At 47.6% G+C, this 143,642-nt stretch overlaps 3 protein-coding genes across 24 annotated transcripts in view; 1 reads left to right on the top strand and 2 right to left on the bottom strand.

The window, feature by feature from the left end:
* The window catches only part of Tox2 (TOX high mobility group box family member 2), a 123,274-nt gene extending 89,311 nt beyond the window's left edge, over positions 1–33,963 (top strand). For 14 of the 22 annotated variants that reach the window (XM_051187037.1, XM_051186959.1, XM_051187021.1 and 11 more), the window contains 6 exons: positions 24,404–24,643; positions 27,643–27,870; positions 30,093–30,173; positions 30,915–31,307; positions 32,044–32,174; positions 33,546–33,962. In XM_051187037.1, the coding sequence (XP_051042994.1) occupies positions 24,404–24,643; positions 27,643–27,870; positions 30,093–30,173; positions 30,915–31,307; positions 32,044–32,174; positions 33,546–33,612 (1,140 nt within the window). In that variant the 3' untranslated portion in view covers positions 33,613–33,962. Of the gene's footprint in view, positions 1–24,403; positions 24,644–27,642; positions 27,871–30,092; positions 30,174–30,914; positions 31,308–32,043; positions 32,175–33,351 lie in introns of all 22 variants that reach the window. The other 8 variants (XM_051186978.1, XM_051187073.1, XM_051187065.1 and 5 more) reach the window with 3 other exon arrangements.
* A 14,569-nt stretch (positions 33,964–48,532) lies between these two features.
* On the bottom strand, positions 48,533–107,026 carry Jph2 (junctophilin 2). The gene is made up of 6 exons (XM_051186897.1): positions 106,165–107,026; positions 86,900–87,671; positions 53,608–53,726; positions 51,701–52,416; positions 50,916–51,010; positions 48,533–50,166 (listed from the first exon to the last, which is right to left on the bottom strand). Exons 1-5 carry the CDS (start codon positions 106,541–106,543, stop codon positions 50,930–50,932), a joined length of 2,067 nt encoding a protein of 688 aa, XP_051042854.1. The 5' UTR covers positions 106,544–107,026; the 3' UTR covers positions 48,533–50,166; positions 50,916–50,929.
* Positions 107,027–112,803: 5,777 nt separating this feature from the next.
* On the bottom strand, positions 112,804–126,277 carry Oser1 (oxidative stress responsive serine rich 1). The gene is made up of 4 exons (XM_051186884.1): positions 126,119–126,277; positions 122,388–122,504; positions 119,108–119,221; positions 112,804–114,064 (listed from the first exon to the last, which is right to left on the bottom strand). Exons 2-4 carry the CDS (start codon positions 122,462–122,464, stop codon positions 113,383–113,385), a joined length of 873 nt encoding a protein of 290 aa, XP_051042841.1. The 5' UTR covers positions 122,465–122,504; positions 126,119–126,277; the 3' UTR covers positions 112,804–113,382.
* Positions 126,278–143,642: the final 17,365 nt, after the last annotated feature.

Genomic DNA, 143,642 nt, shown 5'->3' with positions numbered 1-143,642 from the left:
GGTGTTGGGAATTTGTGTCACCTGACTATGTGACCTCAGCCAGTGTTTAACCTCTCTGGGATAGGTTTGTGAGATGTTCTAGGTGGTGTCTGGGTCCAAATTGAATGGGTTCTGCCTGGTCCATCAGGAAATTCTGAAGCAGGAACTAAAGCATTCTGTACTCCCATGGGAAATGTGAGTTTCCCTTGATACCAGGCTGGAAGGAGGTGAGGTGAGCTCACATGGGTCACCTGGGCTAGCGATTGCCCTAGGTGAGAGCTGATTGCAATTTCATTATATCCACCAGCTAAGACAGAGGAGACTTTGTGCCATCATGCTGAGCAGTGCGGTTCAGGCACAATGTGAGTGTCCATCTATTTAAATGCAGCCTCTCTTCCTCCTTGCAGCTTTGTGTGTGTGTTGATGTGCCTGCGAGATGTACACGGGGAACCAAGTCATTGCCTTTGTCCACTGTGTTTCTGCAATAGGAATGTTTCCAAATCCATCTGCTACGTTTTTCACCTGTCACTAGGAAATCAGTACAGTGGGAAAAGCAAGACCTGAACACCTGGCCTGGGCTTTTCCTGTCCCCATAAGAATACCATAAAAGTGGCGGGAGTCTGAGTCTTCAAATGGGCTGTGTTATATTCACTTTTGGGAGCTCTGAGATAAACTCTCCTTACCAACAGGGAAGACTCCCAGGTAGAAGCTGCACCCTTGGTGTTCCATTGCAGCAGGTGTAAGTTCACTTCCCAGGGATGATGCCACTAATGGGTGGGTTTGACTTACCCCTTGATGACTGTGAGATTGGTGTGACGCTGGCAGGCATATTTTTAGAAACTTCATTTTTCGGCTTACTTGTGATTTTTGTGGCAACCAACCCCGAGCATATTCACTGTGTCTTGAGATGTTCAGAGAGGTTCGTTCCAGGGTGTAGGGAGTCCAGGTCTTGTAGATTCCCAGTATTTACACATTCTACTTTGTTACATTGTGATATGCACACATGTAAACATACTAGCACACACGCATGTGCTTTTGAATATGGGCTGGATTTCACTTAGGATCCTTAACATTTTATAGTAAAATGGACATGTAGCTAAGGGGAACAGAGTTGGTGTGTGTTTGTATGAGTGTGTGTGTGTGTGTGTGTGTGTGTATGTGTACATATGTGTAGAGGCCATAGGTCAACAATGGTCCTTTTAAATTGCTCTCCAACTTTTTATTATATTTTTGCTTATTTATTTTGTGTGCAGGAAAGGGGCACGGGGAATGCTTGCATGGCACAGCACTCCTGTGCAGGTTCCTGTGCGGCTTGCAGAAATATGTTCTCTTCTTCTGCCTTGGGGGTCTTGAGGATTGAACTTGGGGTCATCACACTTGGTGGGAAGTACCTTTACCTGCTGAGCCATCTCACTGGTCCCCCACCTTATTTTTTGAGCCCAGGTCTCTGAGCCTGGCGTTCACTGATTCAGCAAAATGTCTCCTGTCTCGTCCTCCCCGACACTGGGGTTAAGGCATGCCCAGCTTTTCCTGTGGATGCTGGGGACTGAGCTCAGCAACTTGGGCTTGCAAATGCTTTGCCATCTGAGCGATCACTACCGCCGCCGTTGTTGTCGTTGTTGCTGAACAGACAGCTTTCTCATACTTCTGCAGTAGGCTTTTACCAACTTCATGAGACAGTTCATGACACTGAGATCTTTAGCTGTCGGCATTATTGTCAGTAGCATTATCTTATCCTTTTCAGTTCTCATGACTGTTAGGCCCCAGCCTCATTCCTAAGATGGTATGCTTCTGATTTCTCCTCTACCCGTCATCTCCCCATTACCAGTTTTTCTTCATTTTACTTAGTTATTTGTTTATTGGAGAATTGGCCATCGGAGTTATGTTTGAATTCTATTATTTTTCTTTCTCTTAATTATTCATGTCCTCCTTTATGTTTATTAATCTCACCCTCCTTCGGTAGCGGTTTAAATTTTTCATTTTTGAACTTCATGTCCCTTTGTTCATTTACTTTTATTGTTTATTGTTTAATAATAAAGGTTATGGCAGTACATATTTTTTCTGAGTATGGTGTTGGCTGTATCCTATAAATTTTGCGATGAAGCGTTCTTACATCTGTTTCTTCTTTCTTCCCCAGACATAGCTTTGTGGATTTTATTAAAATGCCATGTTTTCATTGTTTTAAATATTAAAGAAGAAAGAAAATCTATTAAAACCATGCCACTACCCACAAATAATTTTTCAACCTTGCCATTTGCTAAGTATCTTTTCAGTCGTTTTTACACTTTAAATTCATAGGGGACCAACAAATGTCACCTTTTTCTGTAATTTCTGGTCTGTTCTGTGAGCCACCGGTTTTTTGTGGCCTGAATGATGGATGTGCCTCCATGTGCGGGATTATGGATGCTGCCTGTCTTAGTCTCTGTTCTTTGGCTGCGAAGAGACAACATGACTAGGACAGCTCATATATTTTTTAAAAAGCATCTAACTGAGGGCTTGCTTACCGTTTCAGAGGGTTCATCCATGGTCAACATGGTGGGAAGCGGACAGGTATGGCCCTGGGGCAGTAGCTGAGAGCTTTATATCCTGATCCATAGGCAGCAGTGAGAGAAAGGGGGGGGGGAGAGAGAGGGGGGGGAACAGGGGGAGAGAGAGGGAAAGAGAAAGAGAGAGGGAGAGGGGGAGAGAGAGAGAGACACTGGGCCTGGTGTGGGCTTTTAAAACCTCAAAGCTGGCTTCTAGTGACAAACCTTCTCTAACAAGACCACGCCTCCCTGGAGACCAAGCATTCAAATATAAGCAAATAGGGGCCATTCTTATTCAAACCACCACTGTGCCCTTTTAGTAGGATGCATAGCATCCCACCGCTTGAAGTTCCCTCATGAACTTGACTTAAGCAAATCTTTGTATGAGTGGTGTGTGGGGGTGTGGTGGGGGTGTGTAAGAGTGCACGTGTAACAGTGCATGTGCACTCAGAGGTCAGAAAACAACCTTAGGTGTCCACACCTGCCTTCCATCTTGTTGTTTGCCACCCACTGCAGACACCTGGCTAGCTGGCCTGCAGGCTTCTGGGGATTATCCCTTCTCTGCCTTCTATCTCTCCTTAGGAGCAGACAGGGCTACCATATCTGCTTTACATAGGTTCTGGGGATTCAAACTCAGGTCCTCATGCTTGCACACCAGGCATCTTACGTGTTCTCTAGAGTAGGGGTAGTTTGAGCCCGACCAGCCAGTCCTCCTAATAGCTGGAGCTGGGATGCCGGCTTCATCTGGACAGGGCTGTAGAGGGCTGCTGCCTCGGTGATGCCTCACTGGAGCAGTTTATATCCAAGGAGACATTTGGCAATGATTACAGATGTTTTTATGGTATTCAGTGTGTATGTGAGAGGCGGGTGTTGCTTGGAACGTCAAAGCATCTTGCAATAGCTGTCTGGCTTTTCTCAAATTCTGTGTCCCACCTCCCTTGGTTTTCATTCAAGTTCCTCCTCCTGACTCTGCCCCTGTCCTGGTTTTTAATGGCCCCATGTTACAAAGCTCTGCAATAAGCTCTTAGCCTTCATCCTACTTGCCTGGTCGTCAACCTTTGACACAATTAATTACTTTCTCATCCTTGTCCAAACACTCTCTTCATTAGCTCCAAGGACACGCTCTTCTGTTTGGCTCTGCTTGTCCTGTCATGGTCTGTGGGTCCGCTGTAGTGACAGAGGCCCCCAGGCTCAGATCTCAGGCTCCTCCCCAGTTATCTACACTAGGACACATCATCATCTCATCTGGGTTTATGGTTCTGATCATCCTGCATATGCCAATAACCTGTCTTATCCCTGAATATGTCTGTGAGTGTCTAAAATCTCCACAGCCAAAGGCCTGGCAGTTCCCATGCCCTGTTCTTCCTCTCCCCCAGCCCACTAGCATCTTCCCTGAGGCTTCCTTCCTTTGCCATCATGTGCAGGCTCTTTGCTCATCTGTTCTCTTTGCCTGCAACCCTCTTCATCACTGTCTCCATGCCTACTGTTCCCACACATCCTAGGGGCAACTCAAATGTCCCTTTCTACACAAGGCTTTGTCTGGCCACCCTCTCTAAGATTGCCCCCCCCCATACTTCCATTCATTTTCCCTGCCTTATTTTCTTTGTTTTTTGTTTTTGGTTGTTTTGTTTGTTTGTTTGTTGAGACAGGGTTTCTCTGTGGCTTTTGGAAGCTGTCCTGAAATCAGCTCTGTAGATCAGGCTGGCCTCAAACTCAGAGACCCGCCTGCCTCTGCCTCCCGAGTGCTGGGATTAAAGGCGTGCGCCACCAGTGCCGAGCTATCTCTGCCGTATTTTCTTCCATGGCTTGTAGCACTATCTAAAAGACAATATACTTACAGGTGGGTCTTGCGTGGCCTTGGTTTTCCTCATGGGGAATTCAGGTACGCGAGAGCAGGAAGCAGGTCTCTCTTGTCATTGCCACAGTGTCCAGTACAGTGGGGGCGGCACACCATAGCTGTCTGTAACAAATCTGAATGGGTAGCAGCCTAGAAGACAGACACCTTTGTAAACATTGCCAAGTAACTAATTAGGGAGGGCTATGGGGCATAAGCGGGAAAGCAAAAGCATCTAGGGATTTCTTCACATACTGTTCATCACATACCATGTCATCTACACTGTTTGATTCTTAGGAAATCAGCTGAGATTGTCCCATTTTACAGGGAAGGCAACTGAGGGTTTAGGGAGCCTTGAGGAGGTTCCCCTAAGTTTCCTAAGAGCAGGGTGTGTCCCTTACAACTCTACTAAAGGTGCCAGTGTGCCGCTGTCCCCCATCCTGTCACCAGGATTTTGCTGATTAATATTCCTTTCAATTAATATGATGATTGGAATGTTTTTGTTTTGTTCCCTTTTTAAGTCCTAAGAGGGGTGAGGGGCCCTCACGGGACCCCAAGGCACAATGTCAATCCCCAGTGGAAGAGCAGATTAATCCAGGAAGAAGAGGAGGGGCTGTAGGACTAGCAGGCCCCACCCAGGACCAACACATCAGAGACCACTTCACAACCCCCTGAGCCTTCACCTGCCCCTGGAAGACATGAGGCGCCACCTGGGGAGGATCTAAGGTGTTCAAGGCTTGGGAGGCCCTGAAGCATGTGATGGGAGAAGGGGCTTGGCAGTGGAGGAGTGGGAACTCAGAGTTTGAAGGACTGAAGGTAGCCTGTTGCCTTGAGTGGTATCACGTGACCTGGCAGCATCTGGCCACTGACCATGGAGGCCAGTAGTGTCCTTCATCTGCCTTCCAGGCATTGTCTCAAGGGCCACGTCTCCCCAGGTCTTTTTGCTGATTAATTTGTGACTGATTAGGCAGCAGGAATCATCCCAGAACACAGAGTCCTGCCTGTGCCAGGGACCCAGTATGTGTCTTCGGGATGGACTTAACCCTCTCTGAGCCGGGCCTCCCTCCATTCTCTTTGGGGAGTGTAGCCACTGAGCCCCATCCTCTGAGAGACTTTCAGAGCTCCTCTCCCTCCTGCTCCCCCCCCCCCCGCCCCCAGCACTTCAGGAACAGCTTAACCAGGCAGTGTGCTCCTCTTTCCTCGAGAGTTCATAAAAACACGTAAACACAGGCGAGGATACAAAATATTGAGCGGCAAGGCAGTAAAACACGGCAGTGTTTGTTGTGTTGATTGAATATTCATGAGCTGACTGTTTAAATTACAGTTCACAACTGTTGCCGGGGCCTGATGAATAATTTAAACAAGGGTGGCCAAAGAGATTTCAACACTGCATTAGCAGACTGCTCAGCATCAGCCACAGAGAATTTATAATTAGCTCAGAATACCCGGTAATAAATTCTTTGGAAAGATGGTTTTAATTAGCGCATGTGCTAATTTAGAGTGTAGGCTGTTCAGTGTGAAGGTGGAAGGGATGGATCACTCTGGCCTTTCCTTTGACTTCCTTCTCACATAAGGGCTTCACCTCTGCCATGGAGTACCAAGTAGGGCAGAGCCCAACCTGAACCCACCACCAAGCTCTGACAACCTGCTCCTCGATTCCTGCCCTGCTCCAATAGCCTGCATCCCAGCTCAGACGTCTCTGCCAAGAACCAGCAGGTGCAGCTGCCTTTAAACTGGGTTTCTGGCCCAGTATCTTTTGCTCCTATTCATGCCCTTGGATTAGCCAGGGGAACCTTCCTAAGAACAGCTCTGGTGCCATCTCTGCCCTAATTGAGGGAGCGCAGAGATGTGAACTCAGAGGAAACTGCTGACTGATGTGGGCCACTGGCTAGGTATAGGGGGTAAATGGGTATTCCTAGCAGAGAGAACCACACAGGCCATGGTGAGAGGCACATATGTTCACTGAAGGGCTACCGAGGAGAAGTAAGTCGAGGACAGAATCCTGCTGTGATGTCCCTTCAACACAGGTCTCTCTCAGGAGCTGGGGGAAGGTGCCACACTGACCTCACAGCTCCCAGCCTACCAGTCTCACCCTGCCACCTTTACTGAGTGCCTGTTGTATACCAGGCCTGGGAAAAGCCCAAAGCAAAGCAGCCACTGTTCCCCATTCACAGCTGAGCGTGCCTGCATACTCTCAAATGAAGGTATGGTGACAGTTGTGACAAATTGCCTATAAAACGTGACAGTCTACATGAGGAAGGGCATGGAGCCTGGGTTTAGGTGGTAGAGTTGGGGCTTCCTGCAAGTAAGAGCATTTGAGCAGAGACTTAAAAAACTAAGGAGGAGACTGCAACAATGGCTCAGCTGTTAAGAGCACTGGCTGCTCTTCCAGAGGACTTGAGTTCAAATCCCAGCACCCCTATGGTGGCTCACAACCATCTATAAACCCAGTCTCTGGAGATACAATGCCCTATTCTGCATCCTCTTTTCTAGCCTCTGTGAGCACTCCATGCATACGGTACACAGACATGCATGACATAGCGACAGACAGACAGGCAGACATGCAGCCAAAAATCCCCATATGCACAAAATAATAAAATCACTTTAAAATATGGGTTTTAAAATTCTTTTTATTATTATTAATTTATTTTTTACATTTCAATTCCAGTTCCCCCTCCCTCTTTTTCTCCTCCTCCCTCCACTCGCCCCTCCTCCCATCTGCTCCACAGAGAGGTACGGCCTCCCATAGGAAGTCTACTAAGTCTGGCACATCATCTAGTTGAGGCAGGACCAAGGTACCTGTCCACCCCCACACCCCAATGTCTAGGCTGGGCTTGGTATGCCTCCATATAGAATTTAGATCTGTACCTCATTTTTAAATTGGATTATTTGGTAGTTTGATTCCTAGTTTCTTGAGTTCTTTGTGTATTTTGGAGATCAGCACTCTGTCAGATGTGGGGTTGGTGAAGCTCTTTTCCAGTTCTGTAGGGAGCTGTTTTGTTTTGTTGACCGTGTTCCTTGCTTTATAGAAACTTTCAGTTTCAGGAGGTCCCATTTATTGATTGTTGCTCTCAGTGTCTGTGCTACTGGTGTTCTATTTAGGAAGTGGTCTCCTGTGCCTATGTGTTCAAATGGATTTATATTGAGGTCTTTGATCCATTTGGACTTGAGTTTTGTTCATGGCAATAGATGTGGATCTATTTGCATTCCTCTACATGTTGACTACCAGTTATACCAGCACCATTTGTTGAATACTTTTTTTTTTCCATTTTATATTTTTAGCTTATTCATCAAAAATTAGGTGTTCGTAGGTGTGTGGGTTGATATCAGGGTCTTTGATTCGATTCCATTGGTCCACCTGTCTGTTTTTATGCCAATACCAAGCTGTTTTCATTACTATAGCTCTATAGTAGAGTTTGAAGTCCTGGATGGTGATACCCCCAGATAATCCTTTATTGTACAGGGTTGTTTTTGGCTATCCTGCGTTTTTTTGTTTTTCCATATGAAGTTGAGTAATGTTCTTTCAAAGTCTGTGAAAAATCGTGCTGAGATTTTGATGGGAATTGCAGTGAATCGGTAGATTACTTTTGGTAGGATTGCCATGTTTTACTAAAATATGGGGGGTTATTTTGCTTTGTTTTTGGAGACAGGGTTTGTCTGTGTAGTTCTGGATGTCCTGGAACTCACTCTGTAAACCGGGCTGGCCTTGAACTCACAGAGCTCTGCCTGTCTCTACCTCCCAAGTGCTGGGATTAAAGGTATATGTCACTATGCCTGGCATTTAAATTTTTTTACATGAGCATGGGTTAGAAAGGTAAATTGAGCCTGTGGGGGAAAGGCTGGCCTGACAGGCATTGCCCATTCCATAGGGAAGTGCTAGAGATGGGGTGGGGATGGGGTGGGGCTAGAGGAGCCTCCAGGAGAAACCTAACTGGGTATGGGAAAGGGAGCGCTTAGGTCTGGGTGGAGAAGAGGCTCTTTGCTTCACGGTGCCAAGCCCTGGGTACAATGCTTACAGCAGCACACCCCCAAACAAGGTCTGTGGGGTCCTCCACCATTTATCAGGCGTTTATTCTCCCATTCTACAGACCCATACTGAGTCCCTGTTACATCCCAGGCACTCTCCAAAATCACAGGCAGTGAACAAAACAAGCAACCACCTCTGACCTGTGGAACTCACGTTCTAGTGGGACAGACTGACAGACAAGAGAAAAGATTAAGATGTACCCATTGCTCAGATGGGAAAGCCAAAGGTCCCTGCCATGGACACAGGCACACCCTCTCAGAATTCCTCCATCCTTACAGCTCCAGCAGAGGTATAACAAGCTCTCAAGTTTAGAAACTTTTTTTTTTCCTCAGCCCCCTACTAGTACCTCCACTCATGGGCAAGGGAAGCTGCTTCCACTTCCTCAGCTCATCCCTGTCCATCAAATCTGCCCCTAGAACCTCTTGAGCCACCTCTTACTTATGAAGCTGAGCACAGGAGGGCCCTGGGCCATTTTTGGCTCACATATCTCCCAGGGATCCCTGTGCCCACAGCACAGAGTTCTGTTCCTTAGTGATCTACCCCTTCAACTCCTCCGGCTTTATTCCTGCTGTAACCTCAGAGAGCCACAGAGTCCTCACAGCTCCTGTGCTTCTTGAAATGCCTCTGAACATCACACACACACACACACACACACACACACACACACACACACACACACACACACAGGTATATCTTCTGTGATCTTAGAAGTTCTGAGGCCGTTAGCCACTGACTGTTCAACAGTTCCCTCCCATGTCTTCAAAGACACAGCGATTAATCAAAGCAAGACGGGCAACTGTGACGGCTCCCTGTAGTGTGACGAGAAGACCCAGACCCTTGTGGACAACACTGTCACCACAGGCCAGGAGACACAGGCCAGGGCTAGCCAACCTAGGCCAGCCCCTCTGCTCTCAGTAGTGAGGAGCTGAGGCTTAGAGTCTCCCAGGTTCAGAGGCTAGTCCTGCCCAGGCAGGCTACCTCCGGGAGCAGCGGACCTCATATGCCTAAGTGTCCTTGTCAATCTGCCATGCCTAAGCATGGGTCTGAGGTCATTAAAAGGGCTGCCCGAGAATGCAAAGGGAAACATGGCCCAGAGAGTCCAGGTCACAGCGTCACCTCCCCACTTCCCTTTAGTGCCTCAATGGAAAGTCAGTCAGCCTCTGACAACTTCCAGAAGCCCCAGAGCAGCCTCGAGGACCGTGCTTGGCTCTGGTCACACTGTCACTTCCAGTTGCTCTGGCTTCTGTTCAGTCAAGGCTTGCAGCTGCCCTGATTAGGGACCCTGGTGGCCCCTGCTTGGTCAGATCCACTGGGATGTGCCATCCTCTCATGCCCGCCAGACAGGCTGGCCTCTCCCTTCTTCCAGAAACTCCCCCTTCTGCTCTCCCACGTGACACACTTTGGGAGTCCTTCGTGCCACCGCTGCTGCCCCCTTGGTAAGTCTCCACCCTGCTTCTGTCCCTGCTGGCTCTCAGACCCACCCTTCTAGCTGAGACTCACTGATGTCGCCTGCTCTCAGCAGCCAAGCTGGTCTCCACTCTTGCAGCTGCTAGGGACTCAGGCATCGTTTTCAGATCTCACCAGCCCTGCCCTGCCCGGTCCGCTGGTCCTTCCTTCTTTCCTTCCTTCCTTCCTTCCTTCCTTCCTTCCTTCCTTCCTTCCTTCCCCCACCCCTCCTCCTCCCTCCCTCTGTCCACCGCTCAGTGCAGGACCCTGCTGATGCCTGGTTTTGACAACCCACCTTACTTACCACTTCTTGGTGTATGTCGAGCAGGGTATGGAGTTAACTCCATGAGGCAGGTGTCACCCATGCCTGTCACTGTAACTCCCTGATGGCTCCACACAGTGCCTGGTACAGAGCGACATGACAACTGTTGTGTATGCAACAGCTCGTTGCCAAAGAGCTGACAAATCCTAAAAATAATGATTTATTGCAACAATAGGGCTAGGGCAAGCACTCCGGGTGTGACAAGTGACAGCAGGACTGTCCTCAGGCATGTACCTCTAGAAAACACGCTTGGCCCTCACTGACCCTCACACCCTGCTAGGTGCTGGCCAGTAGTCAGGAGACAAATCAAAGGTCTTTACCATGTGCAGAGTATATGGAGGAGGGGGACGGGCACCAACAAGCTAATAAGCACACCACACACTGTAGGTGCTTTGGGGCTAGGAGTTTCTGCCCGCTCTCCAGTGGGACAGGTTGCAGCGCTATGTGGCTTGGTCAGGAAAAGGCTCCTAAGGAAGGTGAGGCCTGAACCAAGTCCCCCAGGAGTGAGGGAGTATGCAGGGTGAGAGCCGCCTTCCATGGGAAAGAATAGTTCACTTACAGGACTGTCCACACTCCTCGTGAATGACTTTGGAGGGTGGCTGTTCTGTATTCTAAGTCTTCCTGATATTTTAGCTTCTGTCTTCCAGTTACAACAACCAAAAATGTTAACCAGTGTCCCCAGGTGGGGGGGGGGGGTGGATGCACCCAATTCTAAAAGGGTCCAGAAGCAAGAGCCCACTTGAATAGTCAGGAACAGTAGTGGGGGGAGGGGGCGAGTCGGAGGAGAGCCCTGAGGAAGGAGACCAGAGACGAACCAGACACCGGGATGTAAGGCTGTAGTTTAGGAAGGACATCCTCTGCTCTCAGTTGCGATCCAGTAGAGAGCTGGTGTGGGCTCTGTAAAGAGGGCCTGCATCCCAGAGGAAGGAATTCAAGGACCAGGCAGGCCCCCCAGTCCAACTGTGATAGAAACCTCCCATCCTCCCTGGAGCCTGCCAAGCGGCTCAGCTGCCTGTTTGCAAACCTTTCTTCAAAGACAAAAACAGCCCTGAAGGGGACAAATGGCTTTCGATTCACATCCTCCCTGCTGGGCCTTCATATTCATAACAAGATGATCAGTCTAACTGGGAATGGGCTGTTGCTTTAAAGGATAAATTAGTGAGACTCTTAACTCAATAATTAAAACTACGATGGTGCCTGGCCTGTGGGGATAATGTACCATTATTATAGTCGTTTGTTTCAATTAAATGCTTGCTGGTTTTACAATAGCAGCTGGGCACCTGTGCACTGGGGTAATAACTCCGAACAAGACGTCTACATTTCAGGAGAAATTTGTCAGCCTGCAAAGGATCTCCCGCCAAGCATGAAAGTTTATTAGAAATACTTGCCAAGGAAGCTTGCCGGCAAGGGGCAGGCACTGGGGAAGGTTTGCTATTGGCTTTCTTTTCTTCAGCTGCTAGGGGTGTGAGTGTGTGTGTGTGTGTGTGTGTGTGTGTGTGTGTGTGTGCCTGCACATTTTAAAGGGGCCTAATTTTCAAACATTTGGCTCCTCGAGCCTACAGATATTTCAGAGTGGAATGAACATAGGAAATGTGGCATGGGTGACTTGTGAGTTTAGTTGTGACATGCCATAGCTGCTTTCAAGGGATGGTAGATTTAAAAATTTGCCTGTTCTTTATATCAACATCTAAAAATACTAGGTACCCATGAGTATGTCCCTTTACACAGCACAAGTGTCCTCATAGATGTATCTAAGCTGAGGAGATCTTGGCCAGCAGGGGACTGTGGGCAGTAAGACCCTCCTGGAAATGGACTCATCAGGGAGACAGGACCTTCGTACCCCACTTGGCTTTGAACCCCATGGGAAGAGATGGAGCCATGGGGTTGGGCAGTTCCTAGAGATGAATGCAAGTTGCTAGAAGCCAGCAGGCCCAGCCACAGGGAGAAAGGAGTCTCAAGGTCCCAAAGTAGCTTTGGCTACATATATGCCAAAGCATTCCCTACAAGGGCCACAGTGGTTGTGTCAGAGAGAGACTGTAGTTTGAGGTCAGAACTGGACCCCAGCAGTGGCCAAGACAGGGTTTAGCACAGGGAGACCAAACAGCAGGTGTTTGCTTTTATGTGAGGGGCAGGAGGGCAGAATGTGGGTTACAGCTAAAGAAAGACGGGACACAGGCCTGGGAGCCACCCAGACCTAGAAGTGAATCTCAGCACTGAGTGACCTTGAACAACGACCTTCCATTTTGTGACTGCACTGCCATGTCTGTAAAAATGCAAGATAAAATGAACTCTCCTTCCAGGACCAGGTGAGAATTCAGTGTGCTGAGCAGGCTGCTGCCTGCAAGTGGGGGTTGCAGTGAAGGGTGGGCAGAAGCACCACTGCTATTTTTTTCAATGGCATTCAATTAATAAGGAAGGTGACAGCATATACCCAGGGGTTATAGGCCCTTGGGTCTTCTTGTGAATAAAGCTTTATTGGCACACGGCCCCAGCCATTCATTAGCCTGTTGCCTGCAGCTGCCTTCTGCTACACAGCTGAGTTATGCAGTTACAACAGACCCCATCTGAATCCTAAAATATTTAATATCTGACCACTTACTGGAGCTCACCAGCTCCTGGTAAAAAACCATGTGATGACTGTTTGTGAAGTGCCAGCCTTAGGCCAGGCTTCATACTGTTATGTATATCATCAAGGACATCTCCCTCCTGGCTATTCCCCTGTTTCCAGAACCTCATCTTTGTTTAGACCTATTCAAACTCATACTATGAGCTAGTTTATAAGTCAGGAAGAGAGAAAATCCTAGGTTATATACTCATGTGCTTTGCTCTGTGGAATATTTCCTCTTTTTGATCCACACAGTTCCCTACTCTGAAGGGCAGGCTCACGGTCACCCTGTTCCCCTGTCAGAGCTGCTGGGGTTTCTGTGGGCACAGAGGATCCCAATTCACAGCCAGGTGGAATTCCGAATTCCTCATTTCTTGGACTCAGGATTCTGAGACAGTCATTTGATGACAGCCCTCCTCCATCCCAAGTTTCAGCAGTTTCATAGAAAGTTGGGAGGAGAATGTGTTTGCACCAAAGAGCTGTTCACAAGCTCCCAACACAGCACTCTGCATAGTTCCTGCACATAAATGGTGCGCATGTGCCCACACATGAGCAATGGGGACACACGCATAGTGAGCGCTCAATGACGTAACAGTAAACACGGCCAAGTACCTATTGTTGCTGCACTCTGGAGACAAAGGTGCTAATGTCTGTTGCTACTGCCTCCCTGAAACTGTCAAAGGGTTATAAAATAAAATGCTGGCCAGTGGCTTCCAGCCCCATTTTGATTTCTGGTGAGACTTAAAATTTAAACAACTTTTGGACCTGGTGCTTTCTGTGACAGACTATATGGAAAGGAAATATCTGTAGCTTACATGGAAAAAACCAAAAATATCCCAAGTCCCCAGTTTGTTGAGGACAGCTCAGTCCCTTGGTCTCCTCTGAGGCAGCAGGCCGGGGATTCAATTCTGTGGATTGGCAGAAGCTGAGGCGATGTGTGACTTCTCACGGTCCCTAGTGGGGTGTTCTCAGAGCCTAGTACACTCCCTGGAGACTGCAGCTGGCCATGTGTGAAAAGCTCCTACCGCCCCGAGAATCTATTAAGTCTAATTATGCTTGTGAGGCTGCCACCTCCCTCCTGCTCCTCTGCCTGGGCCTGCAGGAGAGGGTGCAGGTGTGGCCCCCGCCGGGCTGTATGTTTGCAGAAGAGCACTTCATGCCCTTTCTAGGTATCTCCTGAGCCACCAAGGACCCAGGGTAGGATCTTGGAGAGTGGCAGCAGAGGAGGGGTGGGGACTGCTTTGGGGGAGGAGTGACAGTTCAGGGAGGTTGGTGACAGAAGCAAGTTCCTGTCTAGAGAGAAGCCCCTCAGCACCCTAAGGAGTTCTGGGTCAGTCAAGCCACAATGGGGTCTGCGCTGGCCAGGCATGGGGATTGGTGTGTGGTTTCCATTTGGCCAGTGACACTTCTCTACATAAGGGGTCAGGTGCCAGTGTCCCCAGCACCTGAGATATGAGGATATCAGCATGAGACAAGGGCTCAGGTCTGACCACTCTTAGCCCTTGGCATCAGACAGCCTCAAGTGGCAGGCCTCTAGTTGGGGTTATCTTTTTCACTTTGGGGTTAGGACAGAGTTCATGCAGTGCCCTGGGAAGTCTGGGATGCTTGGTGGCCATATCCACTTCTTATTGGTTTGTAGCTGCATATTGTCACCATGGAAGGGCCTGTGCTCCTGACTGACTGCAAGGCCTTCAGGGCTCTCCGCCCTGGGGTATAGCACTGGATCCAGGCCAACACAGAAGTCCCTGCAAGGCCTGCCAGCGTTTGTGGAGAGCCTCTGTGAGCACAGCAGGAGTGAGCTCTATAGTGAAACCTTCCCAGAAAACATCCAGATGTGCTGTTTGGCTTTTTTTTTTTTTTCAAATGTTCCACAGAGCCTTTACTGGAGGAATTAGGATTGTGAGGAAAACCCCCTAACAACTGTAGAAATTTCTAGTTCTAAAGGGAATGCCTTCTGAGGACCATACTCGGAAAATGGGAGTCAGGGGGATTCTTCCTAACAAACTGTCCAAGCTACAAAAAATCCAGAACCAGGAGAGAATGTATTCAGATAAATCGAGTGATGCTTGGATGTTAAAACCTAGTGAGATCACTTCACAACCCGGCAATGACCACGGATGTAAAAGCCAACAGCTTAGGGCTTTCCCCAAGCTCAACAGACGGGGATGGGTGGAAGAAGCCCAGTGATTCCGCATGTGCGGAATGGGAGGGTCAGAGAAGTGTAAAGACAACCATCAACTAAATAGCGGTGGAAATGTCACTCATCTGAAGAAGTGGAACATGATCTGCTCAAAGGGATATATGAAGCACCAGGAAAAATAAGAATATTGCCTCCATCAATATGGATCATAGGGAATTGGCTTTAATCTCAACTAACCTTTACATTCTAAAAGGTCATTATTGGAGCTGGAAGGACGGCTCAGTAGGGGCAGTGCTTGTCTTGCAAGCATGAGGACCTGAGTTCCATCCCGGAACCCCTATTTTTTAAAAAATTGATGGGGTGTGGTGGTAGTGACTCACTCATGCTTATAGTCTCAGTGCTGGGGAGGCGGGTCTTGGTCACCCTCGCCTCATTAGTCAGCGACAGACCCTATATCTATACACAAGATGGACAGCACCTGAAGAGTGACCCTTAAGGTTGTCCTCTAGTCTCAATACCTACCCCCAATATCCACTCACTCTCTCTCACACACACACACACGCACGCACACACGCATGCACAGGGATACCGTGCACACGTATGTTCATCAAGCCATTATTTACCATCAGATCATTAGACAATTTAGGTCAACCTAAGGAGGCAAATGAAAACTTGTGTGCTTCTTTGTTTTGAAGCAGGGTCTGACTGTGTAGCCCTGGCTGTCCTGGAACTCTCTGGACGACCAACCATTCTTAAAACTTCTGCTTCCCAAGGCTAAGAAGGTTGAAGGCGTGTGCCACCATGCCTGGTACAATGAGCATTTTAGAGTGAGAGTTAAGGGAAGAAGGACCCGGCCTTCATGTCGTTCAGGGAAGGAGAAGTGTAGGAGAGATTTAGGACTCACCATGGAAGAAGGGCCAGCAGTGCTTGGTGTGTCCAGGGCCAATCAAGGGGTATTTGGGAAAGAGGAGAGGAAGGCTGGTTGCATGTCTGTGGCTTGGGTAACTGCAGAAAGGATGGTGTGTGTGTTGTTTTGGTAGAGCTAGGGGGAAATTAAGGGAGAAATAAGGCTTTCCTTCCTTCATCTCAGTCTGATGTGTTTCTGGAACAACAGTGCCAATCAGGCAGCTGAGTGTGGAGAGCCTGGAGCTAGCCTAGAGATTAGGGACCCAGTCTTTGACCTCGTCTTATATGAAATGCTTCATGATATGTAATGTGGCCAGTTAAGCCATGGGGAGGCCAGCCACTTCTGCAACCCAGACTTCCCAGAGCCTATCACCCTTGAGTCGGATGCTCTGCTTTGACAAGCCTCTGTGATCACACTTCCTCTGCTTTTGACAGAATAAACGCTGCTGTGGAGGCCAGTTCAGCTCCCTCTCATTCCCTCCTCTCTCCAGCCTTTATTCTCTCACTCCAAACACACCATAGCCACGCGGCACAATCCACATGCCGCTTTACAGGCACAGGGCTGCCGGTGTTGTCTGAGCCCTCTCTCGCTCCTTGCTCTTTTTCTTTAGCCTGCTCCCTGCTTACCCCTCTTCTCTCCCCTGGTGAGTGTGGCTCTAGTCATTCACTCTGACCCTGGGAACAAGCCATTTTCACACTCCGCAGCCGGTGAGCCCTCACAATAGTTTCAGGTTTTTTTTTTTTTTCTTTCTTTCTAGAAGTTAAAATTCTGTATTATCTTTATTGTATAATTTTCTAAAGGTAAAACTATGATTCTCATGCAAATAAAACATGTAAACATATTAAAACTGTGCTTAACTGGTGATTAATGAAGAAGCCAGTAAGATGTTTTATTTTTTGTTTAATATATATATATATATATATATATATATATATATAATTTTTCTTATTTTACATATCGATCCCAGTTCCCTCTCCCTCCCTTCCTCCCTCCCTCCCTCTCATGCCCCCCCAACCTTCCCATCCCACCCCACCCCCACTCCACAGGGAGGGTGATGCCTTCCAGGAGGGATCATCAAAATCTGTCAAGTCATTTGGAGTAAGGACTAGGCCCTCCCTCCTGCCTCTAGGTTAAGGGAGTATCCCTCCATGGGGAATGTGCTCCCAAAGTCCTTTTGTGCACCGAATACATCCTGGTTCCACTGTCAGAGGTCCCTTAGCCTGCCCAGGCCTTCCAACTGAGACCCAGGTTCAGGGGGTCTGAGTCAGTCCAATGCTGGTTTCCCAGCTATCAGACTGGGGTCCATGAGCTCCCCCTTGTTTAGGTCAGCTGTCTTTGGGGGTTTCTGTAGCCTGGTCTTGACCCCTTTGTTCATCACTCCTCCCTCTCTGCATCTGGATTCCAGAAGTTCAGCTCAGTGTTTAGCTGTGGGTGTCTGCCCCTGTTTTCCATCAGCTACTAGATGAGGGCTCTATGGTGGTGGATAAGTTAGTTATCAATTTCATTATCCACTCCCATTATGCTGAGGAGATCTTGTTCCTTTCCCCTTCTGTGAGGGACCTTGTATGAATATCTTAGGTTCCTCCTTGTATCCCAGTTTCTCTGGTGGTGTGAATTATAGGCTGGTGATCCTTTGCTCTATGTCTAAGATCCATATATGATTGAGTACATACCATGTTGTCAGTAAGATCTTATACTCTCAGTTCAGAGAAGAATCTGAAAATAGACAAATACTTAAGCAATTGGCATTGTTGAAATAAATTTACTACGAACTATAAAACTGGTTGATATCATAGAGCAACTGAATGCTATGATTAGAATTATGTTTTGTATAGTGCAGGATCAATATATCCACCAAAAAAAAAAAGTATTTGTGGTTTTATGGACAAGAATTAGTTGTCTTTTACATGATCCTCATCCACTGTTGTTGATATTACAGTTTGGATCTTTAAAAAAATCTTTCAAAGGCCTATTAACAGATAAACAGATAACAAGATACGGTATGTTCATACAACAGAATATTATTCAGCCTTAAACAGGAAAAGTAATTCTGACCCATGCTACAAGTTCTATAAATCTTGAGGCCATTGTGCTAAGTGAAATAAGCCATATGGTGATACATTATTTGTGATTTATTAAAGCTTGCCTGAGGATTCAGAAAAGCAAAGTCAGCCTCAACTATAGAGGTAAGGCAGTAGTGACACACACCTTTAATTCCAACAGCCAGAAGCTAGGAGGTGGTGATATACACCTTTAATCCTAGGACTCAGGATTAAGAGGTAGATGGATCTCTGTGAGTCCAAGGCCACCTAGATCTACACAAGATTGATCCAGTCCTAAAAAGAAACAACTCACACAAAGATGATCTCAGCACCTGGGATCACACGGCTTTAATCCAAGCATTAGGGAGATGTAAAAGATAGGAGCAGGGTCTTCAGTAGTCAGTATCAGGCATTCATTCTCCAGCCACACTGAGGATAGGAGGGATTCATTCTACAGCCACGCCGAGGACAGGAAGTCTCAGGATTATCTAGCCATGCTGAGGAGAGGTTACAGTCTGAGGTTTGGTGGAGCCAGGATTGCTTTTCTTTCTGAGGTAGAGTGAAAGCTAGTGCTTTGCTTTTCTGATCTTCAGCTTGAAGTTTGAACACCAATATCAGACTCTGGGTCTTTTATTTATCATGTTACAAATCCAGTCACAAAAGAAAATGTTTATGGTATGATTCCATTGATATGAATTACCTAGATGTAGAAAGTAAAATACCTGTAGTGAGGAAATGGTTCAGTGGGCAAGAGTTCTTGCTGCACAAACGTAAGGATATGCATTCAAATCCCCAGCCACAAGCAGGCTGTGTCCATGTGCACTTGTAACTGGTACTGTGAGTAGCAGAGACAGGCCAATTACTGAGGCTTGCTGTCAGTCAGCCTAGCTGAAGGTTCAGTGGTAAACACTATCTCAAGGTAATGTGTGGAGAGCAATAGACCAGGATGCCCAACATCCTCCTCTAGCCTTGAGGCACAAGCATTCCCATACACGTGTGTACATACTCCCTGTATCCACATATACCATATTCAAAGAAAGAAGAACTGTGGTTTCCAGAGACTTGGGTGAGTCAGGAATGGGAAGTTATTATTTAATAGGTGTTGAGGTAAAGGTAATTCTGTAGATGTATGGTAGTGATGGTAGTATGATGCCTTAGTAACACTGAGATGTATGTCTAAAAATAGTTCCATTGGTGAAAGTGAGTTGGCTCAAATGGTAGGCACCTACAGAGAAAGCCTAGCAACCTTAGTTTGACTTCCAGGACCCATGCAAAGGTTGAAGGAGAGAACCAGTTTCACAAAGTTGTCCTTTGATCAACATATGCACACTATGGTATATATATCCACACGTAACTTATGTAAATGCAACAATAACAACATTGTTACAAGAAAAATTTATTTAACCATAGCACAATCTTTAATGATTTAAAAAAAAGACCATTTGCAATAATTCTATTTTCCAACAATTTACAAAGATGTAGAATTAGAATAGCCTAGTTGAATTCAGAGGTGACATTCAGATTGAATCATGTAACCCCAGAGGCACAGGAGACAATGCCCAGCAGGACATCAAAAAGCCATTCATTTGTCTATGTCAAAGTCTTTCATAATTTTTCCTGCAGTGTGTATATTTCATGTGTGTGAGAGTGAGAATCGCTAGGTTACAAGATGTGTGTAATATTGTTATGCTACATATCGTGAACTCATGTAGTAAGGATTCAGTTTTGTTGGTTTAGGTTGGGTTTGTTTCTTAGAGAGTTCCTGGCTCTGGCTGGCCTTATAGTCCATATATAGTGGAGGGTGACCTTGAACTTGATCTTCCTGCTACCACCTCCCAAGTGCTGGGGTTACAGAAAAGCACCACTAAACCTAGTTTATGAGGATCTGGGGTTCGAACCCAGAACTTTGTGCCACATTTCAGCCTCCCTAAGAGCTGAGCTCTGCTACTGTCCACACAGACTAGTTCAGACCCAACTAATGACCTAACTGACTTATGAATGGTGTTCTGCCTCACATGTGATCAGACTTAAAATGTTTCCCATGTAGGGCACTTGCAAAACATAAAACTAATAAATAATAATAAATTTAAATGCCTTTAATTTTATCAAATATCAGCAAGTTATTAAATCACAAAGTCAGGAATATAGGGTTGAAGAGTTTTGCTGTGGGTAGCTTGGAAGAAAAATATACCATGCCCTAACAAGCTATATCCAGTTTGCCCTGGAGGAAATCATAACAATTTCTTGTTTAAAACTTAAAAGCAAGGCATGATGGTGCACACCTATATTCCAGCACTTGAGAGGCTGAGGGAAGATAGACAGTTTAAAACCTCCTAGACTGTATAGTAAGACCTTGCCTAAAAGAAGCACACACACACATACACACACACTCACACATGGCATGCACATATTGGTGGTAGAAAGGGAGGGGGTTTAGAGACTCAATTATAAAACCTACACATTAAAGAAGTTCGCTTGATGAGTGTTCTTCAATTAATGTATTAACAGGGATTACAGTGTATTGAGCACTGGGTTGCAGACCAGCACACAGCCATATGCTGTTTGCAAGATGCACATCTGAAATGATGCAGGATGAGAGGGAAACAGTAAGGAAACCATGACAACAGCTGATAGAGTAGTATGGGAGGCAAACCATTCGTTTTCATTAGAGCAAAAACGCCTCTATGGATAAGGAGAAAGCCCTCATGAAGACAGAGCATTCTGGAACATCTGGATGACTTCACATCAGCACACTGGAAGAAACCCCGTTCACGCCATATGCTCTGGAGAACTGATGGGGACACAGGAGGCACGACAGGCTTTAGCTCAGTTTTCTCAGTTTCACAGCTGATGTCAAAACAGTACTTCAATAGACGTTGAGAGGGTTTGTTTTGTTTTTATGTGACCGAATGAACATTATTTCAATGACTTTTTCCCCCAGTGCTAGGAATTGAACCCTGGGCCTCCTGCATGCAGGGCAAGCACTCTACTCCCCAGAGCTACACTCTCTACCCTCAGTCCACATTATTACGTGAAAATTTTGCAAGTTGTGGTCCTAGGTGGTTCTATACTAAATAAAGAATCAAAAATAACCTGTGACACTTGCGGTGAGTAGTTAGGGACAGGCAGTCAGAGTTCACTAAGGACCAGGGAAGCTGCTGGATTGAATTTTTAATGGAGGAACTGCTTCTTCTAATGCCCTTTTGGGCCTCCACAGGCACTGACACACATGAGACACAAACATACATGAAGACAGTACACCTGTACACATAATAGTATAAAATCTCACAATAATAACAATAGGTAAAAGGCCCTTCCCTTCAGGCCTGACAACCCAGCACCAGAGTTGTCCTCTGACCTCTGTAGACACAAACACACACACACACACACACACACACACACACATACACACACACGTTTAAAAAAAATGATGGTTTTGTTGTGGAAAACAAAGATTTAGTATTTTCCTACCATCTTCCTTAGCATTTAAGTGTTAAATTAGTAAACCTTTGGATTCTACTTTTGTAGAATGTTTGTTTTTTGTTTTTAATTGCTATTTGGGTTGCTGATGTGTTTTTATAAGAAGTTCTTTGGTGAATTTTGGCATAGGGTTAGGGCAGGATCTCCAACTGTGTCTGACATGGTGCTAAACACACTTTGCCCATTGTGTGCTACGTATTTATGCAAAGTAGTTTCAGCACCTGTGATTATAAAATACTGATCAACTCTGAAAAATGTTGAAGATGTACTCCAGCCTGTCGTACCAGAGGTCAGCCAAGATTTAATTCTTCATGTAAAGTAAATAAACACATTCATCTTGTTAGTATGTAGATTTGCCTCCATCTTTCTTATGTACCAAAGACTTGTTTTTAAATAAACCCCTTCACAACTTATCATCAGTTAAGTGTTGGACTTGTATGCCTGTTTTATTCTGTTGTAGACCCAGGGTCATGTAAAGGTTTCTTGGATGATAAAGGGGCAAATGTGGAGAGAAAAAAAAAACTTTTAAAATTTCTGACCTAGACATGCTCATGGACGATTAGAGACCCAAAATTAAGAACTGAGTATTAACAATACAATTGATGATAGTCAATAGATGGTGCTCTACACCTTCATGACCACAGCCCACCATCTGCCTGGAAGTACTTTGAAACAGGTAAAGAATTAATTACATTTGGTTTTCAAAGAAAACCTTAACAAATTCTCAGAATTACAAATGGCCACTGTACATTCATCACTTTGGTGACTAGAATTCAAGACAAAGCAATGGAGAAGCAAAATTAAGCCACTGAGAAGTTGCTGGAGTCTTCTTTAAAACTCTAAGGTCAAAGGAAAAATAAAGAATGAAATGCCTATATATAAAAGAGATAAACAACAAAAGTCTTACACAATATTCTTTGGGGCTAGAGAGATGACTCAACAGTTGAGAGCACTTATTGTTCTTGCAGGGGACCCGAGTTCAGGTCCCAGTACTCACATGGCAGCTCATAGCCATCCACAACTCCAGTTCCGGGGAATCCGACACCTTCTTTCAGTCTCCAAGGGCACCAGGCAGACAAGTGGTCTACAGACATGCATACAGTCAAAACACCCATGCACATAAAATAGAGCAAAGGTAAAAATTCTCACACAGTAAAGTCTATGCAAAACACTTGCAGACAGTCTTCGCACTAAAATGTTATTCTTAATTGTAGGGAAAGTGCATGTCAAGGCGCTCATGCGTAGTGGGCATGTGGGAGCCAGAGGCCAGGGTTCTCCCCTACTGCTCTCAGGGTTTCATTCTTTTTTCCATTTGTGTGTGTGCGTGTGTGTGTGTGTGTGTTTACATGTATGTGGGCACTTATGTGTGACTGTGTGTGTGCATGAGTGTTCATGTGGAAGTCTGAATTTGATGGCAGGAATTATCCTCCGTTGTCCTTCTGCCTTATTCATTGAAGAAAGGTCTCTCAGTCACAACCAGAGCTCAGTGACATGGTTAATATTGCTAGCCAGCTTGCTCTGAAGATTCGGTCTCTGCCTTCAAGGCTGGAATTACAGCTGAGCCGCCATGTCCACTTGTCATTTACATGTGGTCTTCACCCTCAAGCTTAACCACCAAGCCATCTCCCTAGCCCTGCTCTCATTTTCAAGGTGGGGGTCTCCCCATCTTAAACCCGGCCCTTGCAGTTCTAGCCAAGACCCCAGGATCAATCCAACTGTGTCCACTTCATCCCTCCCCCAAACCTTTCCCTCACCCCAACTCCCAGCCCTGATGCCAGAGTCACAGAGGAACACCTAGATGCTCCCTTTTTGCATGCATGCTAAGGATCTGAACAGGGATCCTAATGCTCACACAGCATGCACTTTACCCAGTGAGAAGTTTCTCTAGCCCCTGAACACTATTAACAATAAAACAAAGGGAAATAAATGAATTTTGAAATATAATTCAAAATTGTGGAGGGGGGATTCAACAATAATCTTTATAAGCCAAAAGGAGAGGTTACTAAAGAAAAAATTAGGTATCAAATGGTTAGATGTCAGAGAAGGAGGAGGGATCAATTTGAGATCTTGTTTGTTTGTGGCGGGATCTCAGGATGTAATTCAGGCCATACTGGGATTGCAAGCATGTGCCACCATGCCTATAGAGATCTGATTCTTTTTGTTGTTATTGTTGTTTTCTGCACAGGGTTTCTCTCTGTAGCCCTGGCTGTCCTGGAGCTCACTCTGTAAATCAGGTTGACCTTGAACTCACAGAGATCCCCCTGCCTCTGCCTCCTAAGTGCTGGGATTAAGGCATGCACCACCAGGCCCACCCCACCCTCATCCCAGGTGGGGATTAAAGGACTGTACCACCACCGCTCAGCGAGATCTGATTCTTTTAAAGAGACGTTTTGAAGCCTTGCATAAAATAGAAAGCCTATTCACTTGATTAATGAGGAGAAAGTTGAGAACATGTGGGCACTTGACGTTAGACATCAGACAGAGGAAATAACAAAAGTAATTCTATGGATGTTTGTGTAAGCCCAAATGAACCATGCAGTTATACTGTGTTTGTTTGGGCCAAGAGCACACACTATTCTAAATTCTGCAAAGTAGTCGGAGTACACATCTTACAGATGAAGAAGCTGAGACGCAGTGAGGTGAAACTTGGTCAGTGTCACCCTCTGACAAGGGCCTGGGCCAGGGTTCAGAAGTGTGCTTCCAGCATCTGCACTCTTGGCTGCTCATTGTCACACAGCAAACAAGGCAGAGCCTCGTTCCACATGGAGCTGGTATCATGACATGATCCATTCACAGCTGGACCGAGTTCCCATAGGGGCGGCATGCTGACCATCTGCCCAGGGCAGATGCCAACAGAGTGGCAAAGTGCCAAGGGACCCTGGGGACTTTGCAGGTGCTCCGCGCCATGCAGAGGTCAGGGGAGAATGGACCGCCACCTTCAGATTCTCCTACAGGGATCCCTGTGGGAAGCACGGCCCATCATGGAAACAGCCACTTGCCACCTCTCACCCACAAGTCCCTCCTCTGAGACTGAGAGGCAGGTGCGGTGATTGGCAAGGCAGAGCCTTCTAACACAATCACACTGTCTTCTCTCAGATCCAGGAGATGGTCCACTCGGAGGTAGCTGCCTATGACTCAGGCCGGCCAGGACCCCTGCTGGGCCGCCCAGCGATGCTGGCAAGCCACATGAGTGCCCTCAGCCAGTCCCAGCTCATCTCTCAGATGGGCATCCGCAGTGGCATCGCCCACAGCTCCCCATCACCCCCAGGGAGCAAGTCAGCGACCCCCTCTCCATCCAGTTCTACACAGGAGGAGGAGTCAGATGCCCATTTCAAGGTGTGTGGTGTGGAAAGGTATAGCTACCAAGTACCTCCCCAGTGGAGAAAGGGTTCTGCCAGGTCATGGTATCATGTCCCTGTGGAAAAGACAGGAGCCTTAGTCTTGTGGAGACCAAGAGTCAGCACATGGGTCTCTGGTCAGAGGAATGGCACCTGGGCCCCAGGGAAACCAGGCTGTGGCTGCCGACTCTACAGGGGACCCTCCCCTCCAGGCACATGCTGGCCCTGAAGAGGCCCGGAGCCCAGGCACAGCGTCCATGACAGGAGGCCCTGAACTGACCAGGCTTCTGTGTGCGTCTCCTCTTCCTGGTCCAGCATCATTCTCAGGATAGCTTGTCACAGACCATGTGGGGATGGTTTCCTTCTCCCTCACCTTTTCCTCCCCCCTCCTTTTCCCCCCACCAACTCATTTTGCCTTCCTTTGTTTCTACACATTCCTAGGGACTTGACCTAAATCCTTGCCTGTGCTAAGCAAGTGCTTTCTTGCCAGGCTACTGCGGCTTCTGTTTTGTTGTTTTAGTTAACAAACACTTCTAGGTCTGGATATACAGCTCAATTGGTAGAGTGTTTGCCTAGCATGCAGCAAGCTCTGGATTCAATCCCCACACCACATAAACTAGATGTGAGACAAAAGTCTATAACCCACAGATCAGACACTTCTACAAGTACACAATAAACCCTCATTCCTGTGTTCCTCACAACAGCTCTCCATGGTAGGTAATATTCACTATCTCCTTTTTGCAGATAGGGAAACTGAGGCATGGAGTAGTTAATTAACCTATCAGTGCTTTACAGCCAGAATTCATACCCAGATAGCTGTCACCCTTAATGACTGCCATGTCATCAACCAAGCAACCTGCCTTTAGAACTGGGGCGACAGGAAAGTGCTTGCTGTGGAAGCATGAGGACCTGAGTCCTAGCACTGGGGAGGCAGAGACAGCAGGATCTCTGGGGCTTGCTGGTCAGCCAGCCTAGCTGAATGGGACACTCCAGGCCAGTGGGAGACCTTGTCTCAAAAAAAAAAATTAAAAAAAAGGAGGAAGAGGAGAAGGAGGAGGAGAGGGAGAAGGAGGAGGAGGAGATGGAGAAGGAGGAAGAGGAGATGGAGAAGAAGGGGGAGGAGAAGAAGGAGGAGGAGATGGAGAAGAAGGGGGAGGAGAAGGAGATGGACTAGGAGAAGGAGGAGGAGAAAGAGGAGGAGATGGAGAAGGAAGAGGAAGAAGAGGAGGAAGAGGAGAAAGATGTACCTTAGTAACCACACTTGAGATGGGCTGTTGTCTTCCATACCACCCATGAGCATGCACATGCATGTGCACTCACACACACATATAAACACACACACACACACACACACACACACACACACAAAGAGACCTGTTTTCAGTCCTCATCTTGCCAAGGTTTCACTAAGGGCTGATGGGATAAAAGCCTAGAGAGTTCCCCAGGGACACTTGGAACAGAGCCAGCATGCCTCAGACCCTGCCAGATTCCCCACCTCTCAGACATGAGGTCTGAGTCTATCCACCCCACCTGCCTGGAACTTGCCATCTGTTGAGTATGCTGCCTTCATCTTGTTGGTATTCAGAAGCACAGACCTCACTGTAGGATCCAGGCCTAGGTTCAAAGGCCTAAGAGTCCCCACAGAGAACAACAGGGGTTTGTGAAAAGCATCCCAACACCTCCTCATTCTGGAAATGCTAAGTCCTGTGTGCTTGAGACCATGGCCTAGAACCTTTCAGGTGGGTCCTCTTACTGGGTGACAGCTATGTTACCCTCGCCCCTTGCCAACACCAGAGAGTCCCAGGAAGAAACCATCATCCAGAGTCGCAGCTGAAGTGCAGTGAAGGTGGCCTACCCTTTATAATCAGAGGCATTAGTTGGGTATTATTTATGATCATGATGGGGAGGGGCAGAATAGTTGAAAAACAAACAAACAAACATGGAGTTAGACCCTGTAAACAGGTCCCCAACAGCTGGACCTTCTTATTCTTGCAGATGCAAAGGGTCTAATAGGTCCATGTAAGACCAGTTCATTGTCTAGGAGAATGGACCCTTGGTTTCTTATTTCCATTTTGTGAGGCAGGGTTTCCTTATGCTGCCCATACTGGCCTTACTTTCTCAATCCCCCTGCCTCAGCCTCCTGAGTACAAGGCTTACAGGCATGCACTACCATGCCTGACTTTAGGCCTCTGTCATTACTCAGTATTGGTCAGGAGACTTTGAAAGTCTGCAAAGATAGATGTTAACATGGCAGGGAATAAAGTGCTAGAAAAAAACAGAAAAGGGTCTTGTTTAAATTTGGAAGTGATATAAACACAAATGGTTTGTGTCCCTGGGGAAGGATACAAAATCCCAGAGTGCTAATGCTATTGCTGTTTAGGCACTGGCCAGCCTCACTGGCACATTAGTGTTCTTGGCCCGACAGTCTTCAGGGACTTTCAATGGACACACATGTTGGTTCTTTCTAAACAGTCAAACCTGAACCTCAGGCTGCTACCCAGGATGCATGGGCAACTGTCTTTCTGTCTCTAGATGCCTCTGGGTGACTCTGCCTGAGATTTGTATCTCTATGTGTAGGTGTGCGTTGTTCTGTTTCTGTTTCCCTGTATCTGTACATCGATGTGTGTGAATATGTCTATTTCCATCTGTATGTATGTATTATGTATGTTTGTATGTATGTATGTATGAATATGTATACATACATACATACATGTATGTATGAATATGTCTATCTGTTATCTGGACCATGTGTTCATGTATACCAACCTGTATATATGTGTTTGCTGCCGTGCTCCTTCAAATGCATGACAGTATAGGCCAAGCTGTCTGGATGTGAACCACTGGAGGGGCAGCCCTTTCTCTGCCTAGGAGAGAACATGGTTGGATGGGTCTGGGGTAAGCTACTGAGAAAGCCTAGCTTGGCCCAAGGTTAGCTAGAGCCACTTGGGCTAGGAGTCCCTTGACTTCTTTAGTTTACTGACTCCTCTCATCTGGCAGATCTCGGGAGAGAAGAGACCCTCAGCAGACCCAGGCAAAAAGACCAAGAACCCAAAGAAGAAGAAGAAGAAGGACCCCAATGAGCCACAGAAGCCTGTGTCGGCCTATGCTCTCTTCTTCAGAGACACTCAGGCTGCCATCAAGGGGCAGAATCCCAGTGCCACCTTTGGGGATGTGTCCAAAATAGTGGCCTCTATGTGGGACAGCCTAGGAGAAGAGCAGAAACAGGTAAGCCTTGGTCCCCGAGACTTTGGACCCTGGAACCAAGAGTGTGATGCCAGGCTTGGCCTCTGGGACTAGAGGCTCCTACAGGGGACTTTTCTGCTTTGCTTGCCCATCTGTAAACTGGGAAGCAGGGTTCCCTCATCCCTGGTGATCCCCAGTGCTGTGCACTATTGCCTTCGCTGGGCCCTTGCTTCCCCATCCATAAACCAGGGAGCATCTCCATCCCCTTCTAGCAGTCCCCTTCATTGGGATCTTTCTGCTCCATTGGCCATGGGTCTCACTGAAGGCCTCCAGGTGGAAGGGTGCAGAGCCAGGTCATGCAGTTGGAAATGCATTACCTCAGACTAACTACCTAACCTCTTTGAACCCAGGCTTCCCTACCTATTGACTACCATGCTTGGAGCATGCCTAGGCTAAGCACCATGGGGATCCCCCCTCCATCGCCTCATTGCATCTTTACAACACCCCAGGGAGTCACCATCCATTGGCTCTTTGGAAAGTGGAGGGTGTGGTGAGGACCTCTTAGCATCCTGTCTTGCACAGCGAGGACTCCTTAGGATGCTGTCCACAGGCGTGTGGTATGCACAGAACAGTAACAAGCTAGGGGCAGGGACATGGATCACAGATGAGTTGGGTGTATCCTTTATCCTATTTGACAATGTTGAGATTTTTGTGGAATAGTCTAGGGCTGGTAGTTTAGGAAATAGTCTAAGACCTGCTGGAAAGAAACAGAGATAAGAGACAGGGGAAGGCATAGGACATTGTCAGAGAATTCAGTGTGGGCAAGAGGAGCTCTGGAGCCAACCCTTGTCTTTGTTAACCCACCTGAGCTACAAGGGTGCTGGATGAATCCTGGCTTTGTTAGCCATTGACTGAGAGCTGCTCCAGGGGAGCATAATCCTCTCACATTTCTGGTCTCACTCATGTGACAGGTCTGGGTCTTGCTCCTAGGAAGTGGTCTGTGATGGGGACTTTGCTCTTGACCTTGGATGCTGTGTGTGCTGCTGTGCAGCGGGGGCAAACCAGGGAGGCTGACAGCCTCCACTCAAAGACCCTTGTCATTTTCTCACATTGTGGGTTGTGCTGGGCTCAGCAGGTGGTTCCTCAGCTACCCTTGATGAGAGCTGCAATCAGCTGCAACACACGACAGCTCTTCTTCAAGAAGGTAGATGGCTGGATCTTGCATGTTTCATGGTCCCACAGGCTAGCCATGTGTCTTAGTCACTTTTCTATTGCTGTGAAGAGACACCACGGGCCAAGCAACTCTTATAAAAGAAAGCATTTAAATGAGGGCTTGCTTACAGTTTCAGAAGCTTAGCCCACTATCACCATGCCAGAGAGCATGGTGGCAGGTAGGCGTGGTGCTGGAAAAGTAACGGAGTGACATCCTGATCTGCAAGCACAGAGAGAGGGGAGAGAGAGGGGGGGGAGAGAGGGAGGGACAGAGAGAGGGAGAGAGAGGGAGAACAGATGGACAGACAGAGAGAAGTAGAGAGACAGAGACATAGAGATATTTCCAGGGCCTTTCATGGGCTTTTCAAACTTCAAAGCCCACCCCTAGTGACACACTTCCTCCAATAATGCCACACCTCCTGATCCTTCTCAAATAGCGCCATTCCCTGGTGACTATGCATTCAAGTATATGAGCCTTTGGGGGCCCATTTTATCCAAACCACCCTGCCAGGCTTGTTCCCAGAGCAGTTAAGGGTCATCTAAGAGTCTAAGTACTTTTCAAGTTTTCTGCATTAGTTTATTCTTATGCCACTGACCAAATCAAGTCATTGTGAAAGAGTTCTACTTAAAAGGCAGGGACAGAGTGCATGTGAGACACACTAGGGCCACTCCTATAGTAACGTGTAAACCAAGGTCTAATGTTAATGGTAGCAATCAAAGTAAATATGAGTAAGAGAATGCGTGTCATTATACAAAGCGCGCCATTAGGATGTTGGTGTTATGCTGGATCAAAAGAGAGGCTTCTGGATAACCTGTCTTTCTGTAGTCACTTGTGCCAACCTCATGGTTGAGGAACTGGCGTGTAGCCTGGCCTCTATACTCCTGCTGTTATACTCTCAACAGAAAGGGGCCAGTGGGTGAGTGACCCAGCTCCTGACCCCCCAACCTTCACCCATGCCTGGCCCTGGAATCCCCACTTGTCACCCCAGCCTCTGCACTGAGGCTCCTCTGTGACGTTTTCTCCAGAGTTGCCCATGTCTCGGATCTTTCAGGCATATAAGAGGAAGACTGAAGCTGCCAAGAAGGAGTACCTGAAAGCCTTGGCGGCCTACAGAGCTAGCCTCGTCTCCAAGGTAACGTAATCCCTCGGCGATGTCCTGATGGCTGGCACCACTGGAGGGACAGAACAAAGGCTGGGGCTCCTGGGAACAGCAGGTACCACAGACCTCAGAGAGGATGAGTGGCACCTGTGTGTCACAACTTGGGAGCCAGTATGGCAGCCTTCATGTGACCCTCATTTCATTGACTTTCTTCAGTGAGAGGGCTAGCCCTCAGAGGGCTCAGCAGTGAGCCTTGGATTGGCCATTTGAGTGGCTGCTGTAGGTCCAGATTTGCTGTCTTAACTGCTGACCCTGCACTGTGCCTCTCTATCCACACCAGGGACGAGGTGTGGGTCTGGGACCCAAAAGGAGGCAGAGTATTGTCCTGGAGGCTGTCTCAAAGAAATTGACATCTGGGTTGGGCGGCAAGGGGCCAAACAAAAGGTGCTTACAACGTTGAGATAACCGCATAGGAAAGGTGGGAGGTTGCATAAGCTGTGGTTCATTGCTGGCATTAATCTCACTGCCAGGGTGAGAATAGAATAGCGGGCCATATTGGCAGGGGAGCCCACCTGAGGGTAAAGGTAGGGATGCCTGACTTATCAAAGCCATGTACTCCAAGGCCCCTGTGTAGTTGTGGCTTATTAGTTCATACCCTACCCCTTAGCACAGCATAGAGCCATCCAGAAGCCTTGCAGGCTGCTGACCTACCTGGCCGACAGTCCAGGCTCTGCCTTAATCCCTGGTTTATTCCTGGCTTCCATGTTCCTCCAGAGCCCTCCGGACCAAGGCGAGGCCAAGAATGCTCAGGCAAACCCACCAGCTAAAATGCTCCCACCCAAGCAGCCCATGTATGCCATGCCCGGCCTGGCTTCCTTCCTGACGCCCTCCGACCTACAGGCCTTCCGCACTGGAGCGTCTCCTGCCAGCCTTGCCAGGACGCTGGGCTCCAAGGCCCTGCTGCCAGGCCTCAGCACATCCCCACCACCACCTTCCTTCCCTCTTAGCCCCTCACTGCACCAGCAGCTGCCACTGCCCCCCCATGCACAGGGCACCCTCCTCAGCCCACCTCTCAGCATGTCCCCAGCCCCTCAGCCTCCTGTCCTGCCTGCTTCCATGGCACTCCAGGTGCAGCTGGCGATGAGCCCCTCGCCTCCAGGGCCACAGGTAAGCAGGACCAAGCAACAGCCCCCTGTGACTCACCAAGAGGGAAAGCGGCTGGAGGTGCATATACTCGCCGGGCCACTCGCCAACTGTGTAACCTCAGCCGTGGCTCTGTAACTCTCTGGGCCTCAGTTTCCAGTTCTTTGAAATGGGTCCAGAACACCTGCCCTGAGAGACACTGGCTACCTCAGGCAGTTGACTAGTTGCCAGCTAAGCTTTGTTCCAGAGCCTTCTCTTAGACCATTATGACCTCTGCCAGATTGTTCCAGCTCCTTGCAATCTCCAAAGCCCCAGCTTCCAATGATGGTCCCACAAATGGTTCCAAGACATGCATGCAGCACAGTAACCCCATTTTACAGATTGGAAAACTGAAGCCTAGTAAAGGAAAAAAAGAAAAAACAAAAGCAAAGTCACCCCCTTCCCTGACTCAGAAGAGACAGGGGTTGGAATTTCTTTTTCACCTTATGTTTCCTGTTTTTCTTTGTCTTGCTGGGGATGGAAGCCAGAGCCTCACACAAACCACGCAGGTAGCCCATCACTGAGCCACACAGTAGCTCAGATGAATTTTCCCAAAGATCTTCCACCAGGGAGAAGGGGGAAGAGGCCGAGTGGCCATTCTGTGTGGACCCAGAACATGTCTCTGGAGTGTAGACATCCTCAAACACACAAAGATAATGCCAGCTGCTGGAAAAGCCTCTTTTTCTCTCTCCTCTGCTCACCGCCCGTCCTTCTCCTGTAGGACTTCCCACACATCTCCGAGTTCCCCAGTGGCTCAGGCTCCCGCTCACCTGGCCCATCCAACCCTTCCAGCAGCGGTGGGGACTGGGATGGGAGTTACCCCAGCGGGGAGCGCGGCCTCGGCACCTGCAGGTCAGTCGTCCCCAAACCCCCTTCCCTCTCCATTCCCTATAAGGGGCAGAGGAGGACAGGGAGACACTGGGGGGACCATGGTGGACAGGGAAAACAGGGAGCAAAGCCCAGCAGGGGGCGCAGCTGACTGCCTACCCAGGCCATTTGGGAAACTTGAGGCTGGCCTTGGCGCATGCCTTTTCTCCTTTCGTCCCACATTTCCACAAATAGAGTGAGGTATGAATATTTAGAGGACAGTGGCATCTCCATCACCAGGCAGTGTGTCCCCCATCCCTGGCCACCAGCCTTTCAGCATGGGCTCTTCGCTTTGCTCAGTCCGCTGGTGCTCCAGCATTTCATGAACCCTGACCTTCCAGGGAAAGCCCTTGTTGGTGTTCAGACCAGGGTGGGCAGGGATTTCCTCCATGGCCCAAGCAGGCACAGACTCTCCTCCAACCCTTTCCCTCCCAGTTTCCCTTCCCAAAAGTCAGGGCCAAGGAGTAAGTACTTGGTATCTGAGCTTCCTAAGGCTATTCCCTTCTCCTCTAAGTGAGAATGTTTGATCCACACAGCCTATTCTAGTCTTTCTTGCTAAATGTGGAGTCTTTCTATGTAGCCCAGGCTAGCTTTGAACTCATGAGTCTCCGGCCTCACCCTCCCACAGGTGCAGGCCACCATACTTGGCTCACTCTGTGCCATATTCTAAAGACAGAAAGGTGTCTGCCTTCCTGTAGTTCTGTTTGAAATGTACAAATGATGCTGTTGTGATTAACAGCAGACATGGCGCGGGGGAGGGGGTGGTGGTACTTGAGGCCTATCTCAGTAGGGAGAGTGTTTGCCTAGAATGTGTGAAACCCTGGATTGGATTCCCCAGCACTGCTTAAACCTGGAGTCCCCGGCCTCAGTGGAGGTTGAGATAGAAGCCTCAGAATCAAAAGTTCTAGGTCAACTATATCTCAAGGTCATGGGCAGCCTGGGATATATAAGATCCTGTCTCAAAAGACAAACACAGCAGACACGAAGCAAAGTAAACAAACAAACTAGAAGGTCCCTGGTAGAATGCCAGGAGAGGTGCTTTGTTGTGCTTGATAGGCAGCCCCTCCTTCAACCTTAGGGATAGCAGATCAGAGTGAGGGACACAGGGCCAGGGCACCAGGGTGGGCTCCTGTAGCTGACAGCCCCCTACTCTCTCCTGCAGCCTGCTCCCCAGGGATAAATCGCTCTACCTCACCTAATCCCGCCTCCCCTCCCTCCCTGAGGCTCTCCGGAGGGCACTGCTCCGAGCCGGAAGGGCTGACCACAGGAGAGAGGCCATGGCAGCAGGCAGGGTGACCGGCCAGCAGTGATACACCTATGCCCCAAGGCTGAGTCTCTCCCTCGACCTCCCACCAGACTCTGCAGAGGCAGCCCACCGCCCACCACCAGCCCAAAGAACCTGCAGGAACCTTCTGCCCGCTGACCTGCTTGCTCCAGGGTAGCTGTGGACCCCACTCCTTGGCCTGCACACAGTCCCCTGCGTCTGGACTTCTGGCCCCAGCCCAAGCTCACCGGGCTGCCCCCCCTCGAGGTTGCTTTAGCAACAGACACCCACCCCAGATGCTGAGCCAGCCACAGGTGTGCTCTCGGTGGTGTACACAAAAGATCCTGAAACCCGTGCGCTGTGGGTTCCGTGTAAGTAGTTCACTGTTTTAGAACCGTGCTGAAGACATCTGTAAGATTATTTTGTGGGGAGAAAGAAAGTTTCCTTTAAGGTTAAAAAAAAAAAAAAGAAAGAAAAAAAGAAAAAGAAAAAAGAGAGAAGAAAAGAAAGAAAGAAAGAAAGAAAGGAAAAGAAAACAACATTTTATAAGACCTTTAGCACATTTGTTTTAAATTTTATCTTAAGGGAGACGTGTGCACAAACAGCTGTCAAACCGATTCTATCTGCACAGAGAAAATGGGAGCTTTGAAGCCACACCCAGGGACCCCCCCCTCCTCCTCCTCTTCCTTCCCCCTCCTCCTCTTCTTCTTCGTGTTTTTTCTTCCTCCTCCTCCCTTCTTCCTTTTGTCTTTCTTTTCTTTTCTTTCTTTCTTTCTTTCTTTCTTTTTTTTTTTTGTCATATAAGCATCTATTTAAAATGCCAGCAACAATTTGGGTCATCTATTTATGAAGAAAAGTAGAGGAACAGTGTGGTTTCTCCTAACATGTGTGTGGTTTGAGCTTTGGGTTTGGTTTAGGCTTTGGTTCATGTTGTTCGCAGCTGTCCCCTGGCCCTTGCAAATGTCTGTCCTGGTGCCCTATGCTTCGCTCAGACCTCTTTGTAATAAAACTTCTGAAAAGTGGCAAGCAATCCTGTGTCGTCCAGAGCTTTTTCACCCAGGCCTGGTTACCCTATTCCCAAAACCAGATAAAGGAATGCTACGCTAATGTCCCCGATGACATAAATAAAAACTTGCAATACAGTTTTGTCAAATAGAATTGAAGGCAGGCAGGATGGCTCTGCTGGTAAAGGTGACAATCTGAGTTTGAGCCCCGAGACCCATGCGGTGGACAGAAGGGACCGATTTCTGGAAGTTGTCCTCTGACCTCTACACACAAATAAATAATGTAACTGTAACTGATTAAGGAGATCTAAGAATACATTAAGAGGATCATATATCATGACCAAATTGCATTCATTCCATGGCTGCAAGATTGGCCCGAGTCAGGCCCGGACTCCTGAAGTGGCACGTGGTGGTGGCTTCACTAGATTCAAGTTTCTTCTGAGGGCAGACTAGGAGCAGAGTCCTCCTGCCACTTATAATGTGGTAAATAAGAATCTGGGAAACGAATGGGCGTGGTCAGTGCAACAGGTGCGGGGTGGACATCTCACCACAGCCACTCACCAGCATGGGGGCCTGTGATGGGCAAAACACACCCCTGACCTCAGCTATGGTGAAGACAGAAGGAGACACAGAACTCTCTCAGTTTTGTGGCACAGAGTAACTGCTCAGTGAATCTGTGTTGCAGGGGTGGAGGCTATCATACCCAGTGCGTGAAGGTATATGAGAGTCAACCTTGGGCTTCCTACGTGGGACTTAGCTCTCCAGCCACCGAAAAGCATTGCTAACATCCCAGTCAGTACATCCTGGAAAACGCTGGTGTTTTCAATATGCACAGTCAGACTTTGTATGATTTCCCTGTGGGGCTGGGATATGTCTCTCTGTTTGCCTAGCATACCAGACACCCAGGTTCCATTCTCATACCACATAAAGGGAAATATTAATGTGAAATAGAGCTGGGGAAAGAGTAACGGGACAGCGCCACTGGCTCCTGGCGGTGATGAGCGGGGCTCTGGGCAGTGGAGTTCTATCCTCAGAAACATGTGTCAGCTAGTGACAGTGCGAGCCCAAGGCACAGGAGGCTTTTCTTCAAACCTTCCTTCAGGAAACATCCTGGACCCAAGACTCCTTAACCCAGGCTCCCCAGCAGCTCTTAGGTGGCGACACGTTAAGGTAATAATTGTCACAAGTTGAACTCTATGGGAAGAATGGGAAGGGTCGGGAGGCTGCTGTCACACCCTGTGACACAGCTCTTGGTTTGGTTTCCCGGTGTTTGACCCAGCTCTTTGAGATAGGGGCAGGTGTCATGCTGCAGACAGAGGAGCCCTGCATTTCCAGCACCTCAGAACCTCTCATTGTCCCTGTGGGCCACACCCCTCATCCAGAGGATGCCTAGATGTAGGTTCAGGGTTGCTGAGAGCAGTTTTCTCTCAAGGGCATGTTGTAATAATCCTCCTGGGAAAGAGACAGAAGAAAGCCCCAAGCAAAGTCAATCACCACAGTTGCATCAGCGCCGCCCAGCAACGTTGATCACAAGCCTTCGATGAAGCTATAATGTCCTTTCTGTGTGGAACTCGTTGGTGCCATAGTGATGGCTTTCACAGTTGAATATCCAGCTCTTGCTATTACAAGGCCATACTAGAAGAACAAAGACAGTCCCAAATCGGTGGGACCTGAGGCCAAGAGAGTCCAGCAGGGTGTGCCCCCATCTTCATTGGTGTGCAAACTATTGGGGTCATTTGCAAGCAATTTGCATGCCTGGGCTGGCCTCTTGGGTGCTGAAGTCAATGCCAACTGTCTTCTTCCATTTGAGCCACCATAACAGAGCACGTAGGTGGGCCCACCACCACCAGAGACATCTTTGCTCACAGCTCTGGAGGCTGGTAAGGCCAAGATGCTTGTGAGGGCCAAGTTCCCAGTCATAGACACCTGCCTTGTGCCTTCACATGGCAGAGGTCCAGGCAACTGTTTGGGGCCTATTAGGGCACAAATCCCAATAATGAGGGCCCTATCTCTAGACTTAATGGTTTTCCACAACCCCCACCTCCACATTCTATGACACTGAGAGCTAAGGTTCCAACATACTACTCTGAGGGGCAGAGAGGTGAGGGGCAGACATGCAGCGTGTAGCACCAGACATAGCGGTGTTGTCTATGTCTCCCAGGTCTCCCTTATTGGCAACTGTTCCCCCTCATAGTGACACCTTTGTCCCAGAAGGGGACAAGCAGCCCCTGGAGCTGCCCACAGCTAACAGTCTCAGCAATAGGAAGCCTCCCTGTGGAGGTAGCTTGAGCAGGGTCGCAAGCCTGGTCCTCCCTTAGATGCTGGCTGGCTGCCCCAATGCCTCCCTCCTCTCTGAGAGCCCCGCCCAACCAGAATCTGCATCTGAGGTCCTGTGTGTTTCTACATAAGCAGATTCCAGACGCAGTAGGACCACATCCATGATGCCCACAACTATAGTTGTTTCTGCACATACAAATGGCAGCCTGTGAGCATCAACCCAAGCCTAAGCCTCCGGAAGTGTAGTCCACTACTGTCCACTCCCTTCCACAGTGATCACAGCCACACCCACGGAGCACCCAGCCCGGTGATGTGGGTTGTCCCTGTGCTCTGCATCCCGCAGCTGTGGCATGGGTCAGGCATCCCACAGCTGCAGGACCTTCCATTGCCAGGGCCACAGCCTGTCATTGAGAAAACCTTGAACTGCTGAGATCGCTTGTCTCCACTGCCCAGGGTCTCCCCTCCTTTCCTAAAGCTCCTGCCAGAGTGTCTCTGTCCACCCTTCCCACAACCAGGAGGAGACCATTATTCCTGCTGTCCTCCTACCTTACAGGAAGGTGTGGCTGGCCCTGAGATGGTCCAGTGACCTCTTCCTTCGGAAGGGACCCAGAAGATTATACATATTAGGGTGTGGACATCACACATGAGAATATTCAGTGTTCACAACGCTCAACCTCAATCGGCTCGTCCATCAAAAATAAAACTGAGAGCCACCCTGCCTGTCCCCACTGGGCCCCAGGGGCACCAATCAGAAAGGGGCACAGAAAGTGGCTTTAGAAACACTAATGTTAATTATTTATAGAGTTGTAACCTTGTGTGCTAAGTCACATATACAGAAAATTAAAAATACCAACCATGTGCCTGCTGCCAAAAGGGGAATGAGGAGAGGACAGAGATGTTCAGTCCATCTGAGATCTTGATGATTTCCTTGGGGAGGGGCCATCTGAGATGTGCCTGAACCAGAGATTAGAGTTTGGGTGGCAACGGGATTTGGTTAGGGTTGGGTTTGGACTGAGTTTAAGAGTTGGAGTTGGGGTGGGATTTGGGGTTAGACTAGGGTTAAAGATTGAAGTTGAGGTTGGATTGGAGTTACAGTTGGGATTTTGGTTGGGTTAGGATTGGAGGTGGGATTATTAGGGTTGGTGTTGGGCTAGAAATGGTGTTGTGGATTGGTGTTGGAGTTAGTGCAGGGTTTAATAGGCTTAGGACTGTTGTTGTGGCTAGGGCTAAGCTTCCATCTAAGGTACCATCATGGTTGACACTGGCTCCAACCTGCTGAGCCTCCCATTCCCAGACTCCCAGGCTGCCTGGCTCTGTAACAAAGGTTCTTATCAAGGATAGTGGAGCCCACATTGCTGTAGGAGGCTCTTTCATCTGGAACAGGTCAGTTACCCTCTGTTGAGATTCGGTACTTACACTCCATCCTGTACCTATACATGTCTCTTCTGGGGCCCAGGCCTTCACAGTGGTGATGGCAGGATGTGGCATCTGTGTGTGGTGTGAGAACAGAGATGGTAGGAGGTGATTGAAGTGCCTGTGTGTTTCCCATATGAGGCAAGATGCACCCAGCTGGCATGTGTGCATTTATATGCAACACTTTATGTTAAATACCGGTGTGTATTGGTGGTGTGCATTAGTATACACATGCTGTGCATGTTTGTATGTGGTGTAGTCAGAGTTTCCTTTGGGCCATCAGCTCACAAATAATGACACAGAAACTTCTTATTAATTATGAAAGCTTGGTCTTAGGTTTATTCTCAACTAGCTCTTATAGCTTAAATTAACCCATTTATATTAACCTATGTTCTGCCACATGCCATTACCTTTCTCTATAGTGCCCATCCTGCTTCCTCTGCATCTGGCTGGTGACTCTACCTTTCTCTGCCTGAAAGTCCCATCTGTACCTCCTGCCTAACTATTGGCCATTCGGCTTTTTATTACACCAGTCACAGCAATACATATCCACACAAAGATCCCACAATAGGTGAGTACAGGACACATGTGTTTATGGTATTCATAATAGTGCATATGTATGGCTGGTGTTCATGTGTTACAACATGTACATCACTCAAATACTACATAAGCACATACACCCTTATGATACCAAACCATACATGGGTGCATCAGAAACACTACACAGAGTTCATAGGTGTTTAACACATACCAAATGCACATATGACATGCATACATGTTTTCCACATGCACAGACACCATGTGAAAGCAAAACACTCTTAAACATGTATAGATACACAGTATGGAAACACATACTGCATACATAAACATACCACCCACAAACAGCTCCTACAAACACACACACACAGAAGTGTATCTTGCACACATTTACCCATCATGTTCATACAACACACACCACCCAGTCATGAATCCCAGGTAACATGTTCATTCATTCATTAATTAGCTAGCATGCAAATGATGTGCTCTTGAATGCTGGAAAGAACTTACATGCAAGAAAGACAGACAGTGCTCTTAGCTGCTTGGCCATCTCTCTAGCCCCACATCAGTGATTAATCAGCTCTGCTTCTCAATGTGTCCCAAATTAATTAGGTCAAGCCTACATGCTGGAGGTCAGCCATTCCAAGTGAGAGGCAGTGGCTGTGCTCATCATGAGTGAGGGCTGTGGATGTGGCCTTCCAGGGGGAATTTTGAGACTGTTCCACAAAACCACAAAGAAAGGTTCTGGGCCGTGGTGTGTTTGGAGGGGGATGAAAAAATGGTAAGTAGGTGATCAGGGGAAAGACAGTGGCCTAGGGACACCTTGTGTACTTTTGGCATATCCTACACATGGTAGAACACACACACACACACACACAGGCTTCCACACCTGTTTTTTTTTTTTTTTTTTTTTTTTTTTTTTTTGGTTCCATGCATATTGGTATTGTATTGGTGGGATCCAGAGAAATACACATTAAACTAGGATTCCCAGGGTTATTCTGAAGGCTTGAGTTGAGATGATGGGCAGAAGAGCCAATCACACAAGAACAGCAAGCAGTCCTGCTGTCACTCTGGGGGTGAGAAAACCCCCTTAAAAAATTAAACACAGGCTGGGCGTGGTGGCGCATGCCTTTAGTTCCAGCATTCCAGAGGCAGAGACAGAGGCAGGAGGATCTCTGTAAGTTCAAGACCAGCTTGGTCTACATAGCAAGTTCCAGTCTAGCCAAAACTTTTTTTAAAAAAATGTTTTGTTTCCATTGTGTGAGCACAGATTTGTGAGCATAGCAGTCTGGGTTCTGGGGTTGTAATTCTAATGTGGTCTCTGCAAGAACAGTAAGAACATGACGCATTCCACCCAGAGCCATCCCTCCAGACACTGGGTTTTCTTTGCCTTATCTGTGATTTTTGACTTCTTATGGTGAACATTATACAATTTAATAATATACAGCAGAGAATTTATTGGTTTAGAGTTTTTGGTTTACATTTTAAAATTTTTTTTTTATGTGTATGAGTTTTTGCCTTCGTGTATGTCTGTGCGCCACATTCATGATTGGTGCCCTCGGAGGTCAGAAGAGGGCATTGGATCCCCTGGGATTGGAGTTGCAGGTAGTTGTAAGCCTCCATGTTGGTTCTGGGAATAGAACCTGGGTCCTTTGTTAGAACAAGTCCTCCTGACCTCTGAACTATCTCTCCCCCCCAGTTTTTTGTTTTGTTTTTGAAACAGGTTCTCACTATATAGCCCTTGCTGGTCTGGAACCTACTCTGTAGACCAGGCTAGCATCAAACTCACAGACATCCACCTGCCTCTGCCCCACTAGTGCTGGGACTAAAGCTTGGTGCACCACCAAACCTGGTAGGCCTGTTTTTTAATCGATTAATTTGTATTTCCATATACAAGTATGTGGAGCTTAATGTTCCTCCCCTCTCCCCTTCCCTCCCTTACCCTCCCCTCCCCTCCCCTCTCCTCTCCTCTCTGTCCCATTAGTCCCCTCTGTCCCCCTAAAGAGTTTCAGTTCCACTTTCACGTCATATATCATGCATGATAGAGAACATCTGCTATTTGTCATCCTGAGATCGACTTCATCCACTTACCATGATTGTCTCCATCTGCCTGCATTTTCCTGCAAACATGGCTTCTTGGCTCCAGCTGGGCACAGAATTGATGTGAGGGGTATACAGAATAAAGCAAGTAATAATTATGACTTTTTATTTTTAATTTTTTAATTTAAATTAAAAACAATTTTATTTTACACATCAATCCCCTTTCCCCTTCCCTCCCATCCTCCCATTATCCCCACCAATCCCCCATCCCCCCCCCATCCACTCCTCAGGGAGGGTGAGGCCTTCCATGAGGGATAATCAAAGTCTGTCACATCAGTTGAGGCAAGATCTAGGCCCTTTCTAGGCTGAGAAATTACCCCACCATAGGGAATGGGCTCCAAATAGTTCATGAACTAGGGATAATACTTATGGAAATATTTATGGGATAAATATTTATGGAAAAAAGAAAACATCTTCAACAAATGGTACTGGCATAACTGGGTGCATTCTTCTACATTGATCCATATCTATGGTCATGCCCAAAACTTAAGTCCAAATGGATCAAAGACCTCAACATAAATTCAGCCACACTGAACCTCTTAGATGGTTTTTAGTCTTTTAGAGCAGGTCTGTGCTTATGTGTGGAGCAGTTGCGCCTCTTGGTGGTAAAAATTAAGAACTACCACTGAAGCCAAATTGCACTCTTTGGGTGAAACCATGTTTTGGGATTCAGTTCTGACACAAGCAAAATTACACCTTTCGTGCTAAGCCTCCATATCCACGTCCTCCCCCAACAGTTAGAGCCACCCTGAAGTGGCTGTGACAACAGTATAATACCCATTGGCGCGCAGCAATCCTTCTGAGACACTTAGTCTGCCAAGACAAATCTAGCCAGGCTCTAGCACGTTCTGGGCTCACACTGAATACCCTTCCATCTGGTGAGCAAGTGAGACAGAAGGATGCCCAGCTGGTACTGTTTGTTTGGTTGATTGGTTTGAATTGATTTGTTTTAGGGGTCTTTGCTTTAGGGGATTTCCTGTTTCCCTTTCACTTGGTGGCAGTAGGGAGGGGCAACCCTGGCCTGGTGCCCTTAACCAAAAGAATAGGTCATTGCAGACTCCAGAGATTTCACAGGAGTAAAATGTACCTTTGGATCGCATGAAGGCCACCCAGACTTCTCTTCTAATTAGAAAGTGCCCCCCAAAAGTATGACTGTGAGGGGGCCGTACTCCCTGGTAGTCGGTGTTTAAAATGTTACCCTAGAAATTAGACCAAGAAAGGCTGGATTTACCATAGATTTTCCTCCCAGAAAGGAGGAGTTTTTGTCACTGGGAGTGGGTGGTGACGATCCTTTCATTACCTCCACTTGCCCCTGGCAACCTTGTCCATGTCCCTGCACCTACTATGGCTGCCTATAGAGTTCACTTGCAAAGGGACAGGAGGAGCCCACATATAAGGCCTACCCTGGAGCCAGCTGCCTCTCCCAGGAGATGACATGCCAGAGGCCAGACCTGATGACTGCAGACTGCAGGGACCCTGGAGAAGCCTCCCCCACCCAGCCCTGTCCCTCCTTCCATTCTTCTCACAAGGTCCTAGGCTGTTGTTTTAACTTGCACCCTGGTGTATGCTGTAGCACTATTCACGGTTGATAGCTTATGGAAACAACGAGTGGATGTGGGACTGACCATCACTGTGGACACAGTAGGACCATCTGCTATCCCAGCACTCTGTGCGCACAGTAGGACCATCTGCTATCCCAGCACTCTGTGCGCACAGTAGGACCAGCTGCTATCCCAGCACTCTGTGCGCACAGTAGGACCATCTGCTATCCCAGCACTCTGTGCGCACAGTAGGACCATCTGCTATCCCAGCACTCTGTGCGCACAGTAGGACCAGCTGCATTCCCAGCACTCTGTGGCAAGACAGGAAGTAGAAACAGAACCCTGAGAAGCTTGTGAGCTGGCTAGCCTTGCTCTGCAGCGTATAGCAAGCCCTGACTTAAATGAAACAGAAGCTAAGGACTATCATCCTAAGTTGTTTTCTGACCTCCACACATATAGATGGAATTCATCTAAAATACAGATTCTACATGAACACACAAACACACACACACACACACACACACACACGTACATGTGCGCACCCACATCATTTAAACCCACAAAAATCTGAAGGTTTTTAATTTCTATTTCCAACTTGTTCAATAAATAAATTTAAAAAAGAACCCAAGGTCTAAATTATCTATTCTAATATGTCTAGATGTTAGGCATACAAATTGGTAGATTTGGGCCAGCATATGTGTCATCACCGTTCCAGACCAGATGCATGGCTTCCCATGCCCTCAGAAACTCACTCACACCTCTCCCTAGCCAATCCCTACCTGCTCCTACCACCACCCTCACCCCTTCCAGGCAACGACTCCACCCTGGCTTTGCTTCTCAGAGAATTTCCTATCACCATCCACGCTGTCTACACATCCGCTTCTCTCACTTAATACGGTGGCTTTTAAATGGGATCCCACGTCTGTCATTGCTCCTCACTGTTCCCCAGCAGATCTGCTACTGATGGGCAGAGCCATTTGTTTTCTGCTTTGCCTGTTGACAGTCACACGTGTCTCTAGTTTTTGGCAGCGATACCCAGAGTCACTGTGAACATTCTTGTTCATGTCTTCTTGGACATATGTTTCCATTTATTTTGGGTAAATACATGGGAGTGAGAATCCTGGATCATAGGGTAGGTGCATGTTTAACTTCGGCAGAAGCTGCCAAACTGTCTTCCCGGGCAGGCAGACAATCTGGCCAACTGATTTCAGCAGCACGTTTCAACAGCCAGACTGAGCCACCAACTGCCCTCCTTCCCAGAGACTACTCAACTAGTCTGTGGGCTTCTGGAGACTGGGGTGACTCAAGAGCCATGCAGGCGCTGGCCAGAGGCACATGGCAAATGGGGAAAGATGCCCACATGACTTGTTGTCTGGCATCTTTCCAGCTCCCCTACAGACCTCCCAGGGCCTGTATGCAGAGAAATTCTGAGATGTCCCAAATGTCTTTACAAAAACTGGAGTGCGGAGTGGGACAGAAGGGAAAGTCATTAGCAACTGTTGAGGATGCCTTGGAGGTGGGTCAGTGGGCTACCACTGAATAAACTTTCCAATGGCTAACACTCTGGAGATGGAAGTGACATTTTCCTTTTTATCTTAAATAATTTGCTTTTATTTTATGTGCATTGGTGTTTGGCTTGCATATATGTCCCTGTGAGGATGTTGGATCCCTTGCAACTGGAGTTACAGACAATTGTGAGCTGCTATGTGGGTGCTGGAAATTGAACCCAGGTCCTCTGGAAGAATGACCCATGCTCTTAACCGCTGAGCCATCTCTCTAGTCCAACTGTTTTCTTATGGTCACACCTCTACCCCAAGGTTCTCGCTGTCTGCGTTGCCTGCCCTTCATCTACAGCCAGTGTGAGTTCAGTGTCAACTACTACAGTTCCCCAGTGTTATAGAAAACTGTCTTTAATGCAAAAGGTTGTAGAGGCAACATTCATGCCAGGCACCAACTCTTCATATAGGCCGGGAAACATCCAATGAGCAACTAGGGGCAGGATCAAACAGGAAATGTCCTTCAGTTGGTAGAAAGCTTGCCGAACCTGCACAAGCCCCACCCCACCCCACCCCATCCAATCCCCAGCACTGTGAATACCAAGTGTGGTGGCTCATGCCTGTAATCACAGCATGGAGGAAGCAGAAGCTAAAGGAGCAGAAGTTCCATGTCATTGTTGGCTACAAAGCCCTCCCAAGACCCCAGCTTTGAGAAGAGCAAGGAAATGGACTCCCAGAGGTTGTGACCTCAGAGTGCATGCGATAGCATGCATATCAAGTACACACAGATGAGAGAGAGAGAGAGAGAGAGAGAGAGAGGACCTTGCATCTCTCAAGTCTCTCTATTCTGCAGTCCCCTGGGGCTGACTACGTGGTCATCGTGTTACCACAGCTAAGCCACACTTTAAGATTATGCCACCACAGGTAGCTGGCGCTAGCCAGGGCTGGGCTGCTGTGGATCGTCTTGTCTACATCTGCCAGGATCGTCTTGTCCGATGTCTGACAGGACAGAGAACTCTGCAACCTAGGTGCTGTTTCCTGCTGTTGTCCAGTCCGTCACCTGAGCCAGACCAACTAGTCTGAAGTGACAGTGACCCCAGCAACTCCAAACTTGTGACCCATGTCTGATTTGAAGGTACCCTGGGGATTTGCCCCCTTGCTCTTTACTGAACCCACAGCCCCAAGATGAAAAGAGCATGTTTCTTTTTCTGTCCCTTTCCCTCCTTTCCTTATTTTTGGTGGGATTCTGTTTGTTTTTTGTTTTGCTTTTTGTTAGTTTGCTTTTGAGACAGGTTTCTTTATAAAGCCCGTCTAGCCTGGAACTTGTGAGCCTCCCTGTCTACCTCCCAAGTGCTAGGGTTGCAGTCACGTACAACCATGTCTAGTTTCTTCAAGCTTTTTGAGGCACCTCAAGCTAGTTCAGATTCTCGTGCCTTCCATAATGAGATACTGAGGTGGATTGACTTTTTAAAGAAGAGCATTCTATGTAGCTCAAAACTTTTGCCATCCTAACTCCAAAACAGGAGGGACCGGTGAGGACCTGGCCGGGAACGGTGTCACAGGGAAGGCAAACAAAGGAATGGCTGTGTCACAAGGGAAGCCCAGACAGCCATGCCAGGCTGGTCTTGCTCTTGTAATCACTCCCTCTTACGGGAGCTCAGGGCCTTACAAAACCTTCCTTACTTAATCCTTAATCCCAAAGGCAGCTTCCCCAAAGTCCTTAGCACCTCCCACATGAACCCACTGTACCTTACAGTGCCACGTCCCTGGCATGTGGATCCAATATAGGGACCCTGCAGGTGCGGGGTGGGGGGGGGGGTGTTACAGAACACAGCCAAACCATAACAGGGTCCCTCCCTCCTTCTTTCTTTTTTATCCTTTTCTTCCTTTTTCTTTTTCTTTTCTTCTTTTCTTATTTTTTTTTTTTCTAGACAAGGTTTCTCTGTGTAACAGCTGTGACTGTTCTGGAACTCACTCTGTAGACCCACCCGGCTGGCCTCAAATTCATAGAAGTCTACTTGCTTCTGCTTCCCAAGTGCTGGGATTAAAGGTGTGCGCCACCACCGCCAGCTCCCTCCTCCCTTCTTCTTCTGTTTTGTTTTGTTTTGTTTTGTTTTGTTTTGTTTTGTTTTTCAAGACAGGGTTTCTCTGTATTGCTTTTGGAGACTGCCTGGGAACTAGCTTTGTAGACCAGACTGGCCTCCAACTCACAGAGATCCGCCTGCCTCTGTCTCCCAAGTGCTGGGACTAAAGACATGCACCACCAATGCCCAGCTTCCCTTCTTCTTCCTAAAGCACCATTGTGTTATGCCTTTTCAGTCGATCTCACACACACACACACACACACGCACGCACGCACGTACCCACATTTCTCTCCAGCAATGGAGCTCACTCCTTGGTCCAGTGAGGCTGAATGGTTAAGTAGAATGGATATAGGCTCTCATTTTGGTTCCAGCTTTACCTCCCACCCCACCAATTCTGAGGTATCTGGACCACTCACCCCATCTTTCCTCATCTTTAAAATCAAGGGGTTGGTGTCCACACTGTGGAGTTACTGCATGGCTCTCATGGCTGGTATCATTAGAAGTACTTCACTCATCTGCAGACCGACACATCCCTACCCCAGAGAAGGAAGGTTGTCAAGGAGCTGCAGCAGGAACCTGACTGTAGATGTGTGAGCTGAGCCATGCTGCTACTTACTTACTCTTCTGCCCCAGGAGAGGGAGTGAAGGCCTAGTAAGTGCCAGCTCCTCCAAGGGGTGGAGAAAACAGGCAGAGAAGAGTTAGGAGGTATCCCAGGCCACAGACACAGTCAGGATTTACTCCCGAAAACAAGGCCCCTCCTGCATGCATTTAAGGGCTTCATTTTACCATTCATGTATTGTTTATTATTATTATTATTTACACATGTGCAAGGCAGGTTACCATATAAGTCTCAAGCTTGGTACTTCCAAAGGTCATCACTGGTCTGGTGTCTCACGACATAGCCAGGTTCTGTCAGTCCCTCAGCGGTGATGAAATTACTTGCTACAAATCCCAAATGTGGCCTGTGTGGTTCCCAGTCCCTCCCTTCTCTGTTCCCAGGGCCTGGTCAGTTATCACAGTCCTTATCAGTGTCCATTATTCTCCACCTTATAAAATGCCTCAAATGACTCCAGGGCCATTTGTCAGGGGATGGGCCAGGACCAAGACTGAATGAAAAGACACCAGGCTGTGTTCTGTACCTGAGCCACTAGGAGGTGCCCTTCTGACCATACCTACCTGACTCTGTCTCCAAGATTCCAGCAGCCAATTCTCAGAAACCCCAGCCAGTCTGAAGACCAAATGGCCACTGGCCGGGTACCCATTCCCTTCCCCTCTGAGAATTTTATCAAAGCCTTTGCAGGTTAAGCCAATTTTGTCCTTATTTCCACTTGTACTGACCCTTCTGGGGTAACCCACAGCCACCCTTCTTCTTGGGTATCATGGGAAACCATAGTGTTTTCACAGCCTCTTCACCATCCAGAAACTACCCATGTGATTCAAAGCAGCTCTCCTTGGAGGAAGGCTGTAGGGAGGAGCTGCTCTCTGCGGTGAAGTCGGACAAAGAAAGGATCGAAGGCAGCCTCTGGACACATTGTCAGTCAGCAGCAGTGCTAGATGATCAGAAGTCCTGATGACATATGGCATAGCTTAGACAGTGACAGACTGTCCTCTTGAGGTCTCCCTGGCTGTGAGGGAACCTTAATGGGCATTGCTTGTTCCCAACCAAGCCAGAGACCCTTGTGTCTCTAAGAACCTGCTGTGGTCAAGCTAATGTAAGCCCACCTCTTCCTCCAGCCACTGTAGAGGGTGAGATGGCCCTAGATCCTCCCAATGAGCAGTCTGTGACTGTTTGCTGATGTTCAAGTCACCTCCCCACTTTGGGGTTCCTGGGGTCCCTTCATCAAAAATGCAAGAGACTGTTACCACGTATAACACCGTGAGAATAATGAGATAAGCTCGGCTTATATAAGTGTGTGTGTGTGTGTGTGAGAGAGAGAGAGAGAGAGAGAGAGAGTGAGAGTGAAAGAGAGAGAGAGAGAGAGAGAGAGAGAGAGAGCATGTGCTGTGTGATCACTTGCCTTGTGGGTACACATGGATGATAGATGCCAGGGGTTGACAGAAAAATGTCTACCTCAATTGCCTCTCCACTATATTTTTTGAGACAGAGCCTCTCATTCAACCTGGAGTGTACCATTGCAGCTAAGCCAACTGGCCAGCAAGCCCCAAGAGATGGCTTTACAGGCATGTTGCTGTCTTCCACTTCTGTGTAAATTCTGTTGATCCAAAACACAGGTCCTCATGATTGCACAGCGCTTTACCCACTGAGCCAACCCTCTGGACCCTTTCAGTCCTTAATGTGGTGCTCATAGTAACCCCAGGAGGTGGGCAGGGTTGCCCCCACTTTATAGATGCACCAATATAAACAGAGGCACCAGACAGAGTGTCTAGGCCAGGACTGGAGTCCAGAGAGCCTCCATCTCAAAAGGCAGGCTCTTGCTGCTGACATAGGCTAACAAGAGCAATTTTTGGGAAAAGACTGTTATTCAGATTTGAGGCCCCTCTGTGCTTTATGGGAGCATCTTAAGAAAGAGGATGTGATGTAGTTGGATCTACCATCACCCATCTACCCAGTAGCCCCTACTCCTCATCCTGGACCCACAAGCAGACACTACAACACAGCTGGAGCTGTGAGAAGATGCAGATTTATTTTTGGCATAGATTTGGCATCCTTAACCCATCCCATTCCATACATACCTCCTAAAACAACCCTGATAGCTTGGACAGACCCAGAGTAGAGCAATGACCTCAGAGCCAAGGCCTGGAGCCTGTCACCCCTGAGTAACCTCCACCCACCCATCCCCATTCTCTAGAGTCTAGGAAAACCCAACCAGAGGCAAAGTCCTGCTCACACTGGCTGGCACAGGAACATCCCAAGGCTCCTCTCTGTAGAAAAATGAGTTCAACCAAGTCACCAAGCCCCAGCAGTTCAGGGGACAGTTAGCATGACACTCAAGGAGAAGATGCTCATGAACTGAGAAGAAAAGGAAGTTGACCCTCAATATCCATGTTCAAGTCTGTTGTAGGAGAAGGCCTGGCTTCCATGCCCAAGTCCGGGAGGTCCAAAGAAATGAAGTCAGAGTGTGTCAGCAGCTTTCTCCAACTCAGTTTGGATGCCATTGCCTCCTAAATTTGGGGGGCCTGGATATTATTTCCTTCCATCCTTCTGGGAATAGGGGACCACAAATCCTGGGCTGCCATGCTGCACCAGCAAGCCCAAGGGTCCAAACACGCAGTGTGGTGAAAATGTCTTTAAGTGAGGTGCATGCAAGTAAACCTTCTGCCAAGCACAATTCATTATTGCACAGGCTGCCCCAGCCAGAATCCAGACTAACTCCTGTCTTCCTGGATAATGCTTGTCTCCCGCCTCTCTCTGCCAGAGGATATGCACCAGGGATGTAGCTCTTGACTTCCATGGGCTTCCACACATGGATCCCACAGCAGATAAGCCAGAACATTACAGTAACTATAGCTCTCAGGCCTAGGGCTCCTATACAATGACCCAGGACACATTAGTGACCCCAAATGAACTCCAGCCTCAGACTCAGACACACTCAAAATTAGGGGCCATCACTTAACATTCCTTGCCTTCTTCCCACCATAGCCCAGACTCCTGAAGGTGACTTCCCAGCCAAAGGCTTAGATGTTCAGGTCTCCCCTGCTACTGATCCTAGAGGATGCCAACTGGACTGATGGGAGGATGCAGAGCATTGCATGCTGGTATATTCAACTGGGTTCCTCCATTTCTTATACTGCCCTTCAGAACTCTGTAAACTTTGGAGCAATATAGACTGGGAAGGACTGCACCACCCCACTGGGGTCTTCACACTGTCGCTACCCAAGGGGCTTCTGTGCCCCTCATCTTCCTGGGTGGCCTCAAGTCATCAACCAGAGTACTGTATTGGTAGTTGCATAGGAGGAAGAGATTTGTATTAATATCTTGCTTAGGTGGCATCTCTCAAAACACACAAAAGCCCAGGGAAGGATGGCAGGGCAAGGCGAGGCAGGACTGAGGATAGATTCAGGAGCAGGTCAAGGGCCTAGGGACGACCAGGGATCTTCTCTCAGGGCATCCTTTGCCCTGGAGGGTACCTAGACATTCTCTTCCTCAGGCACACAGCACCCAGGGCTCACAGGGAGGCCTCCTTAAATATCCATGGAGTGGGTGGAACAAGGCTTCAGGTCCATAGTTCAGTCCTCCTGGGACACCTGCTTGGCATTGCAGAAAGATGGGTCCTGGCATCCTCAGTGGGACTCCTGGCTCTGAAGGGAGACAACACCAGTCAGAAGAGGGATATGGCACCCAAGGCTGAGCCACAAGCTGGGAAGGGACCAGGCCTCTACTTTGCAAGGGAATCAGAGTCAGGCCACCCACACTGTTCCCTGCTGGCCCACTGAGTCTATCCCTTCCCTGCTGTCTTCAGGGTTGCTTCTCCTGGTCTTTGGACCCCAAAGTCATCAGTGCCTGAAAAAAAAGGTGTCCAATGACACAGAGAACCTCCAGAGCTCAGCACTGGACTCCAGAGCTATAGCCACAAGGCTAACACTGCCATTGGCTATTACACAGAGACAGGACAAGGATTTCCTCTCCTCTGGGGCTATCTAGAAACTTCCTGGCCTCACTAAGGTGGGATCAAGGCAGGAGGTCTTTGGGGGAGCAAGGCAAGATGCACTATGGCCAAGCTCCAGACTCAGGCTCAGGCTGTTAGGGTTGTCCCAGCAGGAAGAAGGCTCTCACACCAGTGAGGGCCCCTACCATTGGGGGGAAAACAGAACAAACTAAGGGCATGAGGAGGGGCAAGAAACTAAAGGGGTGGGGCAAAGTGGAGAGAAAGGGCGGGGATCGATTTGAGTATGAGCACACAATATCGGAGGATGCAAGGTACATCACACCATGCAAAGCACATCACGCCTGCACACTGATGGATGGGCTTTACCTAGCTACAAGATCATGCTCCGTACCAAGCACCAAACACCACCACTCCCACCCAGGCTTCAATCTCTGGCCATACCTGGTTGATGAGGGTCAAGTCAGAAGGTGAACAAATAGGATAGCCAGGCCAATGTTCAGCAGGATCACCATACAGATGAGGACAGTGTTGGGGACCTGAAGGCATGAAGAAAGGCTGCCTGAGTCCCCAGGACCTCTAGACACCCCCACATCCCCAGCCAGGTTACAAGGCTGGGCAGAGAAGCTGCAGCTTCTGGAAGGATCTTCCTAAAAGCATCCTGGTTTGTTCACAGTTGGCCCCTGCACCCTGGTCTGCACCAGACTGTGAGAGCTGGGAGAGTTCTTGGAAGTAATTAACCCAATCCTCCAGCACCTCAAAAGGACACTAGCAAGCCACATGGAGGGCAGTCTGCAACTATCGCCATTGGCATTCCTGACTGTTGGCTTTGCTCTCTGCTGCAGTGTTTGGTTCCTGGACTCCAACAGAGACCCAGAGACTCAAGCGCTATTGGGATCTTCCTCCACCCCCAGGAAGCCCTCCCTGCAGCATCCCAAACAGAGAGGTGGCTGGTACCCTGGCCAAACACCACAGACTCACAGAGGCACTCTATTGCTCAATCTCCCACCTGCAGCTGCACCTCTGCCCAGTGCCCCACTACTGTTAGAGATGGTCCCCATCTGACCTGCCTCCAGTCCCTCAAGTCACCTCTCTGACGCGCGCGCGTGCGAATGCGCGTGTACACACACACACACACACACACACACACACACACACACACACACACACACACAGTCCCGCCTGGAACCCCAGGGATCTCAGAGGCTAGCCTCTGTCCGCATCCTCACCTCCTCCACCTCCACCTCGGCCTCTGCCGCCAGTGCCACCTCCTTACGACCCTTCTTCTTGACCTTGCTCAGACCTCGGGCCTCCGTCTTACGCGCCTTGGCCTTGGACTCGGATTTAGGGACGATGGGTTTGGGCTCCAGAGTGGCGGGTGTGGCAGACAACGGACTTCGCGGAGCAGGAGGCTGCTCCTCTGGGGCAGTGGCAGAGGCGGGGGACGGGGGCGCCGAGATGGATCCGGAGACCTCCAGCTCAGGCTCGTCCTCCAAGGGCGGGGGCTCGGGAGGGCCCGTGCGCACCGCATAGCTGTGGTAGCCACGGTACATCGCCACCTCTGGCTCCCGCGAGGGCGCGGGCGGCGGCTGCAGTGCCTCGATGGCCATGTGCTCCGAGGGTGGACGCGCAGGGCTGCGACGGCCAGCACCATCGGATGGCGTGACCGGCCGGCTGCCCTCTCCGCCGGGATCGCCATTCCAGGCGCCCGGACTCAGCAGGCCGTCCTTGGACCCTCCGGGTCTGGGCCTCTTGGGTTGTGGGGGCGTCCCGGCCGGAGACGGGGGTCCTTCCTCTGGCTGCGGGGTCTCCCGCTCGTGCAGCTGTGGGCTCTCCCGAGGACGTTGGGGGAGGCCAGTGCCTTCACCCCGCTCCGGGGGCTCCAGCAGGCTCTCTGAGTTCTCTAGGATCTCCTGGAGCAACCGACGCTTCTGATACTCAGGACCTGCCAGGGGCAACAGAAAGTGATAGGCTTCGAACCCATGGTTTGCTGGGCCGTCCTGGGCCAGAAGGGGTAACCCATGTGAGCCACCACTCACTGCACGGAAGATCAGGCTGTGGTGGAAGTAATCGATTTTAATAACTCTGTGAGGTGAGTGAAATTATGAACTCTGTCTCACAGAGGAAAAGAAGACCAAGAGACCCTAATCATTTGCCCAGCACCACACAGCAAAGGGCCAAGATGATGCGATTAACTGGTCTCTTTCCATCCATTTGTCTGGGGGGAAAAAAAAAAACGGGCCGAATCACCCCTTTCCTACTCTTTTGGAACGTTTACTTGCAACACCGATGGATGCAATGACTGAAGCTAGTGCTGTGCTTCCTGTGACCAGCAGGGGGAACACTGTGACCAGAAAGTAGTCTCACTCCCTGCATCACAGACAGATGTCACTCTGGATGGCGCTTTGGATGGCAAGCTGCAGCCAGAATGATGTTTCCAATGCACCAAGCGTGTTGCTCACTTGAAAACCCTCCGATGCGGAGAGTCCCAGTCTCCACGCTCAGCAGCCGGCACAGCTTTGCCAAGCAGCTGTGTCCCCTTCCCGAGTCTCTTCCCCCAGCCTCACCCTCGTTGCCTGTTGTAGCATCTAGCTTCCTGCATGCCCCTCTCTCATTTTTGTGCCTTTGAAACTGCAGCCCCCTCTTCTTGATCCATCTGCCCCGGGTCTACCTGTGCCGTGCCGGTTCTCAAAGGGTAGTTCTAGATGCTCCTCCAATCATTAGGCATGTCACTCACTGGCTCCACCTAGACCCACTAAATTAGGAACTCAAGAATGAGCCCCCAGTGGCAAGTCAGACCCACAGTCCTGATCTGACCACTCAGTTAGAACACATTCTCTATGTGAGGTGCAGTAGGCAGGAGCCTTGGCCACTGCAAGCTCAGTGCAGCCTTTACAAGCACTTAGTTTACTCCCAGAAAATGGGCACTGGGAGTCTCAGCTGTCTCACCCCAGTCTTGCATAGAGGTAGAGATGTGCACCCCCATGAATCCCCCATCTCCTGTTTGTACCACACCCACAGCTTCCAAAACTCATAGGTATTTAGAGCCCCACTTAGGCATCTCCACCTTGTAGCAAGTGAGGAAAGTCACCCTCCCTGGGACTCCCCTGCCCACTCCACCCGTGGTTGCCCCTACCTGGCTGGTAGAAGTCTGGGGCCAGCTCCTTGGCCAATGTGCGGGCAATGTTGGATTCGTGGTTGGCAGCCAGGGCAGCCTGTTCCGATGCCTCAGCCTTGGCTTTGGCATGGCTTGTCCTAAGGAAACAATATGGTGGGAGATTTAGAATCTAGCCCTCTGCCCATCCTCCGTAAGACACAGTGAATCACCCTGGACAGAGGTTCTCATTTGGGATGTCAATGAGTATTACAGTCCCCTGGCCCAGACTACTGGGCATTCCCCAGTCCAGTCCTCCGTTTCTAAGTATACATAGACTGTATTCCCCAGCCTCCCTTACAGATAAGCATAGTCAGATGACTGCATTCTTCCCAGTGCATTCTGGGAGGCCCTGATGTATGTTATTTCTAAGTCTAACCAATAAAGCCCTTTTCCCCATGGATGGCTGAATGCAGAAGCTATCACCTCAGAACAGGGTGATTAGTCTCATACATGTTGTATATTCTCTCTCCTGCCTTTGGCTAACTGGAGAAGCCTGTGGACTCCTTTTCCAGACGTTTTGATTTGTTATTGAGACAGAGCCTCGCCTTGTAGCCCTGGGTGACCTGGAGCTTTCTGTGTAAACCAGGATGGCCCCGAATTCCCACAGATCCACCTGCCTCTGTCTCTCAAGGGCTGGAATTAAAGCCATGCACCATCACATCTGACAGAACATTTTTAATTACACAAAACAAGAGTCAGGCAAGACAGCTCAGCAGGTAAAGGTACTTGCCAAGCAAGCCTGGACTAGAGTTCAATCTTGTGAACCCATGTAAAGATGGAAGGGAGAAAACCAACCCCTAAGAGTTGTCCTGTGATGTGCATGCAAATAAACACTTAATAATAATAATATCAACAATGCTTTAAAATTAATTTTTATTAAAATTAAAAACAATCTTACTTTATATAACAATCCCAGTTCCCTCTCCCTCCCATTATCCCATTTCCCCCACCATCTCCCCAACCTACCCCACACCCACTCCTCAGAGAGATTGAGGCCTCCCATGGGGGATCATCAAAGTCTGTCACATCATTGGGGCAGGACCTAGGCCCTCCCCCCTGTATCTAGGCTGAGAGAGTATCCCTCCATAGGTAATGGACTCCCAATGCCCATTTGTGCATTAAGGATAAATACTGGTTCCACTGACAGAGGCCCCATAGATTGCCCAAGCCCCTCAACTGACACCACGTTCAGGGGGCCTGGTTCAGTCCTATGCAGGTTCCCCAGCTGTCAGACTAGGGTCCATGAGCTCCCACTTGCTCAGGTCAGCTGTTTCTGTGGGTTTCTCCAGTCTGGTCTTGACCCCTTTGCTCATCACTCCTCCCTCTCTACAAATTGATGCCAGGAGTTGGGCTCAGTGCTTAGCTGTGGATCTCTGCTTCTGCTTCCATCAGCTACTGGATGAGAGCTCTAACAAGGTTAGAGGGGTTGTGAAGAGCTACAGCTGAATTGACACACTTAATAAAATACTTAAAAGAACAAATCTGTGAGGCTGGGGTGATGGCTCAGCGGCTAAAAGCATGCGCAGCTCTTCCAGACGACACATGTATGGTTCCTAGCACCTAGGAACTGCTGGTGACTCCAACTTCAAGGGATTCCACATCCTCTTTGGACTGTTGAGCACCTGCATTCTTATGCATATACCCATATATAGATGCACAATGAACAACACATAAAAGAACAAATTCGTAATAGGATAACGCATATCCTTTTTCACCAACACTACAAATATCTAACAGGTCTACTAATCACCACAAGTTAAAAGTATAAATGAGCATAGCTAGATGTAGTGGCTCACATCTATAATCCTAGCACTTGTGTCACGAAGAAGAAGAAGAAGAAGAAGAAGAAGAAGAAGAAGAAGAAGAAGAAAAGAAGAAGCTTGTGATTTCTGTTAGAGACAAAGTCACAAGTCCAGCTAGCATTCTTATGGTCTTCTGCCTGTCCCAGAAGGAAGGAAACACCAAACTTCAGTTGACATGTACACAGACACTTTGGGTACCTGGCCCAGTCCCTTCATGGAGCAAATACACCTGCCCTAACTGCTGTGAATGCCAGCTGTCCATAACTCCATGCTACCCCAGAGAACAGCAACAAGCAAAGCTACTGTGTTCAAAGTGAAGGTGCCACTTCCCCAGCCCCAGACAGCCTCCAGCAGCCTGGATGCCATCACCCCACTCCCTCTGTGACCATCAAAACCCCAAGGTGAGTTCCCACCCCACAGTCCCCTGTGCTCAAACACGTCCGAAGCTGAGCCCAGCCCTGGTACAGCCCCTTCCTTTCCTGTCTACCTGTTTTTTACAGCCTCGTCCCTGAGAGCATTCTCTCATATGCACTAGCTTGGGAACTGCCATCTCAGGACATGTTTCTAAGGACATGGACCCCCTTGAATTTTGTCCACAGCATCCTTGGTGACCTGTTAGAAGTGAAGTAGAGTATCTGGAGAGATGGGTCAACAGTTAGGAGCGCTGGTGCTGGGAAGTGATCTGGGTTCAATGCTCACACCCTCATTGCAGCTCTCAATCGTCTATAGCTTCAGTCCTGAGGGGTATGACGCCCTCTCCTGACCTCTATGGGCAATGCACACATGAGGTGCACATACATTCAGGCAAAACGCCCATACACATAAAATAACTTTTTTAACTAAAAATGTTTTGTTAAAAGAAATAGAGTGGAGGAACTGAGCATGTCAGTCAGTGTGTGGAAGGAAGACTCCTCCTGCAGCCCCATGCCGGAATGCTACAAGAACAAACGTTAAACATTTGTCATGTCACATGTCACATGCTTGACATTAGAGAGATATTTGTACCAGCTGTTGGCACAGTCTAACATGACTAAATGAAGAACAATGCCTACCTCGGTAACAGCCCTGTTTACAAACATGCCAGGCCCGGTCCTGAAGGAGTTGCAAAGGGTAGCTCACTCGTCATCAGAATGCCTTAGGAAGCCAGTGCCCCACTCTCCTCACTTTACACAGAAGGAAACTGAGGCATGGATAGGTTAATTAGCCTGCTGAAGGGTAGTCATGGAATGTGAAAGCTGGCACTTTAGACCCTGACCCCAAATTCTGTACACTTGATGACTGGATGTGACTGGAGCTGACCATCCTGACTGGAGAAGGCAGCTCAGCCTTGTTGCATGATAGCAGAAGTATCTGGTCACAGCCTTGAAGCATGCCCAGAAGAGGCACATAGCATCCAAGGAAACAGTCCAAGAAGCCTTCCGATAGAATGTCAGTGGAGATTTGCTGCTGGGAGACGATGGGGGTTCAGGCATGGGGCAGGAGACTTGAAGAAAAGAAAAAAAAAACCTAAGGATGCAATGAGAAAGTGGTGGCATTGTGGATTAGAGCCCATGCTCGACCCAGAGGCTTTGCCTTCCACACAGTAAGGAAGAGTGAAGTCTGTTCTCCCAGTCACACAGGTCAGAGTCCCAGGCCCCACCCTCTCCACCAGGCCATACTGTCTCACTGTTGTTTGCCTTGGAAAGAATCAGTCTGTGAACGTACACACAGGCACCCGTGTGCACACACGAGCCAGGAGCTTCCCAGGTCATGGTGAATACACACAGGCAGGCACCCATGTGCACACACAACCCAGGAGCTTCATGGTGAAGGGCAAGAATTTGTGAGATCAGAAGCTTTGACCCCAGCTTTGACCCTGTGGGTTCAGGTGAGGTGAGACACTCAGATGCCCAAAGAGCTCAGAAAACAAGACAAATCATATTTTACTTTTCTCCATTTACATGTGTGGCATGTGCACATGTGTATATACGTCCTGCATGCGTGTAGGCACACGTGTGTGAGTTCATATGTGAGGTTGATGTCAGGAATCATCCTAATTGCTCTTCTGTCTCCCTCAATGAGACAAGATCTCTCAACCAAGCCCAGAGTCTTGCTAGCCGGTTTGTTCTGGACCCTGTCTTCACACTGTGATAATGGACTTACAGGGGTGCTGCCATGCCCACTTGGCATTTATGTGGATTCTGGGGATGGACCTCCAACCCTCATGATTTTGCAGCAAGCCTTTTTAACCACTGAGACACCCAACCTCCCTAAATCACATTTAAATACAATAGTTTACAGTAAAATTAATGCAAGCACCAAAAGGCAGATGAACAAACTAGGAAGAATATCTAAATAAAGACTAAATCAGTGTCTGTACCTCACCTTACCCCAGTTCAACCCCACGGGGATTCCAGAGCTTCCTCTTTGTGACTCAGAGGGGTGGAGAATCGGAGAGTTTCTGAGAAATAAAATGTGCGGCAGGTAGAAAGTGTCCCCACAATTTAGACAGGTGATGACATCAGGACAGAGTGGTGGGTGAGTCCCCTACTCAGTCTGACCCGGGTGTGAGTATGTGTGCCAAGAAAAAGCCTTGTGTTTGGAGAGCCACTTCCCTAGGGGCCTGAATCCTCAGGTGGGAGGAAGAGGAATGTGAGGCCAACCTTCCTGACGAGAAGATGCCCTTTTTTGGTCATATGAGCTGAAGGAGTCCCCTTTACTTGGGAAGCTGGCAGCCAGCACAGGCAGGGATGGAGGTGGCCACAGTGTTCCAGGCACGAGGGCTGCAGGGATGGCAGGATGATGTGCCTGGCTCCACCCTGCATCCACTGGCCTGGACTCTGGCTCCTCAAGCCAGTCACACCCTTGCCCCCTATTCTTATGTCTCTACCCTGCCTGCATCTTCCTTCCCCACACTTGCCCTGCACATGTGTCCAGAGAATTTGTTCATCCCTGTACCTGAGGGCCTCACCTTGCGTGAGCTTCCAACCGCGCTCTAAATGTAGCCCAGCTACGTGGAATGTTCTCACCTTCACTGGAGGTGATCTTTTGGAGTGGGAATTCTACACGCAGCTCAGGGCAGCCTTCCCTGGGTGCATCTGGCCACCTTAGAGTGAAGGAATACTGCTGCCCAGAGGTCACAGCTTTTAAACGGGTGCCACCTGGAGTGCCACTGCACAGGCCCCAGCAACATCACCGCCTGGAGCTCATCAGAAATGCAAATTCTCAAGCTACACCAGAAATCCCCTGATTCAGGATGGGAGTGACCTGTGCGGTCCAGTGCCTCCTGCTGCTGACTCCAGTTTGTGAAGCAAGTGTCCACAGTGCTGAGGCCAGCTCCATCCTAGGCTGTCCCCAGTCTGCTGGGGGTGGGGGTGGGGGGACAGGTAAGGAGCCTAGGATGGCTGTCTTTCAGCACCAGTGACCCTCCCCAGCCCAGGCTGTAATAGGAGACATATTCCTTCCCTGTGACCACCTACTACATCCAGATGTGGCCCCTGGGTAAGGGTCTCCTAGGGTGGTGCTGTGTCTGCTGGGGGAAGGGAGGGGGGCAGTAACTGGGGCAAAGGGAGGGGCAGGGAGATGACTCTTCTGGGTGGCTTTTGGATTATCTTTCAGCAGCTGGGTTAAAAATAAGGCTGGTAGTTCTGGAATGGTGCAGGGCCATCACTCAGCACAGCCACTTTGGGGAGAATTTGCCACCACCACCACCCCCACACACACCTCTTTTTCCCATGCCTAGGCTCCAGCCTGCTTGATCAGAGCCAGTATTTTTCCCTGTTGCCCATGCCACGTATCAGTGGCTTCTTGGAGCCAGGTCTTAGCTTGGTCTGTCCCCAGCGTGGAAGGCCCTTCCCCTCCCTCCATGCTCAAGACCCACATTAATGCATTGGTTCACTCACTTACTACAACTTTTTGGAGTGTCTGTCATGAGCCAGGCTCTATTCTGGCCCCTCAAACACAACTACGAATAGAACATACCTTGAACCCCTCCCCTCCCTTAAAGTTAATGCCGAGCTTGGCCAAATTCAGCCCCTAGTCAAATAAAGCCCCTGCCTGGTTTTGTACCACCATGACTAAAAATGGTTACTTTATTAAGTGGTTGGAAAAAATAACAAAGGAATAATGTTTTCTAACATGTGAAAATGGTCTGGAATTCAGATTTCGGTGTCTGTATAAAGTTGTAGCAGAGCACCGCCACACTCAATCATTTGTGTACGTCTGGAGTTATGCAGTTGCCATAGAGACAGTGTGATGAGCACAGCCAGAAGTATTTCCCTTCTGGTCTGTTACAGCCAAGTCTGCAACTCTCTGTTCTAATGCAGAAGCAAACATTTCTTCTTCTGACATCACTAACGTTCATTTGGCTATCTGTTGAGCACTTTGCACCCGGTTTGTACCATAGACTACTGGGCAGCCACAAATATCAAGGGGTACAGTCATGTTCTAGGGATCCTGCCTACCAGGTGACCCTAGCATACACCCGAATACTACAGCAGGAAAAAAGTCATTAAGGAAGTCAGCAAATGACTTCAGAGAGGGCTCGCTTGGTATAGTGTTTGCTGTACAAGCACGGGGACCTGAATTTGGATCTCTAGCACCCACGTAAATACTAGGGTCAGTGGTGTATCTCTGTAACCCAGCACTGGAAACACGGAGACAGATGGGGATCAGTGGCTGGTCACTTTAGCCAAATTCCAGGTTCAGTGAGAGACCCTGTCTCAAAAAAATAAAAAGTAAACTAGAGTGGTTTTCCCCCTTCCACCTTTACGCAGGTTCTGGGAGTTGAATCCCTGTCCCTGGGCTTGCACCAAAAGCACCTTTACTCACTGAGCCGTCTAGCCAACTTTTCACTTTCTTGATGGTACTCTTGGAAGCACAAAAGCCTCAAGTTGTAACAAGGTTTAATTACCTTTTTTCTTTAGGTATCTGGACTTCTGGCATCATACCTAAGAAGCTTTCTGTCCTAAACCAAGGTCACAAAGATTTCCTCCTATATTTTCTTCTGTGTGTTTTATAGGTTTTTTTTTTTTTCCTATTTAAGGATGTGAAGCTTGCTTCTAATAATAAAAAAAAAATAACAAAGAGATTAAGAGTTCACATCACTTCTAAGATAGATCCTGCCACCATTTTACAGGTGGGAAAACTGAGGAAGAGAGAAGTCAATCACTTACCCATTGGTTATTAAAGTGAAAGCTGAGCCATACATGGCCCCTGCTCTGGGAAGATGAAGAGTCTGGGGGGAGAGATAAGACAAGGTGAAAAGTGGAATGAATGGAAGGCTGCTGGGAGGAGAAAGCCCAGTGGGCAGGTTATACGGCCATAGCTGGCTTTTATTATTTCCATCTTATAGTAAGTAAGCACATATGTAAGTTTATCTTCTTAGTTCTACAGTCTGCATTTTAAAGATGTATCTTACAAATATTATATATCATAAGATGGCAGTAATTCCATATAGAGGAAAATTGGGAAGCGAGTAGATTTATAAAGGAGAAATTGCCACTCATATTTTAATGTTTGGAAGTGTTAGCATGGCAGGTGTAAGAAGGAGCGGCTTAAAGTTCCTGTGCCTCGATTTTATTTTTTCATCTGTATATATATAAACAGCCCTACGGTCATGGCTTGGAACTGCCAAGTTACACAGCAATATACAGAAGCCACACGGGATGGGGCAGGCCCTGTTATGATGATTAGTCTCAGTTATCAACTTGACGAGATCTACAACCATGTCATAGGCAAACCTTTAAGCACACTTGTGGGGGATCATCTTGATTAGGTTGATGGAGGCGGGGAAACCTGCCCACTACAGGTGGCACCATTCCCTGGGCTCAGGTTCCCGCCGACATAAAAAGGAGGATGTGAACTGAGCATCATTCTCTGTCCCCTCACTATGCTATGATATGGCCAGCCACTTCAAGCTCCTCCTGCCTTGATCCCACCCCCACCCAATAACAGACTGTGCCATCAAACTGAGAACCATAATAAACCCCCTCTTCTTAGAGTAGTATTTGTCAGGGTATCTTACCACAGTAACTGGAAAGGTAATAAGACACCAGTACAAAGCAGATCTCATGTAAGTGTCTGCAGCCCTTGGATGTGGATATATTCCACTTAAAGTGGGCATCAGAGGTGGCCTTTGGGGTGTGGGTTCCAAGTCTATGTGATACCTGCCCCCAGGTCGAACCTCCCCACTGTGGACTCTCATCCTAAATCCCCCAGGATGGAGGGGAGGGTGCCCCCAGATCTTGTTTCTGTGATGATAGTCTCCTTACAAGAGGAACTGCCTGTACAGAGTCTGCTCCAGACAGTGGGAGGGTGATGGAGAGGCAGTCCTTCCAGCCTTTGAGTAAGAGTTGGCTCACTGGGGGTGAACTGCATTCCAGCCACTTGTCCTATTCAGGTGGCTGAAAAACTAGTCCCAACTATCCACCTCCCAATCACAGATACCTGTGTCTCCTTATAGGGCAAACGGGCCAGGCAGATGTGAGATGGGGACTGTGTTAGGTAAGGCGTGTAATCGAAAGTGCAATAATGCACACTAGCAGGAACTGACAACTGGGGGAGGAATTGATATATGGGGACCAGAGATGCGCCCTAAGGATGCAGGAAGAGCAGTGAGCCAAGAGTCAGGGTGATGACCATTTGAAGCTGGAAAACAACAGCTGGGCTCTCCTTCTAGAGCACACAGTAGGAGCCAGCCTTGCTAGCTGGCTAGCACTCAACTTTAGCCCAGTGATGGGGGAATGACTGTCCACACCATTTACAGCTCAGATCCAGAGCTAAAGGGAGGACTCTTTAGTCCCAAGTTTGCTGTCTTTGGTTGCAGCAGCAGCAGAAAGCTACAACTCCTGTGATCACATTCATCTTTGAGACAACACAGTTCACTGGAGAAGAAATGCTGGCACAGAAAATCACTCACCCAAAGCTAGAGAGAGCCAGAGTTGACCAGAACTAAGCCCAGATTCCCAGCACTGAAGCCCTCAAGCGTGCCGTTTGTATCCAGGACTTCATCTTCAATCACAATCCAGAGTAAGCAGCAACTGAAAATGTCCTTAAGCCAATCTCTCCCTTCAGGGTCATTGTGAGGACCCCACATACCTGCAGCCTGTCTGAGGGCCCCCAGAACCAGTGGTCACCAGCAGGGTCCCTCACCTCCCTGAGGAGGTTGGTTTGTGGGGCAGTAGTTCCTGATAGACTGTTGAGCCATACTTTGGCAACCGGAGAAGCCACAGCAGAGGACCATGGGTCTGCAGGCCCACCAGAGTTTGCTATGAAAAGAGCAGAAGTTTTCAGAACCACCCAGAGAACTTCCCTTCCAAAAGAGTTCACTCATGGGCTAAGGTATGGTAGTGGGACACTTGCCTATCATGTGCCAAGCCTCCATTTCTAACACAAGCACTAAATCAAATAAAAACAAAAAAATAGTGCACTTATTTTGTTTTGTTTTTTGAGGCTGGGTCTCTTTATGTAGTCCTGGCTCTCCTGTAACTTGCTATGTACCCTGGGCTGACCTTGAACATGCAGAGATCCTTCTGCCTCTGCCTCTGCCTCTGCCTCTGCCTCTGCCTCTGCCTCTGCCTCTGCCTCTGCCTCTGCCTCTGCCTCTGCCTCTGTCTCTGCCTCTGCCTCTGGAATGAGTCATCACACCTGGTCCACACTTCAGTTTTTAAATGAATTTTACAAATGACTGGAAGAGTAACCCTTGGAGCAGCAGCATTCACAGCCACCATGCTGACAAACCAATGGATGCATTGGTTCTGGAATCTGCCTTCCTACTGTGCCCATACCTGCACTGGTTTGCTAACAGAACTATGAACACAAGGACTTAAGTGAGTCATCAAGGTTAAAATCATGGACTCTACCTACGATCATGTTTTCTGGACTTGAACCTCAGACTCCAACCCTTCCTATAAGTGACCTGCACAGGTCACTTAATCTCTTTGCATCCCTCTTCTGAAAAATGAAGGTTAACAGGCAGATTTCTCAGGTGGCTCCTGAGAGTCACACCCCTGTATAATTCCCTCCCTTTGAATGTGCTACATGTAGTGATTTACTCTAACAAACAAAATCTGCCCAAACTGATGGACACCCCTGGGATATGAATTTATAAAACACTGTTACTCTTCTTTGGCTTGCTATCTTCACTAAAAGGTGGGTAGGCTAGGTAGCCAGCCCCCACACCAGGAGGAAAGGGGCAAGCCTGGAATTCCATTGTGACTGTCACCAAAATATGATGGAAGGGGCCATAGCCGGGGGCCATTGCTCAGCTTATTTGGCATGTGCAGAAAGCCATACAACCTTGAGTAGGGTGCCTCCCTCAGGCTTACAGGCTGGTACAGACGGCCTCCCACAAAGGGTGGCTGCTGGGTTTTGTTGACAAGGTGTTTTGTCTCCCCAAGGGTTGAACTTGCCACCCTAGGGTATCTGGGTCTGCTGGGATCAGCTGCCCCAGAGCTTGCTGACTCAGCTTTGATTTCGTTCAGCCTGCCCCACCCACCTGGTGAGGCTGAGTCGTCCTGCCATGGCATCCAGCAGACCCAAGCCATCAGACATCTCCTGCCTAAATAAGGACAAGGCGCCCTGAGCGTTCTCCCTGAGGAATGTGACAGCTGAGCCCTCCCCACTCTGCAACGCCCCCGCCTCTGGACAGCCCTTCCCCAGGTGGAGCTCAGCTGTGGCATTCCAGCTTTCTCCAGAGCAGCCCCCAGTGGCACCAACACCCCCTTGAGCCCCATCCCAGAGCGAATGGAAACTGATAAGGACTCTGGGAGGAATTCCAAGCAGCTCCCATTTGTTCCTGGGGCCCAGGCAGTCCATAGCCCCAGCACCTCCACAGAGACCCTACTGGAAGAAGCCCCCTCCAGGGGATCCCTCCCATCCACAACCAGAAATCACACTCCTGGTTCCAAAGCCTGTTCCAGTGACTAACCAGAGCAGGCCATGCCAGGCACCAGGCTCCAGAAGAGATGCTCATCATCACTGCCTCTCAGCCACAGAACCGCTCAACAGCTGTAAATGATGAGTGTGTCCCTGCATCCTGTGGTGTGGGAAAGCCTACAGCCATCATGGGCACACTACAAGGGGATCAGGGACCTCTCCCAAGGGTTCCTGCTGAGGGAGGGTTTGAACAGGAAAACTCTGGTACCACATGGCCTGGGTTGTAGCCGCTCCCCCATTTTTTTTAATTTTCTTTCTTTTTTTTTTTTTAATTACATTTACTTACTGATTGGCTTTCTTTTTCTCTTTCTTGCACGTGTGTGTGTGTGTGTGTGTGTGTGTGTGTGTGCGCGCGCGCGCGCGCGCATTACAAGTGCATGTATTCATGTGAATGCTCGTGTGTGCTTGTAGAGGTTAGAGGAGAACCCTGTGTATCATTCCTCTGTTGCCATCTACCTTTTTTGAGACAGTCTCTCTTATTGGCCTGGAGCACCCCCAGAGTACACTAGGCTGGCTGGTCAGTGAGCCCTCCTTGTGACTGGGCCTGGAGTGATAGAAAGAAGGAGCAAGAGGTGTCTGATGGGAGATGTCATTCTGTAAATATGTTTCTCTTATTGGCTAGTGAATGAAACACTGTTGGCCAATAGGGAAGCAAGATAGGTGGGACTAGGAGACAAGGAAGATTCTGGGAGATGTAGTAGAGGAGAGTCAAGATGTAGGGACTTGAGAGAAGTCTGGATCCTCTTTCCGGTAAGATAAGACCACATGGAAACACTTAGATTAATAGAAATGAGTTAATATTTAAGACAAAGCTAGCCAATAAGAAACGCTAGTAACAGGCCAACAGCTTTATATCTAATACAGCATCTCTGTGTGTTATTTGGGGCTGACGAGGCACTGGGGCCAGGCTGGTGGGAAAACTGCACGTAACAGGTGTCATAATGGGAAAAGACAGAGAGGCAATGGGTTCGATGCCTGGTGACCCTAGTTAAATAATGAGGAAGAGTGTGGAGGGCCTGAGATGCCATGGGTGAGTGATGGGGCCTTGGGTAGGGCTGGGGATATACTCATAGGAACAAGTTAGAAAGAAGCAAGCATCAGGGGAAGAAGGGAGAATAAATAGGACAAGAGCAGGGAGGTAGACTGGGAAGGAGCATGCTGGGTCTGTGGGAGACATCAGCGAAGGACAAGGGTCCAGACACGACACCAAAGTGAGTCCCTCTCTACTCCAGTCCCTGCATTTGACTGGATTTGTGATCCCGCTTCCCACAGTAGGAAGATGGATTGCCTCAAGCCCAGTGAGGCAAAGTCTACATGATTTTGCTCAATGGACGGGGAGATGCCCACTCAGTAAAGGGCTTGCTTCAGAGGCGCAAAGACCTGAGTTAAATCCCTAGCACCCATGTAAACATGCCAGGCATGGGTAGCTCATAGAGTTCATCAAATGGCTGAGGAAGGTGAGTTCACCAAGCAGCCTCCAATTCTTCCTGAACATATATCTAGGCTGTCTCCCAGCATCTCTTACAGGCCACGAATATAATTTAGCCCCTTCCCAGCCTAGCTAAGAATCTTTCCACGGGTATCCTGGAGTTTCCTCTTTTTACCAGAGGAAGAAAATGTGACCTTAGAAGCCATATGCTCAAGGTGACGGAGACACCAGTAGATGGATCCTGGTCCCTGAACTGACAAATGAAGAAGAGCTTTATACGAGGAGGAAGTAAACATGTGGGGGTCTGCTTGATGTTTGGGCTTGCTCCTTATCTAGCACGAACAAGGGTTGAAAAAGGAAGCCAGCGTGGTCTTGCATCCCTCCCATCCACTCTGGAGATGCTTGTCCTAGTGTTCTGAGCAGGCCTTGGCCATGGTAGGAACTGCACAAGGGACACAGTGAGAGGGCACTGCTGTCTTCAGATGAGGTTCTAGTGGACACTGTTTGCCTGAGCATCTGTCCTTTTCCCATAAGAATGCCGGGGACCCGCTAAGAATTGGTGACAGTGAGTGCCTACTGTGTGATGGGGCTCCTCTTGCCCAAAGTCTAGTTCCTGAAGGACAAGTCCTTATCAATCTAGCTCTTAAAGGACAGGCCCCTTACAAAGACAGATACCCACCCCTGTCCTCACTCTGGTCTTTAAAGAAAAAGAGGGGCAGGAAAAATCTTTTAGGCCAGTGTTTCTTGGTGTGTGTGTGTGTGTGTGTGTGTGTGTGTGTGTGTGTGTGTGGTGTGTGTGTATGTGTGTGTTTGTGTATGTGTGTGGTGTGAATGTGTGTATGTATGTGTGGTGTGTGTGGGGGTGTGTTTGGGGGGTGTGTGTGTATGTGTGTGTGTTGTGTGTGTATGCGTGTGTGTACATATGTGTGGTGTGTGTATTTGTATGTGTGTGTGTACGTGTGGTGTGTGTATGTATGTGTGTGTGTACATGTGGTGTGTGTAAGTATGTATTTGTGTGTGTGTGGTGTGTGTGTGTGTTATGGTATGTACATGTGCATCTCAGTGCTTATGTTTATGCTTGTGTATGAGTGATGCAAGGGAGGGCATTCGATGTTCTCTGCCACTCTCCACCTTATTTCCATCAAATATAGTCCCTCACTGAGCCTGGAGCTAGCTGCCAATCATGGAGTCCCAGTGAGCCTACTGTTCCCTCTTCCCCTCATGCTGCTGGCTTATAGTTGCTCTGAAGCCATGCCCAGGGTTGGGGATTCCAGACCAGGCCCTCATGCTTGTGGATGGAGAGCATTTACCCACTGGGCATTTCCCAAGGGCCTGGGGACACTCCTGGTGGGGCCAAAAAAGATGGTAGTTCAAGGCCTTTGTTAAGTAGAATTGTAAAAATTCCATTTCTTTCTTTCTGATTATTTATTTTTTAAAGCAGGTCCTGTGTAGCCAAGACTAGCCTTAAATTTACTATGTACTGGTGAGTGGCCTTGAACTCCTGGTTCTCCTGTTTCCACCTCTCAAGTGCAGGGATTATAGACATCTGCCATCAGGCTTGGCTTAAAATTCAGTTGAGCCCATCATAGCAACTCACTTATCCCAAGACTGAAGATGCCAAGATAAGATAATTACAAGTTCAAGGCCAGCCTGGACTACATAGTAAGTTCTGAGACAGCCTGGTCTGCAAAGTGAGACTGTGTCTCAAAAGCCAAAAGGAAAACAAAAAAAAAAAAAACAAAACAAAAACAAACGAACAAACAAAAACCTCAATTTTGATCATCCTAATTACATCAGTAAGAAGTCTTATTTGGTGCTTTTATTCTCTCTCTCTCTCTCATTCTGTCTTGTTATTGGGAGTACAACCTTCCCATTAACTCTGGGGTGCTCCCCAGCAGGTTTTCTTTCCAAAAGTCCCCAGAGCCCACACTCTACCTATGAGCTACATCCCTAACTCCCAAAGAACAGAGAACAAACACAGCAGCCAACCCCCTGAAGCCGGAGCTTTGAGTAAACCAGGGAAGGATGACTTTGGCATCTTCCCTTGTTGTATTATTTTTTTTCCTTTTGGCTAACTTCTTTAAACTGCTACTAGATTTTTACTTACAGATTTATAAAGATTTAAGAAATTCAAAATACTTTTAAATATAAGAGACAACCCATCCCAATGGTAGGTGGATACAACATTGTTTGGGAAGGTACCTGGGTAGTCAGTCTCTGGAAACCTTGCCTTAGCTTGTAGTCACAGGGACAGTCTCTTGGATTCTGTCTGGGCTGAAGTTGTGTTCCAGGGCAGCCAGGGTAACAGTGGCTGCGCAAGGCTGGGATGTGGCAAGAAAGTGAATCAAGGATGGGTTTTGTCGTTGTTGTGTCTCCCTAACACATGTGAGAAGCAAAACACAGACTTCTGAGAAATAGAATCCCACCAAGAGCCACAAAGTTGCCCCAAGTCTTTCTGCAAGCAATGGCAGAGGCCTCCCACACGAACATGACTCAGAATGAAGATAAAATGGGACCACTCCTACAGAGAGCCACGCATCCAGCAACTGTGCTTAGAAGAGATTTATTCTATAAGTTTGCTGGCCTACAGGAAAAGTGATGTGTATACTGCACGACCTGACTCAGCAAAGCAAAATTCAACACATGTAACAGATTTTCCCCAGAAATAATGAACTACATGGGAGCTTAAAATAACCTGGGAGCTTTTGTTCATAAAAACAGAAATTTCTCTTAATATATGCCATGCAAAGAAGAAAATTCCCCAAAGTTTAAAACAGTACATGTAATATGCAACTTTTGTGTAAGAAAGAATTCAGTTCCCAGCACCCACATCAGGGGCTCACAACTGCCTGGAAACATCTGTCTGCAACTCTAGGTCCAGAGGCTCAGAAGCCATCTATGGACTTGAGTTCCTCTTCTGGGCACCTCCGGACATGTGACACACACACATACACAGAAATAAAAAACAACAGAGAAGGAAGGAGGTCTATAAGTGCACGTTTGCTTATAGCTATGGTTTTGAGCAGCGTGAACTTCTCCTACGCTTCATCTTCATCCTTGCAGAAAGGAACCCAGGGAGAAACAAACAATGGTGGCCAGTGATAAGATGCAGAGGTGAGGACAGGAAGAGGTAGACTTCCTGTACTAGGGAAGAGCTCTACCATTAAACTATAGCCCCAGTGCTATAAGTTTTTTTGGGGGGTTGGGGGTTGTTTTGTTTTGATTGTTTGTTTGTTTGTTGTCTTTTTTGCTGTATTGGGTTTTGGTTTTTTTGAGACTGAGTTTCTCTGTGTAGCACTGGCTGTCCTGGAACTCACTTTTCAAGCTGGCCTTGAACTCATAAAAATCCACCCGCCTCTGCCTCCCAAGTACTGGGATTAAAGGCGTGTGCCACCACCTGGCTCTACGTTTCCTTGTTTGTTTTTAATAAGGGGGAAATCCTGAAGGTCACTCAGTGTGTCTTCCTATATTTTTCTAGATAACTCTTCAAAGGAGAACTGAGCTAGGGTAGAGGGCTCTGAGAAACCCTTTTCCAGATGACCCACTCTGTGCCATCTGCCCTCGACCTTCCAATCAGAGTCCCATGCGCCCCACTCACCCCTGAACAAACTCATCCAGGGCCACAGCAAGCCCTGTGGGGTTACAAGTCACAGTTTAGACACTGGGCTGCCATGACTTTGTGCTAATTCCCCTTCCCAGACAGGAATGCATAAAGCCTGGCCTGATTTGGGGTGGGGGGGGCGCTTCGGCATTTGGCAATAAGCCAGTGTGAGGGATATGGTTTGCCCGTGCGTGGCTGTAGAGATGGGGTCCCATGAAGCCCCTCTTATCTGTGGTTCCACATCACGCCCTCCTCAAGGTAACAGGGGACAGGTTCTTCCAGGGTGAGTGTTGGGAATGTGACACTGGGGTTCACACAGAGAGCTTGCCCTGTTCCCTGTTCTGGACTCTAGCTCTGAAGTCAGTACCACCAGGAGGAAGATAAGGGCTATAATAATAATAATGACAGTGCCAGGCATGGCAGAGAGCACTTCATAAGCACTCACACAGCTTATCTCGATGTGCCCTTACAATACCCTGGGCACTAGGCACTAGATCAAGCTCTCCTGCCTGCCACAGTTGGGAAAACCAAGGCTCAGGGAAAGAGCTTGCCTAGGGAGCGAGCATTAGCCAACCCCAAAGCCTGCACTCCTGAACATAAATGCTGTGCCTCAACCCAGGAAGGCGGGAAACGTAAGCAAACGAGAAGCCAGGGACATTGTGAAGTCACCGAGCACATAAGAGTGCAGAAGGCTAGAGACACAAGACCTAGGTCTCTTCAGGGATGTCGGGGCAGATGTCAACAGCTCACACATGCTCCCTTTCTTCCCCACAAGCAGAAGCCCCTTATCCTCAGGTGGGGGCAGGGAGGTTGCATGTGCCTAAAAACATCTTTGCATCCAGCTAAAAACACAGACCCTTGGGATGGGACAACTCCAAGGTTGGGGTGGGGTAGGGGGGTGCTGCTTTTACCCAAGAACAGAAGCCTTGGCACCTGGCCTTTACTCTTCCTTCTCAGCTCAACAAGGGTGCATTCTTTAAGTATGAGTGATGGGAGATGTCATTCTGTATGTTTCTCATACTGGTTAATAATAAAGCACTGTTGGCCAATAGGAAAGCAAGATAGGAGGGACTAGGAGACAAGGAGGAAATAGGAAGTAGTAAGGAGGAGTCAAGATGGAGAGTCTGGAGAAAGCAGTATGCTGCCGGCTCCCCGGTAAGAGAAATACATAGATCAGCAGAAATGGGTTCATAATTAAAGGCAGAGCTAGCCGATAAGAAACAAGTAACCGGGCCAACAGTATTGTACCAAATACAGAGTCACTGTGTATTATTTGGGGCTGGCAGGGCAGCAGGACAAGACCGGGCGGCGGCAGGCGGAAAAACCGAACTCCTTACATATGAGGCTAAAAGTTCCTCTCTAAAGACAGCAGGAGGGAAAGACAAGGAAATGGATCACTGGGGATGTCCTAGAATGGTCACAAGCCCCAGGGAAGGCACCGCCATTAACCTCAATGGCCCACCTGGCTGACCCGAGTCTCAGGGGCAGAACCAGGATCTAAAAGAAGAGGCCCCAGGAGTGCAGAAAGCCTAGGCTAGAGGATCCCAGGGCCAAGGGGCCCAAAGTTGGTCTCAGTCATCTCCAGCAGTACTGAGCTCCCATGCCTGCAGAGGCAGAGGCAGAAGCAGTAAGCAAATGGCCAACTGGCAAGGGTGGTGGGAAAGGTATTCTGATTTTGGCTGGGACTGCATTTAATGGCCTTGCACACTTCCGTCACACACACCTTTGGAGGTGAGGAAAGGAGCTTGTAGTGTGTGCCCAGTTCTGTATGGCATACAGTGACAGCCTGCAGTGACCTACAAGGCCACACAAAAGCACTGCGCAACAAAATTCCCAGCAGTTAGAATGTTTTATATCTGTGCTGTCCAAAGCAGCGGCTATCAAGCAGTTGAAATGTGGCGGCTACAGCTAGAGTGTGGGACTTTTAATTGATTTAATTAAAACAGCTACATATGAGTACTAAGGAGATGGCTTAATTGGTAAAGTGCTTGCCCTGCAAGCATGAGGACCTGACTCCAACCCTCAAAATCTTTGGAAACAAGCCAGGTGTGGTCGCAGGTGCAAATGACCCTGTCTCAAAAGAGAAGACGGATGGCATCTGAGGAACTATACCCAAGACTGACCTCTGGCTTCCACATGAACATAAGTACCTGTGCACTCATACACATGTGTACCCACGTGAACATGCATCTGCTTGTACATACATATCCACACACACACGGACACACACTACATGTGGACGTCGGAATGGGACAAGGCCACCATCTCTTTCCACCCATGTCCCCGACTCTCTCTGGCCTCTGCTTCTGCTAGTCCTTTGCTTTCACCCCAGCCACACAGAGTCTCCCTCCTGCCTCATTTCCAAGGGTCCACTCTGTTCCAGACACACATCATAGCACGTCTATGACATCACCGTGCCCTTCCCTCTACACACGGCCTGCTCTTCCTAGACCATGCACTCACTGACTCGGTCCAATGTGTCTCTGCTTTCTCAGTGAGGGCCTCCCTGGGCCCTGCACTTATGTAACAAGGAAGGAAGGCTCGCATCTTCAGGCTTTCTTCTCCAAGCCTGGCACACAGTAGGCTCGCCATAAACATTCGCTGCGTGTGTTTGAAGCCTTAAGTGGGTGCAGATAGTGCCTCTACCCTGGGAGACTTTTCCATCCCACAATGCTTGAGAACTATGTATTCAGCCTGTTCTTTGAGGATTCTGCATGTGCTGGGTTCTATGCCAGGTGCTGGTCTGCATAGCACAGCGAGTTCAGACCAGACAGGAGCGCAGAGCTAAGTGAGACCGATGGACAGGCTGGCATTAGTAAAGTACATGGTGGGGGGAAGGCATTCCAGGCAAACAGAAGAACACGTGTGAAGAACCACAGCCAGGAGAGAAAGCCATCTTTGAGGGAACCATGGCTGAACACCAACGATGGGACAATAGTGTGAAATGAGGCTGGCTGGTGGGATGACCCCACCACAAAGGGCAGCTCTGCGAATTCTAGATCTAAGCTTTCTCCTAAAGTGAAATCTCTGCTAGGTACCTCCTCTACCTAGTCCACAGCAGTGGAGGACGGGTCTATATGAGGTCACATTCAACAGGTACTGTCACAGTCTCCTGAGCTCAGCTACCCACTGTCCACCCAGAGCTTGCTTGGATGCAGTAGATGCTGTAGGTGCTCCTGTCAACCCCCAGCACACACACACACACACACACACACACACACACACACACACACACACACACACACAAATCCAAACCCAAACCAGAAGTGGGGTGATTTCTAATCCATGGAAGACTCAAATGAGGGATGTGGGATTGGGGTCCACCCATCAAGAAAATTCTGGGGGCCCCAGTGTCTCGGCCAAGTCTAGTACCCACGGTCTGCACCTGTGACTCAGTCACAAGGTTGTACTAGCTGCTCCCTCTTCCCTGTCTTGCTCCTCCCACCCCCTCTCACTCCCTTTCCTCAAGTTATCTCCCAAATAAACTACACACATCAAACTCTGCCTTCCATAGTACACAGATTAAGGGCCCCAAGAACGTTGTGCTCCCCAGAGTGGACCGGCTGCACCCAACAGCAAGGGGAGTGAGGAGCCAAGAAGGGCCTTGAAGGGGTCCGGGAGAGGGGTTGGCAGTGGTGGTAACAGCAAGGACGGGCTAGGGTGGGCTTGGCGGGCCAGGGTGCTCCTGAGGCCTGGCTGGGAGAGCGGGTCTTGGCCCATGCCAGCCCTCTATCCCAGCCTGGCCCTGGAGGCCTGCTGCAGACACTATTTTTAGAGAGCTGGGTGTTTGCTCAGAGGATTTGAGGCCTGGCTTTATTTTTAACTTCTTTCCTGTGGCAGGGCATGACTGCTCTGAGCTAAGGAAGGAGAGTGGAAGTCAGACACAACTTTGGAAACCCAGCATGGCAAAAGGCAAAATGACACGTGGAGAGGAAGGAAACCCTGAAGCTGGAGCCGGCTGGTTTTACAGACCCTACTGCATCTGCGTCAGGGAGGGAGGCCGGCGATAAAAACTGCTTTGGCGTCTACTCGCTGGGCACCCGCAGAGCTCCATATGGCCATGCAAAGAAGCCCGCGGAACCCCTTACCCGCATGCCATCTTGCCATAACCCCAGGAGGCAGGGCTGGGGTTGTCCTATTCTACAGATGAAGCCAGTGAGGTGAGGGGCAGGATAGGGGCCCATTTCTTCGGTGTTCCTGGTTTCTGCTGCTACCTGTTCCACCGGAACGGAAGCATAGCCAGGCAGCCAACATCTGCCCACAACAAGGCAACCCTGACACCTGAAAGCATAGTCTGTCTCTTCCGCAGGGTGAGCGCTGGGATGAGTGAACGTGAGGCCTCGGCATGGCTGCTGTCTTGTGGGCTTCCACGCTTTCGTCATCTGTGACAGATGTTTGGCTACGATCTCCCTGGAGAAGAAGGCATGGAGCCTGACTGTGGCTCTCCACTTTATATTGTGATAGCTAGTGTCCTGACTTGTCACATGGCTGAACTCCTTCCAGGTCCTCTCTCCAGCCCACAAAGCCACTTCTCTCCTGACCTCTACCTTATAAAGGACACTGTGGGGGGGTACAGAGAGGCCACATAACCAGTGCATAGGACTAGAGGCCACACGTCCAGACCCTGACTATGACCTTGAGTTCTCAGGCTTTCCTCCTGGAGCAGTGATGGCCCCTTCATCTACACGCCTTAATTCCAGCATTCTGGCATCTGGCCCCTTCCAGTGCTCACCTCTAAGTCCCTGGAACTCAGCTGAGGTGCCAGGGTCAGGCCAAGCATTGGCCTCCTCCCTGAAGGGGAGAGCACCTGGACATGTGCAGGGAAGGACACTTTTCTCCTGAAGGTATAGATTGCCAGCCTGTCCATTCTGACTTTTCTAGTCAGGCTAAAAAATAAGGTATAGAGGCCCTTTGGCTATCCAGAAGCACAGTTCACAGGGTCAGGAGCAAGGACGCAAACCCCCTATCACATGTCCTTTGTCCTTAGATCCATTTATGTTCCCAGACGACAACTGAAGCTTCGGGAAGGCTTTCCCCCATCTGCTCTCCACCTCCATTCTATGTGCTGAGATCTAGCATACCACACATGCTGGCTGGGCCCCTACTCCTTCCCAGTTCTCACACTGGGCTTCATTTTTGAGGACAGATTTGAACCAGGTGTTTGCCTGGGTTCTCTGCTCACCAAGCTTGGAAGGTCTCCCTAACACGCTGCCTCCTAATTCTCTCTGCCTCAAAGCCACAGACAGCTGCCTCGTGTACACTGTGTGAGTCCCACCCTGACAACTCAGGAAATTCCATCCACCACAGTCTTCAGGCTCTGGGTGGCAGAGGGATTTTGTCCATCTGGTGAGTCACAAAGGAAAGACTCAAGGAACGGCAGGACTTTCTGCCATTCCAGCCCATTTGTGGGGAGGTTAACACTCGACCGATGGAACCTTCTGCAAGGAATGTCAGGGAGACAAGCCACAGGGAAGACACCATGCAGCTGTCTGTGGGGATATTGAAAGTGGTCCTGAAAGCATGAAACATGTGATCATGTCCTCAAATAATCGACAAAGAAGCAAAAGGCGGAATGCATGGAGTTGGCAGAGAGGTTTGGGGGGTGTCCACCCTTGGAGATTACTGGGGGGGTTCTGAGGGCAAACACACACACTGCTTGGCCCAGAAAGACATCCCTTTAGACACAGAACCCACCCCTGCTACAATTGTTCTTAAAATGTTTGAGAGATGTACAGGAGTGGGTTGGCACTGGAGAGGGATGGTTCAGGGATGTTTGCTTGTGTTAACCTACTCCGCAGTACCGTGGCCCTCACCAGGAGAGTCGCTGAGGGGGCAGTCAGGAGGTAACCCCTTGCAGCGGCCTGGGTGAGACAGCATGGATTTCTTTTCTTTCTTTCTTTTTTTTTTTTTTTTTTTTTTTTTTTTAAGACAAGTAGCCAAGGCTAGCTCCAAGTCACTCTACAGCCGAAGTCGACATTGAACTTCCTTATCCCCCAGCTCTGACCTCCCAAGTGCTGTGATTGCAGGTGTGTGCGTCCATGCCTGGTGTATGTGGTGCTGGGGCCCAAACCAGGGTCCCAGGGTATGCTTGTTGCATACCAGACAAGCATTCTACCAACTGAGCTACACCACAGCTCAGGTCCAAGGATGCTAGCTAAGCAGAAATTCCTGAAATGACAGGTTCGTGTGCACAGGCCTTAACTAACTTCTGTTACAGTTTTGAATTATAACTGCTCTGATGCGCCTCTTATAGTTGTTGACAAAAATCTCCTACCGCACCCACTTTAGAAATTAACCTTTATTGTAGGTTCTTACATCGGTATAAGCAGGCAGTACTATGCATAATTGCTGTTATCGCTTAGAGCACCTCCCATGGATAAGTGGGACCTTACACAGTTCCAGTGAGCCCTAAGGATGCTTGAATGACTCTGAGAAGTTCCCTGACTGGACCATTTCCTTAACCAATCGCTATGAGAAAGGAGAGGGCCCCTCCAGTGTTCACCACGGCCTCACTTGTGATCATGGAGATATTAAATGTTTTCAGGCACCGTGAATAAAAATCTAGTCAGCTACATCATGGTACCAGCAAATTGTGGGGGTGGGGAGGTATCATATAGCTCCTGGAAATCTCTCAGAACATTATGAACGCAACTGTAGTTATGAAGTACAGAACCAAATAAGAGCAGGGAGGTAAATGGAATTTTCCCAGTGGGCTCTTAACAGCGGTCCCTTCAGAGGCAGCTGGAGTAGGAGGGTTTTTTTTTTGTTTTGTTTTGTTTTTTGTTTTTTATTTTTTATTATTCTGCCCTTCCTTAAAATTTAGTGAGTGCTGCAGAACAATGTTTAAGATGGGAAAAGAGGGCTAGAGAGACAATCTCATCAGTAAAGGATCTGCCATGTATATATAAGGTCCTGAGTAGGATTTGCAGTGTCCACATACAAGCCAGGCATGGTGGTACCCAGCGCCTGGGTGAGGAAGAAGGCAGATCCTCGGACTTCCTTCCACTTGGATGTGTCTCTGCGAGCACTGTGGCATTTAGTTGAAGATGTGTTGTGTCTCTCCCTGCTGCTTTGGCTTCTCTTCTCTTGCGGCCTCCTTCAGGGCCTCTCCCCTCCTTCCTGCCCCTCCCCTGTTCTGGGACTAAGAGCCCACTGATCCCTCATGCTAAGAACTCAGGAAGATTTCATTGTGGGACTACATGGAAAACAATACGAAGTGTATAGATCCACTTAGTAAGATTTCATGCCAGAGAAGTTGCTCCTCAATCTATTTTAGGTAAAATTTACCAGAAAGGTAGAAAGTAGGAGAAAGAACATACAGGAAACAAGTTAAACAGTAGCATAGAGACAGGTAGATCTCTGTGAGTTCCAGGACAGCTTCATCTACATCGTGAGTTCCAGGACAGCCAGAGCTACAAAGTGAGACCCTGTCTCAAGAAACAGAGTTTGGGATTAGACAATGTTTTCTCAGACAGTAAAAGAACAAAAAATAGATAAACTAGACACCATCAAAGTTAAAAACCTGAGTGCCTCAAAGGATGTCATCACTAAAGTGAAGACTCTATAAACTAATTTTAAAAATTAACTAGAGAAAAATAACAAAGTTGAAAGAGCTAAGCTAAATAGTGGCGTACTCTGATGATGCCAGGAGGCTGAAGTAGGAGGCTCACAAATTCAAGGCCACTCTGAGCAAGTTAGTAAGGTCTCATTACAAAACCAAAGAAAGGGCTAGGGGTATAGCTCAGCGGCAAAACACTTGTTTAGTATGGGCCATGTTCTAGGTTCAGTCCTCATTACAAGGGCAGGGAGGGAACAGTCCACAGAATGGTGGGAATATTTGCAAATCACAAAGAACCTTTACAGCTTAATTAAAAAGAAAAATACGGACAGGTATGATGACACAAGTCTGCAATGGCTGCACCCTGGAGACTGGGGTGGGAGGGTTACAAGTTCAAGGCCAATCTGAGGGCTGTAGATCAAGATCCTACCTCAAAATGTCAGGGTAGAGATAGGGAGAGAACCCAGTTACAAATAGAGAAGGAGATAATTCTTTGAAGAAAATATACAAAGAGCCAATGAGTTCAAGAAAGTTGACTACCATCCTCAGTCATCCCCAAAAAGCTAATCAAAACCATGCTGAGACAGTGAATTTAAGCAAACAAGATATGAAATGTGTTGGCTAAAACTGGGAAAGAAATCACAGAATTGAGATTCTGTGTGGAGCCATGTAGACAATGCTCTTACATTTACATTTTATCATGTTAATTATCTGTTTCCTATTCATGTGTGCAGGGTAGGGGCATGTGTGCTACAGGGCACATGTGGGCATCAGAGAGCAACTTACAGGTGTCATTTTTCTTCTTCCACATGTAGGTCTCAGGGATCCAGCTCAGGTCATAGGCTTGGTGACAAGTACCTTCATGTGCTGAACCATCTCAGCAGCCCAAATGCAATTGATTTTAGAAGTGCATTTGTAAGCACTTAGAGATGAATTCTATCCTGACACACACAGTGTAGACTATTTCAGAAAAACAAAAAACTACATGTATGTATAAAAGATGAAGCAACATGGCAATGTCATTAATGACTGGCAAATCTAGTTAAAGAAGAAATGGTTACTCAATACACTAGACTATTTCATATCTTTGTCATAACAAAAAAATCTAAAGAGGAAAAATCTTATGTGAATATACAAAAATCCAGTTTTTCTTGGGGAAAAAAAATCAAGAACTGGGCTGGAGTGTAGCTCAGTTGGTGGATTGCTTGCCTAGTGGGGTGGTTTGAAAGGAAGTGCTCCCCCAAGGGAGGGGAGCTATTAGGAGGTGTAGCCTTGTTGGAGGAAGTGTGTCACAGTGTGGGTGAGCTTTGAGGTCTGCTATGCTCACGTCACACTCAGTGTAGAGACAGTTCACTTCCTGTTGCCTTCAGATCAAAATGTAGAACTCGCAGTTCCCTCTCCAGCATGATGTCTGCCTGCATGCCACCATGTCCCACTATGAGGATAATGGACTACGCCTCTGAACTGTAAGTGAGCCACCCCAATTAAATGTTTTCCTTTATAAGAGTTTTTGTGGTCATGGTGTCTCTTCACAGCAATAGCGACCCTAACTAAGATACTTGCTGAGGCATCTCAGCAGCCCAAATGCCACTGTTTTAGAAGTACATTTGACGTACTTGGATTATCTTGCGATATCTGCAGAATAGAATATTTCAGAAAAATCAAACAAACAAACAAAAAACATGTATAAAAGACAAAACAACCTAGTAATGTGGTAAGTCTAGTTAAAGAAGAAATGGTTCTACACTATACTAGAGAAACTCACTAGACTTATATTGATGGAAGATGTCATTCTATAAATATGTTTCTCTTATTGGTTAATGAATAAAACACTGTTGGCCAATAGGAAATCAAGATAGGTGAGACTAGGAGACTAGGAGGAGAGAGGAAGTGGTAGGGAGGAGATCCAAGATGGAGGACCGACAGGGTAGAATGCCAGCCCCTCGCTCCGGTAAGATAAGACCACATGGAAGTACTTAGCTTAATAGAAATGGGTTAATATTTAAGACAGAGCTAGCTGATAAGAAATTAGTAACTGGCCTACAGCATTATATCAAATACAGAGTCTCTGTGTATTATTTGAGGCTGGCACAGCTGTGGGTCCAGGCCTGCAGGGAAAACCTACTCCTAACACTTATATGGTTCTTTTCATAATTAAAAAAAAATAAAGAGAAAAGATTTTATGTCAAAATACAAACTTCCAGTTTTTCTTGAAAAAAAAAATATCAAGAGCTGGGCAAAGATGAAGCTCAGCTGGTGGAATGCTTGCCTAGCATGCACAAAGCTCTGGTACCAAATAAAGTGGATCTGACAGCAGGTATGTGTAGCTCCAGGATACAGGAGAATCAAAATTTCAAGGTCATCCTCAGCTACCTAGGGGTTGAGACTAGCTACATGAGATCTTGTATCAGAAAAATAATAATAATCAATAACTGTGTTAATATTGCCAATGAGCCTATAGACTGAGCTAGGCAATGTCAGACCTCATAAGGGGACTCAGAGAGGCTAGGTTGCTATGTCCTAGCCAGTCAGATACAAGCTGGCTACCTGTCAGTAAAAAATGTCGCCTCCATGATATCTGAATACACAATACCAAGTATCTACTGTCTCTCCCTGTTCCTGGAATTCAACACCCATCCTAACCTGGCCTGACCCAGCTTCCTGGCGGGCCTCAATCTCCACCTCCCTCAGGGACTCATCATTTCCTGCATTCCCATTCCTTGGGATACAACTCCAAGTCCCTCTACCAAGCATGACATTTGTCTTCCCATCTGAGAACTTCCTCTAGCCAGAGTTCTCCTGTGCAGTACTCTGCCTCACCACCTGCCAGCAGCTGCTCTTGCCTTTGCTACCCAGCCCCATGTCAGCTCCTTCCTTCCTCTGGTCCAGTACCAATCACATCCAACCCCTGACTTCACCTGTACACTGTGGATCCCTGCAGGATGCTGACCTTGCAGGATGCTGACCTTGACAGTTCACTGTGTGCCCATTGATGCAGCACAAGCCTGCTCAGAACAGAGGGTGCTCGAATGCCGTGACAGGAAACCCATCAAGGTGACATCACACAAAGAGGAGCATTCTTGTACCAGGACCTGTAAGTGTCGACTCCCACTGTGACTTGGGTGCTTAGTCAGCTTGCGCTAAACCCAGATTCAAAACTGGGCCACTAATGCCACAGCCCTAACCACTGCACTCTTAACTACTGCACTCAGAAATTCAGTCTCTAACAACCCTGAAGGGCCCAGCATAGGACATCCCAGGGATGTTTGAGTAAGTCCTGGAGGTAGGGGATGGGTCAAGGGACAGACCAGTTCAGGGATATCACTCTGGTGCCCTGGGCAGTGCTCAGCAAACAGACTCCACTGTAAGCCTCGTAAAAGCTGTGTGATGGGGACCAGCCTTCTGTGAGAAAGGAGTGGGAGCTGGAAAGACCAGCAATGGGCAGCCAGAGCCCCTCCCTCCCTCAGCCACTGTCTGTGCTCCTTCCAGAGGGAGCCGTGAATTTGGGGGTGGATGGGAGTAACAACCAGAGAAGCTAAGGCACCTCCTAGCCCCCCTCCACCACCCAGTTCTATGACCTTAAACGGACTTATGCAAAGAGCGCTTGGCCACAAAATCCAAAGGCCTGGATCCCTTGGTGGGTGCGGGCATGATGCCATACTTTCTGTGCCTCAGTTTCCCCAGTGGTCAGAGAACTGGCTAGATTATCTCTGAGATCTGAATGGTTCTAAGACTCAGAACAACACTGTCCAATAAAAACGTTGTGTAAGCAAGCCACATACATAATTACATTTTTTTCTAGCAACCACCTTTTAAAAAGTGAAAAGAAAGGGTAAAATTAATATAAAAAAATGTATTTTTCCCTAACATAGTATATCAACCATTTCAACATGTAACCAGTGTTATGAATATGCAAGCATGCTGTATCATATACATGTGTGCAGATGCATGTGGCTGCCAGAGGTCAACCTCAGGTTTAGTCCCTCAGGAACTACCCACTATGTTTTTTGAGATAGGATCTCTCACTGAGATCTTGGGCTCATTGATTAGTTTAGGCTATCTGGCCAGAGAGCCCCCAAGGATTGGTCTTTTTCCACCTATCCAGTGCTGGGATTACAAGGTCATGCACACATGAAGTGTGTGTGTGTGTGTGTGTGTGTGTGTGTGTATGTGTGTGTGTGTCTATGTGTATGTCTGTATGTATATGTGCTATCTGTGTGTGTGTCTGTGTGTGTTGTATGTGTATGTGTGTCTGTGTCTGTGTATCTGTGTGTGTATGTGTATGTCTGTGCGTGTCTGCGTGTGTGAGTGTGTGTATCTGTGTATGTGTCTATGTGTGTGTGTTTTATGTGTGTGCTGGAGACCAAACTCAGCTCTTCATGCTTGCACAGCAAGTACTTTATCAACTGAAACATATCCAAATCTTTAATTATACATACATACATACATATATATATTTTTTTTAACAACTTACTTTGCCTTCTTTTTGTAGTAAGTCTCTAAAATCCAGTGTACATTTCCCACTTGACAGTTGGAACTAAATGCATGAGCCCCACAGCCACATGTGACAAGAGGATAGCACACTGAGCAATGAGAATCTTTTTCTGTCCATTGCCCATCTAAAGGGGTGAGATGCATGAGTTCTCTCCCTTGGTCTGGGAGAGATGTCTTGATTATGGACACTGAACTGATGGGTATAACCAAGCTCATAGCCAACAGCTAGAGGCTACAGAGGACAGAGACCCAGCCCTCCTGAGCCCCTGGAGGCTGCTGGCTGCTGGGGCTTCTTCCTGTCCCTCCACATCCAGCTTACTCACCAAAGCCCCAGGGAGGGGGAGCCTTCAAAGAAGATGCTGCAATCCTGTGTTTCCTTCTAACCCAAAGAATCCCTTAATTGGAAATTTTGCAAGGCTTGAATTGGAGCCCAAGCCACTCCTGTTTAGGGTCTTGACTGCCTATCCATGAAGCCTCTAGCTCTCCCCAGAGCTTCCTGCACACAGCCAGTGTAGCTGTACATAGGAGTGTCTAGGTACCAGTTTCTCATTCCACAAGCACAGGCCAGCTCCAGTACCTGAGAACCTTCTTGGTGACAGTGCCACACATTCAGATGCATGGTTGCTTGCAAGGACAAGGGCAGGGAAAGTAAGAGAGAAGGCAAGAGTATCTCTATGTCCCACAGGGATAGTTTAAGGAAAGTGCTCCTCACCAAGTATCCATTGCTTTGTCTAAAAAGCTGAGCATGTTGACTGACAGTGATTACTGCTGCCGGCTGCTCCATGCCAATCACTAGCTTGTTTCTTCCTAATCTCCCCATGAGGCATGAGGATCCCAGTCAGAGTGGGCAAGCAGCTTGGGCAAGGTCACATGGCTGGTACAAGAGGCAGAGGATCGTCTCAAGGTCTTCTGACCGTGTTTGTATTCTGTCCACAGGTAACCCAAGACAGCCCTGGTTCCCACTAGCCACAACCATTGGAGGGACTGAGAAATGATCAGAATTGGGATGCATGATGCAGAATTCCCAAAGAATCGAGAGAGAGAGAGAGAGAGAGAGAGAGAGAGAGAGAGAGAGAGAGAGAGAGAGAGAGAGGAAGAAAGGAAGGAAAGAAGGGAGGAAGGGAATGAGGGAGGGAAGGAGGGAAGGAGGGAGGGATAGAGGGACGGAGGGACGGAGGAAGGGAAGAAGGACATGGGCGTTTACAGGAAAACAAGCAAAATTCAAATGAATCCTAGAGTTCAGTGGATGATAATGTGCTAATGTTGTGTGTCTGTGTGTGTTCATGCAGATACACACATGCAGATGCATGCATGCAGATGCATGTATGTATGTGTGTGGAAGTCAGCAGACATCAGATGTTGCTCTTCAGCTACCAGCTGCCTGGCTGGCCAGAAAGACCCCAGAATGCACCTGTCCCCACCTCCCCAACAGTGAGGTTACAAGGACATCATCATACCTGGCTTGTTTGCTTGTGTGTGTGTGTGTGTGTGTGTGTGTGTGTGTGCGTGTGTGTGTGTGTGCGCGCGCGCGCGTGCTTTATTGTGGTTCTGGAGATCGAACTCACGACCTTATGCTTATCAGTCAAGCACTTTGCTGACTGAGCTAACTCTGCACCTCTCGTTTGACAAATGCATTGTGGCAATCCAAGAAGTCGACATATGCGTTTTGGTGGAAGGACACGAGAGCTCTTCGTATCTCCTCACAACTTTCATCTTGTAGGAGATATTTGATTTGTAGGTGGGAGGGCTGTACATGTGCCTGCCAAGTTGAGGACATGAGATTTCCTGGGGTTGGAGTTACAGGAGGTTATGTACTGTCTGATCTGGGTGCTGGGAACTGAACTCTGGTCCTTAGCAAGAACAGTATTCCCTTCCACCAAGCCACCTCCTCACAACTTTCCTACAAACTTAAAATTACTCCAACATAAAAGTTGGGCTTTTCCAAAAGTGCTCCTTTTAAGTCATGAAAGTATTCATGGTTGAACAATAAATCGTATGGTCACCTGCTCGTAGGCCCGGTCTGCCTCAGTCCATTTGTGCTTCTGTAACAGAATACCTCAGACTGCACAGTTTATAGCCACAGGAAGTTATTGCTCACCATTCTGAAGACTGACAAGTCAAAGCAAGTTCAGCTTTAGATAAGGCCATTCTCTTTCATAATGGCATGTACACTCTAGCCTTTGAAGAAGATAAAGGCTGGATTGTGATGTCCAAGGCAAACGAGGGGTGGAGAACTCATGCAGTCAGTAAAGTTCCTGTCACACAAACATGAGGGTCTGTGTTTAAACTCCAGCACCCATGCAAAAAGCCAGGCAAGATGGCTCATGTTTATGATCCTAGCACTGGGGAGGCAAAACCAGGAGGATCCCGGGGGCTCTCTGGGCACCAGCAAGCTCGGGGCCTGGTGAGAAACACTGTTTTAAAAGGCAAGGTGGATGATAGCTCCTGCAAGATGACACCCGAAGTTGATCTCTGGCTTCCACGTGCCATCTGTACACATGTTTGTGTACATGCAACACACGCTGTGGGGCTCGCTGGGAGGGGGGGCAAACTCACCCTTTTCTAATGGCATTGGTCCTACCCATGAAGCAGAGCATGCGTGATTCAATCACTTCTCAAAATTCCCACCTCTTGAGACTATTAGTACAGCAATTATATTTCCCCACGAGTCCAGATGGGAGCAACAGTCTAACCTTAGTGGCCCTTAACCAAGACATCTTAAGAAAAACCACTCTTTCCTATTTTGCAGTACTAACTGTTACATTCACAACAATTTGAAGTTTAAGGTTATGCAGGATAAAGCCTTGGAATCAGAAGGCTTTGGCTTAAGAATCCTCCTGTTTGCTTTCTTCATGCAGTCGGGTTTAAACTGTCACAGTTTAAAACAGAAATGTCCCCACAGGCTCATGTTTTAAAGACCTGTTTGTTTATTCCTTTATGTGTATGTGCCCACACCTGAGTGTACATGTACATCACATTCATACATGAGCCTGCAGAGTCAGACGGCATCGCGTCCCTGGAGCTAGAGTTGAAGGCGGCTGTGGGTGCTGGGAAGCAATGCCAAGTCCTCTGCCAGAGCGGTGAACACTAAACTGCCAAGCCATCTCTCCAGCCCCCACGCTCTCCAAACGCCTGTTCTCCAAAGTGTTGGAGGTGAGGCCTAGCTGGTGAAAGGTCACTAGGTGACTCCAAATGATGAGACCCCATGGGAGACCTCACCCTCGCTGGGGAGTAGAAAGGGTGGGATGGGGAGTTGGTGGGGGGCGTGGGAGGATGGGAGGGAGAGAGAACTGGGATTGGCATGTAAACTAAGATTGTTCCTTATTTAAATAACTAAATAAAAAGGTCACTGGGTGTGGTGTACTCTTCATCCACTTCCTGCCTCACTCCCTGCTTGCAGGTCCACGCGGGAAGAGCCGATGCCGCTACCGCACTCTCTGGCCACCGTGGACTGTGTTGCTCTGCCATGTCCTCCTGTGCACAACAGACTGAAACCCTCAGAGCTGGGTGAGAAAGCTCATCTTCTCTGTTTCTGTCAGATAATGGCATGGTCATGGCATAAAAAAGGGAGGGATACAGACACATTGATGGGAGATGTCATTCTGTATATGTTTCTCATACTGGTTAATGAATAAAGCACTGTTGGCCAATAGGAAATGAAGATAGGAGGGGCTAGGAGACAAGGAGGAAATAGGAGGTAGAAAGGAGGGGTCAAGTTGGAGAGTCTGGAGAAAGCAGTATGCCGGCTGGCTCTCTGGTAGGAAAAATACATAGATCAGCAGAAATGGGTTAATACTTAAGACAGAGCTAGCCGATAAGAAACTAGTACTGGGCCAACAGAATTATATCAAATACAGAGTCTCAGTGTGTTAATTGGGGCTGGCGTGGCGGCAGGACAAGACCAGAGGCAGGAGGAAAAACCGTACTCCTTACAACACTTTTGTGTTCTTTGAGCCCGGCTTCACGTCTGTCAAATCTGTTGGCTGTCAGGGGATATTGGCATGATTGTGCCTGTACTTGGTGTTCACACTGTAGTGGGTACTATAAAGAACCTTCCAAATTCTGCCTCAGGACCCAAGGACTTCCTTCTCCCTAGCTACTTGGAGAACCACAGACTCCCAGCCCTCTCTGGAGATTGACCTGGGCCATGGATCCATTCTGAAGAGAAGTCTACATTCCACTTAGAGGATTTGGTCCAACTGCCTCATCCCAAATACAATGATATCCCTCTACAGAGCACCCCACATGGTTGATGGAAGCCTTTGTGGAGACATCACTGCTGCTCAGTCTCCCCTTCAGTCCCATCCTGTCTCTTCCCTCTTCTAGAGCGATGATCCTAAGAGTGCTCCCCATAAACATCCTCCTGCACTCGGATCTCCATCTGACAGTCTGCTTCCAGGGGACTCACCAAGAGCATTTCACCTGAGCTGGTTTTCTCAACCCTCAGAACAGCCCTGTTTGCACAGGTGGGGCTCCTGAGCGTTGAGAAGAAAACACAACTGGCCAAAGATGGATCACTAAGAAACAGTGACACAACATAGGGAAACACAAACCTTCTGGGCGAGTGCCTAGACAAAGCACAAGAAACCCTGTAAGGTGGCTAAAGTCATGGGAGGGATGGATATTGTTTAACACACACTGGAAGACATTAGACCTCTGTCTGCTTTAGAATGAAAATACATCAGGAGATAGGACGTAGATGATAGGGTGCATGGTGAGCAGATGAAAGGGCAAGCAGATGTATGGGAGGCAGGCTGGACAGGTGAGCAGGGTTGAGTGAATCCAAGTGTGCCCAATGGTTGGATGGAAGTATGGTTAGGTATGGAGGTAGCTAGATGGCTGGATGGTGGAGGGGTACTGAGTGAGTGTCAGTAGATATTTGCACGAGTAAAAGTGTGGCTGTGTGGCCAAATAAATGAAGTGGCTGTAAGCAATGTGTGGATGAGTGGCTGGATTCATTACTGGCTTTTACAATGGGTGAAGTGGTTGAGTAGATAGAGATGATTGGTGGATGGGGGATGAGTATGTGGACAAATAGATCTGTGAGTAGTTGGATTAGTGGTTGGGTAGATATTAAACAGCCGGGGATGGCTGTGTGGATGAAGGTGAGCATGGATGGACGGTTGCTGAGGTAGATATGAAAGAGACTGACCGCAAGTGGCTGATGGATAAAAGGGTTATAGAGGCACTCACTGAGTGTTAAAGTTGTGAAGGGATTGCAGGGATGTGTGGGTGGGCGACTACTAGGTTGGATGGATGTATGGATGTATGTATAGATGGATGGATGGAGAGACATGGCTATCAGGTGGGTTATGTGAGAATAAGATATGCCAAAGGTTGGGATTGGGTACATGGCAGCCACTGAGTGGATGACTGAGGCACGATGTGTAGATAGCTAGATGCATGGGTGACTCGCACAATAAAGAAATGCAGTATCAGGCTTGTCGGCATGGGGGTGACCAGGCTCTTACCTGGAGGCTGCGATCTCAGCCTTCTGGCGAGCAATGGCTGCTGCCCGCTGCGCGCCCTCGACACCATGCTCCACCTTCTGGCGTACCTTGTTGCTCTTGAGCGGCAGCACGCGGCGCTTGGTGCCCTTGACCAGCACGTTGTGGCGGTACTTGCCCTCCTCACGGTGGCCGTCGGGCAGCGTGGTGCGGCCATAGCCATGGCGCAGGTTGTCCAGCCATTCTCCCTCGTAGCGTAAGCCGCTTGAGCGCTCACTCACGCCAAAACCTGAGCGCCTGTCGTTCTTCCACTCACCCATGTAGGTCTCGGTGGTGGTGGCATCGATGTCGGCATCGAAGGGCGCGGCAGTCTCATCTGAACCCTCAGCGCCCTCAGCCAGGCTGCCAGTGGACGCAGCATCGCTAGCGCCGGAGCTAAGCTCGCTCTTGAGGAAGCTCAAGCGGCTGCGCTGGCTGCCCAGCGATGTGCGCGACTCTGAGCGTCGCAGCCGACCCAGTAGTGTGCCACGTGTGAACAGCCCCGGGGGACGTGCAGCCTCTGCAGTGGCTAGCAGGCTGAGCGCGAAGCCACCTCGCGGTACCGGAGGCGACGGCAGCACAGGCCCGTCCGCTGCAGGCGAGTCTGGAGCCACTGTGCCATTGCTGTGCTCACTGCGCAGTGAGGACAGAGACGTGCGCAGTGGGGAACGCACCACTACCGCCATCCCATAGGGCACACTTTGGCGCACACCATAGCCATGCCGCATGCCGTTGGTGAACTGGCCTTGGTAGGTCCCTGCGGGACAAAGATAACTGTCAGTTAGCTGCCAGGGCTCCAAAATAGCCCCCCCTCCCACGACATGGACAAGACAGGGTGGGACCCAGAGGCAGAAAAAGTCATTGGAAGAACAAGGAGTGCATGCTGCTCTGCCTCCCTGGAGGGTGTCCTCAGTAAGATAAAGGTAGGGATCCTAATATGCTGTGACCTGGGTCATAGGCAAGACAGGGTGGGGCCCAGAGGATGGTTGTCTATGGAAGGGGTGAGTATGCTGTTGTGTGTGCCTGAAGAGTAACCTCAAGAGGCTACAGGCAGGGCCAGATGTGGGCAAGGCAGGAGAGCACCATGACAGAACTGGGCCATCAGTTTGTCTACCAGAGAATACAAGTATGCCAGAGCACGTAGGAGTGGCCAAGCCAGAGGGGGAGGTGTGGTTATCAATTCTGGTGGTGATATGAGTTAGACAGTTAAGTGTGAAGTTGTGTGATTGGTTAGCCAAGGTCCCGGTACTGCGTGATGTTAAAGGAGGATGCCAGTTCAGGGGTGAACATGCCAGGAGGAATTTGTGGAATGGTATAAACAATTGCACTGTGAGGGCATGCTAAGGTCACAGGTATGCAGCAGTGGGGGGTGTGTGAATCAGTGTATAACAGTATAGTTATCCAAGCAGTTCAGGCTGTGCCAAGATTTTGGATTATACGGACGAGTGGTAGGTAGCTCTGTGTAGCACTGTGGTTGATGTGGGGGGCTGGCACAAGGTACACAGCCTGCCTGAGGGCTTGTGAGAAAAACACGATGGAGCTAACTTGAGTCTGTGGGTTCAGTCCTGGGTTGGAACTGCAAGAAAAGGCAGGATCGAGTGGTCATGCAAGGCCACTGGGGGTCGGAAGAGGAAAATGGGTGTGAACAGGCAAGACCCCATCTGTATACGGAATGAATGCATGGCTATCTTACTGTCCAAGGTGATGTGATTAGTTAGGGCCATGAACAGATAAGGAAGCAAGTTTTCAGAGCAGTGTACATGTTGAGAAGCGTGTGTGTGTGTGTGTGTGAGAGAGAGAGAGAGAGAGAGAGAGGGAGAGAGAGAGAGATGTGTGTAGGCATGTGTCTTTTCACACATGAGATCACTGGTGCGGACAGTCAGTGTGCACAGCATAGGAAGCCAAGTACCCATGGTCCCATGGAAGTGACATTATGAATGTAAATGGAGTTCCAAGTGTGCAAGGCCACCTGAGCGCTGCAGCACAAGGCTAGAGCACTGGAAACAGTGACTGTGTGGGCTTGCGGGCATTAGTCAAGTTGAAACCATGGAAAACGTAGTGGACAAATTGGTGATAACATACAGGAGCTGCCAGCAGCCAAGGGCCCATGTGGACACAAGCAGTCCCCTCATGGGAATGGGCATGTGTCAGCAACCACTCAAGTCTTGCACAAGTGGAGAGGACTATAGACTCCAAGGACTGCCTCTACCCTTGCTGTGTGACCTTAGGCAACTAACCTGACCTCTCTGTGTCTCTGCTTCCCTATATGTCAGAAAGAGAAAGCAACCACCCCTGAATTCACAGGGTTTTTTGGACTTAATGAGTCTCCATCCCAAGAGAACCAAAAGAAAAGATGTGTGCTTGATGTGGTGGCTCGAGACAGCTGTGCCAGTAAGGGAGGTCACCTGAGCTCTGTGAAGAGCTGGGGTGAAGCTACTCCCATCCCACCCGCAGGCTCCACCCACACTGCTTCTTTGCTGATGACATAACCTGGTGCTTTATAACCATGGCGTATGTCCTGCTGACCTCCAATAACATTCCTGGTCCCGGTTCCAGATGTCAGCCTGGAGACAGCTGTCCCCTAGAGCACGCATACACACACACACACACACACACACACACACACACACACACACACACACCAGCTTCTCCACCTCCACCTCTTGAGCTGTCACACAGACAAGGACTGTGACATCAATGTCACAGCCCTGAAGTGGCCAGTCAGAGCCTTTGCTGCACCTTAAAGAGTCCCTCACATATCTGTGGTCTCCATCATGGCTGTATTCAGAGCAGGACCCTTTAAGAGGCGGGGCCTAGTCAGAGGTCATGGGGGTGTGTCTTTCCTTCCTCTCATTTCTTGAAGTGGGCAGCATTATTGTCCTTCTATGATGAGCACACATCACCATATAGACCTGAAAACAAAAGGGCCACCAGACCATGGACAAGAACATCCCCAAGCCAGAACCTTAAAAACCTGCTGTAGCTTTTAGATGTGAAAGCAAGGCAGGACAGTCCCCTGTGACCTATAACCCTCCTGCTAGGCCCCGCCTCTTGAAGGCTCTGTTACCAAGTTGATAGCTTTCATTTAAAAAGATCAATAACACAAGAAAATTCAGAAAACAACAACACCCAGTAGTGTTTTTGAAAAATCCCACCGGGGGAACGTGTGAGTGGGTCTAGATCCTGCCCCTCAGCATCCCCATTTGGACGGGTGGTGGTTAAAGCCACTGTCCGCCATCCTGGGCCAGCAACTGGCTAACAAATCAGAGGGGTTCCGTCCAAACACACAGACAGATCACCGCATTCTGCCCCTTCTCATGCTAAGGAGTGAAGCTGAAGCCCCTAGTGTAGTGACCCACCCAACCCTCCCCGCAGCTTCATCCCCACCAATTGTCTGTTCTCACCTCCCCCCTCCACTCCAGGCTTAGAGGCCCCTTTCTTGGGTATTCCTCCTCAGGACCATCTTGTGTACCCTTCCCTCTGACCAGAATATTCTTCCCTCAGGTACCTACATGGTCCCCTGCTGCCTTCAAGCCTTCACTCCTTCCTGCCTTGGGTCCTGACTTCCCACACGAGGTTTCTAGTCCCCTTTCTGCCTCAGTCTTCCTCGTGGCGTACATAGACAACGGGCCATCTTCTTTTTCTTTTGTGCATTGCCCTCACTGGCAGGAAGCTCAATAGGGCAAGGGACTCAATACAAATATTTTGCAGGACTGAATGGAATGTGTCCATCCTACAACTTTTATTCTCTTTTCGCTTTAGCTGTGAAAACAACTGGAGAAAAGCCAAGGCTCGGCAAGGATGAAAGACTTAGAAAGTGGCATAGCTCATATGTCACCAGAGCCAAAATTCCATACCTAGCTACCTTCCTTCTGCTTCTCCAAAGAGAAAGGGGGGGGAAGGGGTGTGAGCAGGGCAGAGAAGCTGGGAAACGGGGATATCTAATCTCCAGGTTGGAGAAGTGTGTGAAATTGAATCCAGCAACCTACCTGTAGCTAAAATTTGGCCTGAGATGGGCTGACAGGGCTCCTTTAAGCCCAAGAAAATCTGAGACTGCAACAGAGAGCCACTCTTGGCCACCAGTTGGAAATGAAACAGTATGGCTATATTAGGAAACTTAGAGGCATGTGGCAAGAGTCACCAACACCCAGGGGAGATTGATAGTGACAGGGCCCTGGGAAGAGGAATAAGGCTATGGAAGGGCCATCTCTCTGTGTGTCTAAGACGGGACGGCCCTCCCTGGGGACAGGAGGCCCACATCTGCAGAGAGAAGCATCCCTGCAGTTACAAAGCTGAAAATGCCATGGGCAGGCGTCCCTCAGCTTCGGAGCCTGTCCTCATTGGGCATTTCATTACTCTAGTGGACCCACAAGGTCCCCAGAAGCTACGCAGCCTAGCATGGCCACCTGGGTTTGTCCTGTTCTCTAGGTACTTTCCTCCCTGCCTCAGAATCTTTGCATGAACTTCTTTTTATTTTTCTTTTGATTTTGTTGTTGCTGTCACTGTTTGCTACAGGGTTGGCTAGGTTGGCCTTGAACTCACAGAGATCCACCTCCTAAGTGCTGAGATTAAAGGCTTGTGCCACCATACCCAGCCATTGCGGGGGAGGTTGTTTATATTTTATGCATATGAGTTTATGGCCTGCATGTATGCCTGTGCAGCATGTGCATGCTGTGCCCACAGACACCAGAAGAGAGCATCACATCCCCATGTGGCTGCAGTAGCAGAGGGTGGTGAGTCACCCTGTGGGTACTAGGAGTCAAACACCGGTCCTCTGAAAAAGTAGCCAGTGCACGTAACTGCTGAGCCAGCTCTCCAGCCCCCTTTTTGAGACAGGTTCTTACACTATAGCCTAAGCTGGCTTGGAGCTCACTATGCAGCCCAGACTAACTTCAAACTCCTGGTAATCCTCCTGCCTCAGCCTCCAAATTGCTGAGGTTACAAACATGAGCCACCCTGTCCCCAGGTTATTCGCTTTTTCTTGGCCTGCTTGTCTTCTCCCTCTCCCATGGACAACTTTGCCATTACAAACTTGAGCTTGTATGTGAAATCGTCCAGGAAGAGTTCTGGAACACCTTCCTCAAGCTACCCAAGACAGCCTCAGCACCTTCTTAATGCTGTGAATAATCGTGGTGACTGGTTCCCTGCAAGCCTTTCCTCCCCTGTAGGACTTCAGCTTCCAGGCAGAAAGATCGGGGTGTCTAGCTCATTCCCACTACAGCCCCAGCATCCTGCACAGTTCCCAGGACCAAAGGGGCCATCGGCAAACACCTGGTGCACCACTGTTTTCCCGACCACACTGTTAGGTTGGCCTAGGAACAGTACCCACATCACACTCCTTTCTCAACCTGGGATGAAAGAGGCACTAAAAACCGGTAGCATTGAGCTCTAGATCCAGCAGTACTGCCCCTGGGAATGATGGGCCATCCGGAAAATACGGTCACACCATAACCATGGTACATGTCTCCCATGAAGACAGAGCCTACACACAGCCCTCTCCCTGCAGTTACTCTTTTCATTTAGCTTGGGATAATACGGATTCCAGCCTTAACCCTGACCTCAAGTGGTTCTAAAACCCACATTAGTTATTTAAGCCTGCAGAGAACCTCATTACTGTCACTCTGTAAAGTGGAGGTGACGAGATTTGCCTCATTGGCTGCCCCTAAGTATCTGCTACAGGCCATGCACTCATCACTCTAGGTGCCAGAGATACAACAGTGACCGAAATGGACTATCAGAGTGTGGATTCCAGTGTCAGGGATGGACCATAAATATTCTGGCCTGGGATTCAACTGGTCTCTCTCTCTCTCTCTCTCTCTCTCTCTCTCTCTCTCTCTCCCTCCCTCCCTCCCTCCCTCCCTCCCTCCCTCTCTCCCTCCCTCCCTCTCTCTCTCTCTCTCTCTCTCTCTCACACACACACACACACACACACACACCCTGCCGACCACGGCAGTGGTCCATAGGAGAGGTAAAAGTCAAAGTCTGTAGAATGATGAAGGCAGCTGACTGATGATTAAAGGGGCATGTAGGAGGCAGGTGGCAGAGCTGGCACACAGGGCATGTTCTGTAGGGGCTGGTGAACAGGAAGTGTCCCTTGAAGGGGACGGAACCCATGTCGTGTGTTGCTGGCCATGTGCTCTAGCACTGAGCTACCCCTACCCTGCAAAGGCCAGCTTTTTGGCAGGTCAGTCTTTGCTCAGAAATGCTGGCCCAGGAAGGATTAACTGTAAAGATGAGCCAGAGCCAGGAAGGACAGAGAGAACCCGGGAAGAGATGGAGGCCAGCTCAGGCTTTCTTCCTTCCCTGTGATTTCACATAGGAAAGCCTGCTTGTGCTCCACGCCCACCGCCAGGGGGCCTCTGCACTCGCTGTCCCCTCTGCCAGACACAGCATGGCTCCCTTGTCTGGTCCGACCTTCTTCCTTCTGATGTCTGCACAAACTACACTCTCCAGGGACCCTTCTCCAATCATTGGATCAGCCCATGTCCTTCTACTTACCATTTAAGTCACTTTTCACTCTGTAACACAGCCACTGTTGAACTCGGATCTACTTAGAATCCATGTTCTTACAGGCAAGGCCACACCTGCATCCCCACTTACACGCCCAACACACAACAGGATAACTATATACAGAAGACACATGGCAGACACCGCCATATGAATTGAAGGACACGTGGCCTTAGATGAAATTCCAAGTCTCTATTATCAAGAAGGTAGATGTGACAGATCTTCCCAGTACTCCTGTGAACCTTATACAGGTCACTGTAGAGACCTCCACCTCTCAACGAATGTGGGCCGCCCTCACTCCATAGAAAACGCATGATTTGGATCTGAAGTGTCCCCCACAGGCTTGTGTTTGGGGTGCTTAGTCCCCAGACTGTGGTACTGTTTGAGAATGGGGAGTCTTTAGGATGTGGGTAGGGCCCAGTTGGCAGAAGTATGTCACTGGGGGACAAGCCTTGGGATTTATACCAGGTCCCCTAGTTCCTACTCTGCTTCATGGCCCACTGAGAAGTGAGGAGTCTCTGCCACTCTAAACTCCATTATCCACAGTGCCTTGTCCACAGTGATGGGTGGAACCCTCTGTGACCATGAGCCAAGTAACCCTTCCATCCTTAGGTTGTCTCTGGGGTATTTCCTCATACAACAAGGAAAGTAATTGAGGAAGAAAATGACTGAAACAGAAGGATCCTTCAGAGGTGGCAGGTCCTACTAACACTAGGACAGCTCCAAGCAAACTGAGAGGGCTGGTGACCCTAAATCAGGTGACAAGGGCACTGAGTTGATAAGCTTGCTAGCCAACTCTTTAGGAAAAACAAACAAACTTTGATTTACACCATTCACCAGTTTCTGAGGTGTAAATACTCCCTCTTTGACTGGTCAGGCTACCCAGGGTTGAACGGTTACTTTGAAAATGTCCTAAAAACATGACCATTGCCTCTCCCAAGCCGGTAAAAGCTGGCTCAGTGCACATATTTAATATATGTGCACTTAGGGTAAGTGGTTTCTACAAACATGCCAGCTGCACAGCTACAGACAACCTGGTGGACATGAGAATCTAAAAGTCATGACGAGAGGGAGACTTGGAGAGCAGATCATCTTGCCAGTCACCTGGCCACCTCTGTCCCATCCTATGTTCACCACCAACATTGTTCATCGGCCATGACACTGATACTAAACAGAGCCTCGCATCTGTATGTCACCTCCCTTGCCACATCTGTATGTCACCAGTGAGTTAGTGTTGTATGAAATCAATCCATCTTTAAGGATAAGTGTGGCCATTGGGCATGGTGGTACACACCGTTAGTCCTAGCACCCGGGAGCCAGAGGCAGGAAATCTCTGTGTCCGAGGACAGCCTGGCCTACAGAGTGAGTTCCAGGACAGCCAGGTCTACACAGAGAAACCATGTCTCAAAAAAAAAAAAAAAAAAAAAAAAAAAAACTGTGGTCATGTTCAAAAGGGATAATCCCAAAAAGGTTCTAACAATGAACAACTTGCCTAAGGCCACAGACCAGGCCGTAGCTCAGCTGAGACCAGAAAAACCCATCTCCAGCTAAGCTCCTGTCCTGTTGGCTTTGGGAAACTGGGTGGCACAGAATGGGAAGAAACAAGGAGGGAGCACTTGGGAGCCTGATTCTAGAGTCTGGGAAATGTTGTGTCAGGTTTAAGTCTCGAATGCTCCTATAGATCCACCGGTTCAAACATCTGGTCCCTGTAAAAATGCAGTGTTACAATCCAGCTGTGGTGCAGGCCACAGAACCGGAAGTAAGCTTTCCCTCCCCTCTGGAAGATACTGACAATGGGCACCTTGCTGGTCCCTAGGTAGCAGACTTCCTGATGTCAGAGACTCTCACCAGAGAAGTGAGTTGCTCACATCAAAGAGGATGTTGGTGGCCACACCTGCCACTCCTCGTCCCCTGCCTCCCGCCTGGGAAATCAGAGTCTGGGTGTCCGCGGGCTTGTTGTGAAACCTTCCCCGTCCATCCTCAGAAAGGGATGACAGGGTCCCATTTCTACCAGGTGCACCAGGGTTTCCTCTCTTCAGAGTCCCTGTCTCTGGAGCTCAGAGTCCCTACCATGCTATTGTCTGTCTGCCTGTCCATAGCATTAATACCTTTTCTAGTAAGCTCCCTTCCTCCACCCCCACCCCTACCCCACCTCCACTGATTTATCTCAAAGTCCCTCCTGAGCACATCCCTCTATCCCCAAACTTCAGTCTCCAGCTGGCAGTGCTGTCATAGGTTTTGGGGATTAGGCTAGGAGAGGTGGATTGCTTGAGACAGGCCTTGCTTCTATCCCCCATCCCTCCTGCTTCCTTCCCATTCCCACTCCTTGATTTGCCAAGATGTGAACAAGTCACCTGGCAAGCATCCACTTTTGACAGCCAAGCCACTCCAGCTGCCATGTCATCCCCATCATGACAAACTATTCCTTCTCAAACTGTGAGTCACACACGTGCACGTGCACACACACACACATACACACACACACACACACACACACACACACACACCCCTCAGTGAGAGAAAAGTAACTAATACATTCCCTGATATCATTTTGTACTGCGGAGATGTCTTACCATGTCCACACAGACATACCTTCTGTAGGCTGCAGAGAGAACACATACACTCACTGCAAAATATCCAAACAAATGAGCAATACGATGTCTCCCCAGGGGGCACAGCTGTCAACAACACAGGTCTTTCCTAGCCATTTGCTACACAGTGTCTGCCCATGACAGGTGGAGCAAAAGGGTTATAGTTCACCACACGGCCACTGCTCTGGTCCCTGAGAATGGATGTAGTAGGGTAGGCACTCACTAAATGCTTTCCGGATGGCTTTTGTGCACTTAGCATGCCTTTGATTCCTTTCCATGTGAGTGTGGGTGGTGGACATGGACCTCTGTATACTATGTCCCATGGCTCATGCATTTCATCCCATAGTCCCTTGCTGGGCGTCTGCCAAGCATGGTGTTTCCCCCATAACAATCCTGAGGCCTTGCTCTCTGCCTCACCTGCAAGGCTGGCACCACAGTCCCTTCCATGGTTTCCAAATGCCACCGTCCATCAAAGCCCCACAGTCTCTGGTTTCCTGGGATCACCGACAGACAGCCCCGAGTAGAGGAGGCTGGCAGCATTTGTGATGGCTCCCAGGAGCAGGGTCAGGTTGCAGCCACAGATGCCAAGTCTCCTCTGCCTCAGAGCTCTGCCACCCCCACATGCAGGACTGCTGCCCCGGATGACACCCTACAGCTCACACAAGAAGCTAAGGATTAACTGGGCAACGCCGGCTGAGTGCTGACAGCCCAGGGCCTGTGGTCTGGGTGGAAGCCCCTTGGCCAGGCCTGGGTCAGCTCGACACACTGAGGGTTGCCAACAACACTGAGGACTGTAGACTAGAGATGACTGGGTATGCAGGGGGAAGGGGGCCCCGGAGAGAGGCTCTGGGTTCAGGGACAGCCCATTATTGTCAGCCCCTGAGAATGTGTAACAGGCATCTGTTGCCCATGCACCAGATACTCAGCCCTTGGCCCTCACCCGACTCATGGCCATTTCTCCATGGTTTGCACAAAGCCTGGAGCATCATTACTGCCTCTGCCTCCCAGCCACTATATCATCAGAGACCAACTTGTCCTCTCTTCACAACACCAAGTCTTACCACCTTGGCCACGGTGGTCCACCCCTCTGTTCCCATGAAATTACTACTGCATTAAACTCAATAAAGGGCCTCAATACTGCCCCGGCTCCAGATGGCCTTCTACTAAAGGCATCCCATGAAACCAAATCAAATCCCGTCACTCTTCAGCTTTGGGAAGCTGGCAAGAAAGCTCTGTGGGTAAAGCTGCTTCCTGCCAAAACTGATGGCCTGAGTCCCATGGCTGGGACCCACATGGTAGAACAGAAGTGACTCCTATATAGCTAGCTCTGCCCTCTGACCTCCACACATGCACACTCACACCAAATAAACAAGTAAAATGAACTAAGAAAAAAAGTTTATTTTCATGCCGATAGTGGAATCATAGCCACTGAACAACTCACCAACCTGTCACTTTCATTGTCCCCACTTTGCTAAAACTAAAAGCCAAATCCTTACAGCAGCCTACATAACTCTGCACAGAATGCCCCCTTGCCATGGCTTTCCTGACAGGGACATTATCTTTATATGGACACCGTGTCCTTCTATGTATGTCCCATCAAGGGAACCTACTGCTCACCCACCCTGCCACCAGGAGAAGTTATACCTAGTTGCTTGGTGAAGAAGGGTTTATAAGGATTCACCTTAACTGAAAATAAACAGTAGGAATACAATGCTTTCCAAACAGCATGTCCTGTAGCTGCATACACCTCAGACCTGACCTTGTCCCTGGAGCCACTCATATGTCTCCCAAAGTGGTCAGTCAGCATGGGCTCAAGCTTCCTTAGGTGCTCCTCACTGCTGACAGGGAGAGCCCAGGAGGCTCTAGTGCTCCTGGATGGCTTTGTGACTTGCTCCCCACCCACACCTAGGCCCTCAGCAAACGTCTCTTGTATAGGACATAGGAGTCACACAGGCAGAAAGGGAGGCCAGACCACACTGCCTTCCTACTCTATGGCCTTGGCTAGGGGAGGGGTAGGAGGGAACGAGGACAACCCTCTGGCCTGTGGTAGGAAGCACCCTGCCTCCTTCACCCCACACTTTCAGCAGGAGCCCTCAGAAAATGAGACTGGCCATTCCTTACAAGGGTGTGGCCCAGCAGAGCTGGTCTGGGGATCAGCTGCCGGGGGCACAGGATTAGCAACCCCTGGAAACCAGCAGGCTGAGTGAACCCCCAAGGCCTGCCTTGGACAGGGCACATCTGCTGAGACAGAGTCGATCAGACACATGAGTCACGGAAGCAAAGCACAGAGAGGAAAGATTGTGTCCTTTCTTGTCTCCTTGAGGGGGCTATCCTCCCTGGAGGGTCCAGATAAAACCAAGAAGCTGTCCAGACAACAACTTAGCCCACTGTCACACTGTTCCCTGGCTGTAAACTATGACATGAGAGTCTCGAGATGAGGTTAAATTATGCTAATTCTACATTAGAAATGGAGTTACGTCTGGTTAGCTCCCCGTCTACACTGGCAGGTCATTGAGCCAATCATCTTTTTAGCTTATTAAGTCTTCCAAAGTGAAAGGCGTGGTTTCTGTGTTCAAAACATTGTCCCAAAGGCAAGAACAGCTATGATCCAAGCTGTCTGCATTAATTCACTCTGAGGGATGTGGAGGGAGATGCAAGAAGGAGAAGGTATATTCCAGCATGTTCCTAGGTACTGTGCATTATGCTAGGGGCTCTACACTTACTATCTTATTTCATTGATTCTATCATATGTTCAGATAAATGTTAACACTATGGTGGGAAAGAGAAATGGAATACCAGAGAGGTTACTTGATGCCCACACAGTTAGCAGGTGACTTAGCTGGAGTTGGAACATCCATGTAGATACACTAAGCTCCCTGCCCCAAAGTTCCCAGGTACTGTGTGTCTCCATCAGATCCTCTTAGAATTTCTGCACTTCGTTTTCAATAGCAATCAAGACATTATAAAATTAAAGGCACTAGTAAATCCAAGCAGCAAAAATTCCACTAGAATTGAGAAATCTGTTGAACAAGGTAAGAGGATTCAAGGTTGACATGAGATAATTTTATCGGGGCTGGAGAGCTGGCTCAGCAGTTAAGAGCACTGGCTGTTCTTCCAGAGGACCAGAGTTTTGTTCCCATGTCAGATGACTCACAACCGGCTGTTACTCCAATTCTACAGCATCCAATGCCTCTGCCTCTTTGGGAACTTGTGCTCTCTTGCACATACCAACATACTAACAGTATGGTATAGGTATGTACCTATACCTAACTAACAAAATAAAGTCTTTTAGAAAATAATCATGTTTCCATAAACTAGCATTAAATGGTTGGGAAAAAATAAAATTTAAGGAGCCATTACAGTACCCTCCCCTCCAAAAAAGCAAGAGAAGAAAAGCAAGAGGGCTTAGTGGCTTTGGGGACTTCCCATGAAGTCTGAAAATCTATGTTCAACCCTTGAGACCCACACGGTGGAAGGAGAGAATTGACTCCAATTTGTACCCCCAAATGTACATGGTGGCATTGCTTGTCCCCCTTTTGTGAAGTGCATAGACACAACATTTTCTAAAAATGTAGGCACTGGAAAGTGCAAAGCATTGCTGGATGAAATTGAATAGTGGGGATATACCATGTCCAAAGATTGGAAAACTCAGTGTTAGCAGAATGTCTATTTTCTCCAGTTGACCTGTAGATCTAATACATTTGCCATCAGTGCCCAGCTGCCTTTTGCTTTAAGACACTGACAGGCTGGTTTTATAACGAATGTGGAAGTAGTGGTGACCCACAACAGCAGCATATTGGATAGGAAGGGTAAAGTTGGAAGATTTACTGTAATATTGAGTCTACTATAGTCTGTGTGCAGCACGCATACCTGTGATCCCAGCATTTTGGAAGCTAATAGCCTGGACTACATATTGAGTTCCCAGACAGCTGGGGCTACATGGTGAGACCCTATCTTAAAAGAAAAATAGTGTTATAAAGCTACTATACAAAAGCAGATTAGCATTGTTAGGAATATAGACAAATAACAGAGAAATATTCCTTTGAGGCACCAATGGATAAATGAGGAAGTTAAGTTCCTTTCCAGCTTAACTCTGGCAGAATACATGCTCCAGGCTCAGAAAATGTGACATCCCGTCCCTGTTCAGACAGATTCATTGAGTTTTGTATGTTCAGAATCCATGGGACTAAATGATTTTAAGTCGCTAAGTGCAAGGAAAAATGGATAGGTAAATAAGAGCAAACTTGGTCCCAACTGCAGCAGCTTGGGTTCATGATTCAGTTCTCAAAGACATATGTGACAGTCTCATCTTTTCAGAGTGTGGCAATATTAATAAGGACACATGACAAACTGTCCGGAGAGCAACCCTGGCTAGTCTTGCTGAAGCATGAGCTCAGAGTTCAGTTACAGACTGTCTCAAAAAGCAAGATGGACAGTGACAGAGGAAGATACCACCAACCTGTGACCTCCATAAGTACACATACACACAAACACACACATACACACACACACACACACACACACACACACACACACTAGAGGAGCTGAAGATGGTTAAGCCTCACTGACCGTTTAACTGGGGTTAGAATCCCCCAGAAGACTGAGGCTCGCCTCTAAGTGTGTGTCTGTCTGTCAGAGCATTTCCAGAGGGTTACCTGATTAGGAGAAGTCGCCCTGAATGTAGACAGCACCTTTCCATAGGCTGGCAGCTTTGAGGATAGAAAGGAAAAAGCTAGAGCGTGCTGAAGCTCTTTCCCTCTGCTCCCTGGCCTGTGATGTGGTGAGCAGCCTTTCAGCCACATGTTCCCAGATGAACTCAGGAACACCTTTCCTGCCATGATGGACTGAACCCCTCTGAGACTGCACCAAAGCCAACCGCTTCTCCCTAAGCTGCTTCTGTCAGATACCGAGACATGAAGGTGGGTAACACGGGGCTCCACGCTTAACACTTGCATGGCGTCCGCCAGGCACTGTTAGTGGTCCTGTCTCATTTGTGTCATTGTCTATCATCTATTAAAACGCTTTTGAATGACACTCATTCTTTAAAGTAAATTGTGTCTCATTTACTTATTTACTTTATGTGTATGCTACAGCCTGTGTACGGAGGACAGAGGACAACTGGCATACCTTTGCCCCCTTCATCACGCTGGCCCAGAATTTCTCATTCTTACTTGCTATGATCAAGCCTCATCTCTACTTCTCATTAACCAGAGATCCTGGGCCTTTCTCGGTTTCCTCATCTGCAAAATGGGACAATACTAATACTTCTCATAAAGTAACATGGCCATGGCAAGTGCCTGGGGCAGTACTTGGCGCATGGTAAGCACTGCAAAATTGCTATTGTTATTGTCAGTTTTATGGAAAACAATGAAACTTGGGCCCCATCTCTCCACTGCATACTTTGCTTGTTTGAGATAGTGCCTCACATAGCCCAGGCTGGCCTCTAACTAGTTATGTAGCCAAGGATAGCCTTGAACTCCTGATCCTCCTCAGTCTGGCATTACAGACATGGATCTGGCTCTCCTGCGCATTTTGATTGCTGAATTTTTTTGTGTATGAGATTACTGTCAGAATCTGATGATTGTCTGAGAAAACCTCTCCCAGGGAAAGTATAGACTGTCCATTCGAGTGTGCACACACCCTCCAGTCACACTCGATATTTACAGACCTCTGAGGCCAAGGCAGTGATCCCAGATCAAGAGTTTCAGAAAGCAAGGATCACAGCCCAGTGGGTGCCTTTCGTCTGTAATCAGCAGAGTGGGACTCTGTCTCCAAAGCAGAGACAGGGAAGGGATGAAGGAGGACGAGGAGGAGGAGCACAAAGGGGAGGAGGAAGAGGAGAAGGAGAAGGAAGAAAAGATGGAAAAGGAGAAGGAGGAAGAAGAAGAGGGAAATCCAGGGTCACAAACAGCCCTTCAAAGACTAGAGGCTGTGATCTCCTGGTGGGAGCAGCCAGGTAGTCAGGCAGTGAGTGACTTTTTCGGGGCTGGGCTGTGTGAACGGGCTTTAAGTCAGCAGCTATTTTTAGCTTCGCTTTATATGGCCAGGGAAGGATTGAGGGCTATAGTGGGGAGGGCGCCAAGAGGCTCTAGCCCAGGGGCCTTCCCAGCCCCCACCCCTTCCCATGCCAGAGCTGAAGAACTTCACTTTCATTAAAGCAAGCGGGCAGCTGGGGGAGGTGGGAATGGCAGAGCCTTCAAAGAAGGTTCTGGGCAAGTTGCTTTAGAACAGGAACTGTCAACTTTTTAGGCCATGGCCTGCAGTAACAACATGGCACAAATACACACATTTTTTTTAAGACACACGGTGATACATATATGTGTCTATACATTACACCTATGTATATGCATGTGTACATATAAAACCTCAATTAAATTTTTTCAGGAAATCATGCTCATCTTGTTCTCCATGAAAGACTCCAATAGTTTCTGTTCTAAGCCTACCAGTCTTTCAACCCCAAAAATGTAGGTCCTGACCCACTAAATTGATGTGTCTACCAACAAACCAACAAACTGTCACCTCCGGTCTGGAAAGCTGAGGTTTGCTCGGGTTTAGTCACAGCTAACTGCAAGGTAAGGCAGCTTCTCAATAACCTAGACAAGGTGCAAGCTTCAACTGTCTGTGGAGAGTGAGGAGCAAGCTTTGGGTCTCCTGGCATTTGTAGACTCTGTCCTTTCAACCATGGGTGATCCAGCCACTCATGAGCCTGTAATGGGGCTTAGCTCACCACTTACTCCAGGAAGTCATCCCCAATGCTGAAGTCCCAGCCTCTTGCTCTAGTCCCTCATCTGGCCCTGCCTAGCACCGGCCACTGTGATAAGTAGCTCCTGTTACATTCCTGGCTTGATCATTCTGTCCTTTCTACACTTCCCAGGAAAGTGTAGTGCTTGCTTTGCAAAATACAATATTGCTTATTGAAGAATTGATAATCTTAATAGCAATGATAGCAGCTACCATTTACTGAATTCTGTCATTTTTTTCCTGTGTAATGTAGATGAGAGGGCTGGCTAGCCAGCTCAGCTGGTAAAGACACTTGCCTCTAATGTGACAATGTGAGTTCACTCTCCAGGTCATACGCCATGGAGAGAGAAAATAAACACAAGTTGTCCTCTGACCCCCACACATGCTGTGCCCACATATACCTTACTATACCCCCCAAATAAATATAATAATAATTTTACATCATAGGAGAGATTAGGAGTGGATCATTCATGGATGAGGAAACTAAGGCTTGGGAATAATCCGTTGAGGCAGGGTCATAACCTGGGACTTGTCTGGCCCCCACCTGCTCCTAATCTTAGGATCTTATTTGTCCACATTCCTGTTGGTGCCACCCAGGAGAGGGCAAGGGGCAAGTCCTTAGCAAACCCTCAGGGGCCTGATGACAGGTTGATTAAAGACATTTTCCAAAGCAGCGGCCACGTCTAAATTTGGAGGGTTACGCCTTGCGTGTGGCTTGGGAGAGAGAACCTGAAAGATTCCCGGGCCCCTGGATGTGGGGCCATCTCCCTGGGAAAGGAGAAGGCTGAGCAAAGCAGAGCCACTGGCCTTTGGACCACCTGGCCTCAAGAGCTCCAGGACACAGCTGGGCTCAAACCCAGGACTCATAAACCCAGGTCCCCTCGCCTGTCTGCAATTCTAACCTGCACAAGAACAATTCTGCCTCAGTCCTTCAGACATGCTGAGCCTGGTCCCACCTCAGGGCATCTGCATCTCTACCCCCTGCTTGAAAGGCTCTCCTCTCTAGTCCTCCCCCACCTGCATCTGAGACCACTTCCTACAACCACCCTCTTCCTTCTCCAATGATGACCTTGAGACCTTGTGCGTGTGTGTGTGTGTGTGTGTGGTGTGTGCACATGTGTGTTTTCTGGTTTACTTCTGTCTCCTTCATTAAACAGGGGCTTCTGGAGACTCTTGTCTGCTCCCTAATCCAGTCCCTAGCACTAGGTATGATACAACGACAGGTGGTAAGTGCCATTGACTGCAGGAATGAATAGGCTTCCTCCTTTTAGACATATTGGCAGATCAGCCCATCATACCCCATGCTCACCCCACCCCAGCAATGTGTAGCCCTTTTCACATCCAGATCTCCAAGCCCTTGGAAAGACAGAAGAGATACAGGAAGGGATATTGGGCACAAGCCACCATGTGCCTTTTTGCACAGATGACTGACACTCTATACACACTCAAGGACTGTGTCCATTTTGTTTCTGGGGATACTGACACTTGCACCCTGCCTAGCCTCTGGTGCCTAGTACCATGCGCAACATAAATGTCTGCTGAGTTGAACTGCACTGACTGAGTTGGAGGCTTAGTGAATGACTCAAGATAGCCAGAATTTGCATTTGGTTCAATCCAGTTCTACAGAGCTGTTCTATAAAGCTGGAGGGACAGAGTGGAAGACAACGCCTCACCCAGGCATGGACCTATCCTGCACCTCAAGTTGCCCTCAGCATTATCTTAGCTTGAGCAAACTCCCAGGACGCTGCTGCTGCTTGGCCCTGCTCCTTTGCTCCACACACAGAATGCCCTTTGTCCACATTCTGTCACAGAGGAATAAATCGTAACTACATATCCTGCAAGTGGTTTCTCATGCCAAGTATAATTATCTTCTAAAGAGCCACAGCTCTGAGTCACACCACACAGCAGGAAAATGTCGTGGAAATACCCCACTCAGAGTTGCAACAGGGAGCGAGTTAAAACAGCCTTTGTTGCTCATAGTCTGGTGAGCCCTGAACTTGCACTTTTGCCTGAAGGTAGAAGCTGGTGCTGTCTCTGCTCATTGCCCACAGTTTGAGTATCAGTGTCCTGAGTGCTCCATTCTGTGGATGATGTGACTAAGGCTCAGGTTAGTGGCATGTCCAAGTCACACCCTGCAGGTGAAATGAGGTGTCTGCGCTGCCATTTCCCAGTGCTCTTTTGCCTTGGAAAACTCCTCTATGTTTTCTTGAACCATTATTCCCTCTGAGCCTCTTTATGTCCCCTCTCTGCTGGCACAATCCCCAACTCCTACTCTCACGATCACAGATCTCCCACCAAAATCTAGCTCAGGAATTGTGTCCTGAAAGCCTGCCCCTCGCCACTCTTTTCTGCCACTACTCTCCGACATGTTTGTATATAATGCTTGCCTGCCTGCCTGTCCTTAGAGCCAGAGTCTGTGTCCTAGTCCTCTTTGTATTTAATCATTGGAGTAATAACTGAAAAATAGGAGGCCCCACTGAAATACACATTGAAAAAGCTGGGGATGTAAAGCATTTGTCTAGAAATACCTTTTGGATGAAAGAATATATTGAGAGGATGGATGCATGGATGCATGGATGGATGCATGGATGGATGGATGAACAGGTTAATAGCATCTGGGTGAATGGATGCAAGGATGGATGAGTTGGTGGATTGATGGGTGAATGGATAGTGTAAGTGGTTGAATGTGTGGGTGGATATACTGAAATGGTAAGATGTGTGGGTTGGTGGATGGATGAGTGGAAGGATGGGTGGATGAGTTGGTGGGTGGATTGATAGACGGGTGAATAGAAGATGTGTAGATGGGTGGATGGATGGGACAATGAATAGTGGGTGGTTGGATTGTGTGTTGGTTGATGGATAGATGGAGAAATTAATGAATAGACACTCCTATGACATATCCTATAAATGTCATTTTCATAGCAAAATTGAGGTTAGCCCCCAGTTCTGCTAAAACACAAGCTAAAATCTAGCTGTTTGCATACTCCAAAAGTAAACAGAAATGATTGCATCTTATCAAGTGTCTGATGAGTGTATATTTATATGACAGCCTTGTACAAATCATTTCTACCAGTCTTCTCAATAACTCTTTTATTGTCCCACCTTTCCTGGTAAGAAATAGATACAACTGGGTGTGATGGCACAGGACTTTAATCCCAGCACTCAGGAGGCAAAAGCGGGCAAATCTTGTGAGTTTGAGGCAAACCTGATCTACAAAGTGAGTTCTAGGACAGCCAGAGCTATGTAGAGAAACCCTGTCTTTAAGAAAACAAAACAAAAAAGATACAGAGGGGCAGACAGAGTAGCTTACCCAAAGACACACTAGATATCTATTATTTTGCCAACTACTCTATCCTTTCCCACTATCCCTTCTGGACCACCCTCAAGTTTTACGGGCTGAACTGGGCTCACCTCCATCTGCATAGGTCTCCGTGCCATAGCCGTCCTGTAGGCCATTGTTCCAAGTGCCCTCATATTTGGCACCGCTGCTCGTGCTCTGCCGGATTCCGTAGCGCCCCTTGAAGCCATGCGTCCACTCTCCCTTGTAGAGCCAGCGCCCCTTGGTCTCTATACCAAGCCCATGCCGTTTGCCCTGGCTCCAGTATCCCTCAAAGGTATTCCCACTGGGCCAGGTGTAGACGCCCGCCACTTCAAAGCCAAAATTCCAGGAGCCCGAGTATTCACCCTGGCCCTTGGGGCCAGTGCACAGTCCGTGCCCATGTGCCTTCCCCCCCTCCCAGCCCCCACAGTACGCTCCACCATCGTCAAAGTCAAAGCGGCCCCCGCTCATCTCATCCTCATTCCTGACACCGGCCCGGTCCTCCAGCTTGGGCCGTTGGGATACCTGATGCTCTCCAGGTACCTTCAGACTGAGCCCCTAGACTCAGCACCGGGCTCCAGAAAGTGGGAAAAAGCAAGATGCCTGCAGAGGCTGAAAGAGACCAAAGGCCAAGTCAGCAGTGGGGGCGCTGGTCAAAGCCATGGCTGGGAGGCCCCCTCAGTCATCCCAGCAAGGCTGCAACTGGGAAGGAAGCCGACAGAAGAGGCTCCAAGTTCCTACAAAGCGTCCCAGGTCCAGCTTCCATGGAATCCGGGGTGCCCTCTTTAAGAGGAGTGAAAGGAGTGGAGTCCTGTCTTTCCAAAGAGGGGCAATTCCCAAGTTAGCAGCCTAGCCAAGGCTGAATTCCTGCTGCCCACCCTGAAGCAGCCGCTGGCCCCCTTCTCATCCACCCCAGTGGGCGTGCGGCTCAGATCTCCCGGCTGCCCCGCCCCTTCTCCAGCCCTGCCTTCCTCCCAGGATAGAAAGGTCAGTGTTGCCCTAACAAGGCCATTGGATCTCAGAAGCTGCTCCCAAAATAACCCCCTGGCTGGCCCAGCCTCCTTCAGAGCCGGAGGGAGGGGGGCTTCCAATCCGCTGGGCCTGCAGACCCAGGCAGTGGCTGAGGGCTGAGCAGGAAATCTGAGAACCAAGTGTGGACAGCCGCGCCACTTGGTGGCCTGCCTTCTTGTGAGTCTGGGCTGCCTCCCATCTGCGAGTCCCCAGGATCCGCAGGCAGGAAGAAGAGCATGAGACTATGCTATCCCAGACCACTTCATATCCTCCTGATGGCAGAGGGTGAGAGGGTGACAGACATAAGGCCCTATAACTTTTAGCATGCCATGACAGGGCCTGGGGCTTCAGTACCACTTGCCAACCCCTTTGAAGAATCCAGTGACCTACAGAGACAGACATGGGGAAATGGTTGCACATATGCCTTTGAAAGCAGAGTGGACCTCAGAGAGGAGAGGGTCTAGCCACAGTCTGAAACACAGCAAGTCAGAGTCCTGTGCTCCTGTCCGTATCCGACCCCACACCCAGCCTAGGTTCTGGGGAGAACCCTGGTAGAAGGAATCAGTCAGTTCAGGAGGCTGGGGAGATGGCTCAATTGGTAAAGTACCTGCCACACAAGCTTGAGTTGGATACCCAGAACCCAGAGGGAAAAAAAGAAAAAAGAAAGAAAGAAAGAAAAAGGAAGCCAGGTGCTGTGACATGAGCTTGTAATCCCAGAACTGGGGAGACTGGCAGGTTCCCAGGGATCACTAGCTGGACAATATAGCCTAATTGGTTAGCTCCGGGCTAATGAGAGACACTGTTTAAAAAAAAAGTTGGGGTGTCACCCCAAATTGACGTTTAGCCTACACACAGAGAGAAAGAGAGAGACAGACAGACAAACAGAGAGAGGAGAGAGAGAGAGAGAGAGAGAGAGAGAGAGAGAGAGAGAGAACCCTTTCCCGTGTCTCTGGAACACACACAATTCCATGAGCAGGGAGGAGACTGGCCTCCCCTCTGTTCTTCTGACACAGGCTGGGCTCTGGCAGAATGAAAATCACTTAGAAATACTGAAGGTCATTATTTTTGCAATACCCCCTTCCCAAGTTTTCTTCTGCTCTGGCATCCTAAGAGCCCACGAGGCCAGGCTTCAAAAGGCTCTTGGGACAGGAGCAAAGGGCTTGGATGGGTTTCCAGCACCCTGGTTTCCACCAACCTCCAGTAAGAATTAATAAATGTCCAAGGCAAGGAAGACACTAAGCCCTAACTAACTGGGTCCAGGTTGAACAGGAATGATTCTGGAAAAGTTAACAGCACCAAGAAAGAATCTGAAGTGTGTGTGTGTGTGTGTGTGTGTGTGTGTGTGTGTGTGTGTGTCCATGAGCGTGTGGAAGTGTGCATGTGTTCATAGTATGGCTGGAATGGAGAAAGGTTAGAAAAAAAAAAAAAACACCTAAGACCCAGGAGAGCATTAGACTATTGCCTGACTCAACCATGCCTGCCTGATATATTTCCAAGTCCCATGATGGCCACGGAACGTCACTGCAGACATTCCCTGCAGAGCTCCCTGAGCAGAACGTGTTCTCTGCCTTCCTCACTCCTCACTACTGATAACCAGTTCTTATGACTCGGTTCCTGCTAATCGCTGGTTCTCATGACCATGTGCATAGCCACTGACCTTGCCGAGTCCCTTTGGTGTCTACACAAACTGTTGTCTTGGCCAGGTGGCTGGCATCCTGCCCAGGTGGACCTCCAGCCTATTCAGGCAATTCTCCACCAAGAATACTTTCCCCACTTTTTTCCCAAATTCTTTCCAGCTTGGCAATCACTGGAAAAAGAATGATAAAACAAATAGAGAGGAGTGCAGAGTGCCTAAGTGTCCACCAGTCACTGTAATGGTGACCTAAGGTTAGGTGTATTCCAGGAGGGGTTCCATCCACATACATTTAGCCCTTTTCACCCCTACAGGCTCCCTGTGATGGATCCCTTCCAGAAGAATCACCTGCAATCGAGATATTAAATACCTTAACTTTGAAGTGTTCTATCACTTCCTTCAGCATCACCCTTAATTTTAAGGGAAAAAAAAATGAATACTGCTTCTGGGGAAAGCTCGCCCTCTTGTGGTTATGCATTATAATGGACTTTCCTTAGGTAAACAAAGAATCTGATCCCTTAGGCACTGTGTATATGCGGTGTATGGACATACATGCAGGCAAAATACTTACACACATGAAATATTTGGGGGGAAACGTGTCTTCGCAGGGGTCTTGCCTCTGCCAGGCTGTGTCATCAGAGGCAGTCACTCCTTCCCTCAACTTCCTTCTCCATTTTTCACACTGGGCTGCCTCCTGGGGAGCCCAGGATGGGGAGGGAACCTAAGAGGGATTTGACTTCTGAAAGCCTGGGGAAGGTCCACCCACCTTCTCAGGAACCTTTTTGCCTAGCATCTGGGGCAGCTTCTCCCAGTCTGGCTTCTCCTAGACCCCTGTGCAAAGCAAGGATTATCTTTGTTCTACTATATAAATACTTGCTGTTTGTGTCCCACACTGGCCCCACCCATGCCTGCGGTGGGTGTTCCTGTCTCTTCCCATGTGTGCAGAGACCTCCCTTGTTAAAACTTTTTTCAGTTGACTTTTGAGTATTCCTCTTTGGTTAGCCCCCTGCCTCAAGAGGCCCCTGCCTGTTCCCTGACCATTGTACCTTGGATGTCCTGGAACTTTCCTTATTCCAGACAAGATTTCACAATATTGCCCAGACTGGCCCTTGAAATCCTGGGCTCAAACTATCCTCCTGCCTCAGCCCCCTGAGTCTAGTACTGTGCCTAGCAATTATTCAACTGTATGTGTATGCACTCACGTGTGCTTTACAACTAAATCCCCGAGTCTGATTTTGTCAGTTTTTAAATTACACCTATTTATTTGCGTGTGCACATGTGAATGGCACAATGCAGGTGGAGGGCAAAGGATAACTTTCAGGAGTTAGTTCTCTCCTTCCACCAGATGGGTGGGTCCCAAGGACATTCACCACAGGCCATCTTACCTGCTCCTCTGATATACTCACAGCCTAAGTGAGTGTTCTCTTCTTATGCTTTTAAAAACTTGGTTTTTGAGACAGGGTTTCTCTGTTTAGCCCTGGCTATCCTAGAACTCTGTAGACCAGGTTGGCCTCAAACTCACAAAGATCCACTTACCTCTGCCTCCCTAGTGCTGGGATTAAAGTTGTGTGCCACCATCACCCAGCAAAAACTTTATTTAAAGTAAATTGTTTATTTCAAATAGGTCTTTCTAACAGTTTCAGCACCCCCCAAATAAGCATAAAGTACATTATTCACACAAACTCCCCCTAATTTCTATTTAAAAAAATCTATCAGCATCATTTTTAAAAACCCATATACTAATAGCTCCTAAATTTGGCTCTCCAGCTGTGCTTCCCCTGATTTTAGTAATTTCACAAGCACTCAGCTGCTCTACATAGCTAATAAGCATCATACAAGAATAAAACCAAATCCCTAATCCCTCCTCCCAAATCTGCACCAAACTTGTCTTTGTGTCTTCCCTTTACATCCCCACCCACTGGCTACCTCACTCACTCACTAGGAGCCAAAGCTTTTCAAACTGCCCACTGATCATCCACAAACGCCCCCACCCCGCACCTCTGACCTCACTTGCTTGAGCAATCTTTAGGTTCTGGTGGCTCTGTCTCTCATGAGTACCCTTCCTCAACTGTCCATATGGCTCTTTGATTCCTTCAGGTCACTTTATCACGAACACTTCTGGGGCTGAAATCTCACCTCTCTAACCCAACCCTTCCTGTCTCCTAATCCTTCCCAATCCATAACCATGTATAATTCACCTTTCCTCGCTGACAAGGACATTGTTCTGCATACTGTTGTATTCCCAGCTCCTGGTACAATGTGCACGGCTTATGCTACAAAAAAGAAATACCCAGTGACTACTTAGAGTACCAAAATAAATGTATATGGAAATTAGGAGGCTCCTTCACAATGAGTCTGTGCCCTCACCTCTGTCATCACAGAACCCATTTCTTAGGACACACCAAATTAGTTTGGTAACCACAAAATCCATTTTTCTTGGGACACTGCTAGTTTGGTTAATAACACTCACAGGACCCCTAAACCCTTTGGCAAGGATCAAGTGCGATAAATCACATCCACAAGGGTCAACTGCTCTCATGAAAGGACATTTAAGTTGAAATTTGCTCAACTGGATGTGAGCAGGATAATTCTTAACCTCGGGATTCATGTTTGCTGTTTTGAGACAAGGTCTTAGCTTGTAGCCCAGGCTGGCTCTGAACTCTGACTCCTCCCAAGTTGTAATTACAAGTGATACAACACCCTAATAAGACTGTTTTGAGGTAGATTTGAGTGGAATACAAGTAACTTATGGCTTATTCCCACACATCTGACCCCTTCAAGAAGTTACTAGGTCAGAGGGACTGTATTGTATAAAACAAAATACAAAAAAGGCTTAGAAATGTACCTGAATTCGTTTTAAGTAGCTTGTTAATAACTACAAATACTTTCCCCACAGTAAGACAAAACGCTAGTTGTTGGAATGGAAGCCTTACACATCCTGTGTAAGTGGCTCTCTGCAGTCTGGGAAGCCCTGGCGTCTGGACCTTTTGAGGAATCTGAAGTTAGTTCACTCATAGAGGTGCACAAGTTACTGGTGACCACCTCATTTGTGCTGCAGAATACATGCAGCAAATGTCCTTGAATTCCAACATTATAGAGATATGTGAAGCAAACTATTCTGTCCTAGAAAAGCTGTCTTAAGATGTACAAAAAACAGCTATGCAGTGGTTTCCTACACCTTTAATCCCAGCATTCAGGAGGCAGAGGCAGAGGCAGGCAGAGCTCTGTGAGCTCGAGGCCAGCCTAGTCTACAGAACAAGTTCTAGGACAGGCTCTAAAGCTACAGAGAAACCCTGTCTCACAAAAAATAAGTACAAAACAGCACATTTTCTATGACCTACAATGTTTAGTGCCACGGTGGCATTTTGTTCCTTGTTCTACTGATAGCTTTCTCCTTACTAGATGTATACTAAGCTAGCAGTCATCTTTCAACGTTTAGGTTCTAAACTTTACTAGTATGTTTCCTACTAATGCAAATGTCTCATTTGTGAAGTACAGATCCATTACCCTGAGTCAACTCTAAGGGCCAATGAGGTCCAAATGAAACAAATTTCCTATTATCTTCCCATGACTGGACATTTTCAAAATTGGCAGATATGCATAATGTGAACTAAAATAAAGCTACATACAAGACACACATAACATGTGAAACCAGGCCATACTTTGATCCTAGCGTTTAGGAGAAAGGGGTAGCAGGCAGAGTTAGAAGCCAGCCTGATCTACAGACGAAGTACCAGGACAGCCAGAGCTACATATAAAAACCCTGTCTTGGGGAAGGAAAAAAAAAGAATCAAGTCCCCTGGAAAAGATAAAGCTTCACCTTCTGAGTATGTGAGCTCAGACCCTTTAATCTTTGGAGGAGATTTTACAATGATTCATCTACCAGAGTGTGTTAGGATAGGTATGAAATCCTCTTCAGAGATTTTAGGGAGGAGACGACAAATATGTAGAACATGAGAGGCACAAGACTTACTTGCAACTGATCACAAGAAACATCACATAAACACCAGCAAGGGAGACAACACACATGCCTCAAATGCTTAGCAGCAGCACTCAACAGCTCGAGAAACCACACCATACCTTCAGATAACAGCACCAGCAGGGGTTTATTTAGTGATAGTAAGGTTAATGACTCCCTCAAACAATATGGGACAGGCCACTTGGTTTATTCAAACTGGATCTGAACCTTAGATCTCTGACTCAACATAAGAAACCTTTAATGACACAAACCCGTGTTAAACCAAAGACAGTTTAAATGAGTCTTAAATGCTCTACTACTGGTGGGCTGGCATCTACAACATGACAGTGTTCAGTTCAGTTACAAAAGCACATTGGAGTTTCTTGGCTGCCACATCCTAAGCAGGTCTGAAATATGCTGTCTTACAAGACTTTCACACACCCCACTGCTGCCAGTCTCCAGTCATTATGGTTTCTTCAGCCCTCAGAACGTTTTTAGATTTTCATTGACCTGCTCGCCTTAATGGGTACGTAAGAACTCAGTAAACTGACAGAATGAAGAGTAACTGAGATGCCAAGAGAAGTTTTTATTGCAAGCACAGTGAGCAGAAAGAGATGTCTTCTCCCAGAGTGGCCACCAGGTCTGCCGTTAACTAACCCTCTGTCAACCTTGCATTGGTTTTAAAGCACATGGATCCACTTCTCCTTATCAGGTGTACATCATCTCTGCCATGTGGGACATTTTCTTAGGAATATACAAGTAATACTCCATGTAGCCTGATAGGTCCTCAATGGTCACATCATCCACATAGACACGAGCTTGCTCGGAACAGGATCGCGGGGAGCCAGACAGAGTTCTGGTATGCAGTGACGGGGAGTAGTCCTCAAGTGACCTTCGTTCTGGGGCCAAAGGAGGGACATTCTGCAGACCTGAAAAGGAATATACTTCCATATCATGCCATCTCTTGCACTGGCACTCCTTGCCTACACACGCACATGGCTTGCCCTGGCTTAGCTTGGAAACAGATCGAAAGTCAGAGAGATCACTGGCTGTAAGACTTTCTTGGGAGACTTGGGTAGCATCAGGGGGCTCTTCCGTCTTACTCTCTGACGGGAGCCTCGGAACTGAACTTCTCAGAGGCTCAATGCCTGCCCCTGTGTGATTAACATCAAGAGAAGTAGTCTCTCCCGCGTGGAACTCTTTGGGGCTTGAAATCCCCAGCCCACTGCTGCCATCGGATGGCTCAGTCTGGCTTCTGTGCTTGAGCTGGCTGCTGGGAGGAGATGCTGTGGTGCTGCAATGTATGAACTTGGGAGGATGAAGGACAGGAGACTTGGAGCGTCGACGACGCTGGGTTCTCACTGCTCCTCGTGAAGACTTCCTTGTAGACCTAAAAGAGAAAAACAACAAAAAGATGTGGAGATACAGAGCCCTCCTGAGAGGCCACGTGACAGTTGGAACGGACCTCTGGGTGTAAAGTCACCTACACCTCTACTTTCAAGCTGCTTTAAGTCTTTGTGTCTCAAAAAGTTCAGCATCCCTCCCTAATATTAGCAATCGACAGAAACAAGTGAGATAACACAACCACCCAGGCCAGACCGGACTGTCTTCTATTCCATTCCTGGCTCGTGTGTAGGGGAAGCAGATAAAAACGGTTGCAGTCCCCTCGGCCCGAATGTGGTTCCAATACCAAAGCCACTATGCCAGTACTATCAAACAGGGCATCAACGTTACAAGTCACTTCTATCACTGGCAACAGCCAACAAGAGCAAACAACCAAAGTAACATAAAATCAGGGAGCTGGCTCAGTCATTAAAGTACTTGCCATGCTAGCACCCATGTGAATAAGCTGGGTGCAGTAACATGCACCTGTAATTCCAGTGCTGGGAAGTCAGGAAGATCCCTGGGCCTAGGTGTCCAGCCAGTCCAGCCAAGCAGGGGAGCTCCAGATTCAGAGATCTTACCTCATAAAAACCAGGTATGCACACAAGCACAAACTCCCCTTCTTCCCTCCCTACCCCCCCACCTCCCTAGGATTAGGTGTCCCTGAGATTTCCAGAAGCTGAGATATACTATATAGCTACTTACAAACTTAAAACTGCCAAGTAAAATTAGAAAAACCCCAGCAGGATTTATAAACGGGAGTTTAAAAGGAGAAGAAAAAAAAAAAAAAAAAAAAAAAAAAAACCCTTTTATGTACTTAGGGGAGGAGGTAGCAGTTCACACCAGGGTACACATATGAACAGCTTTGGGAGTTGGTTCTCTCCTTCCACCATGTGGGTCCCAGACTGAACTCAGCGTTTCAGGCTTGGCAGTGCTGAAGCACCTTTACCCACTAAGTCATCTTCATGGCCCTGATACAGAACTTTGAAAAATACAAATCAAACCAGATGTGGCTGTACACATTTAATCCCAGCACTCAGGGAGGGAGGGAGGCAGGCAGGAGGCACTCTAGCACTCTTGAGTTTGGGGTCAATGTAGTCTGAATAGTGAATTATAGAACAGCTAGGAATACATAAACAGACCCTGTCTCCGGGGGAGTTTGGTGGAGGGTGGGAATAGGGAGAGAAAGGAGGATTGACAGTGATGAAGGGGGTAGAGATATCAACTAGGCAGGAAGCACACACCTGTAACCCCAGCCCCTAGGAAGTGGATTGTAAACTCAAGGCCAGCCTGAGTTACAGTGAGACCCTGTATCAAAAAAATAGGAAGAGAAAGGAAAATAAAACTGCAGTTGGAATTAAATGAAGCAAGCTAAATAAAATACTGCTCTGAGAGTTATGAACAGGACGACATATCTATTTATGACAAGGGTCAGCAAACTGCAACCTGTAGGGCAATTTAAATCTGTCCCTTTACTTGATTCCTGTTAGGGGTGGGTGCTGGGATTAAGCCAAGAGCCCCTTATAAAAGCTCAGCATGGGTTTTGCCCCACTAGTTTTTGGACAGCATGTGGACACTGCTCTCCAGGGGGCTACAACTGAGCCGTGGATGAGGCTGGGGTGACCCTTCCCTCCTCTTCTCCCGTGCTCTTCTTGTCTCCCACCTTCTGGAGCCCACCAAGCTACCATCTACAAGTTGGGACATGCTGGGCATTGAGAGGTAATATTGTAGTTTAAGAATCCAACCAGGACAGGGGAGATGATTCAGTGGGTAAAAATGATTGTTTCACAAGCCTGTAACAAACAGCTTGTATTCCTAGAATCCATGTGGACACAGAACTAACTCCCCAGAATTGTCCTGTGGCTTCCACATGTGTGCTGTGGTACATGCCCACATCTGCATGTATATACACACAAATAATAACATTTTTAAAAATCCAACAGCACCACCAAATCTGAAGGATACAACACACTAGGAGATGTGTGTATTTCAAACAGAATAAATGGACTCTGGAGCTGCCCTTCACCACCCACTCCAGCAGAACCCCACCAGGCTGACCACATCATCCTGAAAGTTCCTCTGTAACTGGATAAGAGCCAACCAGGATGATTACAACAGCACAGTGAGCATCTTTCTCTGCCTGTAAACTCCTACTCAATATCCTGAGCGTTAGCCTCTTGGCCTCCAAATCCTAAAATATTTATTGGGTCTGTCTGTCTGCCCCTTCCTCCCTGACCCTCTTACCCTCTGTTTTCTTTTTTTTTTTTTTTTTTTTGGGGGGGGGGGGGGAAGGACAGTGCCTCACTGTAGATCAAGGTAGGTCTCAATGTGGAAGTTCTTCCTCAGTCTCTCAACTGCTAGAATTACAGTTGGGCTTATTTACCATGTCACTCTATATAAGGTCTGCTAACCCAAGGCCTAAAACCACTAAAGAAAAGGAAAAATGTCACGTAAAGGTTATCAGTCTAACAGAAGAGGACTAAACCTAGAGTCTGTTTTAAGACTATAAAGAGAGCACAAAGAAGATCTGGCAACATGGCTTAGCCGTAGAGTGCCCCACCTAGCAGTGGAGTGCCCTAGATGGAACCCTCAGTGCCACAGAAGAAACTGACAATGGAAGAAGACATGACTTAGAAGATCATGGCTAAAATGTTAAGAGCAAAACCCTTACACTGAAGGCACATGGAGGTCTTTCAACAGCAGCACAGAAGACAACAAGCCCTGCAAGTGCTAAAACAACTACCAACAAAGAAACTGATTTCAGGTTCAGCCATCGATCCTCAAAACAAGGATGAAATAAAGGTATGCTCAGATAAAGCAAAATATAATATATATGTTACCAAACTTGGGGAATTACAACCTGTGGCCAAGAGGCCAGGTTCTGTCCTTAAGAAGCCAATTAAAATAGGCAATTGATTGTAAAAAGCAGAAAATGAGATTTAGTCAATGTGGCCACATTGGGAAGGAAGGCAACGTATTTACTATCAGAACACAATGTTATATAATTCCAGAGGTAACCACTACTTATTTGCAGTGCTGGGGATGGACAGGCTTCTCATACTCTATGTAAACACCCCACCACTTAGCCATTAAGGTAGCCCAGGGGGAATCATTCAAATGTAGTCTATCCAGACAGAGCCTTATTTACCAACAGACTTTCACCAAGAAAATGAGGTCATATGTGGCAGGGTCTACAGCACAAAAACTGCGAGCAAAGAAACTATAAAAATTCAAATATAGACAAATTAACACTAACCTGTGAAATTTAAAGTAGAATAGGACTGACATTGAATAACCACATCATGGAAGACAGATAATTGAATACCAACATGATTTATAATATTAACTATGGCCTTTTAATCAGAAGTTTGATCATAACATTTCAAAACATGAAAACCTTCTAAATGAGTGGGGGGTTAAAAAAAAAGACAAATTTTTCAAATCATTTTTAAAAGTCGGAGAGGAAGGGAAAGAAGGTGAAACAGAAAAGACCTAACACCTCTGGGCATGGTCCCTAACAGGCAAAGGAAGGGGGACTCTGCCAGGAATTCAGCGACACAGTGAATATTAGACTAGCCTGGGCTCACAGTGAGATTTCACATCTCAAAAATAAAATAATTTTTAAAAAATATAAAATAAATTAAAATGGCAGACATACAAATACACCAAGCAGTAGTGGTCGCCTTTAATCCCAGCATTGGAGAGGCAGAGGGAGGTGATTTTAAGTTTCAGGACTAGTTTCAAAACTACACAGAGTAACCCTATCTCAGAAAAAAAAGAAATCAAACACCAATTATCAGAACAAATGCACTAAACTCAGAAAAAAAAAAAAAAAAAAAAAAAAAGCCCTGATTATAAAGAACAAGACAGAAATAGCCAAATTAGCCACATGCTATTTATTCATGAGAGATACCAACAACTTCATAGTGATTAAAAGGCCAGGAAAGAAATAAGAAATACACTGGAAGAAAACAGGACTACTAACACTAACTCCAAAAACAAAGCAGACCTTAGGACAAAAGTCACTATAATACTACATAATAATAAGGCTGGGGAGATAGCTTAGTTGCTAAGTGTGCTTGTCTGGCATGCACCAGCTGACACATAAAACCTGAACACACAGGAAGTCTCAGTAAACTCATTAAACTGTGAAGCCAGGCATGGTGGCTCAGGCCTGTAATCCCAGCAATTGGGAAGTTACTGGAGGTCATTCTGAGGTACACAGTGAGTTAATGGCCAAATAGTGGGAGTGTCTAAGAAGAATCACTGGGTCTAGGGTTGGATCATAGCATACTCTCTTCCTAGACATTTGGGAAAGAAAACCCATCATGCTGTGAATTATTGTAATTATTCAGTGTAGTGATTTCCATGACAATGGCCTCAATAGCCTCACATGTTTGAATACCCTCAGCTGGTGAAACTGTTTGGGAAGGATTAGGATGTTTAGCTTTCTCACAGATGTGTCATGATTATGTCTCAAGACATGAGTTCTCAGACACTGATCCAGCAGCATTCTTGTATGCCTGCCAAGCTTACTCCCTGATATGATGGGCCTAGACTCCAACCTTCTCAAATAGTGAGTCCCAAATAAACTCTTTTGTGAGGTGCCTTGGGCCATGGTGTCTCTTCAAAGCAACAGAAAGATAACTGGGATATGAGATGGCTCAGTGGTTAAGAAGGGTGTTTGCTGCTCACAGAGAACCCACATCAATGGCTGATACCAGTCTTCTACCTCCAGTTCCTGGGATTCCAACACTGTCTCTAGCCTGCACAGGCATATGCACATACAAACAAGCCCAAACAAACACAGAGGAGAAATCTTAATTTCAAAAAAAAAAAAAAAAAACCCAAAACAAAATCCACATTCTCCATGAAGAGAAGAGATGGCTTAGAATAAAGATGCTTAAACCAAGCCTGACAACCTTAGTTTGATCCCTAAAACACATGGGGGGGGGGGGGGGAACCCAGCTCCTTTGATTTCTATATACAGTCTCTGACAGGTACCATGCCCCAAACAAATTATTGTAATTTAGCAGGGAGGCACGCTTACCCATGCCAACTGTCTTTAGATGCACACGTGGTTTTAGGTTTGGTGTCATCTGCTGCTGTTCTTACTGATGTTCTGACACTTGTGCCTTCTCCAACAGACAGAGACACAATGGACCTAAGGATGAGAACAAAGTTTATCATAACAGAAAATTATCTTGAGGATAACTTTCTACCCTCACTAAAGCTAACACCAACTTTGATTTTTTTCCTCTAGTTTACACTTCTCAAAAGTGTTCAGTTTTTAATGTAAATTTTCTTCCAAGATCCCTAAAAGCTCATGCAAAATCATATGCAAGAGAATGATCTCTATGTGTAAGCAGCAGTGGGCTGTTTATCTGGGGCAGATCAAGTCTTATAATTCAACAACTGACCGCTTCTTTTACCTAAGAGGCCAAAGCCATAGGAACTAAGATCAGGAGCTTATCTCTATTAACAGTAAACTAGTAAACAATCCCACTTTGAAGTATTTTGCAACTTTTAGAAAATTTTTCCTATTTTTGCAACTAGTAAGCCTGAATTACTACTTGCTCAGAGTTAAATCTTTACTTTAATAGTATACAAAGTACGATGGGTTCCCAGTGAAGAACATTAAAAAGAGACAGAGAGAGAACCATCTATACCCAGACTATCAACACCACCATTTTCATATAAATCTTTCTAAAATACACAGAGCACAAGAACTTCAATTTGATCCCCAGAATCAACATAAAAAACCAGGTGTGGTGGTGTGTGCTTGTATTCACAGGGCTAGGTAGGGGAAGATAAGATCCGCAGGCTCATCAACCAGTCAGCCAAGCCTACTAGGCAACCTCCAGGCTACTGAAATATTTTGTCTTAAAAAACAAACAAAAACAGATGGAATAACCCATGGAAAAACATTCCACAATGTTGTCTCCACAGAGAGACTGCGCTGAGCATGGTAGTACTTGATTACAATTCTTGAGGCAGGAGAACTGCAGAAGTTAAAGTCTAGCCTAGGCTATACACATAGGAAAGTGAAAATCAGCCTGGGCTATCTAGTAAGACCCTGTCCTAACCTCATCCCTAAAAGTACTTTTAATAACACACAGCATGTCTGGATGATCTTAAGAGACATTATGGTAAGTGCACATGTACATAGTGGACTAAAAACACTATGCCTGCAATGCAGCATCCATGAGGCTGAAATCAGCCTGGGCTAAACTGTCAGATCTTGTCCATGTCTCAGAGGAAAAACAATAAACAATATATATATATATATATATATATATATGATCTAAAGAAAATTGTGATTCTTATTTCTTACCCTTTTATTAATTTTTCTATAATTAATTTATAGTCCTATTAAAGGGTTTATTGTTTTGTAACAAATACAAAGACATTGGTCCTGATGAGATGAATGCCACTGAAAATCAAACCTGTTGAACAGGATCATGCTAAATTCCTGGCAAGGCTTCATGAGTCAGTCCTCAGCAGTCCCTTCAGCAGGGTGTATGACAATAGCAAGAAACAATCAGAAACATATGCTACACACTCTACAGTCTTGTTTTGCTTAGTCATGCTAATGACTCACCCCTTCTACTCTTGGTTTTCTCAAATATTCTGTTCTTTCTCTTTATAATTTTGTTGTATCATATGCTAGAAATACATTAGTAAAAGCTGTATTTATTATTTATTATTTGTATCTGTGAAAAGGCATGTTTGCAAATGGGAACAGAATATGTGCTTCTGAATGCAGCTGTCTGCAGAGACCAGAGGCATAGATCTTCTTGTAGCTGCAATTACAGTTATGAATGACATGGGTGCTAGGAGTTGAACTGTGGTCCTCTGCAAGAGCAGTATGTGCTTTTCACCACTGAGCCCTGTCTCCAACCCCCAGATAGGTAATTTACAACCATAAAAATTGCATGGATATTTTCCAAGATATTTTATAATGGTCTAAGTAACTTTTACTGCCATCAATAGCTTACTTTTATTTTTAGCTTAATTTTACATTCCAGTTTCCTTTTTGCTTCCTGAAATAGGATCTTATGTACTTCTAGTTGTCTTAGAACTCCCCTTGTAGACCAGGCTGGCCTCAATACACAATGATCTGCCTGCCTCCTGAATAGTGGGATTAAAGCTGTATGCCACAACACCATCAGGGAAATGTCTACATATGAAGAGCTACTTATAAAAAGTTTATACACTAGAGGATTATATGTATTATATGGGTATTTCCAGTTTATAATTTTAAAAAAGTCACACCCAAAAAACACAAAGGATATACTAAAACCACAACCTAGTATTATGCTTTCCCACTTTATTTCCTTTTCTCAAAAAGGCTTACCAAGGGCTAAAGGATATATAGCTCAGTTGCATAGCACACACCAGGAAGCAAGGCCCCGAGTTCTACTCCCAGGACAGAGCACCCACATCAAAAACAAAAAGAAGATAATGTAACAACAAAAAGATGGATATAATGACACATGGACATAATTCCAGCACTCAGGAGACTGAGAAAGGAGGATAATGAATTGAAGGCCAGGCTGGGATACATAGTAACCTTGTCTCAAACAGCAGTTGTCTATCTCCTGAGATAGTACAGAAGGTTAGATGTGCTCCAAGTACTTCCTCAGTACCGAGGGCAAGAGTGAGCTGGTGACTAGACTATTACTACAGTGCTCAAATGTAGTAATGGGACCATTTAAAAAAAAAAAAAAAAAAAAAAAAAAAAAAAAAAAATCAGCAGCACTTGAAATGTTACTGGGCTCCGGGCCAGAAGAACTACTACAAGAGATCTGCATACAAATCTGGTAAAGAGTGAAATACTAATACTTAGCAGCTGGCCTGCAGGTGCTCCAATTAGATTGGTGGAAGGCTCTAAGACCCTTGATCCCCTACCGAATACAGGTTTCCAGAGAGACTCAGCAATCACAGACTAGGAAATCAAGAATATCATCATAGACCTTTATTGGGCCACTTCACTCTCAGTTTAAAAAAAAAAAAAAAAAAAAAAAAAAACAGAAAGCAAAACTGTGATTCCCTTGAGGCATATGAGAAGTCCCTGGTGGGATACTGGGATACTACTTGACTTAAGGTTTGGTTAAATTAGGGAAGAGAAACTGCCTAAGAAATACCAAAACAACCTTAAAAGTAAAAACTTTTTCAAAATCAATCAAGTATTTACAAAGGATATGTCATGTATTACCATTTACTTACCCTAGGATTAACAAAGTCAGAAGAGGAACATTTTACCCAAAAGGACTATTTAAATACAGTAAATAAACTAATCCCAAATCACATATTACATATTCAATTACCCTGATGCGTCCACTCTTAATTTCTTGAAGGCAGTTTGCAGGCTCTCCTCCTCTCCATCCTTGGCTTCAGATTTCATTGTGATAGTTTCTGCACTACTATGGATGTTCCTGTTAATCCTAAAAAGGAAATAAGTGAAAATTGGTAGAATTAAGAATATAACAATCACTGTTAAGAGGAAAGCATCTTTTTATTTCTAAGCTGCAGTTAACATAACCAGACTATAGGGATTATTTCTTAAGAAAACAAATGAAATAATATAGAAATATGTAAGAATTACTTCAGAATTCAAACCACCTAAATAGCTGATGCCAACATCTTCTTACAGTTTTGGAAACAAAATTTAAAAACTATGTTTCAGAGACAGAAGAAAGTATTTGCTTAGTCTGACCCTAACAATTGTAATTCTGACTATGACACACCATAGTATTTGTACAAAGCAATTTTAATCAATATTATCAATATACATGAACAACAAGATGCTACTGTTTAACAGGAGAGCAGGAATAAAAACTTCAGTCATTACTGGTTGTTTTATACTCTACTCCTCTGACTGATAACTTTATTTGGTTTGTTACCTTTGAGTGCCAGTCATTAAACAAGAAATGAAATCTGTACTCAAAAAACAGGTGAAGAAGAAAGCAGAGCTTCTCTCTGATTACAAGTGTGTGTGTGGGGGGGGGGGGATACAAAGAATACTGTTTTGCAGCTAAGACTCTGTGTTCTCTTCTTAACCAACTAGTTTGACTACTTGAAATTCTCAATTCTGCTCCTCTGATTTTCCACTTAAACAAAGGAAAGAGATAAAGGATCATCAACTACAGCAACAAGAAACACAAGTCTTGATAAATTCTCAAAACTAATCTTCAAATTACCAAAGTACTAAATCTTAAACAAATAAATACACCAGTATCCAAACAGAGAAAGGGAAGAAAAAAAGACTAAAAAACAGATAATTTTTTTTTTTAAGCCAAAGATATACTTTACCTTTATTTCTAACCTGGTACCCCCTACCCCTAACCCCCCCTCCCCCACCCCACCCCCACCCAGGCACTCTGAGAGAGCAGTGCCTCTCTATGGATCCTTGGGTACTCTGACTCTAGGTCAGCTCATTTCTCAGAAGTGTCTTTGTTATTGTGAGACCTCTAATATTCCAAAGGTCAAGATGTCACAATGTTTGACATTTATGTGTATGTTCAACCTCAAAGAACTTAGTTTTCATTTTCACTTCAAAACATCAGAAGTGAACATAAATTCTCTCCATACCTATTTTTGCTTACTTAACCAGGTCATAACAGGAGGAAACCTCATTCACCTGACTGCAAGCTTCACTGGAGTAGGATTCCTCCAAACACAGAGGCAGAGGGCTGAGTTCTGTACATCTGAAGCTCCACACAACTACACAGGTTTATCATGGGCTATAAACAAGTTTCTGTTGTTGTAGTGTTTGGTTTTGGTTTTTTCAAGACAGGGTTTTCCGTGTAGCTTTGGCTATCCTGGAACTCGCTCTGTATATTATGCTGGCCTCAACTTCAGACATCTGCCTGCCTCTACTTCCCAAGTGCTGGGATTAATAAAGTCAAGGCAAGAAAGTGGTATTGCTTTGTTGTTTTGTGTTTTAGTTTTTTGAGACAGGGATTCTCTGTAACAGCCCTAGCTTTCCTGGAACTCAGAGATCCACCAACACCCACCTCTGCCTCTCAACTGCTGGGACTAGGGTGTATGCTATCATGCTCTTTTCTTCTTTTTTTTTTTGGGGGGGGGCTACCACAGCTCCATTAAAGCTGGACTTATAGAGACTGATGAAATGGCTCAAAGGTAGATTTATAGGAACTGGTGGGAAGGGTGGCTTAAAGAGTAGATTTATAGGAACTGATGAGATGGCTCAAACAGTAAGGGCACATGCTGGTAAGCCTGACCACCTACCTGGGTTTGTTTCCTAGAACCTGAGTAACTTAAGAAAACAACTCCCCAAGTTGCTCTCAGCCCTTCATATATACAACATTCTCACACACATAACACATGTAAAAAAATTAATGATGTGGTATTTTGTAGTTCTCTCAACCTGACTTCTGTGGCAGTCAATATTTTAAACACACATCAAGCTACATGTACACTGGTGAACACCTCAGGCAGAAATCCATTCCTTTAACAAGTCCTTCCAGAATTCTCAACACTAAGCTGGATGCCACAACAGAGGATGAACTGAATATAGGGGTCCTAGGAACTCTGTTTCTGTTGGGATGGTGTCTCCCTCCTGCCCTCCAGGATCTTACACTTGGCTAAAGAAGCTTTGCAGCTGAGCCTCGAAACTTCTAATTACACAGCACTGACATAATAGTACAGCAGATGACCACCCTAGTTGTTAAAACAAACTTAGATTTTTAGTTTGTTTGTTTGTTTGTTTGAGGCAGGGTTTTTCTGTAGCTTTGGAGGCTGTCTTGAAACTTGCTCAGTAAACCAGGCTGGCCTCGAACTCAGAGACCCTCGTGCCTGACTCCTGAGTGCTGGGATTAAAGGCGTGGGTCACCACCGCCCGACGAAATTTTCATTTTTGTTGAGACAATAACATATTAAAAACCAAACCAGCCCAAAATAAAAATCTGGCCACAGACCAAAACTTCGAGGGTAAAGTATTGCCTAAACTGTTTTCAGATTTCCTGACTGCTCATCTTCCTCAGATACTTTAGCGCAGTGCAAAAGTGAGTAGTCTTAGGCTTAACCTCGGGACAGCAGGACATGCTTGTAATTATAAAAGTCCCTAGCTTTCCATTCACAAATCAGCTCAACAGCTCTATGACAGGTGACTGATTTGCCTATCTTCAGCAACATTACATTTGTGGGAGACATCTTACCCCTTCACTGCACTGACTTCTCCAGGAATCACGCAAAGAGCTCAGACTTGCAAAAGGCCTATAAGAAATTTGTATGGTTTTAAGTCAAATCACACGTCAGCTTCTCTATCCATAAATAGTGTATATACTACCTCGTTCACTCTTTTGAAGCTTTAACTAAAGCCCTCAAGTTTCAAGTTGAATTCCTGTTTTCAAGAACCTGAAATCAGTAAGAGACCTCTAGGAAGCATAGATCTCCCTCCGAGTAGACAGCCCTATCCAGCAACCCTCTAGGAGAACGACCCCGATAGAATCAATCTGCCCCCAGGGCAAAAACACATCCACAGCTCTCTGCGCACAAACACTCAAACCCTCAAATCGCAGGACTACAGGCAAAAAGCAACAAGTTCGTCCCTTCTTAGCGAACTTGGGCCTGCGCGGTTAAACAGGGTCGGCGGGGAAAGGTCAGTAACCGGGGACGACCCGAGCCGGGAGCAGTCGCGGCTTTGACACCGCTCGCCCCAGCCAACTACGGACCCGGAGAGGAGGCTCGAGTGGAGCTGCGGCGCAGAGGACGCGAGAGGAGGCACAGTTGACAAGCGGAGAGGAATGCGGCTCGCAGGGCGGGAAAAGGCGGGAAGGGGCAAAGGGCGGCAAGAAGGACGAAAGGGGAAGCTGCGGCCGGCGCGACCCGGGTACCGCGGGGACGCGGGAAGCCGGGAAGCCAAGGCCGCGCAGCTCTGCACTCCAGGCCGCGGCGGACGAGGGCCAGGCCCGGCCAGGCAGTCGGCGCAGGGAGACGCGGCGACCGAACTGGAGGTTGCGACTCCGCCTCCCGAGAAGGGAAAGGCCTGGCGGACGAGACGCCCGGGCCCTCTGGGGCACGTCAGGACACTCACCTCCTCACAGCTGGGGCGCTCCCGGGGATCCGGCCCCGTCGGTTCGAAGCGTCTCTCCGCGACCGCCGCGCCTGACTGACCCGGATCCAAACCCCGCAGATAAGGCAGCCCGCGCCTTCGGAGTCGCACCGCGCCTGCGCCACGTCGGCTCGCGCCCCGCCCACTGCTCTCGCCCCTCCCACCCCAGTGACTCGGCAGCGCGGCCAGAGGCAACTGCGCAGGCGTACGGCAGCGGCCCCGCCTCTCGAAGGCTCTGCTCCAACCCCTCTCCGAAGCACGTGCGTCTTAAGTCATTTCCTGTTATTCTTTTCGCTCCCTCCGCCCCCTGGCTTGGGTTCGCTCCCGGCAGGCTTTTGGGCGTGCCGACTTCCTCTTCTCTATCACGTGAGTGAATAGGCTGCTTGCTTTGCAGCTGACGAGCCGCCTCCTGGTTCCTTCTTCACTTGAAGTCACATCAAGGCCATGGGATCCGGCGGGCTGCTGCGGGAGTGTTTGCCCCAGCCGAGGCCATCGGGGACGCTCGGCCGCGTTTCCTAGATGATAAAATTGAGGGCGCTTGCACTCGGTCCGCAACCCTTACCATGGGTAGTCTCTTTGAGTCCGCAGAGAAGCCAGGAAGGTATTTTAATTGAACGAGGCGCAGGCGGTGAATGATAGCCCGGAATTGAAATGTTTTAGGCTTTTTTTTAAACTACAGAATCTCATCGGTATAGGTTAGGCTAGCCTGAAACTCCGGTTGATCCCCTGCCTCAGCCTTCCATACCTTCACTTTTGATGTATCTCTTGATAACTAGAAGTAACTGTTGCCTCTTTAGGCTTCGTTTCCTTCGTCTGGAAATTGAACCGTATCACCCAAGGCACTTTGGGTTTGTTTGTTTTGTTTTGTTCCAAGCACAGTTTGGGAAAACCTGGCGGAAAATACACGTACGATATTAAGCAATTTACCTATCTCTGTCTGGTATTTAGTGATCATCTTTAAGGCTCTGACAGTTGTTCAGGTGGCAGTCCGGCAAGGTGTGAGCTGTGTAAGACCCCCCCCCCATACCCCCCACCATCACCGGACTTCCAGCTCGCCTGCCACTCCTAAGTCCCACTTCCCAAATCCTGTACGAAAAGACAGTTTCCCTAGGTAGAGCTGATTCCAGCAACTAAAGTCTAATGGGTTTTCCCCTGAACCCAAACTGGACCCTCCTATAAATGTGATCGCTAGCTGGCCAGGCTGCTGGAAAGGATAGCTACGTCCAGTTTAACTAGAGTCAACCCATGGAGAATGGAATCTACACTTCGCTGAACAAACAGCCCTAGTCTTAAAATGGTTGGCTTGTGTTTCTCTCTCTCTCTCTCTCTCTCTCTCTCTCTCTCTCTCTCTCTCTCTCTCTCTCTCTCTCTCTCTCTCTCTCTCTCTCTCTCTCTCTCTTTTCTTTTTTTAGCCAGGGCCTGTGTTATTGTTCAGACTGGCCTGGAACTTGAGATCCTTATGACTCAGCCTCCCTAGTGCTGAAGTCACGTGCATAGGCATATTCATGCCCAGTTTAGGACTTTTTGTTATTTTAACTTTATAATGATGTGAAAGCCTTTTGCATTCAATGGGAACTGCAACGGATTTTGAATTTTGATATTTTTCCAAGCTAAAAGTATACCCTGTGATACTGGCTGCTAGCCAGCAGAAGGGGCTGCAGCTTCACGAATCACAGGATCAACTGGTGTTCCTAATGCTCTGTTGCTGTGCTCTGGTGTTCAGTATTAAGTGTGTTTGGGGCTCATGATGTGTTCCTTTAGTGATCTGCTAAGGAGGATATGTCTGTCCCCTTCATAAGTTAAGGAACATCTGTATAGGACTGTTAAATATAAAGCATGTGATGGTTCCTGTACAGTACTCGTCCACAATGAAAAACACACAACAACAAAAAACCCTTTTGTAACTCAATGGTGCTAATAACAGTAGCTACTCAGTACTGATCAGCAGTTATGTGCATTTTCTCAAGTTTAATATTCCTGATTTTACACATCCTACAGATAGGGAAGATGGGAATCAGGAAGCTAAGATAACTTACCTTATTAGCTTAACTTGTCCACAGTGCTTGTAAGGTTAGGAAGAGAGCTCCATGGGTAAGGATATGCCACAGAGCCTGATGACCTGAGTCTGGTCCCTAGAATCATCCATGGAAAGATAGGAACCAACTCCATCAAGTTGCAGCCTTCACATCAGTAATGCATAAGAACAATAAAAGATTCTTTTGTGTTATAATGTATTACAAATCTGTTCATCCACAGCCGTTCTCCTTGACACCTGGAAATAATAAATGATAAAGGAAAATTGAATCTCTCCAATGTTACCAGCTGACTTGCATCACAACCAATTAGGTGTTTTTAAGCTACCCTTTCAAAGCATGTTGGGTAAAATCTCTGCAGATCCTCAAGAAAGAGGCTCTCTGGGTCACTAAGGAATTCCTATAGACAGAACACAATCCTTGAGAGTTTATAGATGCTCGGTATTATTCTGATGACCTGATTTACCTTATGTTCACCTAGTGTGCCAGTAAGTACTGAAAAGTAAAAGCACCTTTTTGTGTAAGCACAACTCCATTAACTTAGACACTTACTGGGACTGGGACTCCTTACCCTGCCTGGGGGTACTTAGAAAGTAAGGAACAATCTGGCTACACCCTCCCTCCTGAGCTAATACTGTTTTTAATACCCAATACACACATAACTGTGCCAGACAGCAACACTGCAGGCTTGAGGAAGTTGACTTCCTAGATCTGAGACACTGTCCCAGCTGCCCTCACCTTGTGTGGCTTGAATCCACCGGGGATTTCTCTCTGAAATGTACCTGTACTAGAACATACCCACAATTCATGTTATCATTCAGGTGCCTGCTCAAACCCTTTCCCTCCATGACTACTCCCAACAGTCTCCTTTACTCCCAAATTGTTTTTCACTATTCATTTTTCCTCTAATAACCTCTGACATTTACCATTGCTCACATAGAAGCTACCCTGAGGACAAAGACATGTCTTTATCACTAATTGTTAGTCTTTTTTCTTCTTTCTTTTTAATTTCACCTCCAGTAAATGGTAAGTCTTTAAAATGATGTCTTGGGCTGGGAAGACAGCTTAGTGGTGGAGCATCTATCCAGCATGCACAGCACCCTGCATTCAGTTGATGCCAGAAATAAAAGGGGGAAGAGATAATTTAGAGTTGAAAATATGATGTATCCCAAGGCCTAAAGTCTTGTGCTGTACAAACCTCAAACTCGGTAATTATGTGCCAGACATGTTACAAGTTCACTTTCACTGTGGCAATTTAAATATCATTAATATTCACAACTACCTGAAAATATTTCCTGTTGCCAGAGTAGTGTGGTGGTGGGGTGGGTTGCATAGTAATTGTTTGGGAAAATCAGAAGGGCAAAGAAAACTTCTGTTTGCACAGACTGGCAGGATGCCTCCTCTGTTACTCCTTCCACAGAGTAGTGAGCACTGGCTGCTTGCCCGCTGCTGCGCAAAAGCCCTTGAGAAGTAAGTCCCTGGGCTCCTTAGAGAGCCACACAGCCAGAAGCGAGCGTGCTTTGTGCATGGTAGAAAGGTACCCAGCCTGCTTTGGCGGTACTGTGGAGAGAGATTCTTGAGCCTCCAAAGGCAGGCCTGCCTGGGCAAAGGGAAGGGGAGCAGTGAGACCAGCTGGATGTGGGTGAGGCCAGCCTAGGGTAGGCAAGAATCATGTTACAAAGTCTGGACTTTGTCCGGAATGGCGTGAGTTTGCTCATGGTGGCACTGTGCCAGTTAGTAGTTTGTGTCGCCTGAGAAAGCAGGTGATAAGATAGTGTGTTTAGGAGAAATAAGGGCTACAGGATGGAGAGAGTTCTGGAGGGACTAGACTTTCAGGGCTCTGAACAAGCCTAGGGCTAGTTAAAGCCAGAAGGTGACCCAGTTCACTGAGGGAATTCAGGCTTGAGAAGTGGGATGTTGAGCCACAAGGAATTGGAACTCCAGGTGAAAACAAGTCAGCTAATGAAAGGATGCATCCTGTGTGTTAATCAGGTGTATAGAACGCCAGTCAAGACATATGGAGTCAATCCTTCTGACTTGATCTGTGACCTGACCACAACCTTCAGGACTTGCCCTAAATGGGTGTGACCTTCCCTACTGTCTTCAAGCCTCTGCCTGTCACCTGCCCACCCTAGGTCCCTCCCCAGCTCCAGTACTCCTGTGACACTCCACTAGGATTCAGGGACCTACCCCTTTCAGTTACTTTTAACCTTTTACCCAGTGTCCTGCTTAGATTTCTACCCTGTGATAAAAGCACCATGATCAAAACCGACCTGGGGAAGAAAAGGCTTGTTTGGCTTATATAGGCTAGGTCCCTATGTAAGGAGGAACTCCTATGAGGAAAAGAGGAACTCAAAACTGACCCTGGAGGAAGACTGCTTACAAGCTTGATCCTTCTGGCTTGCACAGTTTGTTTATACACCCCAGGGCCACTTGCCCAGGAATGGCACTGACAGTGGCCCGGGCCCTCCCACAATCAATCAATACAACACCCTACAGGCTTGCCTAGAGGCAATCTGATGAGGCCTTTTTCTCACTAGAGGTTCCTCTTCCCAGCTAAGTCTGAACTTATGTCAAGTTGGCAAAAACAAACCAAAACTAACTTGGACACCCTGACATGTCTCCCTGTCAGCTGTATTCTGAGCTTCTGGGCCCAGGCCTGCCATTGTATGGAATGAATGAGCAAGTTTATGGAGCCACCGTTGGCCAATCATCTCAACGAAGACTTCAGCTGCTCATTGGCACACAACTAATGACAGCTGGGGCCCTTCAGCCTCTGATCTGAGCAATGGGACTTTTCACCACATGCTCTTGTTTGGGATATAAGCAAGTGTTGGGTAGGTAGGGATTGGCTGTTCTTTCTGCCCTCTTTGTAGGCTCCAAAGCCGCTGTACTCTGTTACTGAGGCAGTTGCTTCCCTCAGATGTTGGGGAACAGAATAAGGAGTGAAAGGTGTACTATAGTGATGCGTTATGAACAACCTTACTGGGTTCCCCTCTCCAGGCTTCTGGTAAATTGGCCACAGCCTGAGCTTCTGGATCCCCTCATTGGGAGTGAGGCCATTTCCTAGTAGCTACTTCTGGCCAGCAGAGGGTGTGGGGTGACAGCTTCTTAACTACTCTTGTTAAAGGCTTTCAAAGCTCAAATGACCCCTGGTGAGTGACTAGCTGGCCTCTGTCATTTGGATTTTACAGTTTAAATTATGTGATGACATTAGGCAGGTTTAAGTGGGAAAATGGGATCAATTAGTAACACTTCTGGGGAAAGTTGATGATGAGGCCAGGGACTATTGAGAGGGACTTCTGAAGTTCCTCAAACATCCATTTCTTGATCTAATACTAGCTATAGAAATGTGTTCAACCTGTAAAAGTACATAAGGTACATATTCAAACATTTCTTCATTATTTAAACAATGTAGTTTCAGAATCTAAAAATCCAAAGCAAGAAACAACATCAACAAACCTTAGGGCCAGCAAGATGACTCAGTGGGCAAATGCACTTGCCACCAGGCCTGACAAACCCAAATTTAGTCCTGGAACCAACGTGGTAGAAACAGACTTCTGAAAGTCCTGTGACTTCCAATATGCACAGTGGCATACATTTACACACACACACACACACACACACACACACACACACACACACACTGCAATAAAAATAAATGTATGCAATATGGTCACAGGAGTAGTGGAAGTATTAGGGTAAAATATCTTTCATCACTATAGTTTTTAACTTTGTGTGGATCGTGAGACCCCTGAGCAAACCACAAGGCCCAGCTGAGAGCTGCAGCAACAGAGAACACAAGAGACACGAGCAGTGCACAGGAAAGGTCCCAGGTGGCTTTGAAACAAAAACATGCTCACCTCAGGAAAAGATGCTCAATGCTCAACTCCAGTCTTTTTTTTTTTTTTTAGGTTGTAATAGCATTACATCATTTCTGTCTTCCCTCTTCTTCCTCCTAACATTCCCATATACCCTTCCTTCCGCTTTCAAATTCACAGTCCCTTCATCCATTGTTACGTGAATATGTGTGTATACATACATATATACACACTGTCACTACCTGCTCGGTCTGTATCATGTTACTTACATGTATGTTTTCAGAACTGACCATTTGAAATTGGATAACCAATGAGTGTACCCTTCTCCAGGGGAGACAATCTCCCACTTTCATCATTCCCTAGTTGCCTGAGTTGTTTGTTTTTCTTTCTCGGTGTAGTCCTGGCTGTTCTGGAACTTGCTCTGTAGACCAGGGTGTCTTCACTCACAGAGATCTTCCTGCCTCAGCCTCCTGAGTTTTGGGATTAAAGGTGTGAGCCACCAATGCCTGGCAGCCTGTCATGCCTTGTCTGGTGTTGAGACCCCATGAACTGTCCCCCATGCACTTTGGCATGTGTGATGGTGCCTTTGTTCTGCCAATGTTTGGGTCATGTTGGTGAGACTAGGGGTGTGGCTTCTGACTTGACTGTGAGAAACAGTCTCACTGCAAACTCTGGTCTTCCAGTTCTTACACTCTGCCCCTCTCCCACAATTTGTCCTGAGCCTTAGGTGCAGGGACTGTTTCGTAGATGTATCCGCTGGAACTGGGTTCCACAACTCTCCATTTTGATTGGTTGCGGTTTTCAGCAATGGTCTCTGTCTGATGCAAAGAGAAGTTTTCTTGATGAGAAGTGAAGACTGCACTTGATGAGTAGAAGGACAAATATCTAGAATGTAGTTACAGGTTTTCCTGGTTTAGTAAAGTGGTGGTTGTAGGTTCTCCTCTAAGCTTCAGTCTTTCAGGGTTTTTAAAATTATTTATTTATTTCATTGTTGCTGGTTTTTTTTTTGTTTGTTTGTTTTTGGTTTTGTTGTTGTTTTGTTTTTAAATTCAGGATTTCTTTGTGTAGCCCTGCCTTTTCTGGAACTAGCTCTGTAGATCAGGCTGGCTTTGAACTTCCTGGGATCTGCCTGCCTCTGCCTTCTGAGTGCTGGGATTGAAATCATGTGCCACCACTGCCCAGAGAGATAAATGTTTATTAGCAGGGTGCTGAAGACCATTTTCAACCCATTAGGCTTACAGAAGCCCGCAATTTGATGGCATCTATCCTACCAGATGAAGATGGAGGAGTGGCTGGGCGTTGGGTAGCAGGCGCATTCATGCAGTGCTGGTTGAACTTTGAATGAATGACCCTGTTGATTTGGTAAAATCAAAACTAAAAGTCTAGCTATCTACACATCTAATTCTGCTTGGTGGGGGGAAGGGTTTCACATGAGAGGTTTGCCTGATTCCTCAGAGTGGGAGGGTGGAGAGACCTTGTTCTGTGTCTGGTTCCTATGCCTATCTGAACTGCTGTCTGACACCAGCCCCGCCTGGGGCCCTGAAGCTCCCACCTTCCATCCTTCTCTGCAAGCACTGTTTTCTGCACCATGCCTTTCCTCACCTTTCGGGTTTGACATGCCACTGTTGCTTTAATTTTAGTCTTAATTGGTTTTGTTTGTAATTCTAAAATCAGGCAGCAGTCCAGACCAAAAAGAGTTCCAAATGCCCCCTTTCACCTTTTAAAACTCCAAAACAAACTGGAAAAAAAAAATCAAGACCCAAACTCAGAAAGCCCCCTTCTGTCCAGGTTCCCTCTGAAGCCCCCGCCCCTTTTCCCTTTGGAGCCTTGGTCAGCATCTCTGCTTATATTCACTCACTGTCTACCCATCTCTTCCTGCATATCTTGCCTTTTATCTACCTACCTACCTACCTACTTACCTATCTCTTCCTGCTCCTTTTGCCAGCTTCCTGGGTAACCTTGTGTTGCTGAATCCGGTAGCCATGGTTGAGTCTAGGCACTGTCTGACACTGGGCATGGCGTCCTCCTGATAATTTTTGGTAGAGACTAAAGGAATAATATAAACAATAAATGAAATATAGAGTTGGGCCTTTGAAAAGGTAAATAAGATCAACAAATCTTTAGCCAAACTAATCAAAAGAGAAGATGCAAATTAAAATTAGAGTCTGGGGCCTGGGGAAATGTCTCAGGAGTTAAGAGCCTTTCCTGTTCTTCCAGAGGGCGGGGGTTCAGGTCCCAGAACCCATGTACAGCATGACCCAATACAATAGCTCCAGAGGATCCAACACCCTCTTCTGGCCCCAGTGCATAATACAAATAAATAAATCATTTAAAATTAGAGATGAAAGGAGGTACATAATAGATTTCAATGAAATATAGGTGATCCTTTGGGTTCTGCTTTGAAAAATTATATTATAGCTGGGTTGTGGTGGCACACGCCTCTAGTCCCAGTTCTCAGGAGACAGAGGCAGGTTGATTTCTGTGAGTTCAAGTCCAGCCTGGTCTACAGAGCTAGTTTCAGGGCAGTCTCCAAAGCTACACAGAGAAACCCTGTCTTGAAAAAACAAACAAACAAACAAAAACCTGGAAAATCTGGAAGACATGGCTAAGTTCCTAGACACAGGACCTACCAACGGGCTGAGCTAGCCCATTTCTGAACTCCTTGAAGCCCCTTTCCCAACAACTCATGTCTGCTGCAATGCAGATCTCTATCATCACCTCCTTTGCAGACACTTGGACAGTGTTACCCTAACTTCCCAGAAAGAGAAGTGGTGTTCAATTCATAAGCCTAAAGTCACCTTCAACTGTCAGGTGCTTTGTGTTTATTGTGCTGGGCATTCACACGCATGCACACCTGTAAAGTCAAGGATTTACACAAGTTTATCTAGGACCCAGGTGAGGCCCAGGAAAGTGAGGCTGCCTGTGCAGCTGGGAGTATCTGTGTCCACTGGCAACTGTAACTCTTTCTAAAGCATGCCTCCTTCAGAAAGGGCTGAGTGCCTGGAGATACACGCTGCATCAGAGAGAAGCTGGATGAAGATGTTGAGCCCTCCAGCCCTGTAGGTGTGGGGCCAGTGGGTCCAAAGCTTCCTGGAGGATCTGCTCTCACTACCTCAGGGAGGCAGCAGAAGGACTGGGCAGTGGGCACTGGGAAGAGCTGGGCTCCTTCCAGCCTTCACTATCGCTGCCTGTGAGACCCCGAGCACCATGGTTCCGCTGTCAGTCTCTGCTCAGACCCGTAAGCTGAAATGCCACCCTGTCTGCTGACTGGAGAATTCTTTCAAGACCTGGTACTAGGGTTTGAATGGTGCTTGCTGGCTTGGGAACTTTAAAGCTGTCGCTCCGGGAACCCCTCTGGATGGATCTGCCAGGGCCGGGAGCAGCAGGCTAGACTTCAGTGATGTTTCTGCTCTATTCTCTATTCCCCCTTCCTTTTCTCCTGGTGATTTAACAGTGTTCATGTAGGTGGTGGAGGTGCTGCTGGGATGCCTACAGAAAGGAAAAGCTTGCCTGTGCTTCCCTGTCCCCCCTCCTACTCTACAGAGAGCACCACTATGGCTTAGCTCACATCCTTCTGGGTCTTATAAAAATGTATACCTCTAATCTCAGCAGCTGGGAGGCTGAGGTGGAAAGATCCCAAGTTCAAGGCCAGCATGGACCCTAGTGAAACTCTGTCTCAAACAGATAAATAACTAAAAAACTCAAATTGCAAACACATTTCTGTGTCTATTCAATGTCAGTTCGTGCACCCGCATGCACTCATTCATACGGTTTTGTTCTTTAAATGTTATAAATGTCACCCACCATTTTTGCACCTCACAGTTTTCCTTTGCCATTCTAACTTGCCAACCTTTCTATATGCAAGCTACCTAATTCTAATTCTGGACATGTTATAGGTGTATTTAGTCAATGCCTTCCAATTCATTAAATATTACAATATTACCAATGGCACACTGCTTCTCAACTGAATTTAAATGCTCTAAACTTAGTTTTGAAGAAAGATTGGTAGCACAAATGTCTGTATTTGGTGTAGAGGGAAGGCCATGGTCTGAAAGGGAAGAGGTCCCTAGTGGAAGCTGCTGCTTTATCTTCAGGATGTATAGAGAACCTGTGGAGAAGCCAACAACACAGCTCTTAAGTTACAAACTCCCTTCCTCTGACCTTCAGACACTCTGCATTGCTCTTCCCAAGCACCTCCTCTTAGTGCACATCCAGAACCAGGAGCTGCCTCCCAGAACCAGTTCTTCAGCAGAGAGCAGGGCTCCAAACTAGAATATCCATCAGGTCCAATCTACCCAGACACCAGAAGAAATACATTCCTTTCTTTCTTTCTTCCTTCCTTCCTTTCTTCCTTCCTTCTTTTCTTCTTTTCTTCTTCTTTTTGGGTTTTTTTGAGACAGGGTTTCTCTGTATTGCTTTGGAGCCTGTCCTGGAACTCACTCTGTAGACCATGCTGCCCTCGGACTCACAGAGATCCGCCTGCCTCTGCCTCCTGAGTGCTGGGATTAAAGGCATGTGCCACCAACACCTGACCCACTCATTTCTTAGGATCCAAGTACTAGTGAATTTCCAGGGCCTTCACAGCTGAGCCAGTGGTCCCATGTGTCCCCCGCCCCCCCACACACACAAACAGACAACAGACCTGGAATGCACATGTAGAGCCTGAACCACTAGCACAGGCTTAGCTGGAGCATGAACAGGCTCACCCCGCCCCAGGTGACATTAGAATGTAGATGGAGTGGATGCCAGACTACACTCCTACCCAGTGTGGCAAGAGCTCCTGGGCGGTGATTCACTCCTTCCACCCACTTCAGAGCAAGCCGGAGCCATCCTGCAGGAAGTGTCCCATGCAGCAGAAAGGTGGTAGGCTGGCCTGCAGCCTTTGTGACCGGTACGGAGAGGAACCACCCAGCAGCAGACTTTCAGTGCGCAGATGTTCCTGGCCTGAATGCAGGAGACGAGGGTTCTGTGTGTTTCAAGTACAGCCCAGTGTTCACTTCCAGTACAGCAAAGGGATGTGGGTGCTGTCCGGACCACTGGCTCCCACCACTCTCAAGTCCAGACAAAAACCACGCCAGTGGGAGGCAGTACCCAAGCTGCAAGGCCACAGGTGCCTCCAACACTCCATCCTACTGACTCTGGAGACAGGACAGTGGCGAGAGGCTGGGGTGGGGAGAGAAAGGAGGCTGGAAAGTGAGGAAGGGCCTGAGCTCTGGTCTTGCCCTCCTTCCTGCCCCACCATGGACAATGCACTGGGCCTCCTTAGGCCTCGGTTCTTCACTTACTAGTAATCAGAAACACCCACTTTTTCCATCCTGTTCTTCTCAAAAACGCTACCAAGGAGATCAGGATGCCTAAGATTCATTAGAGATTTAGTGTTTGGAATAATTCCAGTTCCTATTTGTTGGTTTTACTTATTTGTAAGTAGTAGATGTTCTGAACAGTAGATGCCACTAAGCTAAAAGCAGTTTGGGGTAGAAGGTAGAAAATACCAGTTATTAGTGATTTATTGGTTTATTTGGTGATTTTCTTAATGTACCGTGTACACTTTCTAAGCATGGCTTCACTTGCTACCCGGAACAGAATGACCTGGAGAAACAGCTGAAATAATGGGCTATTGCCCTTAACCTGACCGCAAAAGTTTACACCTGTCAACTTTAACATATGCTTTTAAAGACAACATGCTGGTTGCCATGTAAAAGTCTCGCTTGCTTGTTCACACCACCTTGTGGTTTTAGGGCATCAAATGAGTCTTTCTTGATTTAGCACTCTGATGCCAATGAGAGTGGGAGAGAGGATAGCCCCTGGAAGGCTTCAATTCCAGCTCTAGTCTGTATTCCCATTTTATGTTCTAAAACCACACGGTCAAGCAGGCAAGATTTTATAGGAGCATGACATTCAGCAGAATGGTAAGGGCAATGGCCCATTGTTTCAGCCATTCCTTCACATCTTTCGGTTCCAGGTGGCAAGTGAAGTAAATTACTAAACAAACCTATTAAGTCAGTATCTAATAATTGGAATTTTCTACCTTGCTCTACTTCAAAAATGCAAACTGGACCCAGGACAAAGACCTTTGAAGAAGCTCTCCTGGCTTCAGCCCGAGGGGCTGTACCTCTTCCCCCCCCCACTCTGGTGCTGGTGCTGGAATGCTTATTCCTGAAAGATCTTGCAGCAAGTTCTTAAAGAGCACCATGCCCCCAGCATCTTGGCCCTTCCAGATAGGTGTTGTGACAGTTGATTCTTAACCTAGATTGTAGAGAGGATTTACAGAGCCCCTGAACCCATCAATATTGTGGGCTTGGGGTTTCTGCCCTTCCACTCAGTTTCCAAATTCTCCTCTAATGAAACCTGCTGTGGGTTTTTATTTGTTTGCTTGTTTGTTGTTTTTGTTTATTTTTGTTTGGTTTTTTTGGTTTTTCAAGACCTGTGTGTGTGTGTGTGTGTGTGTGTGTGTGTGTGTGTGTGTGTGTGTGTCTGACTATCTTGGAACTTGCCCTGTAGATCAGGCTAGCCTTCAACTCACCTCTGCCTCCCCTCCTGCATGCTGGGATTAAAGGCATTCCACACCACCTCCAGCAAAACTTGTTACTTTAACTTTTTCTAGGCACATTTTTTAAAATGTGTTTCATGAGCCAGACCACCACACCTGCAAACCCAGCACTTGCAAATCTCTCTGAGTCCCAGGCCAACTATGGCTACATAAAAATACTCTGTCTCAAAAAACAGACAGACAAAACAGTTTGAGTTCCTACCATAAATCTGCTTGGGAACCTGCTGTTTCATTGGCTCTTAGGGTTTGAATCTGAAAGGCTCTTGTGTTGAAGGTTTAGTTGCTAGTACAAACTTTGGGGAAGTGATTAGATTCTAACGCTCTGACCTAATCAATGGATTAATCGAATGATGGACTCATAATACGGCTATGTTACATAGGAAGCATGGCCCAGAATAAAGAAGTGAGCCACTAGGTGCGTGCCCTTGAAACAACATCTTGTCTCCAACCCCTTCCAACCTCTGCACTTCACAGCAGCCACAGGTAAGCAGCTCGATTCCACCTCCTCCTTCTGCTACGGTTTCTGCCTCACCACAGGGCCAAAAACAGTGGAGCAGACTACAGATGGGATGAGACCTCTGAAATTGTGAGCTGACAGATACAAATCTTCCTAAATTCTTTTCCCAGGAATTTTGTTATAGCACAGAAAACTGACTACCTGCATAATGTGTGAATTGTTTATTATTATTTCTCTTTTGAAGCAGGGTCTCATTGTAGACCAGGCTGGCCTCAAACTCATGATGGTACTAAGGATAATATTGCACTTCTGATCCTCCTGCCTCCACTTGCAGAATGCTGGAGATACACGTGTGTGCTACCACACTCAGCTTCGGTGTTCAGGATGGAACCCAGGCTTCATGGCTACTTATCTGACCTACAGTCCCTGGCAGTTAACAAACTTGTTTCTTAAAACAAGCTTGTTCAATCATTACTTACCTGAGCCTAATATAACAACACACTTTGTGGGCCATTAGAATATTTTAGTTGCTTTTGTAGTACAGAGAGAAGCCAGATGAGAAGTATGAGAAAACAAGAAGAAAACCACTGGAAATATGAACAACACTTAACAAAAATGTTTTTTAAAAGACACAGAAGGATGCCAAATACCTCGCCATTTGCAAGAATAACAAATCAGAAATTATTAAGGGAGTAACACCCATTTTCAGCCAAATTATATTTAAGTCAACAGTTATCGGTTGGATAGCTACTCTTTAACGTCAGATGCTGGGGACTGAATAGCAGACACTGACCTAGGGCTTCGGAACAAGGAGAGAGCACCCAGGCCCTTCTCCGTTCTAACGGCTTTGCCTAAGCAGCCACAGGAGGAAGCGCATGAATGGCTTTCCTCTCACCATGCCACCCAGCCGCCCTGCCTTGAGATGGCTCTGTGTTGCAGGCTCACCAGAGGCCTCCTTCAAGCTCACATCCAGCACCTGAGCGCCACAGTGAAGATCATCCAGGAAGCTCGATATCCCCTGGCTCCACCCCTTCCTGCTAGCATGAATTTTTTTTTTTCCTGATTCAGCTGTAACTTCCATCCCAGAGGGCTTTTTCTGACGGGCTCAAACCCTCACAAAGCAAGTCTGTCATTTGCTTCTGACAATCCTATAAGAACCAACTATAAAGCCCTAAGATCTTTGGGCAAGGCTGTCTTGTGATGTACTTCTCCAGTCTTCCTGACAGAAGAGCCTATGGACTCCCTGTTGATCCATCGAGTCCAGCACATGCCCAGACCTTCTATCAGAGTACCCAAGAACAGATGGCCCACAGCATGGGGACAACAAGGCCCAGACCTTTGAGGACAAATTGTGCTGGTGACACTAGTAAAGGCTCAGCAACTTCCACAGGTTTGCAGAGAGGGGTGGGGACAGCTCTAGTTGGAAGACCTAATACTATCTTTCCAGTAAGAGCCTGTATGCCTGTGTCTTAGAGGAGAGCCCCCTTCCCCTGCTCAAGTGTGGCTGACCTCCCAGGACTCTGGCTGGACTCTGGTTTGGTTCCATCTGGTCTAAGATAAGGCTGAGTCGGGAGTTAACCAGTGATTTCAAGGATGAATCCTTCAAATGTCAGATACCTTCAAAAGACTTTGGTTAATTCTGCCGAATTCATTTCCTAGAAGACTCAGCTCATTCACTGTATCTTTTCTGGGATGAGTCTTGGGATTCAGACTTCATGGAATTGTAGGAAGAGAACACAAGATTGTCCAGCATATAACGTGCCATTCCCAGACATCAGTCTTCACAGAGAGTGGCATAAACAAAGGCTGTGTTGGTTAATACTGCCAACCTGATGAGATCTGGAATCACTCAGGAGGCAAACCTCTGAGCATGCCTGTGCAGAATCTGTGAGTTCAAGGCCAGCCTGGTGAGTTCCAGCCCAGTTAGGGACACACAATGAAATCTTATCTCCAAAACAAACAAAAAAGATTTATTGAGAAATTAAATGCTTTCTATAAATTCCTCAGTTTGCTTCTCCCTGGTGTCCCTCAACCCTTTCTTTGTCGTTGTAACAGCACTTGCCACAATGTGTTATGATTGTTAATGTCCCCACACAAACAAAGACATTCACTCAGAAAGAAACGGAAAAGCTTTTGAAGGTGGAAAACTTAACTCATAGTTAATGACACTCGAGCAAGCAAAGCCAGCTGATAAAGGTAGACGAAAAGGCTAAACTAGCAAATCATTTTCTAGCCTCGGATAATGATTTGTCAAGGCTGTCAGCAAAGAATTTGGGTTCCATAGGAGAAGGCATAATGGACTTAGCATAGATAGATGGCACCACCGTCACCACACCTGGCCTCTACAGTGGGACAGTAAGACATTGTAACTGTAATGAGATTAAAAAGTGGAACTCTAGTTCCCAGGGAACTGGGACTGACATCTTCTTGTGGCCACCAGGCCCATAAATGGTGTAAGACATACATGCAGGCAAAACATCCAGACACATAAAGATTTAAGAAAGCATGGCATCGATTTACTGTGAACATAATGAACCATCCTGGTGCAGTGTTTGGCTTGACCCACTTTTTTGTCATTTGAGCTTTTTCTTCCATGGTTTGAGATTGTTTTATTGTTTATCTCCAAATCATAGGGAAAGAGAGCACAGTGAGGAAATACTGAACCAAAGCAAGACTGAAAACCAGCTGGGCAAACTCCAAACCCTGCATCTCCATGTCTGATGTCAAAGCACCCTTCAGAGCGCCTATTACTTTCAGGGTTGTCGACTGCAGCACACTTCTTTCTCCTGGGCTGGCTCCACTCCCTGTTAGCAGCTCTCCTCAGCAGGTATCCCACAGCTCTGGCATCTCTAACATCCTGGGGTCTCCGAGGTAATCCAGGCTTCAATTTCACCATTTCATGTAATGGGCTCTCTGGGCCTCCATTCAGGGACACCTCAATACATGCCCAGCATCAGTGGCTTTATTCCATAACTCCTTTCTTTTGTCCTTAACTCTAAACCCAGAACCACATGGCCAAAGCTGCCAAGTCCTGCAACTTGCTGAGGCTAGAACATGGTCCCTTCTCAATCACATCTTCACCAGCTTGCTGTCTTTCACTGCCCAAGCTTGGCTGTCCTGGAACTTGCTCTGTAGACCAACATGGCCTCAAACTCAGATATTGATCTATACTATGCTGTTTACAGATTTCCTCTGCCAAGGGAATTAATCCAAAATTCTTCACTTTAGCCTCAGCCAAACTTTTCAGACAAGGGCAAAAAGTAGCCACTTTTTTTCACCAAAATATCACAAGAACAATTTCTAGGCAACTCACTAAAATTCGTCTCCTCTGAAATCTCTTGAGCCAGCTCCCAACATTTCAAGCCATTATCAGCACCATTATGATCCATGTTCCCACTAGTAAGCCCCCTTAAGCAGTGCTTAAAGCATACCAGCTCCTGTCTTAGCAATTTTATTGATGTGAAGAGATGCTTTTTGTTTTGTTTTGTTTGAGGCAGGGTTTCTATGTGTAACAGCCCTGGATGTCCTGAAACTCACTTTGTACACGAGGCTGGCCTTGAACTCACAGAGATCCACTGCCTCTGCCTACCAAGTGTTGGGGTTAAAGTAGTGTGCCACCATCACCCTGCTGCCAAGGCAACTCTTATAAGGAAACATTTCATTGAGGTGGTAGCTCACAGTTTCAGAGGTCCAGTCCATTATCATGATGAGGAGCATGGCGGGGTGCCGGCAGACATGGTCCTGGAGGAGTAGCTGAGAGTTCTACATCTTGCAGGCATCAGGAATTTGACTGAAACACTGGGTGGTGTCCTGAGCATAGGAAACCCCAAAGCCCACCCCCACAGTGACACACTTCCTCCAAGAAGTCCACACCTCCTAATGGTGCCATTCCCTGTGAGATCCAGGGTCCAGTTACATTCAGACCACCACAATCTCTCACACTGAAGTAGTTCATTTGAGAAATACTGTATTATTACTCCAAGTATTCCTGCTCTTACTTATACAAGAGTGGCAGAGGAACAAGGTTTTAAAGACAATCATGTCTAGTGATGGATGTACAAATGTCCACTGAGCTATTTCCTTTCTTCCTTCCTTCCTTCATTTGCCCTTTTTCATTTTTATGTTTGAAAAGTGAAAACAAAACGAGCAAAGCAAAATGCTTAAAGTATGGTTTCATCTTTTACATATGGATTCCTATAGAAAGAGAGGGGTCCCTAGGAGCAAACTGAGCAGTGAACACTCCTAGTTACATTCACTCATAGAACCTGGTCCAATAGCAGGGCTCAGGATGCAATGGAACTCACATAAGTCTGCTGTGTGTCCAGGATGCAGGAGGATACCCACCCTGGTAGGTCATGAGTGGGAATAAGCACTTGTGAGCTTTGATAAAGGTGTATTCTTTGATCTAACAAAGCTGTTTCTGGACCTTATCATGTAGGTGATGCTGTGATTCTACATCCACATGAGGAAGACTCTAAGATTTCATTTTTTAGAACGAAGGACTTGGAGCAGCACATACATCCATCAGCAGGGGTTGCAAAATACAATGTTGTGGTCTGTCCATATATAGAGAGTGCTGTTAAGTGTGAGCTAGATGCTCTGTGCTGCTGGGGCACTAGATGAAATGCTAAGAGAATGAATCAAA

Source organism: Phodopus roborovskii, unplaced genomic scaffold (assembly GCF_943737965.1).
Source record: "Phodopus roborovskii unplaced genomic scaffold, PHOROB, whole genome shotgun sequence".
NCBI lineage: Eukaryota > Metazoa > Chordata > Mammalia > Rodentia > Cricetidae > Phodopus > Phodopus roborovskii.
This window is presented reverse-complemented; position numbering and strand designations above follow the sequence as displayed.

Bases quoted from the DNA above. Each gene is read 5' to 3' on its own strand.
- Jph2 (XM_051186897.1), bottom strand. From the start codon at position 106,543: ATGAGCGGGGGCCGCTTTGACTTTGACGATGGTGGAGCGTACTGTGGG. The intron at 87,672-106,164 runs GTGAGCCCAGTT...TTTGTCCCGCAG, and splicing joins GGAGACCTATGCAGATGGAG to GGACCTACCAAGGCCAGTTC. The intron at 51,011-51,700 runs GTGAGGATGCGG...TCATGCCTTCAG, and splicing joins CCGAGGTGGAGGTGGAGGAG to GTCCCCAACACTGTCCTCAT.
- Oser1 (XM_051186884.1), bottom strand. From the start codon at position 122,464: ATGAAATCTGAAGCCAAGGATGGAGAGGAGGAGAGCCTGCAAACTGCC. The intron at 119,222-122,387 runs GTAATTGAATAT...TCTCATCCTTAG, and splicing joins TTAAGAGTGGACGCATCAGG to GTCCATTGTGTCTCTGTCTG. The intron at 114,065-119,107 runs GTAAGCGTGCCT...TTTCTCTTTTAG, and splicing joins TCTAAAGACAGTTGGCATGG to GTCTACAAGGAAGTCTTCAC.